The following is a 123,896-nucleotide window of genomic DNA, read 5'->3' as shown; positions in this document are numbered from 1 at the left end:
TCAGACGTGTAGTTGCTTACATTTTTTACGTAACTTCTGCCAGGGAAAACTAAGTACATTTTACCAGCCCTTCATGCATGGCCAATCACTGACTTATAGTTCCTGTCCTTATATTCCTTATATGTCCTTAATTCCTGTCATAATCTCTCTTTTTTTTTTTTTTTTGTCTTTTTTTTTTTTTTTTTTTCAGAGCTGAGGACCGAACCCAGGGCCTTGTGCTTGCTAGGCAAGCACTCAACCACTGAGCTAAATCCCCAACCCCTCCTGTCCTAATCTCTAGAAAATTAGACATATGGGGTTTAAACAGACATCTAGAAAAGTCATAGAAAGGTAAATACTTGAAAATTTGTGTTGTAAAAGCAAAGCCAGGATTCACTTGTCAGGAGTGTTAGGCACCTCAAGGCCAAGTCTAATGTACAGAAGGGATGTGGGGCTCGGAGTGTACCTTGTGGTAGTTTACCTAAGGTATGGAAGGCTCTGGTCCCTAGCACTAGGGGAAAGTAGATACAAATGTTTGTAAACAGGAAAAATACTCATTTGTCGTCTGATCTCTTTCTCTCTTCTCCCAGGAAAGCAGGTAGGAGTTCATCCTCTCTGTAATCTTTCAACCCTGCTGACCTGTTACAGGGCTTGTCTTAATTGCTGTGCTGAGAAGTACAGGACTTAGAAACATGTTGCTTGCAGTAAAGAAGTGGAATATTGAAATGATCAGAGAATACTGTTAGTTGACCCATGAAGTATGAAGGTGAAAGGGAGTGATTTATGCTGTTAAAGTCTCAGGCTATCCTGTTAAGGTTCCAGTTACTGTAAACTCAAAAGCCGTCTTTGTCTTATGACTCCCGTAAATTCCTCTGTGGGGCCTAAAGTGCTCTCTGGTACAACACTGCCATCTGCTGCTGAGAAGTGATAGGTCTCGCTTCTAAGAACTTAGCAGTTGAGTCTTCACCATAGCAACAGCAGATGTTCAGGAATCTAACATTCATATATCAAGTGATAGAGGAACAATTCAAGTAGGAAAAGAATAAACCGAGTTTTGGGTCGAAATCCACCTGTAGACTTTTAAATGCCTAACAAGAGACTCTTATTTCTGACTTGTGCCTTCCCCCCTCTTAAGGAGCAGTGAAAGTCACTCTGTAGTTATGATTTTCTGTTATGAAAAGTGTCACAGAAGGTAGGAGAAAAGAGAATAAGCATTTTGTCCATATTTTTTGTTTCCAAGGAGAGCTCTAAACTTAAGCTTTGTAGAACTGAAATTCCTTGAGTCCTTTTCTTTGTTTTGATTCATGCCAAAAACAACCAACTTAGACATTGTATTTTCAGTTAAAAAGTGAATTGAGGAGCATTTGCCTTTGACAACAGGCTAACACGAAAGCACATCAGCTTTATAAACAGGTATGTTATCTGCTTCCCTCCATTTCCAACATACTCAAAATAATCTGAGAATAATACAGTTTCAACAAACCTTGTTAGATACTATTTTTATGACCCCCCATGAGAGCCGTTCTTCTGTTTGTTAATGGAAAGAGGCATGTGGGATTTATACACACTCACCTGTTGCAGATTTTTGTGTAAACTTTGATAAATAAAGGCTAGCAGAAACCATTGGAGGTGTACTTGGCAGTTGCTCTTTTTGGTCTGGGTTAGCAATGATTCCTCTACGTTGCTGCTTTTTAAAGTACAGTAAATGAAACATGATGGATTAAAGAAGAAAATGTTGTCCCTAATTTACTCCAGATGGATGACGCTGATGTGTGAACTAGTAAACTCTTACATATGTGTGTTTCTTATGTCACTGCTCATTCCTTGTGTGTCGTCAGAGGGGGCAGGCCAGCTCTGTAAACTGTTCTCTAGTGTCTTTGCTTGCAGCTTCCACTGGAATTGTTTCTCCAGAGTTTCCCCTTGCTTCTGTTCCAGAAGTACCCCTCTCATTTTAGAACCCTGGAGTGTCTTGTTTTCACATTTTTGGCCTATCTGAGTAAACTGCACCCCAGACAACAAAGAGCAATTTCTCTTACCCTTTCACTTTTTAACAATTTTCATGAATATTCCTTTTTAATTATTTATTTCTTTATTCTTATGTGTGGGTGTTTTGCCTGCATGTATGTCTGTACACACCTGGGGCACCTGAGAGCCAGAAGAGGATGTCAGATCCCCTGGGACTGGAATTACAGACAGTTGTGAGCTGCCATGGGAATCGAACCTGGGTCCTCTGGAAAGGCCACAAGTACTCTTAACTACTGAGCCATCTCTCCATCTCCCCCATGAACCTTCTTTCTAAAAGCCACCATGAAGTGTTCTGTAGATCACTAATTGGCCACACACACATACAATTAATTAGTAAATCCACAGTCTACTGTGAGTCCATTTTAAATAGAGGTTCCCAATATTTGGAGATTTTTTTTCTTTTTTTAAAACAGAATCTCTGTGTAGGTCAGACTGGCCACAAACTCACAGCAGTCCCTTGCCTCAGTCTTCCAGGTACTGTGATTGCAGGGATGAACCACCTTGCCCAGTCAAGTATATTTTCACATCGAAAGGTGTGGGAGCCGCGGAGATACCTCAGTCAGTAAAGGGCATGACACAGAAACATGAACACCTGAGTTTGATTCCTAGCTCTCATGTAAGAGGCTGGACATGTGCCTATAAGAGCTGGCCTGTGCTTAGGATCCCAGTACTGGGAAGGTGGAGACATTGGCCTGTCATCATAGCCTAATCATTGGGCTTTAGGTCCTGATGAGAGACTGTGTCTCAAAAAACAAGATAGATGGCTCCCGGGGAATGGCACATAAGGCTGACCTCTAGCCTCTATATGCATACTCCCACACATACACATACACACCGAAGTGTTTTCTCACTGATGTTTTAGAGAGCATACTGAGTTCGCAAAACTTATAAATGGGGGCTGGAGAGATGGCTTAGTGGTAAAGCGTACTTCCTACTCTTGCAGAAGACCCTGGTTTGGTTCCTAGCACCCATATAGTAATTCTAGTTCCAGGAGTACCCTCTTCTGACCTTTGTGGGCACCAGATAAAAACACATACTGCATACTGCACATACATACAATGAGGCAAAACACTCATACACATGAAATAAAATCTTTAAAAAAAACCTTAGAAATGAACTTGTTTCAATAAAATCACTGCATATCTGTTATATTTAATACATTATTTATAAATTATTCTGTTTGGTGATATCCCATATATGAGCCACATACATAATTTAAATTTTTATAACTGGGTGGTGGTGGGCAGGCGGATCTCTGAGTTTGGGGCCAGCCTGGTGTATAAAGAGAGTTCCAGGACAGCCAGGGCTATTACACAGAGAAACCCTGTCTTCAAAAACAAACAAAAAAGTTGTAGATGGTTTGTCTTGATCAAAGGTCTTCAAAATAAATGTTGAGCAGTTAGGAATACTCACAGGTAGTTAGTTTTAGGCTGGGCACGTGACTGGCATGCGCTTGTGAGGCTGAAGAGGGAAGTACGCTGTGAATCTGAGGCTAGCCTATGCTACACAGTTCTAGGCCAGCTTGGACTACAGCATGAAAGCTTTGTCTCAAAAAATTAAAATCAGTTTCAGTTCAAGATAATGAATTCAGCATGGACATTCTGTACATTAAACTTAAGATATGTAGGCATTATAACTAAAGCCATTCATAGTTTTGGGCAGTCAAGTTAAAGAAAGCTAGATAGTTCTTCACTACAAAGGGACCAGGAAAATGAATTGTTAGGCATCGGCAAGACTTGAATGAAAGTCAATACTTCTGTTTTAAATAATCTGACCCTCCCCCCTATTATTTCAGCTCAAATATACACGAACTTCCTACTCTGTTCAACAGAATTGGTTTAGCCAAAATCTACTGTACTCAGATAAATAAGAGGCACTATTTCTTCTCCAAATGCCTTCTAGTCACTAGTAATACTGTCCTTTGGATAGTCCTGAGAGCCCTTTACACACCCAACAAGTTCCGCTTGGATCCTTGTCTCCTAAATGACCTTCTGGAACCATGGATTTTTAAAAGCACTTACACAAAATTGTTACTGCATGGTTCCCCCCACCCCCATCCCCCGGGTTATGTGGAAGACTGAACTCCATGAGGGTAGAAACCATGTTTATTCTGTGTTATAATCCAGTATCTGGCACATGAAGGTACTTGATCTTTGATAAATGAGATAGTTTGAAATTCAAAACTTAGCCGGGTGTGGTGTACGCCTTTAATCCCAGCACTCGGGAGGCAGAGCCAGGTGGATCTCTGTGAGTTAGAAGCCAGCCTGGGCTACCAAGTGAGTTCCAGGAAAGGCTCAAAAGTACATAGAGAAACCCTGTCTCAAAAAACCAAAAACAAAAACAAAAAAAAAGAAATTCAAAACTTGTGTAATCTAGAGCACTTCAAAAGCAACGTAAGTAAACAGGAGTTCTCAGTCAGGCAGTATGACATACCCATGGGATAATAACCCGCTGTTCATTCAACCTCTATGTTTCTGCTGTTAATAGCAATGAAAAAAGCAAGGCCCAAGTTCTCATGGAGCTTACATTCTAACAAATGGAGATAGCAATAAATCAGTAAACATCAGAATGTGAGAGGTGAGCATCTTTAAAACCAAAAACCAACAACATTAATAGACTGGGAGGCCTGTGTTAGTTTGGACTGGATGTGAAAAGGAGCTAGATTTAGTTCAGTTCATACAAGCAGACTTATTATGACAGAGATCGGTGCAGTAATATAAATTCAGACAACAGAAATCCCTTGTAGTCTACTATCCAGATGCAGTATGAAATGTTACCATATATTAAATGGAACACCAATGAAGTGTTAGAGAGAAATGTGAACTCAACCCTCACACCACTACCAATTCTAATCCTCCTGTGTGTACCATCTCTACTTAAAGCCCTAGACTGAATTTCCTGAATATCTACCTTACCGTATCCCAACTAATAACCAAGTCCTAAGTGTCCCTCATGGATTTCTGAAATCGGAACCTCTTCACTCAGTGATAACTGCCCTAGCACCTCTTGGCATAGAAATTGCCCCCTAACTGACCACCTTTCCGCCAGTCTTGTTCTCCACATTGCTGTCAGAGTTCTTTGGAAAATGAAAATTAGTTCCTACCCTAAGGGGATCAAAGTAATAACTGAGCTCAGCACTTAAACAAAAGAATGTTTAGTCACTGTGTTAGCAGAAAAAAAGCATAAACAGATTTCCTCAAAAGAAGATTGGAGCATCGAGAGCCTGAAGACAACCCTCTGGGTAAAGGAGTTTGCCATGCAAATCTGGCAACTTGAATTTGATCGCCAGAATCCATGTATATGCGGAATAAAAGACTCCACAAAGTTGTCCTCTGACCACCACATATATGCCGTGGAAGCACCACCCCCATCATGTATGTACACACACAATGGTATAAAACAGTATTTGGAACATAGAGCCCTAATCATACAGTCCTTTGCTTAAAAGTCTCCAATAATTCCCCATCATCCACAGGAAACACCAAACTATACAACACATAAAGCTGTACTTTCTGCTTTTACCCAACATGCACAGTGGCTCCAGCTCCATAACCTCTTCGTCACACCCTGCCCTTTCCCAGTTCTTGGGCCAGATTGCTGGGTTTGACTCTCAAGCTCCTCTTAACTAGCTGTATCATGATAAACAAGTTACCCCCCCCCCAATGCCTGCAAACACATAACACCTTGTTCCATGATACTGTGAGATTGAGGGCCATAATACAAATAAAAACCTTTAGCATAGTGCCTTCTCAGGCAACCCTGGGGTGTAGGTAATAGTCCTGCATCTTTATAGGGGAAAAAAAGTGTTAAAGTTCATAGTAGTTATGAAGTTGCTTAAGGAAACATAATAATGAAACTATATTGACTGTATTGCAGTTCCCTTGGTGACTTGTGGGTAGGGATCATCCAGTCTCTGTTCCCGAATACGGTGAATGTCTGGCCCTGGTGCTTCAGGAATGCTTCATAAGATCAGACTGTCAAAGAGCTGCAAAAACGCATCCGATTATGTTGAATTTGGAAGATGAGAAGGGAGGAAAGAATAATGTAAGCAGAGTTAAGTTATTTTAGGAGTTGTGTCTGGCGGTGGTGGCGCAACGCCTTTAATCCCAGCGCTCCTGAGACAGAGGCAGGTGGATCTCTGAGTTCGAGGCTAGCCTGGTCTACAGAGTGAGTTCCTGGACAGCCAGGACTACACAGAGAAACCCTGTCTCCAAAATAAAACAATACAATACAAACAAAAAAGATATTTTATGAGTTGTGAAGAGGGGACTTATGGTGGTCATAGGGGAAAGAGCTGGACCTGCTGATTGAGATGTCACAAGTCAAGTGTTTCAGCTTGCTACAGTATCTTTACTATAGTATGTCTTCAAACAAGAGTCCTACCAATTCTAATCTTCCTCCAACAAGTCGAGTGACTGCAAACCCAGCCACAGCTCTTGGGACAAACGACACCAAGTGGACCACCGTGGAAATCTGACGCAGTTCGGAGAGCTGGTAAGGGGTGCAGGGAAGCGGTCTGCAGGCCCACAGGACACGCGTGGCAGCCCTTCGGCTCCCACGACTCCCACAGATGCCAAGCCCAGCGTCGCCCGAGGGATGCGGGACTCGTCGGCAACAAGTGGGCACGCGAAGGCGGAGGGAAACCTCAGCGAGCCGGAAACACCGAGAGCTGCTTCCGGGTCAGGGGGCAGGAGCCACCATGGAAGCTCGCGGGCCCGCGGGGCCGCCTGAGCCGCTGGCGGGCTTCTGAGGCTGGGGAGACGGTGCGCGGCCGGCGCTGCCCGCCGTGGATACGCAGGCCTCCGCCATGTCGGTGCTGGGCGAGTACGAGCGACATTGCGATTCCATCAACTCGGACTTCGGAAGCGAGTCCGGGGGTGGCGGGGACTCGGGCCCGGGGCCCAGCGCCGGCCCGGGGCCGCGAGCCGGCGGCGCGGCGGAGCAGGAGGAGCTGCACTACATCCCCATCCGCGTCCTGGGCCGCGGCGCCTTCGGGGAGGCCACGCTGTACCGCCGCACCGAGGTAGCGGCCCTCGGCTCCGGCCACTGCCGGGCCGCCCCGCGCCCTCCTTCCCGGCCCCGCTTTCCAGCCCGGCTTGCCCCGAGTCCTCTGGTGCTGAGGCATCCAGCGGGTTTATGTCTCGGGGTCTCCCCCGCGCTTTCGGTTCACCGGCACTAGGAGATGGGCTGGATCACCTCTGTCACTGTCACTCTTATTTCACCGGGCGAACTGAGCGAGTCACTGAGCAGTCTTTTCAATTTTCGGTTTCCCGTTTGTATTTGGACGTAGCAATAACTACCCTAAAAAAGTTATCTTTACTTTTTTTTCCCTAAGGTTATTTGGAGATCCAAAAGAAGGTGCTTTGCACATTGTGAACAGTCTGTTGGTAAAGTTTACTTACTTTCATATAGCTGTTCAAGGTCGGGATGGGGAGTTGGTATGTGCTTCTGAATACCCCCATTGACACCAACTCTGCTCGTAGTGGCGTTATTTTTACGTTCATAAATGATCACCCAGAAGATCAGCGTGTCTTGTTTTGTTTTGTTTTGTTTTTCTCCTTACTTATCCTCCAGTGCTTGTATAAGACCAGATTTATTGATGTAGCTAGCTCTTAACTACTGGGGGAATAAGAACCCCTTTCTTCGAGAACCGGGGAAAGCCAAGTCATCTTTCTCTCCTTCTTGCCTAAGTTCACACCCTTTGGAGAGACCGTGGATCACCGACTCCCAAATTAAGAATGTATACTGATTTAAAACCCTGTAGTGATGATTATACTCCCCAAAACTAACCATAAACTGGTACAGCCTTAAAGCTCTAGCTTTAGGGTAAACATTTAATGAGAACTTGCTGAGGTTGCAGAAGGTGATTCATCCACCTGCAATTCTAGTGTCTGCTCCCAGCCAGCATTTTTTGTGCTGGGGATGAAACAGGCTTTGCCATCGTTAGGAAGGCATTCTACCACCGAGCCACACCTCCAGCCCCCAGCATATGGCTAAGGCTGAAAGGTCAAAGGAAAGAGGTTGCAAAAAAACAAAAAAAAACCTTTGTATTCTTTTTTATTCCAGTACCCCATTAATGAACAGTGTTAGAATTAGTGCCATCTGTAATAGTCTGTGTTCTTATTTGTGCTCAAAATGAGCGTCACTGTTGTTTTCTAGAATTTTAAGCCAAGTGTATTTAAGTGGCTTACTCACTCAAGATTTAGAATAAATCTTAGACGCGGATAGCTCCAGCTTCACATCTCTTTGTTATCATGTTGAACTTGAGTACTAGCTTTGAGTTAATTTTTATCACACTTCTCGGAACTGTATGGCATCATCTGTGTCGCCCATATTTATTAGCTCTGAATTTACAAAGCTTGTTAGAAGCGGCCCTTTTCCTCTAGGTTATAGTTCAGTTAGAGGAACAGTCAGCCATGTTAGTAAACAGGGTTTCAGGTATGGCTGTGTGTCAGGGAAAAGAATGAAGGACTCTCAGTGTGCAGGCCTGAAAACAAGAGAATGACTCGTATTTACATGTACGGTAAAAGGTTCAGAGTTTTCCAAAAGAAAGTTTTAAAGGCCTTGCAGAGGTGTTCTACAGGAATGTTAATGGAGTGAGGGTGCTGGTAGGCTAGGAAGCAGTGTCTAAAGAATTAGAAGTATCCCAAAATGGAGTTAGGTCAGTTTGCATGGAAGTGCCTGCAGGTTATGAAGATTTAAAAAAAAAAAAAGGAAGGAGGGAATGTTCTGATCCTGAAAGAATAAATGAAAATCACAAAGTTTACGTTTATGAAATCAGGCAGACTTACTCTTTGATTTTACAAGGCCCTGTTGGTCCGCAGTAGATGCTGGACACTTCTCTTTCTCCCCCAGATTCTAGTTCTACCACAAACCTATCCTGACTAGGGACTAACAGCACCCCTCAATAGAACCCTTGAGATCTGGTCTCATCTAATACTTCTACCTGGAACTGATACTGTGCAAATTAAGGGGAGCAACAAAACAATGTTTTAATATTTTTTCTATATTAATTTATCTTGTGCATGTGTGGAGGGGTCAGTTTCCTCCACCGTGCAGGCTCTGGGGCTTGAGTCATTAGGTTTGATAGTAATTAGCTTTATCCAGTGAGCCATCTTACCAGCCCCAGAATAACTTTTTTTTTTTTTTTTTAAGATTTAGTTTTATTTTTAATTCACTGTCTATACGTGGGTATATGCAAGTGAGTGCAGGCCCCCTCACGTGTCAGGGCATTGGATGCCACTTAGGTCCTCCCAAGAGCTAAAATTACAGGCATTTGTGAGCTGCCCAAGGTAGACGCCGGTAATCAAACTCTGGTCCTCTGCAAAAGCAGTACACCCTCTTGAACACTGAACCATCTCTCTAGGCTGGAAAACTGCACCTAAGTGCTCTGTTTCCCTAGTTCTTCAGTAAATTATGATAGTTGTGTGCAGAACCTTTAAAGTCCTAACAGGAAAAAGTCAAGAGTCATTCTTTACCCTCTAGGAGGTTTTCCTTCTAGGCTCACAGGTTGGGTATGGATCCGGGCACTGCCAGGCCAGAGGAAAACACAGTGCTTCTGCTCCTGTGTTGTAGGATGACTCCCTGGTGGTGTGGAAGGAAGTCGATTTGACGCGACTCTCTGAGAAGGAGCGTCGGGACGCCTTGAATGAGATCGTCATCCTGGCGCTGCTGCAGCATGACAACATCATCGCCTACTACAATCACTTCATGGACAACACCACCCTGCTCATCGAGCTGGAGTACTGTAACGGTGAGGTGGAGTTCGGTGGAGGAGTCCCAGGACTGCGTTACCGTGGGAGGAGTGTAAGAAAAGATGTGCAGGGAGAAAACTTGAAATGGATTCTGGAGTTAAAGAGAAATAGTTGAGGTCCTGGAGCGTTTTAAGGTGATGTTCAGAGTAGGGAAGGGAGTCTCCTCCGTCTTTCTTATAGGTGTATTTCTGGCCATCTTCAACTTAGTGAGTTTTGGTGGGGAGGGGAGGTTCTTTCTGGTTTTTTGTTGTTTGGTTTTGGGAGTCTCGCTGTATTGCAGGCTTGTGGAGAACTCAATACATAACCCAGACTGGCCTAGATCTGCTAGCAGTCCTCTGCTTCTGCCTCCCCAGTGCCGACATTGGGAGCCACCACTCCTGGCTCTTGTAATTACGTTTTTTTCAGTTGTATGTGTATAGATTTTTCAGGGTTTTTCCTCATAGAATGACATTAGTTTGACATTTTAGACATAATTTAACATAGTACCAAACAATATAACGTTTAATGAAATCTTATAGGGTTATTTATTTACATTAACTTCAGTTAATGCTATCCTACTGATAAATGGTCTAAAGATCATAAGTGAATGAGAACGATAATATGATGTGGCCTTAGTTTTCTGGTTTCTGATTTCATGGATGAATTTTCTTATAGATAGCAACTCTGCCTAGTTGCTTAAGAAACAAAATACCGGGGCTGGAGACTACCCTTTCAGAGGTCCTGAGTTCAATTCCCAGCAACCACTTGGTGGCTCACAACCATCTGTAATGAGATCTGGCGCCCTCTTCTGGCCTGCAGGCATACATGCAGGCAGAACACTGTATACATAATAAATCTTTTTAAAAAAAACTGACTCACATCTCCTAAGTTCCATTGCTCTTTAACCTTGGGCAAAATAACAACCTTATTTCCTCATCTTAAATATGTTTGTTGATCTGAAGATTTATTAACTGAGTTCTTGGTACATAGCAAGTGTTTGATAAGGCCTTATTATCTGTCGGCCTTATTACACAAAGTCCTTTTCTGAGCTGCACACGAAGGAAGCCTCCTCAGCATAGTCATCTGCACTGTTGTTTGGAGATTGTTTCTGGTTCTGACAACCCCAAATGTACAAGTCATTTTTGAAATGGCACAAGCCTTACATAATTCACTTCCTTTGTGGTTAAGAGGAACTAGAACAAATGATGGTTTTTTTTCACTCTGCATTACTGAATTGTAGGGGAGGAGAATTGTAAACATTTAATCATAAACTGGAGCTGTGGGTAGGAAATAAGATGAAATTTACACTTATTCCACAATCAGAAAAAATAACTTAAAATGATCTAGGGGTAGACCCTGAATTTTAGGAAACTTTTCAGTGCAAAGCAAAAGTCGTTGATGAACACTATTTTTAAATCCATGCAGCAGAGGTATGATCCCTGGGTTCTAGTAGTCATTGCTGACAGGATTGCTACAGACATTGCAGATTCCTTAGAGGGGAGTCTAGGAAGCAAGTGCTCTGACTTTGAAGCTGTTTCCCTAGAGGCACATGAGTGGTCTTTACTAAGCTTTTCTAAAGCTGATGGTTCCCATGCTTGTACTGAGCCTCTTGTGCTGGGGGAGGAGACTTCTGACAGCTATTTCTGACACAGAGATGCGAAGAATTTTGTGCCTATGTGAAGAACCAAGAGGGAAGAAGCAATTTCCTTTGGAGAGGAAGCAGAACCCTTCATTTCCTGATGTCCCTGTTAAACCCTGTTAACACAGAATCAAGCTTTTCTCTCCATTGAGCAGCTCAACTGTTTCTTGTTTAATTGCAGGAGGGAACCTGTATGACAAAATCCTTCGTCAGAAGGACAAGTTGTTCGAGGAAGAGGTAATTCATATGTGTGCAAGGAAGCTAGAATTAGGTTGAATTCTTGCATTCTGCTTCTGCATTTCCTCTTTCAACAATGAAGAGTGTTCTTTTCCTTTTGTTCAGACTCCTTCCAGGCTGAGTGATATTCATGAGAAAGGAAACCTCTAACAAGGAAGCTGTCTATAGCTGCTTCCTAACGGTTTACCTCCACACCATGATTCACTATGGGCTTTCTTTCCTGTTCTATTACTGCATACTGGTATGCCCAGTTTTCTGTACCTTTGCATCTTCTTGGGTTCTTTCCACAAGTCTGCTCTACCATACCGTATGTCATGACGTGGAACTATTGTAGATGACCTGCGTTTTCTTTTCTCCCTTGCTCTTTTTCTTTGCCTACTCAACCTACCAGCAAGGGCTATCAAGTCATGTTGAGTTGTAACCTCTGCTTGCACCTTCTTTTGGGGTGTGTATGTGTGTGTTTATTTATGGAGTTTTTGTTTCTAATCCAAATGTAACTTCTTTTGAATCTGCAGATGGTGGTGTGGTACCTTTTTCAGATTGTTTCAGCAGTGAGCTGTATCCATAAAGCTGGAATCCTCCATAGGTAATGACTGAGAAGAACTTATAGGTTGGAATCTTCACTACCAATCCAGTGTCTACCCTAAGTGCCTCCCGTTATCATGTTCTTGTCAAGGTTTCCCCATTGATGATTAGGGGGAGGAATGAAGAACCATGTTGTCTTCACTCCAAGGGTAGAGCACGGTTAGGAGTTGAGAGGAATCTCCTCAGCTGCCGAGTCGCTGAGTTCTTAGTCATTTCTTTTAGCGGTACTCTAGAGTTGAGTTCATTGATTTGTCTCCTAGACAGTGAATGTTTTCTCTGAGGAAGAGTAGTTGACAATTGTTGTTACTACTGTAATTTTATTTTGATTGAAATAAAAGCCTGTTTATTTCATATGATTTTCCCAAGTCTTTATTTGATAAAAATTTGGGGAGAAAAGGTTACCATTCAATTCTTGGAATAGAAGAAAGCCATTATAAGAACATTTCTACATTATTATATCCTTCCTAAGAGAGAGAACATTGCTAGTATTGATTATAATATACCAGAGTTTCTTTTAGTAGTTAATCCATTTAGTTAGACTATATTTGTTTGAAACTACCGAATGCCTACATTACATAGTTGTTACTTTCTTTTTAAAAGTAAAGAGCTATCTTGTTCTGTTCCGGTTTACTCACATTTTGCATAAAAGAAGCCATAGTGTGAGCCAGACAGATTGTGTTATATGATCAGTTAGTTCATCTTTAGAAAAGTGGCCAGTAGCTTTATCTAGATGACTGAAACAGCCTAGTATGTTGTTTCTGAGACATGCTGTCTCTTGAGCCTTAACAGATTATTTGAAACGTTGACACCATCTGTCTGTTAGTGTATATAATTCCAGGCCTAACTGGTAGCTGAAAAGGCAGTGTACGTCATAGGCATGTGGAGCACTGTTAGGTCATCTGACTCTTCTCTCGATGCCGTCACTGATCTATGAGACACTCCTGTGTTAGGAAGAGAATTCTTTACTTCCTAAGCCCCTTCTTCCCTAGTAAATTGGTGGTGACTACTGTATGAGGCATGTCAAACCTTGTGACAGAACCTAAGTGGTGGTAATGCTCATTCTTATTCTGTACGGATCCCAGGAAAAGGGAAGAGGGGGAGTTAGGTCATTGTTACAGGGATTTAATGCATTACACCTTTTTTTTTTTTTTTCAGAGATATAAAGACGTTAAATATTTTTCTGACCAAGGCAAACCTGATAAAACTTGGAGACTATGGCCTAGCAAAGAAACTTAATTCTGAGTATTCCATGGCTGAGACAGTGAGTAACCTTTAACTTTTTTCGAAGTTTTTTGAAATCTATGTCTGTGTGTGTGTGTCTGCACGAGTTTATATACACCATATGAGTGTAGATCAGAGGAGGGTGTTGGCGTTACAGGCAGTTGTGAGTCACCTAATGTGGATTCTGGGAACCACACCTGGTTCCCCTTCAAGAGCTATAAATACTCTTAACCCCAGAGCCATCTCCGTAGGCCTCATACTGTGATTTTTGTGACATTTGGTTTATTTTGTGTGAGTACACATGCATATGTGCACACATGCATGTGGAGGTCATGGGAGAACTTGTGGGGTCACTTCACTCCTTCTACTGTGTGGATCCTGAGGACCGAACTCAGATGTCAGGCTGGGCAGCAGGTGCCATGGCAGCTGGGCCATCCTACCTAATCTTTTCCTTTTTTCTTTTTGTTTTGTTTTTTCAAGACAGGCTTTCTTTGTGTAACAGTCCTGGCTGTCCTGGAATTTGAGTTGTAGACCAGGCTGGCCTCGAACTCACAGAGATTCAACTGCCTCTGTCTCCCCAGTGCTGGGATTAAAGGTGTGAGCCACCACCACCCAGCCAAATTGAGCTTGTAAAGAAGCTATTCTTTATGGATTTTTTTTCTCATCAAGTTCAATCTGATAAAACCAAGATTTGGCTCTTACTTTTAGCTAGTTAAATGCAATAAAGAAATGATACAAAAATGTATAAATGACATGTAAGCCTTTTGAAAATTTTTTTTAAAAGATTTATTTATTTATTATGTATACAGCATGTATGCCTGAATGCCAGAAGAGGGCACCAGATCTCATTACAGATGGTTGTGAGCCACCTTGTAGTTGCTGGGAATTGAACTCAGGATCTTTGGAAGAACAAGCAGTGCTCTTAACCTCTGAGCCATCTCTCCAGCCCTGCCTTTTGAAATTTTTGATTTGTTAATTAAAGATGTCTGTGTTCTTGGAAGTGGTGTAGTTAATATACATAACATTTTTATTGTCAGACCTTGTGTTTTTTTTTGAGGTAGTGACTGCTGTGTAGCCCAGGTAAACCTTGACCTAGAGATCCTCCTGCCTCAGTGATAGGATCACAGGTGTACGCCACTGTGCCCAACTTTCAAGACCATTCTTTCAGTTTTTCGTGTTTTTTTTTTTTTTTGGTTTTGTTTTGTTTTTAAACCAGGGTCTTGTGCACCCTACATTTGCCTCAGATCCCTACACAGCCAAGGCTGGCCCTCGCCTATTGACCTTCTCCTGTCATCTCCCCAGTTCTGGGCTGCAGACATGTACCACTCTACCCAGTTCTGGGCTGCAGACATGTACCACTCTGCCCAGTTCTGAGCCCATTATTTTTGGTGTTTTGGATGTTGTTGTATGTGTATGGGTGTTTTGCCAGAAGAAGGTGTCAGATCCCCCAGGACTGGAGTTACAGACAATTGTAATTTGTGCCATGTGAGTGCTGGGAATTGAACCCTGGAAGCGCAGTCAGTGCATTTAACCACTGAACCATCTCTCCAGGCCTATTCTTAATATGCTGCTTCACAAATGTCAATCTGAGCCGTTTAGAGCATTTCATTATTTGCTTTTCAGTTCAAACCTTTAACTCCTTTATTCAGTTGCTATCTCTTTTCTCACTTAGTCTTTTCCCACTGAAGTGTGTGTGTGTGTGTGTGTGTGTATGTATGTGTGTATGTATGTGTAAACCCCTGGAGGCCAGAAGGAGGCATTGGATCCCATGGAACTGGAGGCACAGGCATTTGTCAGCTGCTGGATGTGGGTGCTGGGTTTCAAACTCTGGTCCTCTCTGATAAAGAATTTAAGCACTGAGTCCTCCTTACCCCCCAGTTGGTAAACTTTTAAGTGTGCCTCTGGATTAGTCAGGGTTCTCTAGAGGAACAGAACTGGTAGGATGGTTTTATAACACAAGGAGACTTGGTAGAATGACTTAAAGGCTTGCTGAAGGAAAGGCCAAGAATCAAGTTGTTATTCGGTCCACAAGACTGGATGTCTCAACTGGTCTGTGGTCTGTGTTGGAGCCCTGAAGAGGTAGATTCTTACACCAGTGAAGGAATGCCTCAGCAGTAAGAGAGATGGGTGACTTGCCAATAAGAGGAGGGCAAACAGGCAAAAAGCAAAAGCTTCCTTCTGTGTCCTTCTATGTGGGATGCCACCAGATGGTATGGCCAGATTTCGGGTAGCTCTTCCGATCTCAGCTGCTCCCTCACAGGTGTGCCCCACTGCTTGGGTTTTAGTTGGTTCCAGATATGGTCAAGTTGTCAAGCCAGATTAGCCATCAGTGTCTCACCTGGTTGAAGTTTGGAGTAGACCTTGAATGTGTAAAGCCTGTGTGAGGCGTGAACCACTGAGCTTGTCTTCCAAGTTATCCATAGTGCTTTACCAAAAATTGCCCTGTGGTAAGTGGCTCAAGAGATTTGCTATGAACACTGTTCCTCCTGCTGTGCTGGGCTGGTCCTCTACCTACTGAGCTGAATCCCCAGCACCATTATTTCTCACTATTTGAGTTAGCATCATCTCATGAAAACCTTTTGTAGCCTGCTAATGGACACTTTGTGATTGTTATCACTAATTCCTGTAACTCTTAACTTAGCTGTTGAAATGTTTATGTTGTTACCTGAGAAGAGAAGTTAATTCTGTATTTTTTGTTGTTTTTATTGTTTAGCTCGTGGGCACTCCATATTACATGTCTCCAGAGCTTTGCCAAGGAGTAAAGTACAATTTCAAGTCTGATATCTGGGCAGTTGGCTGCGTCATTTTTGAACTGCTTACTCTAAAGAGAACATTTGATGCGACAGTAAGTTGGTGTATGGCCCCCATAATGTCCTGGCAGTGTAATACATGTTGAAGTGAGTCAACTGCATGCGTCCCTGAATTTCTGATTCCTGACAGAAAATCACCTGTAGTAAAACAGACAAACATGTAGTTAGAGTCTGGGTTATAGTATGTTATTAAAATGCCACAGATCAGGTTTATCTTCGACTTGAATTCCTCTGTTGAAATGACCTTAAGCAAGCAGCTGGAGCACTGAACTTGAATTTGTTGACTATAATTTTAAAACGGTCTCTTAGAGTCACCTGTGCGATGCTACAGTTTGGAAAAACTATTTCATTTCGTACACTTTAGCTACATCCGTTTTGTTTTATTTTCAAGCTAAGGCATATTATGTATAACACCTATCAAAGTATTTTGAAATATCCTACATTCTCTAAGTAAAAATCACCTTTGTTTCTGTGGACAGCAAATCTCTTTAAATCGTTTTTCTTTTCTCATCTTTAAAGCATAGTGTAAACAAACAAACAAAAACAGAAAAAAAAACCTATTTCTCCAACTTTAATACACATTGGGAATCACCTGGACATCTTGTTACAGTGTAGACTCTGTTTGACCCGGTGGGGTGGGATGGGCAGAGGTCTGTGTTTCTAACAAGCTCCCAGATGCCACTGTTGGCTCTGCTCCGTGGACCACACTTGGGAGTAGCTGAAGTGGATTCTAATTACCCACTTTGCTATAACAGGTGTGAGAATGTAGACAAATCCTCTCTGTGGTCCTGTTTCATCACTGTAACATGGAAATGATGTGTATGTCCCCTTGGACATACCACATATGGTATATCTGTTACCACATATGAAAAAAAGCAATGTAAGGAAATGCAGACTCACTGGTCTGTTATTAAGAGACCTGTTTCTTATCCCAATTGGTATCCCCTCTAATTCTCCCAAATAGTCGAGAGGAAGAGAAACAACTTATAGAATACACAGACTTTAGATGGTATGATGCCTCGCTTTGTACTGTCTGTGATTTGGGGCAAGTAATTTTCTATTTCTGAGCTCCATTTTTCTCATGTACAAATTAATGATGCTAATAACTTCCTTACATTATATTTATAAAGATAAAAAAGATGTATGTAATATGCTTGTCTAGTATGTAGTAGTTCCTCAGTCAGGTGGTGGTAACTCTGTTACACTGCTGTTAACTACTGTCTCGTCTTAAGATACTTTGTGAATGTTTTCCTGGAGGCAAATTAGTTAGGAAGGTATTACAGGAAACCAAGAAGCATGCTTAATCATGCTTCTTTTTTGTGTGTGTGGGGCAAGGTCTCATGTAGAGTGTGCTGGCCTCACGCACTACCCACCCAGGGATGACCTTGAACTCTTGATCCTCTTGTCCCTGTCTCCCTATGCTCCTACACCTGGTTATGTTTCCCTTTTTCTTGAGATTCAGCTGAAGGGTGAGATTGTAATGTATTCTGAAGAACATACTGTTAGCTACACGTTCCCAGTTTTGATCTCTGTGATAGAGTTCACTGCATTCCATCTAATAGCAGCAACACAGCTCCCCTTCTTCCTGACGCATACTAATAGTTCTGAGATGGAGTCAGCTAACACAGAACTGTTGCCACTTCTCTGTAGAGTCACAGATACCTCTAGCACCTGTTTGATAGAGATATTATCTTTGTGGGTTTTTTTTAATTTTAATTATTTTATTCATATGGGTATTTTGCCTGCATGTATATCTGTGCACCACGTGAGTGCCTGATGTCTGCAGAGGTCAGAAGAGTGTATTGGGTCTTCTGGAATAGGAGTAATACATAGTTGTGAGCCACCATGTGGGTGCTGGGGATTGAACCTGGGTTCTTTGGAAGAGCACCGAGTGCTCAGAACTGCTGAGCCATCCCTGAAGCCCCAATAATGCTATCTTTATATAACCAGGAACAATGCAGTCATCCATTTCTTCTAGAACCCACTCAACCTGTGTGTGAAGATTGTGCAGGGAATCCGGGCCATGGAAGTTGACTCTAGTCAGTATTCTTTGGAACTGATCCAGTTGGTCCACGCATGCCTCGACCAGGTAGGCTTGATGTATCTATTTCATGTAGCCTCCATGTTTGGGGTATGATGAGGATATGAAGCACACAAACCCCTCTCTCCCTCCTCCAACTTGTCTCAGGATAAGCATTGGTAATTCACGATATCTGTGTGCTTTAGCAAACAAAGCCTTACTTTATTCTGTTTTTGTAAACATTTTTTTAATTATTTATTTTTATTTTATGTGATTGGTGTTTTGCCTGCATGTATGACTGAGTGAGGGTATCTAATCCCCTGGACCTGAAATTACAGACATTTGTGAGCTGCCATGTGAGTGCTGGGAATTGAACCCAGGACTTCTGGAAGAACAGTTAGTGCTCTTAACGGATGAGCAATCCTCCAGCCCTTACTTTTCTCTATTTTGGAAATATATAATTGTAAGATGATTTTAACATCTAAATTGTGTTCCATTTTTTATGGTCAAGTTTTTTTAAACAAGGTTTGCCATTGCATAGCTCAGGCTGGCCTTGAACTTGCTATGGTCCTCCAGTCTCAGCCTGCTTAGTGCTGACACTGTAAGTATACACCATCACACCTTGTAGGAAGATTAGTTTGATTTTTATAAAACTACAGTCATGCTGGGTGGTGGTGGTGGTGGTGACACATGCCTTTGATCCCAGCACTTGGGAGGCAGAGGCAGGAGGATTTCTCTGTGTTTGAGGCCAGCCTGGTCTACAGAGAAAATTCCAGGACAGCCAGGACTACACAGAGAGAAACCCTGTTTAAGGAGAAAAAAAAACAAAAAACAAAACTACAGTCAGGTATAATTTTAAATTGTTAACATAATGAATATATATAGTTATATTAAAGTTCCTTTATTGTGTGTTGAGTTCTAGTGTTACTGACAGTGTGGGCAGGAAGCTACGAGCATCAGAATCCCCCAGTTGGAGAGTTTTATCTGGGTAAAGAAGATTGCTGGGCCTTACCTCAGACAGCAGAGCCTCTAATAAAGCTCAGAAATCTCTTTGCAAGGGCCCAAGGTACCTCAGTGCATATGTGTTAGGCTTGGAGAACAGATGAGGAGGGCACATTATACAAATCCTCACTCATGTGCAGAGCTTATCATAGCAAGAGAATCGATAAGCATTAAACATGGGAATGTGACATAAGAAAAAAAATCATTTTTGTGAAACAAAGTCTGATTATGTAGTCTTGGCTGGCCAGGAACTTGCTATGTAGACTAGGCTGGCCTTGAATCACAAAGATTTACCTGTCTCTGCATCCTGAATGCTGGGATTAAAAGTGTGCTCCACCACACCTGGCAAGAAATTATAATTTTTATTATAGTTTTGTTGTTGTTTTAAAGAGTTATTTATTCATATATTATATATATATATGAGTACTTTGTCTTTGTGCACACCAGAAGAGGGAATCAGATCTCATTACAGGTGGTTGTAAGCCACTATGTAGTTGCTGGGAATTGAACTCAGAACCTCTGGAAGAGCAGTCGGTGCTCTTAACTGCTGAGCCATCTCTAGCCCCTTTTTTTGAGAACTTCAGACATGGGCACTAGCTGCATCGCCCCAGTCCCCTCTCTCCCTCTCTAACTCCTCCCATGTCCCTCCTCCCAAATTCTTGATTTCTTCTTTAATTATTATTGTTACATGTAAATATATTCATGCATATATAGTACACATGTATATAACCTATGAAGTCCAGATTCTAGAAGAAGTGGATGACTGCATTGTTCCTGGTTATATAAAGATAACATTATTGGGGCTTCAGGAATGGCTCAGCAGTTCTGAGTACTGGGTGCTATTCCAGAGAACCCAGGTTCAGTCCCCAGCACCCACATGGTGGCTCACAACTATGTGTTACTCCTATTTCAGAGGATCCAGCACTCTTTTCTTGTAGGTACATATGTCTAGGGCTGACCACTTAGGTTTGGACAATCTATGCGGGAGCTCATTTGTGGTGGAGACTGATTCTTCCTTGTTCAGCAGCCTTGAGTACCTATAGCTCTTGATCTAGGGCTGGGACCATGTGGAATTTCTCATTCTTGTTGATATATTAACTGGTGATGTCATTATGCTGGTCTTACTCAGCAACCATATTATTGAGAGTTCACGGGTGCATTTCCCTTATCATGTCTAGGGGACAGGCTGTATCAACAGGCATTCTGGGCCTCTCATTCTTGGAAATTGTAATTTTTTTTTTTTTTTTGGTTTTTCGAGACAGGGTTTCTCTGTGTAGCTTTGCGCCTTTCCTAGGACTCACTTGGTAGCCCAGGTTGGCCTCGAACTCACAGAGATCCGCCTGGCTCTGCCTCCCGAGTGCTGGGATTAAAGGCGTGCGCCACCACCGCCCGGCTTGGAAATTGTAATTTTTAAAATAAAAGTATATGCATATTGGTCTTCTGAGCAAAAATAAAATTCATTAGATCCCATATTGTCCATTCACTATAAAAGAAAACTAATCTTTTTTTCTGTTCAGGATCCTGAGCAGAGACCCACTGCAGATGAACTTCTGGACCTTCCCCTTCTCAGGAAACGCAGGAGGTAATCTACAAAGAAATCACTTCATCCACAAGGAAGGGTGCTCTTCTCTTCCCCAACACCTGCTCTCATTGCTTAAGGGTACCTCCTCGCTTTTACTTCCTGAACAATTTTGTTCTGAAGTTGTCCTGATAGGACCCAAGAGCTCTCTGTTCTCCATATCTTTATTCTGCAGTTGAGGCATTAGTATCCTAAGATTGGCATTTAGGGGCTTGGGGTGGGGGTTTTGTTTGGAGACAGGACGTAGCTCTGTAACCCAGGCTGACATCAAGTGTGCCATCTTTCTGCCTCAGCTTCCCAAGCACTGAGATTATAGGCATCCACCAGCCTATTTTTAGTTTTTTTGAAGAACCTTCATACCATTTTCCATAGCATACTAATTTGTATTACCACCAACAGTGTTCTGTCTCTCCACATTCTTGCCAGTATTTGTTACTTTTTAACTTTTGAGGATAGTCTTCTAATTGGGGCAAGATCTCCACAGGTTTTGATTTGTTCTTGATGATGGTGATATTGAATATTTTTTATATAACTTCAGTGCGGTCCTGAGTGCAACAGGCATGTCATGTCCAGAAGACAGCATCGCATAGCTTTCTTCCTATCATCTAGCTCTTACATTCTCTCCACCCCTCCTCTCCAGGGTATCCTGAGCCTTGTTGTTTTATAATCAATGTTTCAGTATCTAGAATTGTGTGTTATACCCAGATACAGCCTGTGAGCTTCTATGTATGTTCTGTGCATATTTAGGCACTGTTATCATTTGGAACTCATTAAGCATATTTGAATTTTTTTTTCTCCCCCGGAGCTGAGGACCGAACCCAGGACCTTGCGCTTGCTAGGCAGGCACTCTACCACTGAGCTAAATCCCCAACCCCGCATATTTGAATTTTTATCTAGTTTATTTCTCAACAATAAAGTCATGGCTTTAATTTCTTAACAGAAATTTTTCAATTAGTTTTTAATTAAATTTTTTATTTTGCACTTTGTTCTTTGTAAAATATAAGATGCCACATTCTAGGCAGAGAAAAATAATAGAATGAAAAGCATAACTACAGAAAGTTGTGTAAAATACTCTGGAAAAACAAATTTTATTTGGCTAGATTAATGGTTCTAGACCTGGCCAAGTTCTCTGAAGAGCTTTCAAAAGTTACTGATGCCTGAGAGATATTGTAGTAATTCATAAATTTGTGCAGAGTGGTGAGCCTGGCTAGAATACAGGTTGTTGAGTAAAGGGAAGAAGGACTGGGACTCTGGAAGGTCGAGCTTAGTTCACAAGAAAGTGCACAGGCTGACGAGATGGCCTAGGGGTTAAGCACTTGCTGCTTTTGCAGAGGATCTGAGCTCACTTCCAACAGCTCACAGCCACTTGTAACTCCACCTCCAAGTAATCTGACTCCTCTGGCCTCCTCTAGCACCTGCACTCACATGCATACATGCCCCCCATACACACATAAAAATAAAATCTTAAAAAGAGAGTATACAAGAATTAGGTGTTTGAATTAGAAGACAGTTTATACAATGAGAAGGGTGCCCAAAGAAGTTATATCCAGTAGAACTTGTATCTGTTGTTAGGTTAGTTTAGGACATAAGGACTGCCTGGGCTTCTCCTAAGCAAGGCTGGCCAGGAGGCACTACTGTGTTTGTGAGTCAGGTGGGAATCAAAGCTGCCTAGAACCAAGGCAGTGAGATTGGGCAGGGAGAGTAGCAGAAAGGGTACAGCAGTTGAGTATAGTTGTGTATAACATGGAAGGCCAAGGCAGGAGATCACAAGTTCAAGGCCAGTCTAAACTATATAGGAAGACCCTATCTCAGAGATAGAATGGGGGACGAGGGGGTGGTTTAAAGGTGCAATGTAAGTAAACTATAGAAATGGCATAGTAAAGAAAGGGAGAGAAGAGTCAGAGTTGACTAGAGTTGATTAGGAGAGAAGGAAAGAGCATTGTCAGTTACAAAAATAGGGAACTCAGAAAGAAAAGCTGGCTTGGCAGAAAGATAACAAGCCCAGGACTGGAGATGTGTTTGTGAGTCAGTGGGCAGACCAGAGGGAGAGGCTCTCAGAGCTCTCTATTCCAGTCTGGACCATTTCTCATACATAAAAAGCAAAGGCCTCAAATGCTGCCCCCTTGTATCTAACAAGTCATACAATGTCAGGCCTGTAACTCAGTTGTAGGATGCATGCATATGCTTGTAAGACTTAGTCCATGAAATGTATTAAAGGGACATGATTGCAATGTACCTGGTTTTTCACTCACATAACCTTATTTTTCTTTTGGTAGAGAGATGGAAGAAAAAGTCACTCTGCTTAATGCACCTACAAAGAGGCCAAGGTAATGCTCCAGAGGCTCTGTGGGAATAGTATGTATCCTCAGTTCCTGATACGGGAGGCTTACCTAAGTGTCACATAGTCACTTCTTGTCTTTCTTTTTTAAGACGTGTGTGTGTCTGTCTGTCTGTCTGTCTGTCTGTCTGCAGGTGCCCTCAAAGTCCAGAGCAGGACATTGGATCCTCTGGAGCTAGAAAGAGCACTGCATAGTCTGAACTGCTGAACCATCTAGCCCCTACTGAGTGTTTTTGTTGTGTTGTTATAGTTTTTAATGTATATGGCTGTTTTGCCTGAATGTATGTCTGTGTACATGCGTGCCTGGTCTTTGTAGAGGCCACAAGGTATCAAATCCCCCTGGGAATCAAACCCTGGTCCTCTGGAAGAGCAACCAGTTCTCTTAGTCACTAAGCCATTTCTCCAGCCCCCAGGTAGTCTTTTCTGAAGAGAAAAGGAAAGCCATAATTTCCCCTCACAGTAAAGTGGTTGCTATTACCATGATGAATGTTAAAAAGTGGAGCTTTTAGGGACTGGCTGGAGCTGTGATGAAGCCCGTTAAGAAAGAGGTTGAAAGAACATACCTTCTCATGCCAAAATTGGCAGTTTTTCTGAGTGAATAGACTTCTTGATTATTATTTATTTATTTATTTATTTATATTTTTATGTGCATTGGTATTTTGCCAGCATGTGTGTCTATGTGTGGATATTGGACCCTGAGTTACAGACATGTGAGCTGCCATGTGGGTACTGGGAATTGAACCCGGTTCTCTGGAAGAGCAGTCATGCTCTTAACTGTTGAGCCATCTCTCCAAGCCCCTCCCCCCCTTTTTTTTTTCTTAAAGAAGCATACAACCCACAGTGTTTTTACTATGTGGCTCTAGGGATCAAACCCAAGGCTTCATGCTCACTAGGCAAGCACTGAGCTACATCCCCAGTCTTCTCTGAAACCATTTTTATGTTAAATATGCCTTTGTTTGGGGATTGCTGGCAGGTCAAGCACCGTGACTGAAGCCCCCATTGCTGTAGTAACATCACGAACCAGTGAAGTCTATGTTTGGGGTGGCGGAAAATCTACACCCCAGAAGTTGGACGTCATCAAGAGTGGTTGTAGTGCCCGACAGGTGTGCGCAGGGAATACCCACTTTGCTGTGGTCACCGTGGAGAAGGAACTGTACACATGGGTGGTAAGTGCTTCTGGGCCCAGGCTGTGTAGGCATTCCGTTAGCTGTCCTTGTGCCGAGGAATGAGATCGGTGATGGACCAGGAGCTCCTGGGAGAGCAGCTGTGGGCTCTGTAGTTCACTCATGTAGCTCCATTCCTAGGGCGTAGTGGTCTCCTGTGCATGGTTTCTGGATGAATGTGTGAGAGGGGAAAAGACAATTGAGAGAGCCTTGGGTTTGGACTCAGCAGACTGGGCTGTCTGTCATGGACAACTAGATGATTTCAGGTATTTCAGGGACTTGTCTTCTGTTAGCATGAGGTTAGAGCAGCTAGTAACTGTGAAACAAATGGAACATACACGTGTCAGGAACCCTCCCAGCCCCTCATCTGTGAAGGGAGAGAGCCGAGAGTTTCCCTTTGTTGTCTGTGGATTCAGCCCTGTCATTCACCTGTTACTGTTGCTGTTGTTGTGTATTGCTGCATTTGTCTTTTTCTGTCTTAACTCTGTAGTCAAGGCTGATCTAGAATTTGCAGCCTCCCAAGTGCTGGGGTTAGAGGTGTGCACCGCCAATGTGTTTTCTGCCTTTTCCAGATCTCCCACTCTCCTCACCTACAGTGCAGCTTCGCAGTTTCCATTCTTGCCATTCAGTTGGCATGGGGCATGGGTCTTGACCAAACGATCATAAACTGCTAAAATAAACACCTTTGGACCTGACCTGGGGTGACCTCTTAGCAACACCTAGCACACTTGACTGCTCCCTCCCTGAGGTTCTGTTGTCACTTGGCTTTCGTTTCATTGCTGTGCCTTCTATAGGTGCAGTTCAGGCTACATGCTACTACCCAGCCCTGCCCTACTCCTGCTTCCTCTCTGAGGGCACGCTTCTGTTTTTCAGTGGCCTCAGCTTTCTTCAGAGGTGTGTGTGGACTGTATTTGTCTATTTATTATGTATACCCTGTTCTGCCTGCATGTATGCCTGAAGGCGGAAGAGGGCACCAGATCTCATTAAGATTGTGAGCCACCATGTGGTTGCTGGGAATTGAACTCAGGACCTTTGGAAAAGCAGCCAGTGCTCTTAACCTCTGAGCCATTTCTCCAGCCCGACTGTGTTTGTCTTCTGCGGTGCTTTATGTCCATTGTGTGAGAGTCGACAACGAGTAATTGTGAAATGTTAAAAGAAGGAGTGGTTTGGCCTCTGTAGCAGAGGGATGACCTGCTGTTATTTCCCAAAACCTTATCACTTAAAGAATTAGCTTGAGGCGGCTGCCTGCAATGGAAAGAAAGCAATGCCTTACAACTGTTTATTAAAGGCTTTATATTTGAGTCAGTGCATGGAAAGAATCGCTGTCCTTGAAACTGCTGCAAAGCTGTGAGGACCATTCTTACTACTGTACGGCACCTTCCTTCAGGGAACCAAATCCTCTCTTTCTTATTTTTGCTTTCTTTTTGATGTAGCTGTAATCTCTTTAACTGTTCTGTTTTAAGGAAGCTGATCAAAAGTTATAACACTTCTAGTATAGGTTCTACTTATTAGAAAGTGTTCTGGTTAGCTTTTGTCAACTTGACACAAACTAGTCACCTGGAAAGGGAACCTCAGTTGAGGAATTGCCTCCATCAGATTGGCATGTTGTAGGGCATTTTCTTGATTGATGATTGATGTGGAAGGGCCCAGCTCACTGTGGGTGGTGCCACTCCTGGGCAGGTGGTCCTGGGTGCTTTAAGAAGGCAGACTAAGCCAGCCATGGGGAGTAAGCTGGGAAATAGTGGTCTCTGCTTCAGTTCCTGACTTGAGCTCCTGCCCTGGCTTCCCTTGGTGATAGACTAAACTGTAAGCCCTTTCTTCCCCAAGTCGCTTTAAGTCACAGTATTTATCACAGCAGTGGAAACCAAATTAGAAGAGAAAGCAATCAAATTATACTCTATAATGAACTTTTCATCATCACCCATAGTTAAACATGTAGTTCACCTTGCACTAAAATAAAGACAGAATTTGGAATATGACCTGATGCCTGATGGATATGTGTAGCCGGAAGTTTCCTGGTCCCACCCAGCCCCGTGGTTCAGACAAACTCTCCCACCTGTGGTCCTGCAGCTGTTTATGAAATAATTACACAGAGGCTTACTTTCATTACAAACTGTATGGCCTATGGCTCAGGCTTCTTGCTAGCTAGATGTGTTTTAAAAATCATCTTTACCTGTAGGTAGGGTTTTATATTAACCATTAAAATGCTCTATCCTAGCAAGGCATAGCAGTGAACACCTTTAATCCCAGCACTCAAGAGGCAGAGGTAGGTATCTTGTCCAGCCTGGTCTACACAGAGAGTTAGTTTGAGGATAGCTGGTACTATATAGTGAGACCCTGTCTCAAAAAAAAATCCCCTTTCCCACTTTGGTCTTTAAATTTTCAGCTATTTTTTTCTTACTGTTTTTCTTCAGAAGTGATATTAAAGACTAGTTTTTATTGTGAAAAGGTAAAACTTCACAAGACCTCTTTTTTAACAGAACATGCAAGGGGGCACTAAACTCCACGGTCAGCTAGGACATGGAGACAAAGCTTCCTACCGACAGCCGAAGCATGTGGAAAAGTTGCAAGGCAAAGCCATCCACCAGGTGTCATGTGGTGACGATTTCACTGTTTGTGTGACAGGTAAGCCACTAACAAAAACATCGTGAGACCATTTCATATGGGACGGTGTTCTAATGCTCTGCAGTTTTAGTTGAAACTTTATGGCAAAAGACTACCAAAACCCAAAAAAATATTAGCAAATATACTCATTAATAACAACATTCCCAAGCTTGGGGAGAATAGCTCAATGGTAGAGTGTAGCATGAATCTTAAAGAGGTTTTGTTAATAAGAACAAACCCAGGGCCAGTTATTGGGATGAATGCTGGAAGATCAGAGAAGCAGAACAAGCCACAGCTTCCTCACCTCGCCAGTTCCTCAGCTGATCCTGTTTCTTCAGACTGGAAGCCTCTGTGTCCTCATCCAAATGGATCTCAGCTGAACTGCTTCTCGGAAGCCTGAAGCTTAACCAGCTAAAAGCTTTTAGTTTCTGGCCCTCACGCCTTATATACCTTTCTGCTTTCTGTCATCACTCCCTGGGATTAAAGGCTCGCTTTCTGGGATTAAAGGCGTGAGTCACCATGCTTGACTGTATCCTTGAACACACAGAGATCCAGGTAGATCTCTGCCTCTGGAATGCTATGATTAAAGGCGTGTGCTACCACTGCCTAACCTCTATGTTTAATATTGTGGCTGTTCTGTCTCTGACCCCAGATAAGTTTATTAGAGTGCACAATATTTCAGGGAACACAATACCACCACAGTAGAGCGCTCATATAGCATAGGCAAGGCCATAAGTTCAGTTCCCAACACTAAGACAAAGAAAAGACACTTCTCAGTTTGCTATGATGTGGAAAGAGTGGTGAGCAAGGAGCAGAAAGGCGCATAATGGAGACTGCGAGAGAGGAGAGATCTGCTGTGTGTCCTACTTTAGGATAATGGAGACTGCGAGAGAGGAGAGATCTGCTGTGTGTCGTGCTTTAGGCTCTGCGTGACACACAGTCAGGATCAGAAGTTACATTTTGTTTTGATTACTGTATAAGTCCTTGGTATTTTTTTAATTTTATGTCTATGTGTGTATCTGAGTGTGGGTTTGTGCACATGACTGTGATACTTATTGTGGAGGCCAGAAGAGGGCCTCAGATCCCCTTGAAACTGGGGTTATAGTTATGAGCTGCCTGGCGTGGTTAGATATCCAACTTGGGCCCTTTGGAAGAGCAGTACATATTCTTAACTGCTGAGCTCTCTCTCCAGTCCCATCCGTGGTATTTCTTTCTGTCTGTCTACAAAACAGGAAAGGCTCCAGGAAAATCTGAAGATCGTTTAGCACAAGAATCCTAGACTCTCCATTCCAATAATAACACTACAAGTGCTCCCTAACTACAGACAGCTCTGCTTTTGTGTGTGGTCTGACCACCTTTCTGACTTCTGATGTCATCAGATCTCATGTGAGACCATTGGCTAAGGACTCCTCCTTCCAGCTCTGCCCAGCTTTCTGATTGGTCACAGTAATTCCTTTCGGTGATGGCTTTTCTCTCCTTTTGCAGATGAGGGTCAGCTCTATGCCTTTGGATCAGATTATTATGGCTGTATGGGGGTCGACAAGGTCTCTGGCCCTGAAGTGCTGGAGCCCATGCAGCTGAACTTCTTCCTCAGCAATCCAGTGGAGCAGGTCTCCTGTGGGGATAATCATGTGCTGGTTCTGACTCGAAACAAGGAAGTCTATTCTTGGGGCTGTGGGGAATATGGTAGGTGAAGTCTGTTTCCCTCCACTTCTTCCAGGTGCTCACCAGGATCTCAGCCTTTGAGTACCTACACACATCAAATAGCCATTGTTCAAGGCATGGTAATTCTGAAAGAGTTACAGAACATCTTCCTGGGGAAGAATGCCCTTGGTATAATGACTGTCGTTCTTGTGTGTGTTTCAGGACGGCTGGGTTTGGATTCAGAAGAGGATTACTATACACCACAGAGGGTAAACTGAGAAACGGCTTTTCCTACAGCCTGTCTAAAACAGACTCCAAAAGGACATCCTCTCTCCTGACTCCTCACATCAGAGTGTTTATTTCTGAAGTCTTTCCTGTCGAGGAGACTGACAACCTAGGGTTCCTGATCTAGCATTATGTGGTCTTGTCCTCTGACTAAATCACAGAAAATTGAGAAAGTTTATACAGCTGTTGGGGCACTGGAGTCACATCTTACTCAGAGATGAAATTAAAATCAGCACATAAAACAGAAAGTGTCACAGACAGCCAAATCTGAAGTGACACGTTATCTCTTACCCCAGCCTTCCCTTACTACCGTTGAACACGGGGTGAAATTGTCTTTGCTTAGAGGCTGTGCAGTAGGAGACATCCTATCTGATTACTGTCAGGACCTGAGTCAGCTGAGGGGCAAGCACAGTCACACTGTCTTACATGCCTGGGGCCCAGGCTTACCTGACACCGGAAGGTTAGCCACCACTAACTCCAGTGCTGTGCCGTTTACGGTTGTCAGTTTCTGTTATAGCCTAAGGGTTAAATGATGCATGGAGAGACTCTTGAGTCACAGCCATTCCTCTTGTGAAGAGAGACTGAGGTTCAAGGTGTTACACATACCCCTGGCCCCATCTGACACCTTTATTCTCTGCCTGTCTTACAAGCTGTAGAAGGGTATGGACGTCCTAGCTGCTGCCTCTGTACACTGTCTAAATGACTGAGATGTCCAGGCTGCCGTGTTCCTTCTGAAACTGTCAAGGAGCCCTCATGTCAGAAGACCAAGTCAGCTAGAGATTGGAGCTACCCCTTTCCCAGCTCTACAGAAGTCATTCCTAAAACAGACTGACAGGGAGCATCTGTCCATTCCAAGTGCAGCCTTTTCCTCTGCTGTAAAACTTGAGCGCCATGTTAGGAAGAATGATCTCCAAGCTGTTGGGCAGCATGCTGATGGAACTTGAGGGTTATTTTCTAATATGAATTACGTACTTGGGCTTTTTCTTCTCCATTTGCCTTGCAGGTAGATGTTCCAAAGGCCTTAATCATAGTTGCAGTTCAGTGTGGCTGTGATGGGACCTTCCTGCTCACCCAGTCAGGCAAAGTGCTGGCCTGTGGACTCAATGAGTTCAACAAACTGGGCCTGAATCAGTGCATGTCTGGAATCATCAACCATGAAGTGAGTGGCCCTTGAGATTTTAACCACATCAACAGAAGTCTGGGTTGGGATTTCTTTGATATTATAGGTTGATGACCGAGGAATTTGACTTAAGAATAAAGTGATCTCACACACATTATGTTCAGCAAAAGTAGTCAGCCACGAAAGAGTTCACAGTGTATGATTACTTCTGTGAAGTTCAGAACAGGCTCAGTGATCATGATGGCCGTAGTCAGGTAGAAGCTACCGCAGTGGGGAGAGATGCAAGTCTTTGTGGGATGTGTTTATCTTACTGTATTTCTTTTCTTTGTTCAGGACAGGGGTCTTAATCAGAAAGAAGGAGATTCACCTAAGTGATCTCTGTCTTGATCAGGTGGTGGTTTTACAAGTGTGTTGGTACAGAGGCTAAGCATGATGGTGCTATGCCTTTAATTTTAGCACTCAGGAAGGCGAGGCAGAGGGATCTTTAGTTTGAGGCAAACCTAGGATGTGTGACAAGATCTCTTTAAAAACCAAAGGCAGAAATCCCACGAATGTATATGTGCAGTATGTTTCACAGTTACAGCTCAGCGGAGTTGACTGCAAAGGATAACGAGAGAGTTGAGGGTTCAACCTGTCACCATCGGAACAGAGACAAGAAATTTTTTTTGGGGGGGGGGGGTTTCCGAGACAGGGTTTCTCTGTGTAGCCCTGGCTGTTCTGGAACTCACTTTGTAGACCAGGCTGGCCTCAAATTCACAGAGATCCATCTGTTTCTGCCTCCCAAGTGCTGGGATTAAAGGTGTATGCCACCACCACCAGCTGGGACAAGAATATTGTGCCAATGAAAAGAAGCATTTCTATGTCTCTGTAGATTCCTGACATACTGCTTCCAAAACACTGACCCCACACATACTTACCAAGGGTAATTACCATTCTACATCTTCAGATTGTGTTAGTATCATGAGTTTTTGTCATTTCTAAAGATGAAGTCTGTTCCCAGCCCCTCACCTTCAAATGCAAAAAGAAAAAAATAAAAAGAAAGTATGAAAGAAAAATCAAGTAAAATTACAGTTCCCTAACATGATGAAAGGTGAGTTCATTTGTATGTAGTTCCACAGCCCAATCTTAGGAGAGCACAAACTCAGGGTAAAGGCTGAAGAGTGGATAGTTTGAAAGGCACCTTCAAAATTACCACTTGATTTTGTGCTTTGTCGTAATGCAGGTTCGTTGTGAGCTTTGTTTACATGGGGTTTTTGGTTTTTGTTGTTGTTGTTGGTTTTTCTCTGTGTAGCCCTGACTGTCCTGGAACTCAGTCTGTAGACCAGGCTGGCCTTGAACTCACAGATTCACCTGCCTCTGCCTCCTGAGTGCTGGGATTAAAGACATAACACCACCACTGCCCGGCTATATCTATCAATTCAAAGGAATATGTGTAGTAAAACTTTGTGAAACATTACCTTGTGGGTAACATTGGGTCACAATGACTGATTTCTTTGTAAGCTTGAGAGCAAGTTTGCCCTGATCTTCCTTGTGAGCTAGGCAGAGTGTACAAGCACTACAGATTCAGTTCTTCTGTCCTTAGATCATTGTCCTTCTGAAATGAAGAGCTCTTGTGTTGCCTGCTTTAATTCAGAGTGTAGATTTTATAGTCAGAAATCCCTGCTTCTTCCATCACATTCTGGTTCTGTGCTGAGCTTGGTTATGTCCTGTTGAAGATGGGAAGCTGCGGCCCCTCTCTTAGTAGCAGGATCTGTTGGGAAGGCCTTTTCCGTCCTCAGCCTGCGCGCGCGCGCGCGCACACACACACACACACACACACACACCCCATCACCATTGTTTGCTTCACCAGGCTGTTGCTCTGTTTTACTGTCCCAGGCATACCATGAAGTTCCCTACACGACCTCCTTCACCTTGGCCAAACAGTTGTCCTTTTACAAAATCCGTACCATTGCCCCAGGCAAGACTCACACAGCCGCTATTGATGGTAAGTTGTTGAGCTGTATCCTATGCCTGCCAAGCTCAGGTTCTTTTGTGCTGTGAACTATTAACCTTCTTAATGTTATATATATCCTCTGACTTCTCCCTAGTACTCAGTATTACCTTATTAACAAATTAGGCATTCAAGCATAGATTATTTTTTTAGTGATCTTTATAAACACAAAATAGATGTGCACTTTAATATGAACACTGCACTTCCGGCTGGAGAGATGGCTCAGTGGTTAACAGTGAGTGCTTACTTGCTGATCTTCCAGAGGACCTGAGTTTCCTGTCCAGCACCCAATTTGGACTGCTCATAAGTGACTATAATTTAGCTTCAGGGGATCTGATGCCCTCTTCTTACCTCTGAGGGGACCCATACATGTGGCATACACACAGAGAGACACATAATGTATACATAAAGTCAATAAGTAAATAATCACTTGTTTGTTTCCTGAGGCAGGGTTTCTCTGTGTAGCCCTGGCTGTCTTAGGACTTGATCTTTAGACCAGGCTGGTCTCAGACTTGGGGATCCTCTTGCCTCTGCCTCCTGAGTGCTGGAATTAAAGACGTGTACCACCATACCCAGCTATAAATACTCTTAAAAACAAAAACCATATTTATAATTAGCACTTACTGTACATATTCTAAATTAAGGTAGTACCCTTTTCCTGCTTTAAAAATTCGATGTTAGGGTAGCCATCCACACCTCAGTTTGATCCCAGGAACCTACATGGTGAAAGAGTTTTGTTTCCTGACATCAGTTATGGCATGTGCACAATAAATAAATCTTTTTTTTTTTTTTTTTTTTTGGTTGTTTTGTTTTAATATTGTTTGAAATATTGGAAAGAAAATGCTTTGGTCAGTTCGAGGTTCTGATTGGTCACCCTGCCTAGATACCCTCACGTCAGGATCACGTGGATAGATAGCTTCATATTTCTGTCTTCTAGTGCATGGAGCCTGCATTGCTGTACCGTCTCTCTTTCATGACCCTTTTGTGATTGGCTGTTTATTTTTGCTTCTCTCACAGAACGAGGCCGGTTGCTGACTTTTGGCTGTAATAAGTGTGGACAGCTGGGTGTCGGGAATTATAAGAAGCGCCTGGGGATCAACCTGTTGGGGGGACCCCTTGGTGGGAAGCAGGTGATCAGGGTCTCCTGTGGCGATGAGTTCACCATTGCTGCCACTGATGGTGAGTCTGCCTGTGTGGTTTTAAGCTCTCCAGACAGGTGGCTGTTTTAATTCTTGAGTAGGAAAGAGGAGTTTTTGTCTAACTGGCATACGGTTTTATGTCCAATATAGTACTTTTTTTACAGGCCACATTTCTAGATAATGGCAGGTTTGTATTCTAAGTTCACCAGACTTTATTTTCATTGTAACATCTTTGGTAAAATATCTGCAGAACCGTTGAGTACGTCTGTCTGTCTTGTACAGTACCATGTTGGTCCCGATCAGCATTGGCTGGCTATGTGAGAAGAAGCCACATAGGCAGTCTTCCAGGTGCTGTGCAGAAACATCCACCTCTTCCTTCCCAGGACTCCTCTTCTCCACCATGAGCCCAGTCCTTTATATTCCTCTCTGGACCTTGCAGCTTGGACTACCATCTCTGACCTAAAGACGTTTAGTCCACAGCCCCTCAGCTTGGATCACTAAAGCTACAGTGGCGATATAGCCCCTGGACTCTAGATGAGTCCTGATACATATCTGGTGTCCTGTCGGGGTCCTTAATCAGTCACCCTTTCAGTTGGGGGGAAGGGGGGCAGGGCACCAGCCTGAATTGGACAAGAATCAGATTTCTAGTGTTGGCACGTTGTGACCTGTTCCTCTGTGACCCAGACCTGTTCCTCTGCAGACTTCTCACCTCAGTCAGCTCCGCCCTGCACTCTGCATGCTCTCTATCCATCAGCGAATCCTATGGGCCAGCTCCAGAATGGACCCAACAACTTCTTGCTGGTACCAGACCTTCAGCTGGTCTCTGCTTCCGCCATTGCTCTTTTGCTGTTGCTTCTCATCACAGCCTCAGAGTTTCTCTTAAAGACCTCCTGCCCAGAGGCTCTCGTGGCTTGGTACATCAGTCAGCCTTCATGGCCCCATATGACCAGGACTTCTCCTGCCACATGTCCCTCTCTCCACTTTGCTCCTGGGGACCTTCTTCCTCCCTGTCTGTGCAACCTTGCTCTTGCTCTTATGTCTGCCTGGAAACTCCCTGAGTTCAGCTAGATCTCTGCTCAAGTGTCACAGAGTGCTGCTTCTCTGAGCACTTTCTCTAAAGTGATGACATGCCATCCCACTGTTCCTCATAGCCCTCATTTCCCCACCACTCCCCTTCCCTCATAGCTCTTACCATGATCTGAGAGAGGAGATGGTTGTTTGTGTCTGTGTTGTCGTTCTCCCCTGAATTCACCGGAGCAAGGACTTGGCTCTGTGTCCTGCCTCAGACCCCTTGAGTAGATTCTCTTACCTGTGTAAGTGAATGAGTGAGTGAATGAGTGAATGAATGAATGAATGGAAGACATAGGAGCAGCAGTCATTTTTCCCCGGGTAGAATCAGGAAGAGTTTTTAGGCTCTATATAGAGAAATAGCTTTCCTCTCATTTGGTACTTAGTAGGACATCTTTCTATGTCCAGGGTGTAACAGGGGGATAACCACAGAATTGGGCAAATAGTGTCCTATTAATCTGCTGGTTTTTTTTTTTTTTTTTTTTTTTTCTAGATAATCACATTTTTGCCTGGGGAAATGGTGGCAATGGCCGCCTGGCAATGACCCCCACAGAGAGGCCACACGGCTCTGATATCTGTACCTCATGGCCTCGACCTATTTTTGGATCTCTGCATCATGTCCCAGACCTTTCCTGCCGTGGCTGGCACACCATTCTTATTGTTGGTAAGGGTTTCGTATATATGGAGTTGGGGTGGCTTGGACAGGATTGACCCTCACCTAAGGTACCTGTGGTGACACTGTTGGAAACAGAAGCCTCCTGAAGCGGAGGCTGCCTTTGCGGGTCGTGTGCTGGATAGAGAGGCCATACGGAGTGGTGGGAGCCGAGCATTTCATTTCCCAAATCAGTCATCTGCCCTGTCTTCTCTACTGAACTGGTGGTGTTAGGGTTGTGTAGCTCAGTGTAGCCTCAAACTCAGTACTTAGTAGCAAAGAATAACCTTGAGTTCCTGAGTTCCTGATCCTTCTGCCTCCACCTCCTGAGCGCAGGAATTACAGGCCTATTCCACCACAGTCAGTTGGGACTTTTTTTTTTTTTTCTTTCTTTTTTTTTGGTTTTTTGAGACAGGGTTTCACTGTGTAATCCTGGCTGACCTGGAACTCACCAGGCTGGCCTGGAACTCACAGAGATCCATCTGCCCCTGCCTCCCGAGTGCTGGGATTAAAGGCATGCACCACCATGCAGCTAGTTTGGACATTTTTAATGTGATAATTTTGAACTCTTCCCCTAACATACATCCACATCATAGAGTTGATTACTTCCATTTATCCAATTAGGTGTTGTCTATATTTGTTTTCATCCTTTTTGTTTGTTTGTTTTTGTTTTGTTTTGTTTGAGATAAGGTTCCTCTGTGTAACAGGTCTGGCTGTCCTGGATCTCGCTTTGTAGACCAGGCTGGCCTCGAACTCACAGAGCTCCACCGGCCTCTGCCTCTAAGTGCTGGGATTTAATCCCCAGCTCAGTAATTCTTTTAAAAGAAAATTTCCAAATGCTTTTTGCAGAAACATTACGTTGAACTCCATGATAAAAAGTCTTGGCTTTTATAAAAGTCCCACCCTTGACAATTGAATCAGGATCTCTAGGGTGGGATTTAGGTATTGTTACTTTGTAAAGTTGCCATGATACTTCCAGTGAACAGCAGAGTAGAAAACTCCCACTGCCCTATTGCGTATATAGTAGCTCAGTAAGTGTTTCACTTGTGAGACTAACTTATAAATAGTAAGTAGTAAGTTACTGGGAGTCAGAAATGGTAGTGACCGCTTCCTGCCTGCCCTGTCTCCCTTCACTCTTCCTGCCAGTGTCTGTATATATTTCTTACCTAGTACATGTTTCTCCCCAGAGAAAGTATTGAATTCTAAGACCATCCGTTCTAACAGCAGCGGCCTGTCCATCGGAACTGGTAAGTGATGGTGGCCCAGGTGCCAGTTTGGTCTTTGGGTTAAGAAGCTGTGATTAAGAGGGAAGGTTGTATTTTGGTGAGTGTTGCTGCTCTGACATTATTATTATTATCAGGGTGATATGCCTGTATCACATGTGGAAGCAATTAAGAGGCTTGCTCTACGTTGCGATGTGACATTTATATTCCTTACTATCCCATGAGCCTTTTACTTCCATGGTATTGCAGGTATATTCTAGTCTTTAAAAACCTACAGCACTCGAGAGGCAGAGGCAGGCGGACCTCTGTGAGTTTGAGGCCAGCCTGGTCTACAGAGTGAGATCCAGGACAGGTACGGCTGACTCACAAGATGACTGGAGTAAAGTCTCCTGCTGCCATCCTGACAGCCTGAGTTCAGTCCTGGGAGCCACGTGGTAGACCGAGAGGTCTAACCTCAGCAGGTTGTCTTCTGACCTCTGCACATGCGCTGTGGCACACACGTGCACACACAATAAGTTAATGTATCTGTTTGGGAGCCCCTGGCAATGGAACCAGGACTTATCCCTGGTGCATGAAAATGGCCTTTTGGAACACACTCCCTAAGGTGATACCTTGCCCGCCTTGACACAGGGGGAGGGCTTGGTCCTGCCTCAACTTAGTATGCCAGACTTTGTTGACTCCCCAAGGGAGGCCTTACCCTCTCTGAGGGGTGGGATGCGGGGAGGTGAGGGCAGGAGAAGGGGAGGGAGGGGGAACTGGGATTGATATATAAAATGAAAAAAAAACTTTAAAATAGATTAAAAAAATAATGTAATAGCTTTTCAAAATAATGAGCTGGAGAGATGGCTCATCAGTTAAGAGCACCTATTTATTTTACAAAGAACTGGGGTTTGGTTCCCAGCACTCAAATGGCAGCTAGCAACCATCTGTAACTCCAGTTACAGAGGATCTGACACCCTCTTCTGGCCTCCGAGGGCAGTGTATGCACATGGTACACAGACATACATGAACGCAAACACTCAAACACATAAAATAAAACAAATCTTTTTTTTAAGTGATTTGAAAAAATTTAAACCCTATGTAAAAACTAACAGTTTAGTCTCAAATATTTGTGTGAACATTCCACTTCATGCAACTCTAGGAACTTTGGTAGGGTGAGTGAGTTTGTCAGATGCTCAATCTCTTTGCGGCATAGAAAAGCTCTCTCCTTCTGTACCACACATCTACCAGTGGTTCAGAGCTCCAGCCCAGGAGGCGGTGGAGGTGGTGGTGGCGGTGAAGAGGAAGACAGTCAACAGGAATCTGAAACTCCAGATCCAAGCGGAGGCTTCCGAGGAACAATGGAAGCAGACCGTGGAATGGAAGGTTTAATCAGTCCCACAGAGGCCGTGGGGAACAGTTGTGGGGCTAGCAGCTCCTGTCCTGGCTGGCTTCGAAAGGTAAGTCCCTTGGAACTGATACTTCAGATAAGTCTGTAGCAGGAGCCAGTAATGGTCGCCAAGGTCTCTGTTTCTTGTGCCCTACTAATTTAGACAGGAGACAAGGCTTCAAATTCCCATCTGGAAAGAAGGTACCACAAAGCTAATCTTATTTTCATTTCTAAGAAGAAAGGATACGGCATGTTTAAGACAGGGTCTCATTTTGTAGCCCAGGCTGGCCTGCTTCCCAAGTGCTGGGATTAAAGGTGTGGGCCATCAGTGGGACCAGCTCCTTTATGCCTGTATTAAAGTGAAGGGGGGGAGGGGGGGATTTAGCTCAGTGATAGAGCGCTTGCCTAGCAAGTGCAAGGCCCTGGGTTCAGGCCTCAGCTCTGGAAAAAAAAAAAAAAGACTAAAGTGAACATAATAAATTTATATAACTACCTTTTTCCTTTTTTAAAAAAATTTTTGTAACCTATCTTAAAGATATTTTTCATTTTTATTAGTTCTTTGAAAATTTTGTGCATTCTATTTTGGTCATATTTAATTCATCCCCCACTCTCCCCAGATCTATTCCCCCTTCCTGTGAACTCACTTTGTCCCTCATTTGTTTTTCTAAGCCCATCAGGGACAGTTTGTGCTGCCCATACACTCTGGTTTTTTTTGGTTTTCGAGACAGGGTTTCTCTGTGTAGTTTTGGTGCCTGTCCTGGAACTCACTCTGTAGACCAGGCTGGCCTCGAACTCACAGAGATCCACCTGGCTCTGCCTCCCGAGTGCCGGAATTAAAGGTGTGCGCCACCATCGCCCGGCCCATATACTCTTGGGTGTGTGTCCCTCCACTGGAGTAGTTAACCTACGGAGCAACCCTTTAAGAAGACCGACCCTTCCTCTCCTGGCAGCTTGCAGTTGCCGGTAGGTCTTTAGCTAGGAGTAGGACTCCATTCCCACCTCTTCATGCTGGGGCTGGGGTTTGGTCTGGCTTGAGCTTGCACAGGTCTTAGGCATGCTGTCACAACTGCTGCAAACCTATGTGTGCAACTGCCCTGCTGTGTCCAGGGAGCAGTTTTCTTACAGTCACCCACAGCCTATGGCTCTTACAGTCTTTCTACTTCCACAATGATCCCCGAGCCTCTGGGAGGAGAGGGGATGATCCAGATGTCCTATTAAGAGCTGAGAATTCTTCAGTCTCATTCTCTGCACCATTACCGACTCTGTGGGTCTCTGTGTTAATCACTGTCTGCTGCCAAAAGAAGCTCTGAGAAGAGAACTGCTGATCTATGACTAGAAGAGTCAGTCATTAGGAGTCATTTAATACTGTGTCCGTTTAACAGAGCAATGGTAGTAGGGTCTCCCCTGGGGCCTGGGACCTATCCATGCTATATTTTTGGTCCCAATAACAGTGCCAGGTATGGGCTTCCACTTGTGGAGCAGGCCTTAAATTCCGTCAGAAAGTGGCCAGTTTCTCCAGTGATGTTCAGGCCCCGATGCACCAGTGAGCGATGCACCAGTGAGCGATGCACCAGTGAGCGTGTCCTGCCGGGCAGTTGTTACAGTTTGAAGGGCTCACAGCTAGCTGATACTTTTCCTCTCTGGTAGTGTACATAGTAACTTTCAGCAATATAGAAAATTCGCCGGTAGGGATAAGACTTCTAGGGGAGTACCAACTTGGTTTCTCTATGTTCTAGAACTCAACTATGTGATGTCTTCAGCTGTAGAGTCTTTTGTTGTTGTTGTTTTGTTTTGTTTTTTCTTGAGCTGAGGACCGAACCCAGGGCCTTGTGCTTGCTAGGCAAGCGCTCTACCACTGAGCTAAATCCCCAACCCCGAGTCTTTTTTTTTTAACTAAATACAAGGTCTTACTTGTATCCTCTCGGTTGTCCTAGAATTCACTATGTAGATCCTGCTGGCCTTGAACTCACAGAACCTCCTGCCTCTGCCTCCCAAGTGAGCAATAGGATCCCACTGTCAGGTTCTGGAGGGTAACCAGGAACACTGGCTATAGCCTGTTTGGGGGTATATGGGCTCTCACTTGCCAACATCTCCAAAAGAGGTAACCCTAGCACTGGACCTTTTGTTAGCCTGTGGTATCTAGTGGTATCATTGCCCCATTAGAGGGTAACTCTTTCTGTACAGGGAGGGATAGCAAACACTACAAAGAATTTTTTAAAAATCATAAGGAAACTTACTATTGTATAAGCTCCCTAAAGTATACACATAGATAGAAAGAGTTTAAATGGACTTGAAGTGTACCTGTGCAAAAATTAAGCTCACAGATTGCATACTGTTTATAGAAGTGAAATATTGGGCAGTTGAAATGCCTTACTATAGAAATACAGCTTATTAAAGATGAGGTACAGACAGTAAAAATGTAAACTATTTTATATGAAAAGATGGGATTTCTATCGGTAAGACCTTATTCTTTCAGAAACTACATTGCACAAAAGAATGTGGACTAGACTATCTAGTGACCCCCGGACTGGCCGCTTTTCTCAGAGAGATAAAATGCTGGGTTTTATTGGTGTCCTTAACCCACCTCTTGCTTTATTCTTCTTGACTCAATCACTAGTATGTGCAGCATGGCCAGCAAACATTTGCAATTTATGGGTTTTTTTTTCCTGGCTGGCCTGAAACTCACTATGTAGACCAGTCTGGCTCCAAACTCAGCCTCTGCCACCTGAATGCTGGGATTAAGGGCATGCGCCACCACACATGGTGGAATTTTTAATTTTTTATAAAAGGGGTGGTGTGTTGATCTTCCACTAGAACTTAACTGGTCAGCTGAGGGTAGAGAGCAGAAGAAGCAGCCTGCCTCCAGCCTCAGCCTCCTGACCAGCTAAACAGTGTGTGTTGGGGAAATGAACCAGGTACAGCTGGTCTTGAACTTGAGTCTGAGTTTTCGTCACTGAAGAATGGATGGCAGTTTGTTTCCAGGTTAGACAGTCTATGTTGTTACCCACCACTGTTGTGTCCCACTAGAGGGTGCTGACGTCACAGCAGAATGACCGGAAAAGCTACAGGGGAACTTGGGAGAGCATAGATTGCTGCAGACAAACTGATGAGATTCTTTCTTGTGGACCTAGGAGCTGGAGAACGCAGAGTTCATCCCCATGCCTGACAGCCCAACTCCCCTAAGTGCGGCATTTTCAGAGTCTGAGAAGGACACCTTGCCCTATGAAGAGCTACAAGGACTCAAAGTGGCATCTGAGCTTCCTCCAGAACACCAGCCCCCCGCAGGAGCCTGGGTAAGTGAGTTTTCTATCTTTAGCGTCCACTAGGTAGACCGTGACTGTGAGTTCCTAGGTCCCTGGCTTCCCGTGTCCTCTAGCTCCTTGGACCACTGCTCCCCTGCCTCAGGTGATTCTGAGAGCTGCTCTCTACCTTTTAGCACCAGAGACCTATTTCCCCTTCCTCGGAAGTACCAAAATGGAACTGTACATTTCCAAATTAGTCTTAGTGTTGTGATAGTTTATTTGTTTCTTTGTGAAACAAGTTCTGTAGCCTAGCCAAGGATGGAGGATGACCTTGAACATCTCTGCTACTCCTGCCTCCACCTCCCAAATGATATCACAGGCATGTGTCACACACCCAGTTATGCAGTGCTGGAGATCCAACCAGGGAGTGTGCGTGCTAAGCAAGTGCTCCACAAACAACCACAATCCTAGCCCCCAAACTCAGTTTTCATGGCACCATGAGAGTGAGTTGAACTATATATAAGAAGTAATGCCAGCCGGCCGGTGGTGGCACACGCCTTTAATCTTGGCACTCGGGAGGCAGAGCCAGGCAGATCTCTGTGAGTTCGAGGCCAGCCTGGGCTACAGAGTGAGATCCAGGACAGGCACCAAAACTACACAGAGAAACCTTGTCTCAAAAAACCAAAGGGGGGAAAAAAAACAAAATGCCTGGGCCTGACATGAAAAGCATGAAAAGAAGAAGAAGAAGGAGAAAGAAAGAATGCCTGTAGTACTGAAGGAGCAATGCATATACATCCAGCCTGGGTAGAAATGAAATTGTGGTAAATCAACAACTCTAAACCAGGGGACATCAAGCTTTTTGTAGGGAAGCCTCACAGTTATCACTTGACTTTATGAGTCTACTTTGCATTCGTAACTCTGACATTGTAGCACAAATGCAGTCACAGATGCCGGTTGAGTATCTCTTTTCCAAATGCTTGGGACCCAGAAGCCTTCTAAATCTCATATTTTGCTAGGTTTTGGAATATTTGCATATATAAAATGAGATGTCTTAGGGCTAGGACCCAAGGCTAAACATTAATTCCTTTGTGTTTCATAGAACCCTTATAAACTTAGCATGGAGGTCATTTTGTGCCTTATTTTAATGTACCTATTCTGAACTGAGTTCATCTCAGACGCTTAAGTGTGGCATTTTCCACTCGTGATATCATATCAGTGCTCCAACAGTTTGGGATTACGAACATTTAGGATTTTCATGTTAGGGATGCTCAACCTGTAATACATAATGAATGAGTGTGCCTATGTCTCAATAAAGTTTTGTTTACAAATTAGGTCAGGATTGACCTGTAGGCTGTTATTTGCTGATCTGATTTTTTTTAATTTTTATTGGTTTTTTTTGTTTGTTTTTGTTTTTGTTTTTGAGGCAAGGTTTCTTTGTGCAGCCCTGGCTATTCTAGAACTTGCTCTGTAGACCAGGCTGGCCTTGAACTCAGAGATCCACCTGCCTCCAAGTGCTGGAATTTTGGCTCTGACCTGCTAGTTTTAAAAAAGTATATAAGGAAGAAAAATCCAGGCTAGAATAATTGAAAGCCTTCCCAGGACAGCGGTAACAAGCCTTTAAACCTTGAAGGTGAACATTCCCCTTCCTGTGTTGGCCTTCTTAAATTGTGTTGGTGGTTTTCTTCACTGAACTCTTCTCAAATCTCTTCTACAGTATAACCAGCTATTTTATCAACCATGTCCTCACTGTGACCAGAACTTGTTCCAAATAAATTCGTGCTTTTTTTCTCACTTCAGCATTTTAAAAGAGAACATATAAAAAATATTTTTGCAAAACCCTCCCAAGTAGATGATTCTTACTGTAACCTAATGAGGCCTAAGCACTGAGAGTTCCCTTGTCCTATTAGTACTAAGTACAGTTGAAATCCAGGCACTTTTCTGTTTCACTTGCACCTATTCCTTGGGTATGTTTGTCTTACTGTGTTGGTTAAAATTGGGGACCCATGGCGGATCCTGCTGCATTATCTCCTTCTTGTCCGTAGCCTCCCCGGCTGAATCCTGCTGTACCCTGTGCTGGGAAAGCACTGCCCTCTGCCGCGTGTGCGTGCAGCACTCTGCAGGCGGAGGTTGAGAGGTTACAAGCTCTGGTGTTAAAGTGTCTGGCTGAGCAACAGAAGCTACAACAAGAAAACCTCCAGATTTTCACCCAACTACAAAAGCTGAACAAGAGATTGGAAGGAGACCAGCAGGTAAGAGCATTCATGAGAAGAGTAATTGGATTTCTAAATCTGCTTTGGAAGTTCACAGAAACAAAATGTAAGGTACTGAGTAGACTTAGCCCTTTGTAATTCCCTGTCTCTTAATGATGTGACTTTTATACTTGATTCCAGGAGCCTTGGACCTACCTAGTTTGGGTACCTGGACTTTATCATTTTTAACACCTAACTTTCATTGTTTTCTGTTACTAGTTGTTTGGCTTTTATTATGAAAATGTCCAAACATTATAATGAATACCCATATGCCTACCACAGAGGCTCAGTAATTACTAACATCTCACTCTTTGGTGTATATATGTATACATACTTATTTTAAGCATTTTTTGTTTATTTATTTGTGCAGCGGTGGGGATTGAACCCAGTGTCTTGCACATGGTAGGCAAATGTTCTACCACTGAACTACATCCCTAGCCCTTGCTGAACCATCTTGAAGTAGCTTCTAGAAATGGTGTCCGGCTGGGAATGGCTCAGCTGAGTAAAGCACTCGCCACCTAGACCTGAGATCTGAGTTCAACCCCCGAACCCACAGCGGTGGGAGAGAGTCAACTGCCAAGCAAGAGTGTCCTCTTCCTGCGCACTCAGAGTGGCATGAGCACACCCATGCTCTCTTCTGGAAACTGAAGTTAGAATTATGGCTTTACTGCGTTCATGTTAAATAGTTTGGGAAAAGCATTTTGCACATGCTGCTTCTTGGTATCACTCCATCTGGACTCAGCTAGGAGTGAGGGAGAGTCATTCCTTGGCTTTGTCTTAAGTGAGTTTGGACTTGTTACTTTGTGAACAACCCACTCTATATGGTTGTTTCGAAGATTAAGGGAAACAATGTCTATGAAACACTTCAGAAGGGAATGTACATTCTTGAGGTAAGATTGGCAGCGGTAGCGGGCACAAAGATTGTTTTATCCAGGACTGGTGAGGGTTTTTGTTTATTTTTGCTTTTTAAGACAGGATCTCACTGTGTAGCCCTGGCTGGTCTGGAACTCACTATGTAGACCAGGGTGGCTTCAAACTCATGGAGACAGATCCTCCTGTTTCTGCCTCTTGAGTGCTGGATTAAAGGCATACACCACCACCCCAAGCCCTTTCACTTTTCACACTACGTACCCCAAACCCCATGGGCCTAGGCAAACCAGAGCTAGTTAATCTACCTGCATAAATGTAAGGATGGAGACTGTTTCCAAGAGAGCCCCTGAGCCTTCCACAAGACCGGGACAGCAAATCCTGAGAGACTGTACTACATTGAAAACACAGGGCTGGAGAGATGGCTCAGAGGTTAAGAGCACTGGCTGCTCTTCCAGAGGACCTGAGTTCAATTCCCAGCAACCACATGGTGGCTCACAACCATCTGTAATGAAATCTTATGCCCTCTTCTGGCGTGTAGGCAGAGCATGGTATACATAATAAATAAGTCTTAGAAAAAAGAAAAGAGAAAACACAGTCCTGAAGCGCCATGACCAGTAGCGTCATTACTAATGTGGAACTGCTTTGTCTGGACAGGTGGGGACGCATTCCAAAGGAACTCAGACAGCAAAGGAAGAAGTGGAAATGGATCCGAAGCCTGACTTAGATTCGGATTCCTGGTGCCTCCTTGGGACAGACTCTTGTCGACCCAGCCTCTAGTCTCCTGAGCCCACATAGCCCTCAGGAAACTGGGACCCAAGAACTTCACCGCACACTTCCCGAGTGCAGAGAGCAGCTTCCCTGGCTTTCTTCACTTGCAGACACGAGCGAGCGAGCGAGCGAGCGAGCGAGCGAGCACAGGCCAGAGGAGGCTCCAAAGCACTCTCCTTGTGCACTTGGAGAGTGGCATTGCCTTTAGATAGGGTCTAGGAGTGACGTTGTTGTTTTGGAGAATGGAAGGGTCCTGTGGCCCTGGCTTTGTCGTCGGTGACTGCCGTAGCAGCAGCAGCAGCAGCAGCTCTGTACCTCATCTTTTGATCCCACCTTTGAAGAGGAGACACAGTACTCACCTGAATTGTGCTGGGAGCACTCGTATCCCATGTATCACTTTCATCATTAATTGGAAGCTGCCTTGGGATCTTAGCACCAGGCATTGCACCTCTGGATGGAGGAAGGAAAATGTAAAATCGGAGTGGGCTGTGACCAGGCCTGGCCTGCCCAGGTCCTCCAGAGGGAGGGAAAGTATGCAGGAAATGTACTGGCGAGTCAGTGTAGGGCTTGTTTCAGGGAGTCCAGTTACTTCATGCCGCTGAGTGCTTTATGAGGGAAGCTTAGATCGCTTTCACTGTGGAGGTTGCTTGAAACATCACTGAGGAGCAGAGAAAGGGCAGGTCCCTTGTCACAATCGCCAAACTTTCAGGCTACGCTTAGTACAGGGTGGGATTTCCCAGCTCTGGAGGATTCCTCAAGAGAGGAGGTGTCTAAGGGAATTACACCAGCGGGTAACAGGTGGGGCTGTGGGAGAGAGGCAGCAGGGAAGGAAGGTAACACGTCCTTCTGTGCCTTGCCTTGGTATCTGAGAGCCTCAGTGGCACGAAAGTCTTCTGCCCCTGTGAAGATTTCTTTGTACCTCTAGTGTCGTGACCCTTAGGGTCTGACTGGGATGAGTAGCCCCAGGCACCCCCTTTCTATGTCTAGTCAGTATTTTTCCTCTTTGGTATGTTTTGAAGCCATATCATACCCAGTAAGTCAGTATCATCTTTCGTACTTGAGTGGCCGAAAGCCAGCACCAAATACTTGGGGTCCCACAAGCCTGACAGGTGGAACCTGCCAAGTGGGAGGGAAGTGGCCGCAAGCTCACTTCTGCTGTGTTCTTGTGGAGAGGAGCAAGCTACCTTGTCCAAAGACAGGACGTGTCCTAGAAGAGCCAACCTTCTAGGCAAGCATTTGATGGTTTCCCTTAAATGTGAGCCTTGTACTTCCACCAAGTCTAATGAATTGCTTGTGTTTGGGGCCACAGCAGCTGCTTTGATAAGTAGTACCACATCCTCCATGCTACATACAGCTAAATTAATACTGTTCATTTAACCAAAGCAAAAAAAAAAAAGGTTTGCCGTCTGTTTTAATATTGCAGGAGGACCTGCCTGTGCAGGAGAAAGTTTGCCATTTCCATAAACCGGTGATGTAGAGGCTGGTGCTGGGAGGAAACCCCATCTCTGGGGATGGGCAACTCTGTCCAATGGGATCATTGATGTCCCATTGTTTTCTCAATTCTGAGAAGCCTAGTACAATAGTACTGATGTAATCACTGAAGCCTTTTCCCAGAATAAGGGAAGGCCCAATCTTGACGTAAGGTCACAAGTTAGGGGGCTGGCCATTGGCTGTAAACCCTGTCAGAGAGTTTTGGTTCATCATGTCAATGCAACTTTGGTTTTCTTCAGGACTGGCTGGCCTTTCGAGGTCCTGTATCCTTATGCTTACCATCTCAGCAGGCCTGAGAGGCGGGGTTTAAGGTCTTCATTATGAGCATTGCTTCTGCTTGGGAGCTGAGGGGCATGGGCATGTTGCTGACTGTGGAGAGACAGTGAGTGTTGAGGTGGGCAGGAGCCCAGGGGAGTCATTCTCTAGCAGAGCATGGTGGTTGTTTTTTCTAGTATGTTCCCATGGGAAGTCCAGGTTTGCTATTAATCCAGCTGCGAATCTAAGTTCTGTGCCTTAGAGATAATTTGCACTTTCCAGAATTGTGCCTAAGACAGCCATAAGATTTTTTTTTCCCCCCACCAAACAGCTATGCAAACAGAAAACAGTTCCAAAGTGGCAGCCGTGCACTGGGTTGAGGAAAACAAAAGACAGCAGAAATGTCTTCAATGGTTTCCTCTAGCTAAACCTTGGTCAGTTGTCCTGCTTGTCCTCTGTGCAGTGCTCAGTGTTTGAAGTTGCTTTCCAGTAGTGTTGCTCTGAGTTACAGTATAGCCTGCGTTGATCCTCTGTGCCAACACTTTGCTGAAAGCCAGCTTATTGTTAGCCAGATGCTGGAAAGGGTAAGGGTGGAGTGGTGTGGCATTTCTGTTTTCAATAAACATTTAAACTCTGAGCTAGTGCTGTGCTTCAGTAAGCCCGAATAACACCTCAGTCACTGGAGACAAACACCCACCGTTCTAGGCCTTGGGAAATCTTTGATTCTGTGAGTCTTCTATAAATAAATAGTAATAATGAAAAAAATGTTCTTTTAACAGAAACAGTGCAAGAGATGTTACACAGAAATAACCTCTGCTGTTTTCCAGTCTCATTCTTGCCAAAAAAAATCATTTTTGCTGCTACAGCTTTTTCCCCCCAAAAGTTTGTAAAACTGCAGAAAGTGCAGAGAGGGGAGGAAAGCGACATGAAAAGAAGGGTCCTGGCCTAGCAGGGTAGCTCAGCAGGTCAGAGTGGCTCGCTGGGCAAGTCTGATGACCTGCGTTCAACCTACGGGACCCACAGAGCTGCCTCTGACCTCAGGCGGCGTGTGCATGCCTGCACTCATGCACACCAAGCACATGCACAGTAAGGAGAGGAATCACGTTTCTTTACGTATCTCCTGGTCCTGATGGGAAGACTTGTCCAAGTGAGCAGGCCAGCCTGTAAAACTTCCTCAGGAAAACTGAGTTGCGTTTGGGCTCCTTGGCATAACCGCTGTTACTTATCTTGGCTGAGCACTGTACTAAAGTTCCAGGTGAAGAGCTCCTCGTGCTCAAAGTTCATTTGGTTTGTTATCTGTTCAGGAACAGTCATGATAGGAAGAGCAGCCCAGAGAGAAATGTGTATTCTAGAGACAGTCCTTCACAGGAGATCCCCAGGCCTCAGAGGAAGTACCTGTCATAATAGCAGGAAGGTGGGGTGGTCTCTAGTGAAGACTGAGAGGCCCTGCAAAGCCAGTCATTTATTGCCTCGGTGATTAACGGCCGACATAAACATTGCTGATCATTAAACCTCGCAGGCCCTGGGCTGTGGGGAGGAAAATCTCTGTCCCAGCCCTGCCTGCCATCTGTGTAGCTGTGAAGGGCGATCAACTGAATGAAAGCCAGTGTTGACAAGGGCACTGTGCTGTGGGGCCTGGGGAATCCTGCTCAGCATGGCGGCACACACTTCCAAATGAAAAGAGCTACCTTGTGAGTTTCACCATGAGAATTTCCCACAGCTTTCTGAACTTTAAAATGTATGTTTACGACATGTGCTTAAAGTAACAGGACATGGACCTTTACAAGCAGCATCTATGTGACCTCTATCCAGGAAGAGATTCGAGGTTGTAAAACAGCTCTTACCTCCAGGAGCCAAAGCTAGCTAAATTCAGAAGACTGACGAAGACTGAGGTCAGAGGCAACACAAAGACATGGGGTCTTGTTTCCTTTCTTTGGCAACTTAAGAGTGAATGAATGACTGCTTGTGTCTGTACAAAGACCTGCACACCATTGTTTCCCCTTGAGGGCCCTGAGTTGGGACCCCAATAACACTGTGGGATCCCAAATCCACGTGCCTATGACCCCAGCAGATGAGGCAGGGGAATCTGGCTTTACTTGCATCATTCCCAACTGAGGGAGTGGCAGCAGGTGAACCCCTGCCAGTGTGCCCTGTGTAGGTTACCGCCCAGTGTTGCCAGTCTCCAGTGTGTCAAGACGGCTCCTATCTCAAAAGTCAGAACATGCCGGGCGGTGGTGGCACACGCCTTTAATCCCAGCACTTGGGAGGCAGAGCCAGGCGGATCTCTGTGAGTTCGAGGCCAGCCTGGTCTACAAAGTGAGTTCCAGGAAAGGCGCAAAGCTACACACAGAAACCCTGTCTCGAAAAACAAAACAAAACAAAAAAACCAAAACATATTTTTGAATGTTTCCTAACAATAAAGCATCTGGGGTGGGGTGGGGTGGGGAGCTGAAGAGATGGTTCTGAGGTTAAAGAACTTGGGGGTGGTGCACACCTTTAACCCCAGCACTCGGGAGGCAGAGGCAGGTGGATCTCTTGAGTTTGAGGCCAGCCTGGTCTATAGGGTGAGTTCCAGGACAGCCAGAGCTACACAGAGAAATCCTGTCTCAAAGACAGAACCTGGGTCCCCAGCACACACCTGGTGGCTCACAACCATCTGTAACTCCAGTTCCAGGGTGTCCGACACTCTCCTGACTTCTGCAGGCACCAGGTGTACAGCCAAAACACTCCTAAGATAATCTTTAAAAGTTCTGAACATCTGTGGGGATGTAACTTAGTGGCTTTAGCCATGGCTTAGTATCTGTTGCTTTTAACATGGAGCAAGGAACTTTGTGTACTCCCTTGGAAACTGGCCTGGGAAGGGGCACGTCAGGCTAAATATCCAGTGGTCCTAGGAGCTTAAACACTCTTCCTAAGCTGCCCAGGCCCACTAGTTGAAGGCCTAACGGGAAGTAGGCACTGTCCTCACCGTTAAGAAGACCCAATCCTTTCAGAGTTTAAAATACAACTGTGACTATGTTCTGATCGCAGGGCTATGAAACTGAGCATTGTCCACACTTGCCTAGATGGGATCTGCTGCCTCACGGTACCCTGACAACCTTACTTGAAAGTGCCCAGGCAGCCTCTTTCTTTAACATCTGAGATACATTTAAAAAGAACAAGTACAGAGAAGAAAAATTGTTTTCTATCCATCCCTACCCTGTAAAGTGCAAAAAGATGTTTCATTATACGGTACACCACAGGGAAGCTTTAGGATACACTGGTCCCCTAATGTTACATACTTTGGTTGGCTTTCAGCCAGGACCATGGGCCATGGAGGCCAAGGATAGACTTCCATTAATAATGCCTCCCAGCACAGTCTTACTATCTTTTATAAGAGTTACCATCTGTATGACAATGACCCTCTGACCTCAACTCACTCATCTTTATACCCTACTTTGAAGAGCAAGAAGGGCTGACAGAAACCCTGGACACATGCCATGGCCAGAAAACGACTGAACACAGGCACTGCACCAGCAAAAACCGTGGTCGGGCTCAGGAGAAGAGAGCTTTAATGCAGCCTCACTGCCCAGTGCCCTCACCCACCAATTCTTCAGGCAAGAACATAAACACAGCCACAGTGAGGATCCAGAGAGAAGAAGGTGGGGCTCCCACCTGCCCCCTGCCAGGCAGCAGGCTCTCCTCCTGCCTGGTTTTGCTCAGCAGGCAGGTCCTGAGATCTGGAAAAGTTCTGTTTTCTCCCTGCTTCCTAGCACTTATCCTGTGGTTGACGGTTGAAGGGAAGCACAGCCTTCTGGACTAAGCAAGGCGGTCTCAGCCACGGTCTGCTCAGCTGTCATGCCTCCTTGGAGGCGGAGGACGGTTCTTGATGGTCTTACACTTAGGTATGTGTCGTTCAGCCACCTTGGGAGCAAAGTGGCGGCTGCAGTGAGGACACTGGACATAGTCTGGGTTTTCTGCAGGCAGGACGGGAGGCAAGTCTGAGGGATTCCCACCTCTGGCGATGACCTGCTGGACCTGTCGAGCATGACGGAGGGTACGGATAAAAGACTCATGCTTCTGTCTCCAGGTGCTCTTCCGAGGAGGTTCAGTCTGTAACGGGAAAGGAACATTGAACATTGAGCCTCCAGCCGCCATGGATCTCTCCTTTGCTGGGGCTCCATGAGAACAATAGGGGTGTGAAAAGGTCCTCAAGATCAAAGAGCAGAAAAGGGGGAGGAGTCATGACTGACCTGCCAGTACTGAGGCCCAGCCCAAGAGCCTCCAAGGGGGGGTCCTGCCTGGCGGCCAGGCATCCTGCCAGGTCCCCTAGAGGGTTGGGTGAGGTAGAAAGGAGGAAAGGGTGGGGATGAAAGCAAGCAGAATTTAAGGGCTTCTCTCCTAACCTATGGCTCCAGGTGCCCAGCACCCCAACTACCCTCCCATGAAAAGAGAGGCTTGTTCCCTGGAAAAATTGAACTAGATAATTTTTTGGGATTTTTTTGTTGTTTTTTAAGATTTATTTATTATGTATACAAGGGTTCTGTCGGCATGTATACCTGCACACCAAAAGAGGGCAGCAGATCTCATCATAGATGGTTGTGAGCCACCACGTGGTTGCTGGGAATTGAACTGGAAGAGCAGCCAGTGCTCTCAACCTCTGAGCTATCTCTCCAGCCAGAACTAGATAGGTTTTATAAATATCTATTTATTTATTTTTATTTTATTTGCATTGGTGTTGTGCCTGCATGAGGGCATTGGATCCCCTGGAACTAGAGTTACAGACAGTTGTGAGCTGCCATGTGGGTTCTGGGAATTGAACCTGGGTCCTTCGGAAGAGCAATCTGTGCTCTTAACCACTGAGCCATCTCTCCAGCTCCTTAAATAAATAAATAAATAAAATATATATATATATATATATATATATATATATATATATATATATATATATTTTTTTTTTAACTTCAATTTGTGTCTCTCTGTGTATGCCATATGTGTATAAGTGCCCATGAATGAAGGCCTGGAGAGGGTGTCAGATCTCTTGGAGTTACAGGTGGTTGTCAGCCACCTGAAGTGAGTGTTGGAAACTGAACTCGGGTCCTCTGAAAAGCAGTAAGCACTCTGAATGACGGAGGCAGCTCTCCAACTCCTAGATGGGTTTTAGTTCAGAAAATCCATCCAGGATAAGGAGCAGGGTTCGTCTCGGGGCTGGTGGTGGGAAGCCTGAGCAAGAGGACCCAGCCAATACGGGACTGCCAGGCTGCTTTCCAAGATTAGCTCCCAGAGTCCCAGGAACTGGCATCTTCTTGGAAGGGACAATACTTCTCAGGATTCACCCAGTAGCCTGAAATGAACCTTCCAACACTGGCTTTGGGGGCCCACAATTACAGGGCTCACTTGATAAATAGAAAGCCATTTAGTGAATAAACCCATGAAGGCTTAAATGGTGCATGCTTTTAATCCCAGTACTCAGGAGGCAGAGACAGGAGGATCTCTGTGAATTCAAAGTCAGCCAGGACTAAATAGTGAGACCCTGTCTCAAATCAAAAACAAAAAGAAAAATACCAAATGAACAGGCAAGGATTATCAGAGCTTTGATAAGAGCTTAACCAAAGAGAAAAGGTTCCCAAAACACAAAAACAAAAACACAGGAAACTGAAACACACACACACACACAAAAAAAATTTAACAGAAAGATATAATATCAATAAAGTATTGAAAGATATTGTGTCCAGAATATAGAAATAACTCAGCAGTTACCAGCACTGGCTGTTCTTGCAGAAGACCCACGTTTGATTCCCAGGGCCCAAGTGGATCCCATGCCTCCTCCTGGCCTCCTTGGGCAATGCATACACATGGTACAGACATACACACAGGCAAAACACCCATATACATAAAACAAAAATAAGTATTTAAAAAATAAAGATTTTGTCCATAAAAGGAACAACCAGAGGAACAAACTAACAATAACTTAAAAGCCTGATAGTCAAAACTCAAATAGAAGCATTACAAAATAATAAAGAAAACTCTCCGAATGGAAAAAAGAGAGCAGATGGAAAGTAGAAATGATTGGAAAATGAGTCCAGAAAGTTCAACATGTGAGCAAAGGGCAGAAAGCACAAGAAGAAGTTATTAAATAATATAATTAGTATTTGTAGAATCAAAGATCACAAGTCTTGAAATGAAATGGCTTTACCAAAACTCCAAAGCGATCACTGTAACATCTTAGAATTTTAGAGTTAAAGAAAACACTGTTGGCTTTTGGGAATGAAACAAAGTAGGTTTCATAAAATGCAGCAGGAATCGAAACATTAGATTTCTCAACAATAAACACTGGATGCTAAAAGCTAGAAAGAAATAGCGTCTGAAAAGCTCTAATAAAGCGAGGAATCATGAAATGTTTCTTTTCTCTTTTCATAACTTTTATTACATTTGTTCTTTGACAATTTAAAAAAAAGAGTTCTAATAAAGGGCCAGGCATGAAGGCAGAGGCAGGCTGATCTCTGTGAGTTCCAGGCCAACTAGGGTTACACAGTGAGGCAATGTCTCAAAAAAACAAAGCTCTGGTAAAATCATTTCCTGCCTAGATTTCTATACCCAGCCAAATCATCAAATGGGAAGCATTTATGTGGATGTTTTCTTTAATTCCATGAATAGAATACACCGCCTATGCATATCTCTGGGTAAGCTTCAGCCAAACAAGCAGGCAGATAAGAAAAAGACAGGACCAACACAGAAGAGAAGCCACAGAATGGCCAGGCCAGATGGAGCAGGAGGCGAAGGAGAAGTTTCCAGAATGGGGCGGGGACACCTCAAACTGATTTGTTATCAAAAGAGTCTGGCACTTAGAAAAAAACAATTCCTAACATCCAGTAGATCAGTTAGGGGAAGTTCTTAAGTATAGATTCACAGCAAATGAAGGAGATGAAAAGTAAGTCATTGATTAACCCCAAGAACATGTGGGCAGGAGCAGAATTTGCTCACCAGTGAAGGAGATGTAGAATGGTACAATGGTTCTGTAAAATCACATTGTTTTAAATCAGAACTGTGATCAACTAGAGTGGAAAGAAAAATAATCATGGAGAAGGCCACGAGGAGAGGGACTTGAAACAGAGCTTCGCCTGTGAGGATAAGCATCCATCTGAGAACATGGAAGGTTGGCAAATCAAGAAAATAAGCATATTATTTAGAAACATGGAAATGCGTGCCAGAAGACGTCTCACACAACTGAGACTCAACTAGAGACCGGAGAAGGATGAAGTAAGACTGCATTATAGCCGGGCGGCGGTGACACACGCCTTTAATCCCAGCACTCGGGAGGCAGAGACAGGCAGGTCTCTGTGAGTTCAAGGCCAGCCTGGTCTACAGAGCCAGATCCAGCACAGGCACCAAAAACTACATAGAGAAACTCTGTCTCAAAAAACAAACAAAAAAACAAACAAAAAAAGACTGCATTATAGATCATTTAGTACCACACAGTTTTAAAAATGTGTATAATTAAGTATTTAAAATAAAATTGGGGCCAGCAAGATGGCTCAGTGGGTGAGGGTGCCTGTCATGGAGCCTAATGACCAGAGTTTAATCCCCAAGACACACACACACACACACACACACACACACACACACACACACACACGGGGGAAAAAGAGAACCAATTCCCACAAGTCCTCTGATCAACAGGCATGCATGCACACCCACACACACAAAATAAATAATAATAATCTTTCAGAGAATAGAGAAGACAAACACCTCTTGGTAAGAGGTGATAACAAGGAATGCTATCAAAGGAAAAAGCATGCTCTACCAGGCACATCTTACTGATCCAGAAGACCAAAGAATTGGTGTTCAAAGATGGCCCCAGGAACCTTCAAAGAATTCAGCCAGAAGGACCTTCTTGAGTACGGTAGCTGGGTTTTCATCCTGTATCATACTGAAATGTTCCTTAATACCTTAGGCACAAAGATGTGTGTGGGCTCCCAACTCACATGCTGACAGTCTGGTAGACATGGTTTGTGTCTGCTGGACGTTACATGAATATTAAATGACTTAGAGAAAGCCCAGATTTCAGAGTAGATGGGAAAAAATGGCAAAGAGCTGCAGCCACTTAGCTCAAAAATGGCACAGAGCTCTGGAGTGAGACTTGAGACACCCCTAGGGTAGGGTGCAGCTCAACCCAAGTCCTTTCTGCCCCTGTGTCCCAGTGCGGCCCACGACCTCAAACCAGTGTGCTCAGAGCTGGGATGTATTCTTTAGCTTCAGTGCTACTATATTTAGGAACTTAAGAAGCACAAGGTTCTTTTCTACAATGGCTCCAAATAAGTTATGATAGGCCACAGGGAATCCCCAGTGAATTACTGGGTTGACCAAGGAGGAAAGAATAGTAACTGGTCACCCTGTCGTTAGCTGTCAGAGCAAAATGCTGACTTCTTGTTGGAAGCTGGATTTTAGGGACATTATCTCTGGACATTCAAAAAACATTCTTGTGGTCATCTCTCAAATTGTACCGAGAGAAAACACTATAATTATAAGTTATCTTTGAACATCCATCACATCAGTGGGTGTTTTTAAAGGCTCCAGCAGGGGACATTTAAACTGTAAAGTCCTGATAAGAGAGAATTGGGAGCTGGGTGTGGTGACCCACATCTCTAATCCCAACACTTGAAAAGCAGACAAGTGAGTTTGAGACGACCAGTCTGTGGGTTTGAGGACAGTCTGGTCTACATAGGGAGTTCTAGGCCAGCCTGCAAGGAGGGGAAAGGAGGGAAGGGGAGAGGAGGGGAGAGAGAGAGAGAGAAGGGGGAGGAAGAGAGAGAGCCCATGAGGGCACACGTGCTCTGGGAAGAAATGAAACCAAAATATGTTCTATTTTTTCCCAGACTGTTAAGAGTTATATGGGGGCCTTTGAGGTCATCTAATGTGGGTTTTTCCCAACTCTGATCATCTTATTCTTTAATATTTTTCTTTAAATTCATGACCCCACAGAAATTACAGTCTTTTTTTTTTTTTTTTTTTTTTTAGTTTTTCGAGACAGGGTTTCTCTGTGTAGTTTTGTGCGCCTTTCCTGGAACTCGCTTTGGAGACCAGGCTGGCCTCGAACTCACAGAGATCCGCCTGCCTCTGCCTCCCGAGTGCTGGGATTAAAGGCGTGCGCCACCACGCCCAGCTCAGAAATTACAGTCTTAATATGATTTTCTAAAATAAACATTGTGGAGAAACTCTTATTTCACAAACCAAGTGGCAAACCCTTGAAGGCTGCCTATGGGGCAACCGTCTCCAGGTGGATCTAAATTAGCCCGTAAAGTCCTGAGTCCTGTCAGCTAGGTGGCATCAATCTCTAACAGTTTCCAGTAGGGTTTTTCTAAAACGAGGGGTGTTTTGGAGAGATAGCTTTAAAAAAAAAAAAAAAAAAGTACGGGGGGGGGAGTACAAACTTACACGTGTTTCTTGAATTAACTAAGAAAGTACATTGAAACTGAGCTCAGCTTTAAAGAGTAGGTACAACTGAGCAAGGTAACAAGTGAGAGAATGAAAGGAATTCTCATAAGTCAAGAAAATACGGTTCTTACATTTGTTTTAACATAAAATGCAAGTTTTCAAATTTTTGTTTCTATGGTTTTTTTTTTTTCCTTCAGCAAACATGAATTCGTTTTACAATAATCAAAAGGACATATATTTTAAAGTCTAGATTATGGAGTCAATTCTAGTAAGATTTAAATATTGACCCCACCTCATAAAGGTGAAAAGATAGGAACTAACTCAAGAGCAGGGGCTATTGATCAGCAATAGATCGTTTATCTGGTACCTACAGGTCCCCGAAGACATGAAAAAATAAAAATCTACTTAAACTGTAAAAGCTGTGTGTGAGTGTGTGTGTGTGTGTGTGTGTGTGTGTGTGTGTGTGTGTGTGTGTGTTTAGGGGATGTCTGAGCCTTGAGTTTTGAATGGATACAATGAGAGGCAATAAGATTCTCACAGACTTGTGGGGCTCGTGTGAAAAGTTCTGATCACAGAGACCAGCAAACTCCCCTCCATCCCAGTTCCCAAATGAAAACTGGTGAGGACATAGCGGGCCATTACAGACACCCCCCCAATGCAAAGTGACATCTAGGAGACTTTCTTTACCTTAGCTGTGTCTGGCCCCTTCCAGTTCAAGTACTGCTCTAGTTCTGTGCCCTTAGCCCGGGCCCTGGAGGAGTCGAACACTTTCCTCTTGGACCCTTGCACCCTGCCACAGACGGTGGAGTGTCTCTGCAGCCTGAGGGACAGAAAGGTGCGTCCACAGTGGCTGCACTTGCCCAGCTCTGGCTCTTCTGTGGAGGCGCTGGACCCTGAGGAGTCTGGCCTCCCAGACAGGCTTGATGCTGGCAAAGCGCTGCCCAGCTCTTCCGAAGGTTGAGAGAATTCGTCTGCCGACGGCCCTGAGTCTCGGATTCTGTTGTTGCTTGCCATCAGCCTGTCTCTTTTGAGCCTCTGGACTTCATAACCAGAGAACGGAAGTGGACTAGAGTTTTCCTGAGCCCGTTCACAAGGTTGATCCTCTCCCCTGCTTGTACTGAACACCTCAGAACTGAACTCAGGGGAGAAGCTGGGGATGTGTGTGGCCTTGCTGCTACCGTCCCTAACTCTCCCCCCAGGTCCTGTCGTTCTTTGCAGTTCTCTCTCTTCATTTTCCTGGGCCTGTTTCTGTTCCTTCTGAATCCTTCGGAGACCCTCTTCTGTCTTCCTCAGCTTCTCTCTCAGGAGGATCTCCTTCCTTCGGATTTCCTTCCGTAAAGTCTCCCCTGCAGCTTCTAGTCTTTGGATCTGTGTCCACTCGGTCCTGTGGAGGTCTGCCATGACCTTCTCTGCCTGCACAGAGGCGCGAATAGATGGATTCACCCAGCTCCTCAAAGCAAAGTCGCTGTCTGAAAACTCAGGAAGTCTTGGGTAGACATTCTGGTCCCCATCAGCGCCTGGCTCACCTATATGAGACTTCCGGTGGACCATGGGCTTCAGTGGGTATGCCCGATCCACTCCAACTCGTTTCTTCCTAAGGGGAATGAAGTCCTGGTTGTTTGCTTTGGGGTACCGGGGTTGAGGGCTTGACAAGGGAAACAAACCCTTTCCTTGGCCCTGGGGATTGCTTCCTGAGCTTTGCTGGCTGATGCTGGCACTGTGGGGACAGGAGTGCCTCCGGGCTTTTGTGCGGACGTTCCTTTTGGGGTGAGTGGAGACATCCTCCTCTCGCCCCAGCTCTGTGCTGCTCCAAAACTTCTGCTGGAGACTGTCCCTCAAGTGGCCCATCGAGGATCGCTGGGAAGAGTCACCTTGTCCGTAAGGGTCGTGCTTAGCTGAGTGGAGCCCTGGCGCTTCTGTTTTATTATGTGGGAACATAACGCCCACAGGCAGATGTGCGGCCAACTGGAGACCAGCCATTCAGGGCCTGGACCGAAGCCTAGGGGAGATTTAAAACAGATCCATGTGAAGAATTTGTCTGAGGTTCACTCCCGGCTGCTAGAGTAAACTGTTTGTACATTGGCCCTACCCACGTTCCCTTTAAACGTTTCTCGGGACTGTAGTGCTGGACCAGCCACGACTTTCCTTCAATAAGCACTGAGTGAGTGATGACTGGGTGCCAGACATTGTTAAGTCCCAGGACCGAAACATGAACGGGACACAGGTGCTCTGCCACTGGCCTTCCTCCACACCGGTATCGGATCTGCCATACACTGTTATGGAATGGGGGGGGGGGGGGGGAAGAGCCTTAGATCATCTGTGACAAACAAAACAAAAACAAAAAACAACCCAGGCAACCTGCTCTTCCTAGCCCCGGTTCTTGTAAACTGCAGAGTCCGCTCTGAATCCAGTCCCACATTTTTACAGGGTGAGAAGAGTGGCCTGGCGACAGGGCCTGGCACAGAGCTCTCCCTGGGCTTTCCCTCTGCTGGGAACGACAAAGAGCTCGGGGCCGCCCCGACTCGAAGCAGGTGCTTGGATGCCAAGCCCTGATTCAAAGATGCCCTGTGGCACACACTGCACCAGGCATCGGTGTGTTGGGGGAGGGTGAGGTGGGGTGGTGACACCTGACCGCCCCAGCCCGCTTTAGATCCGGAACTCGGAAGTCACGTCCTGCCCCAGGGGGTCAAACGGTAACCCTCCCTGGGGACTCTCGCTCTCCAGTCCCCCGGGAGGTCGTGGTATCCATTCCGTGTCTCCCTTCCTTTTCGCGTACCTGAGGCGCTTGGGGGCCGCTCCTGCTGGGGTAAATCCCCAAGACCTAGCTTTCCACACCTGACTAAACCCAACCGCCGTCCGCGCAGGCGCTGTCTGCCCACCTCTGTTATCCCCGTTGCCTGGAGACCAGAGCGCCGCCTCTGGTGGCGACCTTCCAGCCCCAGACATGCGCAGGCGCAGTCCACAAGCATCCGGAGCTGCCCGGGAGGGTTTGGGATGGAGGAAGGTGGGGTGGGAATGCAGGCGGGTCACTTGACGCCGGTTGCAGCCAACTCTGCAGCTCAGATCGGCGCTGCCCTTGGGAACAGGGGGAGGGGTAGGAGAGGCTTTTCTGGGGCTACATTATAGGAGAACTTGCGTCTCCCTAAGAATGATGCTCCCAGACCTTAGGGTGTGCCCTAATCTGGAGAAGGGTGGAGCCCCTAGATGGGCTGCAAAGTCAGCCCGCCACAGGATTCGGGGGTCCGCCCGGCTAGCGGGAGTGGGACTGCTGATCGCCCTGCTGAGCGCACTTGGCTGCAGCGCCCAGGCCCCAGGTAGGGCTACAAAGCTCCAAGCTACGTACGTGCTCCTGGGCTGTCTTCCCTTGCAATGCTTTGGCGCTTGCTATTAGATTTACTTTTATTTCGTCACCTATTATTGTTCCAGAGTAGTAGTGTCTAAGGCCAATCTAGTCATTTTACTATTATAATGTTTTGCTCTCATGTGGTAAATCTGACCGTTTCTACTTAGGGCCCAGGAATGACTCAGCCAAATGTAATGATAATAAAGTTAACTACCAGATCGACAGTCGTGAACATAACTTGATTTCCACATTAAATGATCCCCTTGTAACTTTTTGACATCAGAAGAGAGTTTATTTGTCTTCTTCGTGCTTCAGTTCATGTGGATAAGCTTTTTGGACCAGACAGCACAGTTTTTCCTGTAACTAAAGCAGAAGATTCGTGCATGTGGGAAATAAAGTAGATGGCAATCTCGTTAACACTTCAACATATCAGATGTCGGCTTTTCTGTGCTACAAAGAAATTCCTTGGTGGGCTCTCTAGAGCAGATTGTCAGTCCTTGTTTTCATTCCCAGTCGTCTCTTTCGCCTCTCCACATTGCAGACTTTCCCTGCTGACTCGCCTGGGTAAACCTCAGCTCCTGCAGCTTCAGTCACTCTCCTATGGCTTGCCCCTATGCATCCTGCTTAACTAGTTTCCATACTCTCCGTCTTAATCTCTGGTTTTAAAATATGCATAACTCCATCATACAGAACAAGTTTCTCTTCGCTGGACCTGTCTCCCCTATGTTAGGACCCCACTTGTCTCTCTTCCGTTTTGTTTTGTTTGTGTTTGAGTCAGGCTCCATATTTAGCCAACTGTTAGCACTGTTTAGCCCTCCTGCCTATTTAATCCTCTTGCCTCAGATTCCCCCAGGCTGGGAATACACACACACACACACACACACACACACACACACACACACACACACATACACACACACACACACACACACACACACACACACACACAGAATATCTCTGTGAGTTTTTGCCATGTGTGTGCAGAGCATTAGGAAAGCCAGAAGATGGCATTGGAACCCCTGGACCTGAAGTTATGGCACTTGTGAGCCATGTAACATGACATCTCATTCTCTTTCTTTTTCTTTCTTCTTTTTCTTTCTTCTTTTTCTTCCTTTCTCTTTCTCTTTTTCCCTTTCTCCTTCTTTCTCTTTCTCTCTCTTTCTCTTTCTCTCTCTTTCTCTTTCTCTCTTTCTTTCTCTTTCTTTTTTCCTTTCTTTCTCTTTCTCTCTCTCTTTCTCTTTCTCTCTCTTTCTCTCTTTCTTTCTCTTTCTTTTTTTCTTTCTTTCTCTTTCTCTCTCTTTCTCTTTCTCTCTCTTTCTCTTTCTCTCTCTCTCTCTCTTTCTCTCTCTTTCTCTCTTCCTTCCTTCCTTCCTTTCTTTTGTTTTTTTTGTTTTGTTTTGTTTTGGTTTTTTTTGAGGCAAGGTCTTAAAATGTAGCCTTGGTTGGCCTGGAACTTGCTGTGTATTCCAGGCTAGCTTTGAACTCATAGAGATCCACTTGCCTCTGCCTCCCAAGTGCTGGAATTAGAGGTGGACACCATGCCCAGCACACCACAACTTCTTGATTAAAAAGCCTACACGCACACACACACACACTTTTCTTGATCCCTGCTCCTCGTCCCCTGTGGTCTGGCTACACAGCTATCCATGCCTTCCCACGAGTAAATACAAGAAGGCAAGCTTCTATTTCAGCAGCCTATTCACTTGACAATCGTGATCATTCGCTCCCTGAAGACTCACTTCTCACTGCTCCTGCATCCTCTTGTTTTCTTCTTTCTCAGCCTTGCTCCATCCATTTCTAGTTAAGGTTTCTGGCATTTGTACCTTTCCCCTTATTGGCCTCCTAAGTTTAGATGTTCTCCCAAGCACTCTTAGTTTTCATGTATACGCAGTTAGAGGCATTATCTTCCTTATGACTTCTACCAGATGCTGACATTTGGAATTTCACCTATGTTTAAAATATTCCTTGGGGGGCTGGAGAGATGGCTCAGTGGTTAAGAGCACTGATTGTTCTTCCAGAGGACCCAGGTTCAATTCCCAGTACCCACATGGTAGCTTACAACCGTCTGTAACTCCAGTTCTGGAGGATTTGACACCCTCACACAGACATACATGCAGGCAAAACACCAAAATGCAAATGAAATAAAAATAAATAAATATTTTAAAATTATCCCTGCTTAGCGATAGTCTCCCTAGTTATAAATTTCCAACTACCCACCTGGCACAGTTCCTCATGACGGTTTCTCGGGAGCCCCAAACTCAGTGTGACAGAACACTGATTGTCTTCCCATTCCATGTCTCCTGTCTCTCCATGTCTCATGTCCTCTCACCCTCAAAGCACCCACCATCTTCCTCCTCTCTCTGTCTTTTGCCATCTCTTCCAACTGACCTACAAAGTCCATTGACTTTACATCTCCAGTTTTTTCTGGAGAAAAAAAAAAAACATATCCTCTCTTGTTCTGCCTGTGTTTCTCATGGCGATGGCTTCATCCTCCTCATCATCAGCATTTGTGCCCCAAATCCATCCTTGCTGTTTTCCAAATGAGGATTCTAAAACCTTTCCTAGCTTTCTTGAGAGATTAACAGGGCCTGGGATTATCAATCAGTGGTAGAATGTATACTTAGAATGCATAGGACCTAGGTGCCATTCCCAAGCAACAAAGAACACACACATAGAGGAGTGGGGAGGGAGGGAGGGAGTGATGGAGGGAGAGAGGGAAATTACAAATAAAAAGTGTATACAGTATTTGGAAACACGTACACTAAAACTGGATTGATACTGGGCTTAGCACAGCTGCTGCTCAAGAATGAAACACAAATTTATGAAGTATGTCTCTTGAAACGTGTGTGTATTGCGGCCATGGAACTAGCTCAGCAAAGACCTGAATCAGTCGTCAGGGCCCACATTTTAAAGAGCCAGACTTGGTGGCACAGATTTGTAATCCTGCTTCTGAGATCGCAAAGACAGGTGATTCCCTGGGCTCCATGCCAGGCAGCCTAGCCTTCTCAGCAAGTTCCAGAACAGTGAGAAGCCCTGTCATAAGAAAAAAAAATGGGTTGTATCTGGAGAATGACACTCCACACGTGTGTCCACATACACACATGAACAAAAAGATAAACAAAAGCATATACATGCATATATATACATATATATAAAACAATGTAAATGTGTTTTGATATAAGTACACATTGTAAAATTATTTAACTGAGCTAACCAGTAAATCCTTCTGATCCTATAGTTTCTCTTCCACAGTGACTTGTTGAAAAAATTGAGATAGACGATTTAGCCAATTTGCTCTCCCACATTAGATGCAGAATGTCTCTATAGTCCTGTCTCCCCTTAATAAACTGAGTCAATCTCAGCAGGTCTCAACAACCGTGGTTGTGCAGTGGGAAGCAATGTCTTGGGAATAAAATGTGGGCATATATTCAGAAGGATCCCCAGAGGTCCAAACGTGCACATGGCGTTGAGAGCCCCTGGCTCCATCACAACTACTTTTACCTTCTTGCCTTGGGTACCACCTTACCCACAAGCTGGGGAGTGATAGAAGGCGGTATTTTGGGAGTGGACTTTGGACTGGCTGCCTGAAACTAAATCCTGGCTACATCACTTTCTGGTTGTGGTCCTGTAACTTTGGAAACATGCCGTCTTCTCCAGAAGCCCTTTCTCAGTCTTCCCAGTCAGAATTAATCTCTGCTTCTTCATAACACTTTGTCTCTGTGATAATGCTGGGCTGGTTCATGATGAACTCTCAAAGAATGTTTATGAAGTGCATTACCATGTTGCACATTATCTTGTCATTCTGTGCATGCATATTTAGTTATGACAAGGAACTCTTTGAGGGCAAAGATATTGTATCATTCGTCTTTGTACACCATATGGTGTTCTATTTAAATACTCAGTGGGTTTGGAACCTATAGGGAAACTTATTTTAAATGAATGTTAGAGAAGTTACATCAATCAGATACACTGTTTAGTGTTGTTTTCAAATATTGCCAAGGACACCCTTCAACCCAGCTCCTTCACCTCCCAGCAGGAAGGCTTTATGACTCTGTAATAGGGAACAGTGTAATGGTGGATTACCATAGCTACCACTGCAAACTATCTCATCCTGCCAAATCTGCCAACCAACATATTAACAAATGGGGCCCAGTGTCATGAAATAATATAAAATATACAAGCAATCCAAGAAGGAACAATAAACACCACACACAATGTGTGTTCTTGATCCTAAGGGTAGCTGAATTCCAATCCATACAAGTCAACTCTCATTTTAGCAATCCTCACCTAAAACCCCCTTAATAATAATTCTCTTTTTTTCTAAAAGTAAATGAGTGTCCTTTGGTCACTTTGCTTAGATTTATTGATTCAGTTGAGATTCTGGAGCCATGAATTACTTGCCTGTGCTTTATTATTTGTTTATTATTTTATTTAAGTATGATTTCAGTGAGGTAGACTCAGGGTGGCAGCTTCCAAAAACCCAGATAGAATAACTTTACCCTGATGTCCTGTGCATTTATTGTCTCTTGCTATCAAGTCCAAATTATTCATGACCCAAAACTGGAAGAGAATTGAAAGAAAAAAAAAAGCAGGCCAGAAAGGTGGGTATGGATCCTATTCTATTGATTTATATATGATGTTTAATGTTCATTGTCTGTCTCCCACCTCAAGAATGGATAAGCTACTCCAGCGCAGGATTCTGCTATGACCGTCACTGATATATGCCAACAGCCCTTGGCACGTAGTAGGACGTCGTGTTACTGCTTAGTTTATGAGTGGTCATATTCTAAGTGTTTTGTCTGTGCCTTTTTATACCCACGGGAAAATGAGAAGAGAGGTACGTTTAGGGACAGAAGTGGGTGCAGGCTGGGTCAGCGTGTGCGCAAAGCCTGACTCTGCTGGGAAGATCCATCACTCCACCTCCAGTCTGCCTGGTCCTGAAGCCCCGCCCTTGGGCGGGCTCTTGGCCGATAACCTACTTGTGATTGGTTGTACCGTGTTGATGGGCGTGCAGGGCCGCATTGGAGGAGCCGCGCTCTAAACTTCCGGGAGCGGCGGTTAGCATAACGCGGGCGGTTGATCTGGAGGTCTCCCGGGCGGTTCCGAGGCTGGTTGGGAAGCCCAGGAAACCTGAGTGTCCGCTGCTCGGATCATCCAAGTGTCAGTGGAGGGGATTGCGGGCCCCGTGGGGAGAGGATGGATGGCGGCCGCAGGGCTGCGAGGGTAGTGGGGTGAGCAAGTGAAGGCCCTCGGACCCGGGGCTTGCGTTTACACCCACCCACCCACCCACCCACCCACCTACTCCTGCAGTTCCGGAACCCTGAGGTTCCGGAGAGGTCCCAGGGGTGATGGGACATGGGTGCAAACCCTTCTTAGGCTGGGGTCCTGGCATAGTGCCTCACCTTGCTGCTTTCCTGGTTTCTGACAGGTTTGAGTATGGCAGAAGGGGACACCTTGGTCTCAGTGGATTACGAAATTTTTGGGAAGGTTCAAGGGGTGTTTTTCCGCAAGTACACTCAGGTATGTGACCTATAGGCTTGAAGAGGTGTTGGGGCGCATAATTAGGTGATGGACACGAGGCCTAGTTCTGGGAAATGGGAATTTGGAGAGGCTGGCTTTTTGGTAGCTTCAAGGGGATAGTTGCGACTCGAGAGGAGCGTTGGATTGAGACTGTTCTGCAGTCTGTAAAACACGATGCGTGTGCAAGTGGCTCCTGACTGGTCTCTTTCAAGGAGTGGTAAGTGAGCCTCTATCTAGACACTCTTCCGAAGGAGAATATCCCTAAGCACCCTGGTGTACTGTCACCAAGCCAAGTCACTTTTATAGGAAAGCTACTGACAAGTTATGTAAGCACCCTTCATACCCATTGCAAGTTTATTCCTCCAACTTCTCTCAATACCTCAGTTTCTTTCTTTTCACCTTGGGACTCAGACCCAGGGATTGTATGCAGGCTAAGCAAGCATTACCAGCTAAACTATTTCCCCCCAGCCCTTCAATTAATTCCTTTCTGTTCTTTTTCTCTTTGAATAAGAACAAGAACATCCACCTTTTCTTTTTTTTTTTTTTTTTTTTTTTTTTTTTTTTTGGTTTTTCGAGACAGGGTTTCTCTGTGTAGCTTTGCGCCTTTCCTGGAACTCACTTGGTAGCTTAGGCTGGCCTCGAACTCACAGAGATCCGCCTGGCTCTGCCTCCCGAGTGCTGGGATTAAAGGCGTGCGCCACCACCGCCCGGCCATCCACCTTTTCTAATGTAAGCTTTCCTGATTAAAATACCTTATCAGGCTGTGCATGGTGACACACGACTTTAATCCCAGCACTGAGGAGGCAGAGGCAGGTGGATCTCTGTGAGCTTGAGGCTAGCCTGGTCTACACAGGAAGTTCAGTACATCAAGGACTACACAGAGAACCCTTGTCTCAAAAAACAAAACCAACCAAACAAAAAGTTATTCATTCCAGCATAGGTGTTAACATGGAAGGTGAGTCTGGTATTCCCCTTGTAGTAATGGGGAGTTTTTGAGGAAAAGAACAGACTTGGCAACCTGGGCCTCTGTCTCCCTGTTACTAATCTTCAGCAGAGGGAGATGAGGCTGTTGCCTGCCCAATGCCTGCCCGACCCTACAGATTAAGATGCAGGGCTACAGAACTTCCCTTGAGTGTCATATTCCCGGGACGGCGGTGCTAAAACTTCAAACCTGAATCTTTGAAAGAGGGATGTCATTTGTCAGTACCTCTTATTGTGAAGTACTCCTTTGTGAAGCACCCGTTAAATGCAAGTCTTAGCGATATTTGAGTTAGCTTTCCCGCTGGTTATGCAGGGCCGGTTCCTGTGGCTTAGTAAACAGTGGTGACATGCTCAAAGAGGAATCTTAAGTTGTCGAGGGAAAGGGAACAGATATTATAGGGCATCTTTCTCTCTCTGCCCCCACTTTCACCCCTAGTTTGTAGACATTTTAGAATACAGAAAAGCAGGGGCTGGAGAGATGGCTCAGTGGTTTAGAGCACTGGCTGCTCTTCCAGAGGACCCGGGTTCAATTCCCAGTGCCTACATAGCAGCTCACAGCTGTCTGTAATTCCAGTTCCAGGGGATCTGACACCTTCACACCAATGCACATAAAATAAAGTTTAAAAAAATATTTTTAAAAAATACAGAAAAGCTCCAGATGGTGGTGAGAAAACCAAAAAAGCAAAAACAAAAACAAAAAACAAAAAACAGAAAAGTAAACACTGATTACAAAAATGCTGTTTGGGGACTCTTCTTTTCCTTTCCTTTGCTTCTCTTTTCCAAGACAGGGTTTCTCTGTGCAACCCTGGCTGTCCTGGAACTGGGTCTATAGACCAGGCTGGCCTCAAACTCAGAAATCTGCCTGCCTCTGCCTCTGCCTCCAGAGCACTGAGATCAAAGGCGTGCGCCACCACCGCCTAGCTTTTAGGATTTTTCTTTCTTTAGATTTGTAAGCATTTGTTTTCTTTTCTTTCTTCCTTCTTCTTTTTTTTTTTTTTTTTGGTTTTGTTTTTGGTTTTTTGAGACAGGGTTTCTCTGTATAACAGCTCTGGCTGGCTTTGAACTCATACAGATCCACCAGCCTCTGCCTCATGAGTGCTGAGATTAAAGGCATGTGCCACCACCACCACCTGGCAACTTTATTTATTTTTTAAATTAATTATTTTTGTGTATTGGTGTTTTGCCTGTGTGTACATCTGCATGAGCGTGCCGGATCCCCTGCAACTGGAGTTACAGACAGTTGTGAGCTGCCATGTGGGTGCTGGGAATTGAACCTGGGTCCTCTGGGAGAGCAGCCGGTGATCTTAACCATTGAGCCATCTCTCCAGCCCCCATTGTTTACCTTTAAAGACACTGTGATTACTTCTTAGACAGAGGAAAGAAACATTAGGAAAAGGAGCAGCAGAAGTGGAAAGGGGATTGGCATGAGATTTCCCCCTTCAGAAATGAGCTTTACTGGGAGAGCCTTGTGACTGGGGGCGGGTCTATGGCAGACTTTGAGGTAGGAGAGCAGTATGAGAGACAGTACATCAGATCGAGCAACATGGCAGGGCTTGCAGGCTTTCTGGTAAGGTGGCTCAGTGGGTAAAGACACTTGCCACCAAGACTGGTGGCCTGAGTTCAATCCCCAGGATCCACAAGGTAGATGGAAGGAGGGAACGGACCTCTGCAAGCAGTCCTCTGACCTCCACACTTGTGCTATGGTATGCATGCCTCACCCTCGTAAATAAGTAAATGTAATTAAGAAGTACATTTTTGTAATGGAGAGGGGTATCGTTAAGAAAGGTAACTTAGGGGCATGGGAAGATGGCTCAGCAGCCCGTGCTGTTTTTCCAAAGGACTCAAGTTCAGTTGCCAGAACACACATAGGGTGGTTCATAACCACCTCTAATTCTAGCTCCAGGGGACCTGGCCCCACCCTCTTCTGGACTCCATGGGAACCAGCACTCAACACATTCCCATACTGCACATAAAAAGCCACCACAGATGGAACCTTCAATGAAATCCCCCAAACAAAGGCAAATATCTGACTTTTATGTTCTTTCGGTATTAGAGTTTGTCAGTAAGTTCTTTTTAGTGATTTAGTAGAGGATAGCCTACAGGATAAAGAGCATGAAGAAACCGGGTACCGGATAGGACCATATATTAGGGGCTATGAGCTGTGAGGCTATAACAAAGCATGGCTTCTCAAACTCTTGGTCCAGAGAGAGCCGCAGCAGGGACACGGTCTGATTGCTGCAGGCTGCCTGTCTGGTCTCTTAGAGCAGCCAGTGTCTTCAAGAGGCGGCCCATGATCTGACAAATGGAAACCCGAGAGCCGCAGGGCCTGGTGAACCCCTTAATGTTCAGAGCCTGCTCACAGCTGCTTCCCTTCTCTACCAAGTACGACAGAAAGTGGGCCGTGGGTGCAATGTAAACATGTGAGGTTAGGGAGTCCTCTGCAGTAAAAACAATGGTTGTGCTGCCCAGGAAATTGTGAAATACTGTGTAATGATCTTTAAAGATACAATGGGTCACTTCATCTGGATTCATTTAGGCGTGGTCTTGGCTAAAGGGAAAGGCAAGGATCACATAACTTCAAGCCTTTTCTATTTAATACACCCAGTAGATTGCTGATTAAGAGAAGAGAATGAGGGTCAGGGGTATAGCTTAGAACTATTGTGCTTGCCTAGGTAGCATGTAAAGGCCCTGGGTGATCCTCAGTACTGCAAAAACACTTAACACTCAGGGTCTCTCCCACTTTGATTTATTTGACTGGGCATGATGGTGGGCACTTATAATCCCAGCACTCAGAAGGCAGAGGCAGAAGGATGGCTGGAAGACTACCTGATGAGTTCTATCTAGGTCAGCCAAAGCTACATAATGAGAGTGTCTCAAAAGAAAAGAAAAGAAAAAGACAAGACAAGAAATGAACAAGCTGCAAGCCGAGGACCCTAGAACAGTCAGCCTTAGGAAATCATTTTAAAGGCATCTTTTGGGGCTGACTCTTCAGTACTTAACCACATTCATTACTACATAATGGAAATTTTAAAGAAGCCAACGCTGAGTTTTGTAGAATAAAAAAGGAGGAATGGAATCGAGTGGCTAACACTTGATGTTAAAATCAGCTACAGGATCCTCCTTGGTGTCTGTTTTGATTTTTCTGGGCAATGTCAAATTAGTTTCAGTGGTTTGATTCTAGGCCAAGATTCCGGCCACAGAGTCTAGTCTCTCTTTGGTGCAATCTAACTGGATCGATCGCTCTTTCTCTTTTCTCCCCCTTAGGCTGAGGGTAAAAAGCTCGGTCTGGTAGGCTGGGTCCAGAACACTGATCGGGGCACAGTGCAGGGACAACTGCAAGGTCCCATCTCCAAGGTGCGTCCCATGCAAGAATGGCTGGAGAAAAGAGGAAGTCCTAAGTCACACATTGACAGAGCGAACTTCAACAACGAGAAAGTCATCTCAAAGTTGGATTATTCAGACTTCCAAATTGTAAAATAATGACCTGAAGTTTTTTTCAAATAACCTCACTCCTTTTTATTGATATAGAACTATTCTATGCTCAGTATTAGAATTTCTCGGTAAGTTATTTTAGCTGTGTTTTTGAAAGTTACCTGTGTTACATGTATGATGGAATACAATTGTGTACAATTTTAACCAATAAAAACACATTAGAACTTTATGCTTACTGTGCTTTTTAAATCTTCAGTGAACTTTTGGGCAACATGATGTATTCAGTCTGTTATGAGAAGATTTTGAGGTAGTTTAGAGAGGTCTGAAAGAGAAGTGACTTTGAATCATTTCTTTAAATTGTTACAGTTTCTTCAGGAGATTCAATGTGTGGTAAGGTCAGGTTGGAAGTGTTGAGATGTGTTGGACTAGTTACTTTTGGTTTTCAGGTTCTCTGAACATCTACTGTCATTCCTTTTCCGTGGGTTAGAAAGTCACAGGCAGTAGTTATGGGCTGGATTGTGTCCCCTCCCCTCATCTGTACGCTCAGACTCTAAACCAAGTCCCAACCCTCCACGACCGCTGACACACAAGTGTGTGCTCACAAAAGATGTGAAGACAGCCAGCTACACCCCAAGAAGAGGCCTCAGAAGAAATCCTGGCTGACACCTTACTCTCTGACTTGTGCAAGATCTGGGGAAAAACAAAACAAAACAAAACCCCGCTACTTAAGCCACCCAGCCTGTGTCCTTTTGTCACAGAGCCCTGGCAAATGGACCAATAATCAGGATCTTGCTTCGCCGGCCCTAGAAGTCTAATTTGGTTTGATTAGTAATTAAACAAATAGATACTTATTTTAAAATTTGTCATAAGTTCCATTAAAGGGAGGAGGGGTCCCCTGGAGGGATGGCTCAGCAGTTAAGAGCACTGGTAGCTCTCCCAGAGGTCATGAGTTCAGTTCCCAGCTCACAACTGTCTACAACTGTAGTCCCACGGGATCGGATGCCCTCTGGTGGGATGCTGATGTAATGCAGACAAAAATCCATATATGTAAATACATACATTTAAAAAAAAAAAAAAGAAGAAGAAGGTTTCAGGGCCCAGGGGAGGAGGTTTCAATGAAACTGAGACAGAGGCAAAAAACTGATAGGCTAATAATTCCCAAAATATTCTCACTGTGCTGTTAAGAGCTCTGTTCTCCTTCAGTTAGGAAAAAGCAGTAGTGGTACTGGGAAGATTTAAAAAAATAAAAAAGAAGAAGAAAATCAATGAATGGATCCTGGCGTCCTGTTTTGCAAATTAAGAAAGTTGTAGGAGGCAGAGGCAGGTGGATCTCTGAGTTCAAGGCCAGCCTGGTCTACAAAGTGAGTTTCAGGACAGCCAGGGCTGTTACACAGAGAAATCCTGACCTGAGAACCCAAGAGTGAGGAACAGGAAAGAGACGAGAGGAAAGAAAGTCTGGCTTCTCAGCATTTATTCTAAGAACGCACTGCATTCTCTGAATGTCTTCTTGCCACCAGGACACGGCAGTAAACAAAACCAAACCCCGCCTTCACATGGTTTACAATCTAGCGAACAAAAACTAAGGAAACAAAATATTAAGTCGGAGACCGGTCGGTGGTGGCGCACGCCTTTAATCCCAGCACTCGGGAGGCAGAGCCAGGCGGATCTCTGTGAGTTCAAGGTCAGCCTGGTCTACAGAGTGAGATCCAGGACAGGCACCAAAGCTATAAAAAGAAATCCTGTCTTGAAAAACCAAAAAACAAAACAAAACAAAACCCAAAATATAAGTCGGGACCAAATATTAGTACATGCAAAGGAGAAGAGAACGAGAACGAGAAAGAGAACAAAGCAAAACTTATTGGAAACAGCCTATCACCCAATCACCAAAAGAGAATTAGGCACGAGCACTAATTGGAACGAGCCAGGTGAAAAGGTGCAAGTTCTCAGCCGGGCCACCTTGGCGCCTGCGCACTAGATGTGCAGCCGCGGGCTCGCGGCGTCGCGGAAGCGCATGCTCTGGAGCGCGCGTCCGGCGTCGGAGGCGGTTGTTCCGTGAGAGTTGATGGAGGACATTCGAGGTGAAGGGGGAAAGCACGTGTTGAAGTATGGTCCCGGGAGCTCGTCTAACACCAGAAGAGCTGCGGTGACGGCCGCGGGCCTGCCTGGAGGTGCCCGGGGCCCCCGGAAGGAGGGGCCTCGGGAGCGGCGGGGCGGGGGGAGTGCGCAGGCGCGGGCTTCCTGCACGGGACGCTGGACGGGCTGGACCGTAGGACTGCTGGTGTAATCGGAATGCTTGTTAAACATTCTCCCCGTTTGCCAACGGCCGCCAAGTTCATTGTCTTAGAAAGCAACCGTAGCCCCAGTTTTCCCAGGCTTTACAAAACCCGCCCTGTCACCAGCCGTGCTCTTACCGCTTATGAAGAAGGAAGTGAGACCTTTAATGACCTAGACTCTCAGGGTTTATTTGTACCTGCAAGAAAACTTGAAATCAGGTTCAGACAACCCCAGACCATCCTTATTATTGCCAAGTTGTGTTCTGGGGGGGGGGGGGGTCTAAAAAGACCGAGAGTATCAATACAAAAGAATATGAGTAATAAGGGATTTTCAGCAAACTATCAAGCAACACACGAGCAGGATTTAAATAGCAAATGGTAAAAAAAAAAAAAAAAAAAAAAAAAAAAAAAAAAAAAAAAAAAAAAAAAAAAAAAAAAAAAAAAAAAAAAACCTTACAGGCAAAGGAATTTCCCTGCTTTATCCTCACCCCCACCCCGACTCCTCCTGAGAAGTAATTGTGACAATAGTAATCGCTTAATATCTGTCTTTTCCTTGATATATTTGACTTTTTAATTCCTACTGTTTTACTTGCTTAAAGTGTCTTAGCACATCAAAGTTTTTCTAAAAGCCATGGATATTGTGTAATGCATAAACGTTATGAAACTAACTTGGGCTTTTTTCATGAATAATTTCTAGTTAATGTTTCTTAGCTGAATTTAATTTAGGCATCTGTTTTTAGTGAAGTGCTTAGAATTTTGCATAGTGTCTTTACGGGTCAACATCAAATATAATTAGGATTTCACTTTAGGGCATTCACTTTAGGAACAGGGAGAATTATGAAATTATGAATGCTTCTTTGGAATTGAAGTCCATTATACCAGGCATGAGTTTTGTGTGCTGTTTGAAAATTAGGAGTGTACTTCTGTTTCGTATTTTGGTTTAATATTTTATTTTCCTCAAACTGTTCTTCAGAATACTTGAGAGAATTGAGTATTGCTGTATAACTGAAGTTTGATAGGATGTGTGTTTTTGGTTTTTTTCCCCATAGGTGGTTATTTCCAGTCAGAGAAGGAAGCCAGTGTCTGGGATTCTCTCCACATGTCTACCTGCCATGATCAAGTGTTTGTCAGATGAAGTACAAGCTAAATTGCGTTCCGGTTTGGCCATAATCTCCTTAGGCCAGTGTGTTGAGGAACTTATCCTCAACAGTATTGACGCTGAAGCAAAATGTGTGGCCATCAGAGTGAATATGGAAACTTTCCAGGTTCAAGTGATAGACAATGGATTTGGGATGGCAGGGGATGATGTAGAGAAGGTGGGAAACCGGTATTTTACCAGTAAATGCAACTCAGTACAGGATTTGGAGAACCCAAAGTTTTATGGTTTCCGAGGAGAGGCCTTGGCAAGTATAGCTGACATGGCTAGTGCTGTGGAAATTTTATCCAAGAAAAATACAACTATGAAAACCTTTGTGAAAATGTTTCAGAATGGGAAAGCCCTAAATGCTTGTGAAGCTGATTTGACTAGACCGAGTGTGGGGACAACAGTAACAGTGTATAACCTGTTTTCCCAGCTCCCCGTGAGGAGGAAAAGCATGGATCCTAGGCTAGAGTTTGAGAAGGTTAGGCAGAGGGTGGAAGCCCTGTCCCTCATGCATCCTTCCATCTCGTTCTCTTTGAGGAATGATGTTTCTGGTGCCATGGTTCTCCAGCTCCCCAAAACCAAAGACGTGTGTTCTCGATTTTGTCAAATTTATGGACTAGGCAAGTCCCAAAAGTTAAGAGAAGTACATTTTAAATATAAGGAGTTTGAGTTTAGTGGCTACATTAGCTCTGAAGCACACTACAATAAGAATATGCAGTTTTTGTTTGTGAACAGAAGACTGGTTTTGAGGACAAAGTTGCATAAACTCATTGACTTTTTATTAAGAAAAGAAAGTGTCATATGTAGGCCGAAGAACGGCTCCGCCAGTAGGCCGATGAATTCAAGTCCACGGCGTCGTTCTGGCCCAGAACTCCATGGGATATATGTGATCAACGTGCAGAGCCAGTTCTGTGAATATGACGTGTGCCTGGAGCCAGCCAAAACTCTGATTGAGTTTCAGAACTGGGATACCCTGTTGGTTTGTATTCAGGAAGGCGTGAAACGGTTTTTAAAGCAAGAAAAACTATTTGTAGAATTATCAGGTGAAGATATTAAGGAATTTAATGAAGAGAATGATTTCAGTTTGTTTGGTGCTACTCTTCAAACACATGCATCCACTCGTGAGAAGTGTGACCAGAGCAGTTTCCAGGAAGCGTGTAATAATATTTTGGATTCCTATGAAATGTTTAATTTGCAGTCGAAAGCTGTGGAACGAAGAGCTACCATAGAAAATACAAACACACAGAGTTCTGGGGATTCAGAAGCTAGCAGAGAAAAGACAACCGACTCACTGTGCAGCTGTGAAGCAGGTGGCCTGGGCCGTGGTAAAATGATAGAGTCATCGTCGGCACACAGCACAGACAGCGCTCACTTAGAATCAAGGGTGTTGGAAGAAGAGGTCGTGGAAGAATCACGATCCGGAGAAAACGAGAAACATCAGAAATCTTTCTTGGAACATAAGACTTCAGAAAGTCCATGTGGAACTAGCCCAAAAATGTTTTCAAGCCCTATTTGGACACATTGTATCTTTGAGGAGAGTGAGGCAGATCTAGAAATACAGAAAACAAGTACTGCTGTTAATGTCATGGCTGCCGACATTCCCCAGAATAGTGGGATTCAGAATCTACTAGAAAAACATAGAGATGCTACTGAAGTGGGGTACCAGCCTCTGCCTTTTGAGACAGCAGTATTTAGAGTACAGGGTACACAGAGAAAGAAGGAAAAAAGAAAACAAGAGCCTAGTAGGCATGGAAGAGTAAATGTTTTTAGTCATGGACAAGTTAAATTATGCTCCACCGGCTTTATCACTCATGTGGTACAAAATGAGTACACCAAGTCAACTGAAACAGAACATTCATTTAAAAATTATGTTCGCCCCGGCCCTGTTAGTGCCCAGGAAACATTTAGAAATAGAGCATACCACGCACTTGAGATTCCAGACACGGATTTAACAAGCACTTTAAGTAAAGAATCTGCTCAGCTGCCCCACAAAAAGTTCTGCAGGACAAATACAGGTTATGGGACAGAGAAGAACCCAGTAGCGGCGGATGAGAGCTTGACTCTTTTTCAGGAAGGTGGTGCAGGATCACACACGGATTGTTTTCTGCCTGCTACATCCTCCTTCCCGTGGGGTAGATCTGCTTCAGACAGTAGTAAGAGAACAGATAAGATTATGCGTTCCTCCAGACACATGGTCCGTAGGAAGCTAACCCTGCATTCACAAGTAGGATCTTTAGAGAAGTTTAAGAGGCAGTATGGGAGGGTTAACAGTTCTCTAGATACAGAAGGGGAAAGTAATACCGAAGTCAGGACCCACTGCGATCCTCGGGGCGAACCTGACATTCTGCTGGAAAACAAGCGTCACGTAGATGTGTCTGGTGGTGGTAAGATCACTACTGGGGAGCACAGTGATTCTTACAATACTTGTCAACCAGTAAGTCACATCCTGTACTCAGAGAAATGTCCATTTTCCAAAGAAGATTGCTTAGAACAGATGCCTCATTTGAGAGAAAGTCCTATCACTCTGGCAGAATTGTCTCACTGTAACAGAAAACCTTCCAATGTTGAGAAGCCCATGGGATCACTGGCTTCTAAATTATCCAGACTGAAAGGTTCTGAAAAAGAGATGCAAACAGGCCACATTAGTGAACTTCCAGACAGTAGCCGGGGCACTAGTAAGTTAGACTTACATTTTTGTGAATTATTTAAAAATAAACATGAAAAAATAGAGAGTGGCATGCTTCTAATACCAGACTCTGCCACACAGGCTAATTCCATCCTTAGTGCAATACATTCTAACAATGTAATGGATGACACAGAGAAACCAGAAACTCCTTTGCTGTTATCCTGTGATGATTCTAAAATCAGTAAAGATTCAGACGTTCTCATCAAATCTTCAGAGCAACATATAGGAAATCCTGATTGTCCCAGTAGAGTGATCATGAGTCAGGTCGAAGATACCACTGCCAGCCAAGATGGAATTTGTTCCCAGAATGACGAATCTGAAGCAAGATCTCGTTCCGAAAATGAAGACTCAGATACACACTCTATGGGCTGGCACCAGCACTTTGATGGAACCCTGGGAAGAATGGTTTACATCAACAGAACTACAGGACTCAGCACGTTCATTGCTCCTACTGCAGACGTTCAGACTGCTTGTACTAAAGACCTGACAACTGTGGCTGTGGATGTCCTACTTGGGAATGGTGAGTATGTAGTATTCACTAGCGTGAAATGGTTTTGAAAAGGAATAATGAACAAAGGAAGAGCAATATAATTGTTCACAGAGGTGGCAGCCTCAGCAGATAGCATTGGAAAGCTGTGTTTTATTGTTTGAGGTTGGGAATATTGAGACAGGGTCTTGCTATGTAGCCCAGGCTGGCCTGAAACTCTCTCTGTAGCCAGGTTGGTCTTGAACTCATGATAGGTCCTGCTTCCAAATGCTAGAATTAAAAGTATGTACCACAACACCCAGTTTCTGAAGGCCAATTAAAAAACCTGTACTGTGGTTAAGGCATATGGAGATTCTTTAGGTTTAACAATATTTAAATGTAAGAATTTAGAGATGACTGATAAAGAATGTAAAGGTATTTACACGTGTCTAAGACATATGTGTGTATGTGAGGTGGGACTTCATTTTAATAAAATTGTGCTGTTAATGGCTAAAAAGACCCACAGTGCTTATCTATCCTGTTTTCCCTTTCTTTCCAAATACACTTCTGAAAGTTTGTCTTTAGAGACATCATGACTGCTTCTGTCTGTGGCCACCAGCCTAGGGTTGGGAAGATTCTTTACTTATCATAAGTTTCCAGGAAGATATATACGTCAGTGCAGTGGGATTTTGTGAGTTTCCCTTAGAAAGTAGGATTTGGCCAAACATTTTCCAAAATATAGGCTAAATAGGTGCCTTCATAACTATATTTTTCAAATGTGCTTTATTATAAGGTATATATCAATCCACTTGATACATTTCTGATACAAGAAGTGTGTAATAATGTGGCTTTCAGATCACACCATAAAGCAACACCAGAGCCTGGTCTAGGACTCTGGGTTCTCAGGTTTCGGGCAACATTAAAAGTGACATTGTTTTGGCAGTGTGTTGAGAGCCAGATGTTGGGAGACGTAAAGCTGATTTCCATCTGGCTATAATCTCAGCTTTCACTAGTAGGATAAACACTAAATATGCATCCCTGTTAAGTCTCGCATTCTGTAAAAGAATGTAAATTGTATGAATATAATTGCATATTATAATGTCTCCTTGGGATAAATATTTCTAGTTGGAGGCTCTGTTGTTAAATAAATCCTTTAGTTTTAATGTTTTTCAAATTTCCTTTCTTATGGGAAAAAGAAATTGCTGTTGTAACCTCTAGAGAATTTTATAGGAGGAGAAAACCCTTTGTTTTCAGTAATGCCCTGAGACTCTCCAGTTGCTCCTAAGGCATCTTTATGTGCTTTTCAGTCTAGGTCACATGGACTGGTTTGTATGTGCTGAGTCTTATCAGAGAGGAACATCTAAGGCACCGACACCTCATCTTCCTGAAATGTAACTGCTTCTGATACAGTGCCAAAAAACAACTGGATTACGTTCAACTCTGGGGTGGTTGTTGCCAAAACAAAGGAGGGGATCTTAGCTGCCAGGCTCAGCATAAACAGCTGCTCCTGTTAAGTAGATGGAGATGTTGAAACTGCTTCAGTGCACTCAGCCATCTGGATGACCAGTCAAGCTCCAAATGGAAAACAACTTTGCTATCAAAACCAGTTCATTGAAAAGATGGCACCTCACACCCTCCATTCACGTGGAGTTGGCTCTTCACAGGGGGATGTTAGGACACGATCGACCCACACATGGAAATGTAAACATGCAATAAATTACTAAGAGAAACAGTGAAGCTACACTAATTTTAGCACTTGGGAGGTGGAGGCAGGAAGACCAGGAATTGAAGTTCATCCTCAGGGACAGCTTGAGGCCAGTTGGGCTACATGAAACCAGAATTTTATCATATAAATGTAAATTTAGAGTAATGTCATATCCCTAACCCATGGGGTTTTTTCCTTTAAAAATATCTTTTTCCAATGCATGGCTTATATGTTACTTAAACATTTTACCACTGAGCTACAGTCCCAGCTCACTCAATCAGTCTCTGTCTCTGTCTCTCTCTCTCTCTCATTTTATCTATCTATCTATCTGTCTGTCTGTCTGTCTGTTTATCTATCTGTCTATCTATCTATCTATCAGTTTACTTATTTTTGAGACAGGGTTTCTCTGTGTAGCCCTGGCTGTCCTGGTACTTGATCTGTAGACCTGGCTGCCTTTGAACTCAGAGATCTGCCTGCCTCTTTCTCCCAAGTGTTGGGATTAAAGGTGTGTGCCATCACTGCCCAGCCTCAATTTTTTTTATTCTGAATTTTACAACTTTATTTTAGCTAATCTCTTGCTTTAGTTTTTGTCTGTTAGGCTTGTCTTTCAATAGTTCTCTTATGTGTTCCCCCCCTCCTTTTTAATTTCTCTTATTATATGCATTTGAATGTTTTTGCCTGTATGTATTCTGTGTATCATGTTCATGCCTCATGCCCATGGAGGCCAGAAGAAGGCATCAGATCCCATGGAACTAGAGTTACAGATGCTTGTGAGCCACCATGTGGGTGCTGGGAATTGAACTCAGATCCTCTGAAAGTGTAACATGCTCTAGGCCCCATGTTCTCCCCTTTTCAAAACTGTCTTCACAGTTGTTTCTAAAACTCAGATCTGCTCTTCCTTCGGATGGTTAGAATTTAGACTATATCTTCCCAGACTTTGGTGTTTGAATAGAGTACCTTTCACCCACTAATTCATCTTTTTTTTATTTTTTTTTCAAGACAGGGTTTCTCAGTGTAGCTTTGCACCTGTCCTACATCTTGCTCTGTAGACCAGGCTGGCCTCAGACTCACAGAGATCCGCCTGGCTCTGCCTCCCGAGTGCTGGGATTAAAGGTGTGCACCACTACTGCCGGGTTTTTTTTTTTAAGATTGATTTATTTATATGTATGAGTGATCTGTCTGCATGTATGCCTGCATGCAGGAAGAGGGCATTAGATCCCATTATAGATGGTGTTGGGTGCTGGGAACTGAACTCGGGACTTCCAGAAGAACAGCCGGTGTTCTTCCCTGCTGAGCCATCTCTCCAGCCCTGCTGCTCATCCGTCTTTGCACTTATTTATTTAGCACTTGTCTGTTACACTGTGGTGCGTGTTGTCATACTGAAGCTTACCCGACTTCTCAGCATTTCAGTCTACTAGGGATAGCTCCGTAACACAGTGAAATCAGGGTTACATAGGGACGGAGATTGTGGATAAGAGATAATTTGTGAAGGCTGCACCAGGTTGTGCATGATCATAAAGTACAACTGTGTGTCAGACAAGGCTTTCCTGACTGACTGTGCCTTGTAAGGTATTTAGCAACACCCCAAACTTTATCTGCTGGAGTCTAGTAGCTGCATCATTTACCCAAGATACGACCATGAAAAATGTCTGAAGACATTGCCTAATATGTCCCTGCAAACGGCACCATCACATATATGGACAAAGAGATGTGTTCATGTGAATAAGTTAGCAGATAATTCATTGAAAATTCTGATTTTCCATGTAGTATTTGTAGTGTGCCTTATGTCTTCGTTTAGTATGTAGAGAAAGAGATTTGACATAATTTTTAATAGTTTCTTTGTATGTTGAGTTCAAATTTGTAGGTTTTTCTTTTTCATTTAGGGGTTCAGTACAGGTGCCATCCTTTTAGAAGTGATCTTATTCTTCCTTTCCTTCCAAGAGCTGAGGAAGAGAGGCCTACGCCGAGGCAGAGCGGCAGAGGTGAGAGCAGTGTGGAGGATGTGTGTGGAGACTCCCGGTGCGCCCTGTCTGCTCGCTCACTGCAGAGCCTGAGCAGGATGCGCTCTCTCTGAAGCCTGATCGGCACCAGCTGTGCCGCAGGAACCGGGAACTCCCCACGGCTCTGTTTAAAGCAGAACGAAGCGATTCAGTACATGCATTAGGTCATTTAGATCAGAAATTGCTTTTCCAGACTAGAAGTTAGTGCTGGGTGATTATGCATAGGCTGTGGTGTCTGTGACTGGGGAAATGTTTCTTATTTTTAAAGATTGAATTTCTCCATATTACAGAAAAAATCTTTTAAAAAAGCTAAAGAAACCTATTATTTTTGTTTTGGTTGTTTTTAAAAATAGATTAAGTATATTTTTTATCAAAAGGCAACAAAATTTGAACTATAATTTTTTTCTGTACACACACTTGGAAATATTCTTTTGTTTTAAGACTTACTTAGTTTTATTTTTTGTATGGGTGTTTTTGCCTGCGCACATGCATGTCTGTGAACCATGTACATGAAGTGCCTTTGGCCAGGGAGGGCATCAGAGTCTCTGGAACTGGAGTTACAGATGGTTGTGAACCACCATGTGGGTGTCAGAAACCAGATTTGGGTCCTCTGCAAGAGCAGCAGGCCCTCTTAACCTCTGAGCCATCTCTCCAGGCCCCTGAAACATTGTTGTAGACCAGTGGTTCTCAACCTGTGGGTGGCGTTGCACATCAGATATTTAAATTACATACATAACAGTAGCAAAATTACAGTTACAAAGTAGCAACGGAATAATTTTATGATTGGGGGGTCACAACGTGAGGAACTGTATTAAAGGGTCACAGCGTTAGGAAGGTTGAGAACCACTCTTCTGGTGGAGAAAAGCTGTCTCAGAAAGTACCGTCATAATACTAGTTTAGAAAGTAGCATCAAGCTGGGCAGCGGTGGCGCACTCCTTTAATCTCAGCACTCAGGAGGCAAAGGCAAGAGTCTTTGTAAGTTTGAGGCCAGCCTGGTCTGCAGAGTGAGTTCTAGTCCAGCCAGAGTTACATAGTAAGACCCCGTCTCCAAAACCAAAGGAGTAACATCAGAACAAGTGTAGGCATGAAGTACAGGCTCTGACCGTTTGTAGAGTGTAGAGATAGTGTATCTAATCTTTGGTCCTGAGGCTGTAGCTGAATAGGAGAGGACACACTCCTCTGGGATCTTGATGGCAGCTGTCCCCCTTTGTCCTAGATGCTGTGGAAGCTGCTGTTGTCAGTGACTCACTTCAGTCCTTGTTTTCAGAATGGAGCAATCCAGTATTTGCCCGGTACCCAGAGGTGGGTCAGCAGTCCTTTTTCTTTGCCTGTTTATAAATTTGAACTTGATTTAAGCTGGGTAATGGGCATGCATGAGTATATGAATTTGTAATTATGAGTGGAAAGTAGGCAGATTTCTAGATGATTTACTTGGAAATTAGTGTTTAATGTAGAGAGGATAAGTCATCATTTTGGAAATTTCAAGAATTTTGTATTAAACCTGTATATTCAGTGTGAAGAGTGAATGTATTTATCCTGTCTTCCAGGGTAGTAACAGTAGGTGTTAACCATTCCAGAAAGTATCATTTCGTCTGCAGGAGCAGTTCCGGCTGTCCTGGCAATGTTCTCTGATGCCTTGTCACAGCATGTACTGAGTATGTTAATGAGTGTGGGTATCAGACAAGCATTTGCCTGCTGATTCTTCACTTAAGAAGACGCCTTTAAGGACTTAGTCATGAAGCGTAGACAGATTGTTCTGAAATACGGCTGGGTTTTGTCGGTGTTTATAAAAGAATTGTTAATTTAGACAGCTTACTCTTAGAGCCTCTTGGATCTATAGGTTTCCTACATTCATCCCGTTTCCAGTAGGATATATGGAAATACTTGTTTGGTTGTGGTTTTATTTTTTGCAGTGCTGGGAATTGAAACTAGGACCTTGCATATGCTGGGCAGTACTCTACCATGGACCCATATATTCCAAGCCCTCCCCCCCCCCAAATGAGTATTTTAAAGGACTTTGAAATCATTGGTAAAACAGTTCCACAGACATTAAAACTTAAATTATGCTTTTACTGGGTCTCTTTCTAGGTTGCTGTTGATGTCAGCAGTGGCCAGGCAGAGAGCTTAGCAGTTAAAATTCACAATGTACTATATCCCTATCGCTTCACCAAAGAAATGATTCATTCAATGCAGGTAAAAGCAACATTGAAATCCATGTAATGTTTAAACTAGACTAACTTTCGTGAAATTGGATTTTTTTTTTTTAATGAGAGAAACTGTATTAGTCAAGGCATGTTGTATTAGGCTTCTCTAGAGGAACAGAATTGATTGAATGATAGATTTATTGGAACGGTGTACAGGCCGTGGTCCAGCTAGTCCAACATTGGCTGTCTACCAACGGAAGGTCCAAGAATCCAGTGGTTGTTCAGTCCACCAGGCTGGATGTCTCAGCTGGTCTTCAGTTTGCACAGGAATCCCGAAGAAGTAGGCTCTAATGCCCGTGAAGGAATGGACTTGCCATCAAGAGTGAGGGTGAGCTGGAAAAGAGAGCAAGCTTCCTTCTTCCATGTCCTTTATAAAGGTTGCCAGCAGGAGCTGGGGCCCAGACTAAAGGTAGATCTTCACGCCTCAAAAGACCTGGATTAAAGGTGTCTCTTCTCACCTCAAAAAGTCTGAATTAAAAGTGGGTCTTCCCACTTTAAATAATTTAATTAAGAAAAAGAATCCCTTACAGGTATACGAGCCTCTTCGGTTTTAGTGAATTCCAGATGTAGTCAAGTTGACAACCAAATATAGCTATTACACATGTGTTTCTTTGTTTTCAATCTGACTGGAATCTTAAAATAATAATAATATTGTTATTATTGTTATCATTATTATTATTGGGTTTTTTTGTTTGTTTGTTTTTTGTTTTTGAGACAGGGTTTCTCTGTGTAGCCCTGGCTGTCCTGGAACTTACTCTATAGGCCAGGCTGGCTTCAAACTCACAGAGATCCACCTGCCTCTGCCTCTCAAGTGCTGATATTAAAGGTGTACACCACCACGGCACTGCTGGAAACTTGAACTTTAATCATCAGAAAAAAAATGCAGATTAATTTCAGTAGCAAAGGAAAATATCCTTAACTGTGTGTTCGAGCAGGTTTTCAGGGAATGAGTTATGGTTCAGGCTGATAATGCCAAGGACTTTTAACATTTCTGCAGAGAATTATATTTGGATTTTATATTTTATAACTATATGACAAATGCCAACAAATTACTTATAAATCAGCATTGTCTTTAACTGTGCAGAAAGACTCACTTTTAAGTGACCCTCTCTGTGTGAGGCTGCAGAGGTTAAGGAAGCTGTGACTGGGAAGTTCCTTAACAAAAGGGACAGCCCTGTCTCTTGTGCTTTTCTGCTGTGTCCTCTGTACACCGCTGTGGCTGTCCTAGTCGCCTAGCCCGCGGCTTTGGAAACAGACTAGACCGTAAGGCAGTGCCAAGGAGACAGCTACCAGGGCTTGACCTGGGCTCAGAGCAGGGAAGGGTCATCCAGAGAGACCTCTGGGAGCTGGGCCTGCAGAGAGGAGACCCACAGTCTGAGCTGTTGGGGGCCTCTGCTGCTGCCTTAGACTAGCTCTTCCAAAAGGCTTTTCACGGTTGAGAATTTGTACGTTAGGTGATGCATGATGCCACACACCTTTAATCCCAGTGCTTGGGAGGCAGAGACAGGAGGATCTCTGTGTGATGGAGGCCAGCCTGGTTTACATGGAGTTCCAAGTCAAGCAGGGCCACACATTGAGACCGTGTCTTGAAAAAGATAAATAAATGGTTTTAGTTGTATTCATTAGCAGTCTCTGGTCATATGTGTTGCCGAGAGTGTCTCTGCTGGAAACATTGCAGAAGTACTCTGGCGTCACCAGCTCGCTTCCCTTCCTGCCCTCAACCCGGCCCCTCACCCGTCCTTTTATCCTACCCCAGGACTGCCTCACAGTCAGCAGCACCTTACTCGGTGTTTGAAGACAAGTCTTGCTTGTGTTGATGGGGGTGAGCTCACATCTGTGCCGGAGAGCACACGTGGAGGTCCGATCCCTCTCCATGTGAATCCCAAAGATGAAACTCACCTGTGGAGCCATCCAGCTGGCTCCTCGCTGGGTCTTGACTGTGGGTGTTAGCATGTAAAGTGTTCTCCTAGCTCTTTATGCAGCTAAGCCTTTGCTAACTTTTGTTAGTCTCATGTTATTTATCTAAATGAATGGCAGGTTCTCCAGCAAGTGGATAACAAGTTTATCGCCTGTTTAATGAGCACGAAAATGGAAGAGAATGGCGCAGGTAAGCATCAGGTCGGGTTTGCTCTAGGTAGTAAGCCGTCTGGGGCTCCAATAATCGTCTTCTACAGTGTTTGGAGGATGGCAACTTGTGTGGGGTCAACAGCTTGAACTTGTTGTGATTTCAGTGGCTTCAAGACTCTGAAACAAGTCTTAAAGCCCATGAACTCTAAGTGTGTTGACACACATACACATCAATAAGATGCAGAGCAAATTTTGGTCTTTGGAGATGTAGCCCAGGATCACCTCATATTCATGGTATCCCAATGCCTCAGCCTGACTGCTGGGATTACAGGCCTACACCACACCACACCACACCCGGTTCATTCAACTATTAATGGTAGTCACCTCAGAAATGAGAATGAAGGTGGGCGTTTACTCCCTTAAAATATCTTACGTTGTAGACTTTTTAATGGCGTGTGTGTGTGTGTGTGTGTGTGTGTGTGACACGTGGAGGCCAGAGGTGACTTGAGGTGCCTTCCACTAGTACTTCCCACCCTACTTTTTGAGACAAGGTTTCTTGTAAACCTGGGGCCCACTGTTTCGGCTAGACTGGCTGTCCAGCAATACCCCTGCCTCATCTGCCCGTCTCGGCCTCCTCCATTGTTGCAGCTCCAGGTGTGGGCCGCCACACCCCGGGTTTATGTCGATGCGAGGCATCTCACATCTTCCTGCCTGCACAGCAGGTACTTATTTTACCACTGAGCTCCCCAGCCTCCCCCTTCAGTGACTGTATGTATACACAGGTGCTCACCTGTACAGATGGAAATTAAAGCATAACCTTGGGTGTCATGTTCAGGAATGCCATCCATCTCCTTTTTTGAGGGGGTGGGCGGTTTCAAGACAGGGTTTCCTCTGTGTAGTTTTGGTGCCTTTCCTGGATCTCTCTCTGTAGACCAGGCTGGCCTCAAATTCACAAAGATCTGCCTGCCTCTGCCTCCCGAGTGCTGGGATTAAAGGCGTGCACCACCACCGCCCGGCCATCCATCTCTTTGAGACAGGAGATCACCAGTTAGGCTAGACCGGCTGGCCAGTGAGCCCCAGGGATCTTCTGGTCTCTGCCTCTCCCGTTTTGAGATCACAAGTGTGCACCAGGTATTTTGACTTGGATTCCAAGGATCTTACTCAAGTCCTTGTGTTTGCGTGGCCCGTGCGGTCTTCATTGACCCATCCCTCCAGCTCCTTTTCATCAACAGTGTTGTCATCCACAGTAGTAAGTTTATGGACGTTTATACAATGTGTTCTGCTAGGTTTGTCAAGAGTTACTCAGAATCAGGAGGCTGCAGAGATGGCTCAGTGGTTAAGAGCACTGGCTGCTCTTCCAGAGGACCTAGGTTACATTCTCAGCATCTATATAGTGGCTTACAGCTGCCTGTAACTCAAGTTCTAGGGCATCTGACTCCCTCTCCTGGCCTCCTCAAGCACCAGGCATGCGTGTGGTGCACAGATGTATAGTCAGGCAAAACACTCATAGAGTTTTTAAAAAATTATACAGAACCAGGTAGTAACTTGCTTTACTAAGACAATAGTTCCTACATAAATCCCTCAACAAATTTCGTTTGAATGCTTATTGTTTGCTAGGGACTGTACCAGGCCCTCAGGGTACAATGATAGGAAAAAGCTGATGTGTTAGAAAAATAGATTATCATACAAACACATAAAATTTTAATGTAGCTCTTATGGAGAAATAGAAGATGGTGTAAGAAGTGATCCTGGGAGATTTGATTTTGTCAGGGAGGTCGGCAGACGGTTCTTGGTAAAATGAGTCTGAAGTCTGAACATGTCAAATGAGACAGTGAGGAAGTAACTTGTCATTTCCTGTCAGGTGGCAGCAGGCTAGGAAGCATGGAGATGGAGCTGGGGAGGAAGTAGTGGCCAGGTCTTACGTGTCTGTCTGTCATGCTTTGCTCTGTCCCAACACCGGCTGGACACAATTGGATGTTTCCTATTCCTTGTCTTTGGGATGCTGTGTGTCATATCCTGTTGTGTTGTTGAAGGACCTCTCTAGTTGCAGTTTGGAGAATGGACTGAGTTGGGCTGGAGTGCTGGGAACTCCACAGAGACAGTTAAGAAGAAGATGGCAGCATCTGAGAAAGAGTGGTTACCTGGGAGCGTGGTGGGCTAAGGAGTGTGAAAGCACCGGGGCCTGGGTGTGGCGTCCTGTGCACATAACCCAGTACTCAAGACCAAGGCAGGAGGACCGGCACTGGTGCAAGGCTAGATAGTGTAGCCTGGGCTACCTCAAATGAAACAGAACAATGTGGAGGGAAAGTCGACAGGGCCTGGTGATGGACTGTTTTGGGAGAGGAATATCAAAGGTAACTCCTTGTTTTCTGACCTCCATGTCCAAGTGGATGATGTTGCAAGACCAGATTAGAGGTGGAGCAGGTTGGGAGGCTAAAAATCACAAGTTTAATCTAAATTCTCTTTGAAATGTTCAAGAGGAGACGGCAGGAATGTGTTTGGCTGGTGCAAGTGTGGACTAGAGTGTTCTGACTTGGTGATGATAAATTTGAGTTGTCAGCATAAAGGTGGTTTGGGGTGGTGTAAGCTTTATCACCTAGAAATGTGAAGAGTGAGGAGAAGCCCTGAATCCAACATGTAACAGCTGAGTAGAAAGCAGACCAGCAGAAGAGGCGAAGGAATCGCCAGAGGAACGGAGAAAATGGAAGGTTGTTGTAGCCAGGACCTCACACCAGCTGCTGCTCTGTTGTTTGCTAAGGGGAGGCCTGTTCAGTGTTGTGACAGGGGAGACTTTGGCACCCAGAGCTGTCTGGAAGAGCTGGGGCACAGGCCATTACTGCTCCTGGGGACTGTAAGCAAAGACTCAGAAATATGAGACCTGGGAGGGCACGACCAGCAGAGAGGGAGGAGACTTTTTTGGATGAGAATTTTGAGCACAGTTACAGTTGTCTGCCTGTGTCTGTGGACTTGTGTCACTTAGTTTGAGTTACCCACAGTCAACTAAGGTCAGAATATTATGTGGAAAATTCCAGAAATAAGCAACTGGTAAATCTTAAGTTTCACACTGCTCTATGAGTAATATGACGCAATCTCGTATCATCTCACTGTGGTCCACCCAAGCTGCAAATTACTCCAGTGTATCCATGCTGTGTACCTTAGCTGCGCATCGCTCAGTAGCTGCATACATTACCAAATTAACTGTACAGTATTACATTGTTTATGTCAAAGAAACCTTATTATATTTAATAATGACACCAAGTACAATAGAAGTGATATTAGCAGTTTTAGTTCAGCACATTGTTATTGTTAGTGTATTTATCTATTGTTTATTTATTTTTACAGTGCTGGGCATGCTACACAAGAACTTTATCACTGAGCCATACCCCCCCAGCCCTGTTCTATTTTACTACTAATTATTGTGAATTTCTTACTGTACCTAACTTATAAGTTCAACTTTATCATAGGTTTATAGATTTAGAAAAAAACAGGCTTCGTTCAGGGGTTGGTACAGGAGTTGGTTATCTCCTTCTACCAGGTGGGTCCTGGGGATTGAACTCAGGTCTTTCAGGCTTGACAACAATCTCAACCAGTGGTACCCAAAATGGGTGTAAGCACAAAATCAGTCTATCTTCAAAGAAATAAAGTGACCACTAGTTAAACTTCTCTTGAGGGTTTATATCTATTTTAGATTTGCTACCAAAGAGTATTGTTCATATTCTTTTCAGACGCAAAACCAGAGCCAGGCATCGTGGTGCATGCCTTTAACCCCAGCACTCGGGAGGCAGAGGCAGGCAGAGCTCTGAGTTTGAAGTCATCCTGGTCTACAGAGGTCCAGGACAGCCAGGGCTGCCCTGAGAAACCCTGTCTCAAAAAACAAACAAAAGCAGAAGCAAACCAGAATGCGAGTGCTCTTGAGGCTGAGGATGTGGCTTGGTTGGTAGAGCACTCTCCATGGATGAAACCCCGGGTTCAGTTCCCCAGCACTGCATAAAACTGAGCATAGTGATTCCTCAGCTAAATAGCATGTTCAAGGCCAGCCTGGGCTATATGAGTCCCTGTCAAAAACACAGTTTAATCCATTCCTCTGAACCAAATTGAGTATTTTTATTACTAGTCATAAATATGTAACCTATTCCTTAATTGACTTATTTTTATTTTGATATTTGCTTGCTTGTTTTTTTTGTTTTTTGTTTTGGTTTGGTTTGGTTTGGTTTTTTGAGACAGGGTTTTTCTGTTTAGCCCTGGCTGTCATGGAACTCACTCTGTAGACCAGGCTGGCCTTGAACTAAGGTACATAGAGATCCACCTGCTTCTGCCTTCCTAGTGCTGAGATTAAAGGCGTGTGCCACCACCGCCTGGCTTTGTTTTTTGTTTTTAAGGCAGGTTCTTATAGTATAGCCCTGGTTGGCTTGGAACTCTCTCTATAGACTAGGCTGTATTTGAACTCAGAGAAACTTGTTCCTCCTGAATGCCAGGGTGAAAGACATGTGCCATGACAGCTTGATATTGACATATTTTTATTGGACACATACATTATTGTTTTCAATTATAGTGAAACTAATGTCGTATGTTGGCATTTTAGGTTGTGTATTTCTGCCTACCCTAGGATACATTTGTTCAGTTACGATATTCTAAAGAATAAATTTATTCTATAAATATCAAGTACCTATTATGTAAAATTCTATTTTATGTGCTAAGAATATAACATGAAAATATCTGTTCTCACAGAACTTCTATTCTGTTCAGTTGGAATATCAAAACATGGCTTTCATGTGAATAAATTGTCTTCTGTATTCTGCTTCCTTCAAGAAACGAAAAGTTCATAAGCATCATATAGACAAGGGAAAGATAAGTCCTTCTTCCAGTCAGTACAGGTTGGATTTCCTAGTGCTCCTGAATTTGGTGATTTGTGTTGGTCATTAAAGCCACTCCCTTGCAGGGGATGGTTTATTCCGTTGTTTTGCCTAGTGCCAGATGTTCAGTGTTCATCAGAAACAGCTGCCACTCTTCCTAGCCTCAAAGAAAGCTAGTAGTCAAGCTGGAGGACACTCCTGTGTTATGCCTGCTGTCAAGTCTGCTTTGGGGCCTAGGGAGGCTCAGTAAAGTGTTTGCCTCACAAGCTACAGAACCTGAGGTCAAGGGCAGAAAAGCTCTAGGGTGTGTGTGCAACCAAAATACATTGTGGAAGTACATGAAATTCTCAAAGAATGATAAAAACTTTGAAGATACTATGTTAGAATACAGGTAAGGAAATAAGGAAACAAAAATCCTAAATCCACATCCTTTGTCTATTCTTCAATTTTAAATAATTCTAATATGTGTCATAAAAAATTTTAAAACATATTTAAAGAGAACAAATTAAAACAAAGTATATGACACATTTTTATGTAGATGCCATGATAAAATACTTTCCTTTGTTTCTAACCTAAAAAAATTAGTATAGGCCAGGCGGTGGTGGCACACTCCTTTAATCCCAACACTCGGGAGGCAGAGGCAGGAGGATCTCTGTGAGTTCGAGGCCAGTCTGGTCTACAAAGCAAGTTCCAGGACAGCCAGGACTCTGTTACACAGAGAAACCCTGTCTGGAAAAACCAGAAAAAAAATGAGTATAGTAAATTAATTAATTAAAAAAGCTGGATGTGCTGGCTTGCGCTTAAAATCCCAGTGCTGGAGAGGCACGAAGACAGGTGGGTCCCTGGGGCACACAGGCCAGCGAGACAAGTCCTTGGCGAGCTCCAAGCTGGGAGAGACCCTTCTCAGAAAGGAACCACACCTGAGATTGCCCTGGGCTTGTACACACCCAGGATAAAAAGAAAGTCTGTTGGGGGTGGGGGGTGGGGGTGTTGCTTAATTGGCAGAATGCTTACACATCGGGCAGGAGGATGAGAAGTTCAATGTCACCTTCAACTACATAGGAAGTCTGCAGCCAGCCTGCGCTACCGTGAACCTTGTCTCAGAAATAAAAAGTGAATTGTCTGTTTCCTTTTTCTTTAAATCTTAGGCTCTTGTGCTGTGAGTCTGATAGTATCTCCCTAGTTTCATTTCTGTAGCTCTGATAAAATACCCTGACAAAAAGCAATTTAGGGAAGGAAGAGTTTGATTCAGCTCAGGATCCAGACCGCATTCTCTCTCTGCAGAGGTCAGGCAGGGATGAAGAAGCTGGTCACGTCACACCGTAGTCTAGAGAAGAGAGGTGAGTGCAGGCTTGAGTCTCTTGCTTGGCTTTGTGTGCTCTTTCCGTTCAGGCCACAAACCCGGGGCATGGTGCCTCAGACTTTTAGGCAACTTAATCAAAACTGTCATCTGTATACATGCCCCCAGGCAGCCTGTTCTGATAGTGTTCTCTGTGATTTCCATTGTGTCAGGTGGCAGTAAAACTGTCACTGTATCATAGAAAATTGTTTCATCTTTTAATAGAAATAGGAAAAAGACATTTTCTGTTTTGATCAAATTCAAGAGAAGAGCTTTTGATTCAATATGATTAATGGCAATAAGCTTCAATCTATTGGTCAAAAATAATGCAAATGCAGCTTGTCAAAGGTATAATAATGTCATGGAGAATTGTCTTGTCCCTGAAATTTCCCTGTAGGTTTGACTCCAAATCCTTTGTTCTCTTGCTTGTACTTGAAAGTCTGAAGCCCTGCTCTTAAAAGTGAGGCCTGTAGAGGGTGAGAGATGGTTCAGTGGTTAGTTAACAAGCCGCACAGCTGCTCAAGAATTCTGTCTCCAACACCCTCGTCAGGTGGCTCACAGCTGTCCATGGCTCCACTTCCAGGGGAATCCAACATGTGTGGTTTCTGTGAACACCTGCACTCATGTGTACAAATGTGCACCCGCTCCTACACAGACACACAACTACACATAATCAAAAATATTTTTAATTAAAATTTTTATTTTATTTTACTTAAAAGCTTTATATGTATGAATGTCTTCCCTCCATGTATGCATGTGCATTATATGTGTGCAGTACATGTGGATACCAAGAAGAAGGCCTCAATTGCTGGAATTGGTTATGAACAATTACAGTTATGAGCTCCAATGGAAGTGCTAGAAACCAAACCCAGGTCTTCTGGACAAGAAACAAGTGTTCTTAACTGCTGAGACATCTTTCCAGCTCCCATAAAAAAATTTTTAAAGTGGGGCCAGTACACAGGATCATCTAGGAGTCAGTTAGAATTGCAGAAGCCTGGGCCCCACTATTGACCTCTTGACCAGATTCTTCGTCTGAATCTGTTTCCAGGTGACAGATTCACCCAGGAGAGCTTAGGGAAGCAAGCTATAACTGCAGCCTGTGAGTAGACACAGTGAGGGTCTGTTTCTCTGCAGCCAGGGAGGTCATGGTCTTTACATCCTTACATGGTCAGGAAAAAGCAACAGAAGGCTTCCTGACACAGCCACAGCACATGCAGTCGTCAGTGTCCATAAATAAAGTTTTATTGGGATGAAGCTGTAGTGGCAGAGATTGTGGCTGCTTTGCTCAGAATGAATGGATGTGCCGTCATGACAGAATCCATGTGGCCTAAAAAGCATAAAATATTTCCTTTCTGCCTCTTGGTAAAAAAACAAAAACAAAAAACGTCCTGGCCTCTGATCTAAAGTGTTTAAGCCTGCTCTTCTTGAGTTAGGAATGGCTAGCAAATCAAGATCCATTGAGTATAATGTATACAGTGCATTATCTAATAATTCTTCATTACAGTAAAGTTGAATTAATAAAGCCAAGCCTGTATTGAATAATTTTAAAATTTTAACCTTCTTTTCTAAATGAAATATTGATGAGTTAAAGAGTTTTTCACCAGGGATGGATTTGTTAATTTGTTGATAATTTCAAGTTTTTTTTAAATATAAATAATAATTGAGTTGGGTGTGGTGGAGCATAACTTTAGTCCCAGTACTTGGGAAGCAGAGGCAGGTGGGTCTCTGTGAGTTCAAGGCCTGATCTATAGAGCAAGTTCCAGACCAGTTAGGGCTGTATAGCAAGACCCAGTCTCAAAAAATAAAAAAGTACAATTGTATCGACTCAGTATATCTTATATTTATGTCATTAAATGGGTTGAATAAACCTTACTCTCCCTCCTTATTTTATGATTCTTTTAATCTCAAGATTGGAAACTCCAGTAATTGTGGATGGTTTTGCAGGTGGAAACCTTCTAGTCTTGGTGGATCAGCACGCTGCCCATGAGCGAGTTCGTTTGGAGCAGCTTATTACTGGTAAGCCTTGTCTGCAACTGGAGATTCCAGACTCCCAGTGCAGTTAATACACCTAGAAGAGTTTCCTTGCTGTGCTTGTGAGGAAGGATGCATTGTGTGTTTGAAAAATTAGGCTGACGTCATCCAGTCTGAAAACCAATGAAAGACTGCAGATAGTTTGCTTTGCCAATTCAAACACGTGGGTCTGACCGACTTGGTCAAAGGCGTATTTCCTATGTATTTATTCTCCACCCAGACCTGCAGAAGAACTGAGCTAGTTTGCTATGACACCCAGCACAGAGGTATGCTCTCCAATGCCTGTTCACTCTCACTGAGTCTTCCTCACAATTCACAAAGTCCTTTAATACTTTTATTATAAAATCTCGTTTATTTGGGTGCCGGTAATGTGATCAAATGGACCTAATTCTAAAAGGTGCAAAAGGAAATATAACAAAGCATCCTTTATACCCTGGTCTTTCATTTCGTCTTATTTCTCTTCTCATGGGTAGCTAGTATCAGTACTATTGAAATGTATCTTTCCAAAGTGTCTGTGCTGTTTGTTTGGTTTGGTTTGGTTTTGGTTTTTGGAGACAGGGTTTCTCTAGGTCGATGTTTCATGAACTGGAATGGCAATAATGTCACTGCCATTTTCTTTGCCCTTATAAAGTGAAGACCCCCCCCCCAAAAAAATAAACCCAAAAAAACCCTAGGTGTATTTTGTCAGGTGATGCTGGTATATGCCTTTAATCCCAGCACTCGGGAGACAGAGGCAGGTGGGTCTCTGTGAGTTCGAGGCCAGCCTGGTCTACAGAGTGAGTTCAGGACATCCAGAGCTGTTACACAGGGAAACCCTGTCTCGAAAAACAAAAAAAATGAAAGCCCAAGAATTTGGAAAGATACAGTCAAAACAATGGTAGAGAAATTACTTACTTTGAGTAAGGATTTAAATTTTGAGCTCCCCTTACTCATTTGGTGGGTGAAACACTGGTTTGAGAAACGTGTGGGCTGTGGCTCTGGTCAGGAATTTCGCAGCAGCAGGAGGGTAGTTGGCAAGTCTCGTTTGTCAGCAAATCAAGCATTATGTTCAGTTCTCTGAATAGCAAGCTGACGTTTGCTGCTGCAGGGTCTAGATTTTGTGGTAATTTTGCACAAACCCATCTTCATGGCAAGCACACGTTAAGCTGGTGGAGACCCTTTACACTGAGCTCTCAACTTTAGATCTTGGAGTTACAGACAGTTATTAGCTGCCATGTGGGTTCTGGGAATTGAACCCAGGTCCTCTGGAAGTGCTCTTAACTGCTGAGCCATCTCTCCAGCCCCAAGCTCTTGGCTTTAAGAAGGCTGATGACCACAAGAAATGAACTGGCTGTGCAAAATCGTGAGATTTTGCATAAAAAAATTGTCAGAAGAAGAAAGGGAGATCAAGAGGCTTGCTCTTTCCATGGCTTACCCAAGACCATAACAGTTATTAAAGCTGTTGGCTGTGGTGGGGAACAGTTAGGGGTTGTGGCAAAGAATCCCAGGCTAAGGATGTCATCAAAGAAAACTTGAAATGCAAGAAGTGAACAAATAAAAACTTGAGCTCATTAAAAATGAACTTACGGGTCACTGAGATAGCTTAGCTGGCAAACACTTGCCATGCAAGCCTGACAACCTGAGTTCAGTCCCGTCACCCACATAAAAGTACAAGGAGAGAAGTGACTCCCCAGAATTGTCCTCTAATCTCGATGTGTGGGCCGTGGCTTGTGTGTAGCCCCTTACTGTTCACCCACATCACACACCACACACATACACAATAATAAGTAATATGGACTGGAGAGAGCTCAGAAGTTAAAAGCACTGGCTGCTCTAACAGAGGATCCAGGTTTAATTCCTAGCACCAACATGGCAGCTCACAACTGTCTGTAACTCCAGTTCCACAGGTTCTGATGCCCTCTCCTGGCCTCTGTAGGCACCAGGCACACATATGGTGCATAGACATACATGTGGACAAAACACCCATACACATAAAAATTTTTAAATTAAATAGTGATACATTTTTTTAATTCCCACCTAAACTAATTTGCTCTATAGGGCCTGCACCATTTGAGAATAATACTGGCAAATTCTTTTCAAAGACTGAGAAACCTTTCTGAAGGAACCAAGAAACCCTCTTGACTTAACTTATAGACATCATGCCACAGTATATATCTCTGTGTTGATACCACATATTAACTATAGGAACACTGCCTTGTTCATTGGGATGTAAGAGTTTAGTCTTCTAGTTCTTATTTTGAAAAAATGTTAAAATGTCTGGCTCTCCTTGGTTTGCTATTAGAATCCAGATTGTAGGCCTGAACACTGAACACACTTAGTTCAAGAGAACTTTTTCTGTGGCCATGCCTCACCAAGCATCTCTAACCGAATGTAACAGTCTTCCCTTCTTATTCTTTTCTTGTTATCTCTCTCCCAATAGACTCCTACGAGAAGCAGCCTCCACACAGCTCTGGTCGGAAAAAACTCCTGTCTTCCACGATAGTTCCTCCACTGGCCATCACGGCATCAGAGGAGCAGAGACGACTCTTACGGTTAGTGACACCTGGAGGGCGTGATGCAGGCAGCGTAAAGCTTTACAAGAACGTCCTGAGGTTTCTGCGTAAATAGTCCGTGTTTTTCAGGAAAGGAAACCAAGACAAGAGTGGTGCATGGCTTACCCGAGGTCCTAACAGGTAGCTGGGGAGCAAGCACTCAGAGTCTGTCTTCTGACCCCAAATGCCATGCTTCCCACTATAACCTAGCTCTTGAGGATAGGATAGAATTTCCCTGATAATTTTTTCCAGCAGTTAGCTTAGAACACTCTACTCATTTCTTGGAACAGCCAAGTGTTTATGCTGTACTGTTTCTGAGAGCAATGTTAGGGAAGTAATTGCTTCCATTCTTGTGTCTTGGTCCATTCTAGATTCTTCATTACCATAATCTTATTAGGAAGAAGCCAAGCACTGTGCTGCCAGGGTGAGGCAAGCCCTGGAGCATGTCACAAGCTAGGTCGTTTTCCCACTTGTGGCAGCGTCAGTTACTGAAAATGAGAAGACTGTCAGTCCACTTCAGGTTTGGATGTTCACTGCGCCAATGCAGCGTTTTCCCTAGAGCACACTCACTTACTTACTGCCCCAGCACCCCCAGTCAGGACGGCTCAGTTCTTGGGGCTGTTGATTACCTCTCTCTCTTTTATGACTCAGAACATTTCAGAGCTTTTCTTTGAGCCAGATTTCTTTAAATGCATTCAGTTAGTTAGTTCTTTAGTGGAGAATGAAAACTTAGGAATAAGATTTGGAAGCAAATTGGTTCTCTCAATAGAGAAACAGAAGGAAAAAAGGTTACTGTACAGTAGTTCTCCCTTACATGTGATGATGGATTTATTCCAGGACTTCAGCAGATCCCTGGAAAGGGCACCCTGAGCCCTGTGTGTATATCGTTTCCCTGTAGACTCCCACCTTACACCACGGCTGTCCACATGTCCTGTACCGTGATCAGTCTGTCCTCCTGATTTTATGCTTGCTGCCTCCTTTGCATCACTGCGAATGTGTTTGGGGGACATTATGAAATAAAATAAGGGTTACTTGAGCATAAAAGCTGCCGTACTAGGCTGGGTTCAATGCTTAAGACACTTGCTGCTTTTGCAGAGGACCCAGGTTTGGGTCCTAGCAACCACATGAAGTCTCACAACCAACTGTAACTCCAGTTCCAGAGGATCCGATGCCCTCTTCTGGACTCCGCAGGTGCCAGGCAAGCACGTGGTCCACACATATATATAGGCTAATAGTCATGCACATGAGATACAAATATAATAAATAAATCTTTTTTAAAAACACCGATACTGGAGTAGTCATCTGATAACTAAGTGATTAACAGGTATGTGGCATATACAGTGTGGATATGCTGGACAGCAGGCCACTTCAGTGGGACAGCTGGAGATTTGATCAGACTTCTTAGCAGCAGGCAGTTTAAACTTTATGGCTGGAGATGCATATGTTTAGCATGTGCAAGGCCCCAGTTCAGTCCCCAGAATAAAGAAAGAAAAAAATAGTTTACTTCTGGAATTTTCCATGTATTTTTTTGGATCACGGTCAGCCACAAGTAACTGAATTCTTAGAAAGCGTAACTGTGAATGAGAATTACTGTAATTGAAAAGGAAATTTGATAATAAAATCCTAAACACATATAAGGATAAGGAAAACAATACAGCTTCCAAAGGTCGTGGAAGCTTTTGAAAAGGACCAAGTTTCTGGCACTCGCACTGAAGGAGTGAAGTCATGCATTTACATCTGGGCTTTCTCCTTAGGTCTTACCACAAACATCTAGAAGATCTGGGACTTGAATTGATCTTCCCAGATGCTAGTGAGTCTTTGATCCTTGTGGGAAAAGTGCCACTCTGCTTCGTGGAAAGAGAAGCCAGTGAACTTCGGAGAGGAAGATGTACCGTGACTAAGAGTATCGTGGAGGTGAGATACGTCCTCCAGTGCCTGGGAAGCAGCTGAATGTCACTAACTTCAGTGTTCGTCTTTAGTCAGCATGCAGTTGTGGCCCGGTCAGCGTGCCAGGTGCTAGAGATGTGAAGATGAATTAGCCCTCAGTAAGGAGGATGGACACTTAGTTACAGTGCAGTGGAGTGTGGAGAGTAGAGATGTCCAGAAGTGTCAGAGAGAGCTGCACATGTGGCATCTGTTGGTCAACCCAGCGCTCAGAGCCTAAGGAGGAAGCAGTTTAAAGCTAACTAGGGCCGGGCGGTGGTGGCGCACCCCTTTAATCCCAGCACTCGGGAGGCAGAGGCAGGCGGATCTCTGTAAGTTTGAGGCCAGCCTGATCTCCAAAGTGAGTTCCAGGAAAGGCGCAAAGCTACACAGAGAAACCCTGTCTCGAAAAAAAAAAAAAAAAAAAGCTAACGGGTTTCACAGTGAGACTGTCTCATGGGGGTCGGGGGTGGAGAGAGAGAAGTTAAGAGTACTCGCTGCTCTTGGACAGGACCCAGGTTCTGTTCCCAGCACCTGTATGTGTTGGCAACTTGGTTCCAGGGGCTCCAGTGCCCTTTCCTGGCCTTCATGGGCATCAGGCACACATGTGAAGCATTTACATACTTCAGGCAAAACACTCAGAGGCAGCCAGATGGCTCAGCAGGTAAAGGTACTGCAGCCACGTCTGACCTGAGTTCAGTCCTCAGGACCTACATAGTAAAACGAGAAAGCCAACTCCCTCAGTCTGTCCACTGACCTCCAGGTACACACCACAGCACGTGTACATGCACGCATGAATGCACACATATGCATCTACATATGGCTAATGTAATAAAATAATGCACAAAAACGAGAAGATAGACGTAGGGGCTGTTAGGACACATGGCAGGCTTGGGAACGGCTGGAAGCAGGCTGAGGAGTTAAAGCTTTTGTACTGGTCGCCATATGATTTGACTGAGTCGGTGGTGGTGGGAATGGAAAAGTGGACAGATTGACACTCCAGAGGATTTGATCGAGGACACACGGGGGAATAGAGGAGAGATACATTACAGTGACCCTGAGTGTTCTAGTTGGATGAGGACAGTGGAGCTTCTGAAGAGGAAGGCAGGAACAGTGGAGCGCCTGCTGGTGTGACTGACCTCAGTGCAGAGACGGTGTCTCCAGGTACAGGGTGCCGAGGCCTGGCAGACAGCGCTCTTGCATCCAGAGAAGAACTCTGGGTTGTGCGTATCTGTTGGCGATGATACCAGCATGCACATTTGGTGATGTGGGAAGGTGAAGAAGTGCCCGGAGACAGTGAGACCGAGAGGGAGGGGCAAAGGCAGAGCCTGTAGAACACGCTCTGAGGGTGTGTGAGGACAGGGAGTGATGCTGCAGGAGAGCTGTGAGATGACTGGAAATGCTGAGGAGGGAAGGGCCAGGAAAGGGAACATCGCCTCAGCCAGGGGCGCTGTAAACCAGAGGAAGTAGTTAACAGTGGCCAGACAGTAAAACATGCGCAGTTGGGGTTGGCGATGACTCCCTCGGTTGATCTGGAATCATGCCATTGGGATGAGATCTGACAGATGGGTGAGCATGGTGGTCAGGAGTGGAGCCTGATAACTCACCCAAGAACCCTGGCCAAGCTGCTGTCCTACACTCTAATTCCAGCACGTAGGAGGCCGAGGCAGGGGGATTACAAGCGTGAAGCTAGCCTGAACTACATAATTCTAGGCCAACTAGCCTGGGTTACATAGGACACCCCTCCCTCCCTCCCTCCTTCTCTCTCTCTCTCTCTCTCTCTCTCTCTCTCTCTCTCAAACAAACAAACAAACAAACAAACAAAACCAAAAAGGCTGGGGATGTAGGTCAGTGGTTGCCTAACGTATACAAAGCCCTAGATTTCCGTCAGTAACACTGAGGAAAAAAGACACCAAAGCCTCTGGCTGCGTACAGAGGGAGATGGGGTGGTGACTGGAGGTTAGAAGTGGTTGAGTTCCCATGTAAGGGACAGTGGGCTGCGGACAGGGCTGTGGACAGGGCTGCGGACAGGGCTGCGGACAGGGGGCTGCGGACAGGGCTGCGGACAGGGGGCTGCGGACAGGGCTGTGGACAGGGGGCTGCGGACGGGGCTGCAGATGGGGCTGCGGACGGGGCTGCAGATGGGGCTGCGGACAGGGGGCTGCGGACAGGGCTGCAGACGGGGCTGCAGACAGGGCTGCGGACAGGGGGCTGCGGACAGGGCTGCGGACAGGGCTGCGGACAGGGCTGCGGACAGGGGGCTGCGGACAGGGCTGCGGACAGGGGGCTGCGGACAGGGCTGCGGACAGGGGGCTGCGGACAGGGCTGTGGACGGGGCTGCGGACAGGGAGCTGCAGACAGGGCTGCAGATGGGGCTGTGGACAGGGCTGTGGACAGGGAGCTGCAGACAGGGCTGCAGATGGGGCTGTGGACAGGGGGCTGCAGACAGGGCTGCAGATGGGGCTGTGGACAGGGGGCTGCATACAGGGCTGTGGACAGGGGGCTGCGGACAGGGCTGCAGATGGGGCTGCGGACAGTGGGCTGCGGACGTTTTGTTCTAAGATGGAAGGAAGACGCTGAAGACTGAGAGGCGCCCCCAATGCCAGCCCTTTTGTTTTCTTCCTTTCCAAGTGGCCTGTTGGTGACAGCCTCAGCTCTGTGTTCAGAGGAGCTCTTTTCTGCCCACACAGCTCATTTCTTCTCAGACTCGTTCTAGGTTTGGATTCAAATTGTGTCAAATCCAAAAGATGGGATCTGTGAGAATCTTACTGTAATTCAATACCTAAAGTTTTAATCAGGAAATTATAATACAAACCCCTGAAGTGACTTCAAAGACTACTCTTAAAGAGTTTACTTCAAATGAAAACAAAGCTTATGGTTTCAGAAACTCTGATTACATTAAGTCAGGCTGATGGGAAGATTTGTTGATTTTGGGAGAAGTTGGAGCAGTTCAGTGTCAGGGGAGGTAACTTTGTGAATCCTAGCAACCACAGCCGTTGATACATTTTTTTTTTTTTCTGAGACAGGGTCTCACTATGTAGGACTGGCTGTCCTAGAACTCACTCTGTAGCCCAGGCTGGCCTCAAACTCAGAGATTCACCTGCCTCTGCCTCCTGAGTGCTGAGATTAAAGGTATGCACCATGGTCCAGCTCACTGATACATTCTTTTTTTTTTTTTTTTTGGTTATTTGAGACAGGGTTTCTCCATGTAGTTTTGGTACCTTTCCTGAATCTTGCTCTGTAGCCCAGGCTGGCCTCGAACTCACAGAGATCCGCCTGGCTCTGCCTCCCAAGTGCTGGGATTAAAGGTGTGCGCCACCACCGCCCGGCCCACTGATACATTCTTTTTTTTTTTTTTTTTGGTTTTTCGAGACAGGGTTTCTCTGCATAGGTTTGCGCCTTTCCTGGGACTCACTTGGTAGTCCAGGTTGGCCTCGAACTCACAGAGATCCGCCTGGTTCTGCCTCCCGATTAAAGGCATGCGCCACCACCGCCCGCCTGGCCCACTGATACATTCTTAATAGCCTGTGTTCCAGCTTGATGTCTGAGCCTTTTTTTTTTTTTTTTTTTTTTTTTTTGGAGACAGGGTCTCATTCTGTAGCTCTGGCCTTGAACTCACAGATCCACTGGGATTTAAGGCATGCACCACTGTGCTTGGCATGATTGAGTCTTTTTAACATTGTTTAAACTGTCAACATTAACTGAAATAAGAAATGAACTGAAGATGAGACTGTTCTTCCCCTCTTCAGGCTTACAACCGTGTTTTACAGCCCCACTCACACAGCCATCAGAGAAAATAGCAGAGGTTAGGCCTGATTTCCGTTGTGCTCAGCTTTGCAGAAAGTTAGTGTTGTTAAACCATCAGTAGACGTACCATAGCGCGAGACAGTGTGTGCCTCCAGAGGTAAATAGATTGGCACGTTTAATAGTATCAGCTTTAATTAAAAATTTTCATATTATTGTGTGTGCACGCGCGCATGTGTTTGAGTGTGCACATGTGTGTGTGTGTGTGTGTGTGTGTGTGTGTGTGTGTGTGAAGGTCAGAGGACAGTTCTCTCATTCCACCGTAGGAATCCTGGGGATTGGTACCTCTACCTGTTGAGCCAGGTTTAATTTAATTTGTAAATAAAGGGGTGTAGGCAGACTGAGGCAGGAAGATCGTAAGTTCAAGACCAGATGGGACTTCATAACAAGTCTGTATTGAAAGGGGAAAACGTCTCCACAAGGACAAAGCTATACCAGGAGGAGACACTTGTCAGGTGTGCTTTGGAAAAGAAGCCTTTCCATTTGAATGGTGCACAGACATGCATGGAGGCAAGCACCCATACACATAACATTAAAATCAAATAGAACTGAACCTTAAAAATGAGCTTACAAAGTAACAGATTTCCTTTGAGCATTTTCATAAATTCTTTCTTCTGGTTGATTTCCTCCCCCGCTTCCTTCCGATCTCCCTCCCTCCCCTTCCCCCGCTGTCCCCTCATCGGTACCCCCCTTCCACCTTACCTTCCTGGGTTCCATTGCCCTTTCTCCCCTTCCCTCAAAGCTACTTCGTCCTGTCTCAGGAGCCCCTTTCTAGTTTCTAGCCCCTACCCACATCCACTCACCTGGATACACACCATTAACAATTAGAAGCTAAGATCTGCCTATGAGAGAGAACACATGGTTTGTCTTCCTGGGTCCCTTCACTTGGGTGTTTCGACATTTGGATTATCTAGTCATCTGTGAATAGTAGTACCTCCACGGTTGGGGATGGGTCCTTTGGATGCATGCCCGTGAGTGGGATGCTGGGTCATATGGTAGTTCTGTGTAGAAGCTTTTTGAGACGGCGTCACACTGATTTTCATAGTGGCTGCTGTAGTTCACATTCCCACCAATTGAGGTTTCCTCTTACCTACATCCTTGCCAGGATTGGTTTTCTTTCTTTCTTTCTTTCTTTCTCTTTTTGTTTTTTGTTTTGTTTTTGTTTTTTTTTTTTTTTTTTTTTTTGAGGCAGAGTTTCTGTGTGTAGCGCTTGCTGCCGTGAAACTTGTTCTGTAGACCAGGCTGGCTTTGAACTTAAAGATTATCCTGCCTCTGCTTCCCAAGTGCTGGGATTAAAGGTATATCCCACCACCACCTGGCTTCATTTATTCTTTTAGATTTTTGTTTTTTTAGATTTTATTTAATTTTATTTTATGTGCATTGGTGTTTGCCTGTATTCATGTCTGCGATAAGGTTTTCAGTCCCTTGGAACTGGAGTTACAGACAGTTGTGAGCTGCCATGTGGGTGCTGGGAATTGAACCCAGGTCCTCTGGAAGAGCAGCCAGTGCTCTCAACCCCGAACCATCTCTCCAGCCCCCATTTGTTTTCTTAGTGATAGTTATTCTGACTAGAGTGAGGTGGAATCTCAAAGAAGGCTTGATTTTCATTTTCTGATGGCTAGGGATGTTGAACATTAAAGAGATATTTATTGACCACTTATATTTCTTTTTGGTTTTTCGAGACAGGGTTTCTCAGTGTAGCTTTGGAGCCTGTCCTGGATCTCGCTCTGTAGACCAGGCTGGCCTCAAAACTCATGGAGATCCACTTGGCTCTGCCTCCCAATTGTTGGGATTAAAGGCGTGCGCCACCACCGCCTGGCTGACCATTTATATTTCTTTTAGAATTGTCTGTTCTGTTCATTAGCCCATCTATTGAGTTTTGTCTTTGTGTGTGTGTGTGTGTGTGTGTGTGCTGCCCTTTATTATTCTAAGTGTTAACTCTTGCATTAGAGACAGAGATTTCCCCCACACTGTAGGCTCTCAGTCCCCTGTGTCGTGCAGACTCTTTGATTTCATGTTGTCTTATTTCCCAATTCTGGGGACCGTTTCCTGTGTCGTTGAGGATGGTTTTAAATACTAAAGGAGCATGTACGACGGAACAGTGGATTCACGCCTGTTTTCCTTTTGGCTTTGTAGGAATTTATTCGAGAACAAGTGGAGGTAAGCTTCTCTCTTATTTGAGGGTCACACTGAAGTGCTACACACAAGAGGCTTCATTATCTCATTTCCCTTTTACTAATAATGTAGCTGCTCCAGACCACAGGAGGCATCCAAAGGACATTGCCGCTGACCGTCCAGAAGGTGCTGGCCTCTCAGGCCTGCCATGGTAAGAGCCTGCGCATCAGTTAGAATCCTGGGTGTGCCAAGCACTGGCAGAGCTACAGTGATTGTATAGGAGGCCAGATGCACATTTCTGCTCACCTTTACAGACTGTGATTCAGGTCAAGAAACTGAATCTGCACTGAAAATTACTTCTGAAAAGTAAACCACCAATCCGGTGCAGACTGACTTGCACAGCAGAGGAGTGGGCCCTAAGGGAGGCACTCGGAGTCGGGCCCAGAGTGAGCCTGGGGCTCATCACAGCGTGAGGAAACAGCTTTGGCAGAGCCACAAAGGCCAGGAGTAAATTCCTCTCATGAGGAGCGGCCAAGAGTACCAAGAAATTAGGCTGGAAATAAAGACCAGACGCTTAGAAGGTTCCAGAGAAACCTTTAGAGCTGGTCCAGGACACATCAGGTCTGGTGGGGGGTCTTGAGTGGGGACGTGATGAGTAGAGGACGTTAGAGGACGTGGCGTTGCAACCTCATGTTAGGAAGTGACAGCTGTGGGGGCCCCCTGCAACTGTTACCTGACCCACTGACACCCCGTTTTATTCCTGTCCCTTCAGTCTTCTCGCCTCTGCCCTCCAGCTTAGTCTGCCCCCTGCCACCCGAAACACCTCATTGCACCTGTCTGCCTCCACTGCCCACCTCCACGGCCCCCCTTCCCGCCCCCACGCCCCCTTCACTTGGTCCTCACCCCCCTTCTAACTTGTAGCAATCCTCCTGCCTCAGCCCCCCAAGTGCTGGAATTACAGATGTGTGCCACCACGCCCAGCCAGGCAAATCTTTCTGAAACATGCCTTTAAGCATGTCATTCTTCTATATGAAATATACATTGACATTTACTAATACTCTTGGTATAAAAGTATTTTATGTATGTATGTATTTATTTCTTTACTTTTGCATATATGTATTCATTTATTTACTTACTTATTTTTGGCTTTTTGAGACAAGATTTCTCTGTGTAACAGCTCTGGCTGTCTTGGAACTCACTCTAGACCAGGCTGGCCTCGAACTCACAGAGATCCGCCGCCTGCCTCTGTGTCCTGAGTGCTGAGATTAAAGGTGTGCACCACCACCACCCAGCTATGTGTTTATTTGTTTTTTAATTTTTGTCTATTTGTTTGAGATAAAGTTTCTTATAGCCCAGGCTGCTCTCTTAACTTAATATGTAGCTGAAGATAATCTTAAATTCTGGATCCTCCTGTCTCTATCTCCAAAATGTTGGGATCACTGGCATCTCCCAGCATACGTGGCAAAGGCCATAGCCTGCAGCTTACAAGGGTCTCCATGCTTTGGCTCCTGCTTACCACTTGAGTTTCAGCACATGTCACACTCTCCATTGTGCTCTTTACATCTCTAACCTCTTCTTTGGTCTTGTTCCTCCTGTGTCCTGACACCCTTGCATTGGCCTTTCCTGAACCTGAAATACCTTTCTGCTCCTTCTCCAATACATCATGTCTTCTTAACCCAACATCTCAGCTGAATTATTTTACCAAGAGCGTTCCCTGGCCTCCTAAACTGGGTTGACCTTGTGCTGCATATTCTTACCTGTGTTGCATGGCATTGACCATTTAAATTACCTTGTAATGGCTTGCCTCATGATTTCTTACCTCTTACAGCACAAGAACCATGGGGCAGAGGCATCTGTTCATTCACTGTCTAAAGGGCTCCTAATACAAAGCAGACATTTCATTAATAGTTACTGATCTTAGAATAAAGATAAGTTCTAACATGTAAAGGATTAGATTGGGAAGACTGTTCTGGAAATCAAGAAAAAGGGAAGTAAAATAGACACTATAAGAAAACAGAGTTTGCTTTTGAACCTTCATGGACAGAAGGAAACCAGAACTTCACAAACTCATTACTCTCCTGTGTCTTTGAGGAAAAAAAAACCCGAAAGGAAGATCTTAACAGGTTAAGGAATGTCTCCCAAGAGATCAGAGGGACAAACTCCATATAGAACTGAGACAAGAGGGCACTCCTGAAGCCTTAGCCTATTCCTTGACCTCAGGCGCCAGTTTCGAGGTCAGACTTAAGAAATCCCTTCCTTTGTCCAGGTGCTCAGTTCTGACCCTGGGTGATACTGGTTCTCCCCATGCACACTGGTTCTCCCCATGCACACTGATTCTCCCCATGCACACTGTTCTCACTGTGCACACTGGTTCTCCCCATGCACATTGGTTCTCCTCATGCACACTGGTTCTCCCCATGCACACTAGTTCTCCCCATACACACTGGTTCTCCCTATGCACACTGGTTCTCCCTATGCACACTGGTTCTCCCCGTACACAATGGTTCTCCCTGTGCACACTGGTTCTCCTGGTGCACACTGGTTCTCCCTGTGCACACTGGTTCTCCTGGTGCACACTGGTTCTCCCCGTGCACACTGGTTCTCCCCGTGCACACTGGTTCTCCCCATGCACACTGGTTCTCCCCATGCACACTGGGTCACTGGTTCTCCCCATGCACACTGGTTCTCCCCATGCACCCTGGTTCTCCCCATGCACACTGGTTCTCCCCATGCACACTGGTTCTCCCCATGCACACTGGTTCTCCCCATGCACACTGGGTCACTGGTTCTCCCCATGCACACTGGTTCTCCCCATGCACACTGGTTCTCACCATACACACTGGTTCTCACCATGCACACTGTGACATTTGGTGTCTCTTCCATTTAGGGGCCGTCAAGTTTAATGATTCCCTGAGCCTAGAGGAGAGCTATCGCCTTATCAAAGCTCTGTCCCTGTGCCAGCTGCCATTCCAGTGTGCCCATGGGAGACCTTCAATGCTGCCCTTAGCTGACCTGGACCACCTGGAGCAGGAAAAGCAGGTACAGTAATGACCTTGTCCTGGTTTGCCTTCTATTGCTGTGATAAAACCAACCAAAACATTTGTGGTGGAAGAAAGAGTTTATACGTGGCTTGTACATCCTAATTATAGTTCAGGAACTCAAGCAGGATAGGAACCTGGAGGCAGGAACTGAAGCAGAGACCCAGGAGGGGTACTGCTTACAGGCTTGCTCTCCATGGCTCATTCAGCCAGTTTTCTCACGGTACCCAGGACCATCTGCCCACGGGTGGCACCACCTACAATGAGCTAGACCCTCCCACGTCAATTATTAATCAAGAAAATGCCCTACAGACTTGCCTACAGGCCAGTCTGCTGGAGACATTTTCTCAAATGAGGTTTCCCCTCAGGTGACTCTAGCTTGTGTAAAGTTGACAAAAACCGACCAGCACAGACCTGTAGAATCAGGAAGGAGCAAAGGTTCTTTTTTTTTTTTTTGGTTTTTCGAGACAGGGTTTCTCTGTGTAGCTTTGCGCCTTTCCTGGGACTCACTTGGTAGTCCAGGCTGGCCTCGAACTCACAGAGATCCGCCTGGCTCTGCCTCCCGAGTGCTGGGATTAAAGGCGTGCGCCACCACCGCCCGGCCAAGAGCAAAGGTTCTTTTCTTTCTCTTCCAGTCTCTGCTCTCTAACTGTAATCCTTCTTTACCCTCCCCCAACAGGAGCGTGTTAAAAACACGCGTTGGAAGTTTTATCTAAGGTCACACACTTGATCTTTCAGTTCACATTTGAAGTGGAGCTCAGATTACAGAGCCAGATTATCTCCACGATGGCCTTCTGGTTTTTAAACTCAACATTGCACATTGATCCTGAACATCACATATCCTGAACATATCAGTTCTCTGCCGGTTCCAGGTTTGATTATTCCTAGAGGCAGAAACGCTCTGAACTCAAAGCTGTGAGAACACAGCCGAGACATCCAGTCCCTTGCGAGTCAGGCTGCGATGGAGACCGGCAGTTATGCCAGCTGTCTCAGGATCTCTTGTGTTGCATCATGGGAAAGAGAGCAAGACTTTGGCGATCTCTGCTGAGCCATGGCTCTGACCTGTGGTGTGAGCAGCACATGAACAGTGATGTAGATAATGCAGTAGGTGCACAGGGTGTGTCAATTGAGAACACTTCCTATTCTTGTTTTAATCCATTTTTCTTTTCTCCGTGTGTGTGGGTGGTTTGCCTGCATGTATGCGTATGTACCATGTGTGTACGTGGTGCCCATGGAGGCCAGAAGAGGGTGTCAGATCTGCCGGAACTGGAGTTACAGATAATTGTGAACCACCATATGGCTGTTGATAATTAAACCCACGTGCTCTGGAAGAGCAGTCAGTATTCTTAACCAAGGAGCCATCTCTCCAGCCTCCTGTTACGATCTGAAATGAAACGAGTGTGTACACGAGACTGTGTTGCTGCTTTCCAGAATCCTCTCTTGCTTCTCTTCCTTGCGATGGCTGTAAAGTCTTTCCTTGTGTGGAGATTTCATGTACTATTCCCTGACTTATCCAATTGATTTTACTCCACTAAAACTCTTTGTGTTATGGGATTGGAAAGATGGCTCAGTGGTTAAGAGCACTGGCTGCACTTCCAGAGGACCCCCAAGTTGGATTCCCAGCACCCATATGGTAGCTCTCAACTGTCTGTAACTCCAGTTTCAAGAGACCTGACACCTGGATTCTTCAGGCACAAGGCATGCACATACATGTTGCACAGACATACATATAGACAAAACCTCCCCACTACCCCTTCCTAAAACCCCAGCTCTTTGAGAAATCTCTATCCCCATTACTGAGGAAATAGGCATCCAGACTCAGACTCACAGCTTAATTCTGAGGAACACTATCGAACACTATCATCATTTCTGAGTCCAGAAAGGAGAAATCTAAACACATTTGGGGAGCCATACTTTGAAATACTTAAAAATAAATAAATAAACGTTTATGCCACCAGCTTTTCCTATTGTTAATTATAGTTCTTCTTCTTCTTCTCATAGGTTAAACCCAATATTGCTAAACTTCGCAGAATGGCCCGTGCCTGGCATCTCTTTGGAAAAGCAGAAGGCTGTGATACAAGGCAGAGCCTGCAGCAGTCCATACCACCATGAAAACAGAGTCACGGATCTGTAAGGAGTTAAGGGGACTGGTATGTCCCTGAGCAGAGAGCATGCGCAGCACAGAACAATACAGCTGTGAGCAGGTCAGCCTGTTCACTGTCTGGCACATCTGTGTCCTGGAGCAGATGCTCTCAAGCCAAAGGACAGTTCATTCCTCTGCATCCATGGATGTATATAATACCTCCCTTTCGTCAATTGATTTAGTGGTAAAATGGTGATGATTTTCTAATTGGTAGGTTGGCTTATGTTTGAGGGGTGTGGCTATTGTTTTTGAGCAGTTTTCCCCAGCCTCTCAATTTACATTGTGTGAGAGGATGCTCACCACTAAGGGCTGGTCTGCTTTCCTCTAAGCCCCTGGCCCAGCGCCCTCCTCCCTGTCCATCCCTTCCCCTGCTTTACGTTCTGTGCTAGATTCATGGTGCTCTCTGCTCTCTATAAAAATATTGCCCGACATCTGCCAGCAAGCCTTGAGCTAAATTATTCTAGGGATTAAAAATTATTAATAGCTGGGTGTGGTGACATGTACCTGTAATCCCAGTACTTGGAAGGCTGAGGCAGAAGGCTGGCAAGGTCAATACTAGTCCAGGCTATATAGCAAGACCCTGTCTCAAACTAAATAAACTATCAATAAAGAGAAACACAAAGGTAGAATAGAGAAAGTTTGAAATCTTTTCTCTTTTTTAATTCTCCGTGTAGCCCTCTGTTCTGGAACTTGGTCTGTAGACCAGACTGGCCTCAGTTTCAGAGATCTGCTGGCCTCTGCCTCCTGAGTGCTGGGATTAAAGGTGTGTGCCACGACCCACCTGGCAAGAAAATTTGCAGTTGTATCCCTGGTTTTTTGTTTTGTTTTGTTTTTTAACAGTCTTACTGCTTTTTAAAACCAGAAGTGACTGTTCATATCCTGAACCAGTAAAATGTTAAAAAAAAAACTGAGTTTGTTTTTGAAAATGAATTTTGTACTCATTGTGTGCTGGTTTTATTATATTATGCCTAATAGCCATAGAATTTCACTTGGGACCAGGACTGATCTTCTGAAGATGCTTGTTATCCTTTTAATTTGTGTTTTCCCTGCTCCTCAAATGCTTTATGGTTAATAAGACTCAACTGACTAACTGATAGTGAGGGAAAGTGTGTGCAATAAACCCAGCTGGTAATGTTTGCCGCGAGTGTTTGGCTTGATGCTGCGTAATTAACAAGATGTCTCCAGGAGGATCTCCACGGGAGGAGCTCCATGGCTGCACTTCCTGAGCATCCTGCTCACACTGGCCTTGCTATCAATGAAGTAATTCTCTATCTTGTTAATGCAGAAAACAAATGTGTACTCATGGGAGAAAGTGTGTTTGCCAGCGAGCAGCCGAGGAGTGACTCTTAGGGATGAAAGTAGTGCTTTCATGAGCATGGCCTCAGGGCAGGTTCAAGGGCGGCCAGCACTCACTTTCCTGCCGCTCCTGGTAGCCTCGTCATTGCGACCCTGAAGAATAGGCGCTACTGTCTAAGACAGCCGTCCTCCCCAGAGCTGTACAAGTGGGTGTTTCATGGACTTGGAGCATCTTGCCTATGTGCAGTGGAGAGGGGTGGCTTTGGGCCTCTGCAGCGCTGTCCCAGAACAGCTGTTCCAGAATGTTTTGCTGGGGAGGAAAAGGGGTAGGGAACAGAGACCCCTGTAGCCCAGGCTGTCTAGTAACTCAGATGTAGCTGAGGATGACCTTTGAACTCCTGCCTTTGTCTTTACCGCTCAAGGCATGAATCACCATGCCTGCTCTTCCAAAAATTTGAAAAAAATCTTTTTATGTCAGAGCAGTTCATAAGATTTCAAGAGAGTGATAGTGCTTGTGAACAGAATGGTGGGGAGCTTTCAGAGGTTACGTCTATGTGACTGCCAACTCCTCTTTTCCTGAGAGAGTGGAGAATCAGAAGAGGTTTTCTGTGAATTGTCTTCCTGACTAGACTAATTCAGGCAAGGAGATAATTATATTCTGTTAATAATTTGTAAACTTATTTGCATGCATCAGCATAAAAACACTTACTAGCCAAAAAAAATCTAGCAGACTACTTTTATTGCCTATTAAGGTTTCATTTTGTCATTTAAACTCAAGGACCATAAGAACAAAGACACACTTAATTTTCTGATATATGTGACTAATTTTTTAAACATTTATAAGTGTGTTTCTGTGTGTGTGCACACATGGGCCCTGGTGTGTGAATGAAGGCCAGAGGGTGACCTGGGGGAGTCAGTTTCCTCCTTCCACTGATCCAGGCTTGGAAACGAGTCCTTACCCACCGAAGCCCTAGGGTAGTAATAGCTGACACTAAAATGGTACTTTTAACACTTAACTATAATTAATTAATTAATTAGTAAAATACTAAAAAAAAGGTACTTTAAGATTTTGGGGTGTTTTTTAGACTGGGTCTCTAGTCCTAGCTGTCCTAGAACTCACTCTGTAGGACAGGCTGGCCTCTAACTCAGAGATCTTCCTGCCTCTGCCTTTGGAGTCCTGGGATTAAAGGTGTGGGCCACCACACCCAGTATTTCAAGGCTTATAATGGGCTGCTCCATTGGATATAGTTTTTAAAGATTTATTATTTTTGTGTATGTATGTGTGTGCTTGTGTGAGCTTATGTGTACCATATGGGTGCAGATGCTTGCAGAGACCACAAGAGGGCATAAGATCCTTGGAACTGAAGTTACAGGTGGTTGTGAACCACCATGTGGGTGCTGGGAACAGAAGCTGGGTCCTCTGCAAGAGTAGTAAACGATCTTAACTGCTGAGCCATCTCTCCAGCCCCATGTAATATATTTTTAACTTATTAGTTTGTCAACTTAGTGGTTCGCCTTTATGATATTTTGTTGGTAAAGGTCTTGGTAACTTCAGAGTAAAACTTAATGAGATGTGAAATGTAACCATTCTCGAGAGTTCCATTTCAGCAATGTTTATCAATATTTACTGAGAAATAAAGGTGCATACAGCTGCCCCTAACTTCAAGAGATCTAGCTAGGGAGAGGGCTAAGGCAGCTGAGGGCAGATGGGGATCGCTGACTGTCAGCCAGTGCTCTGTTGCTGGCCTGAGAGGAGATGGCAGACCTACTGTGAGAATTAAGACTACAGGTAGTAGGGGCTGGAGAGACGGCTCAGCGTAAGAACACTTGTTCTTGCACAACACCTGACACCCCCCCCAAGATGGCTCACAACCACCTGTGACTGCAGTTCCAGAGTACCAGACTCCATATCTGACCTCCCCGGGCACCAGGCACACACATGGACACAGACATATATACAGGCAAAACACTCATACACATAAAATAAATCTTAAACAAAACATTCTGGTTAATAACGGGAGCTAGCACCAGAAAAACCAGAGCCAAAGCCAAGAGTAAGGTAAATGTGGAGGACTGGAGCAGCTCCGCCAGGACCTCCAGGGCGCGGGTGGACAGGGAGAGCGAAGAGCCTCCATCGGGCAGAGATGGGCAACACAGACAGTGAGGAAATCGAGGCAGAGCAGGAGGGGGCCCAAGGCCAAAATTCCAGAATCTGGGCCTGAGGAAGCCATGCCAGGTGGGAGCAGTTGCAGCTCGGCAGTGCCCAGGAGGCCCCGAGTGGGAGCCTGGCACGCTCGTCTGAAGAGGGGCTGCCTCCTCTCCATCCCAGGAGAACCCAGATGGGGCTGGGGAGAAGGCTGTGTGTAAAAGGCCTTACTGCGCAGGCTTGACCACAAGTCCGGATCCCACACGGAAGCCTAACACAGGGTGTGTGTAATCCACCCGGGTTAAGCTGAGTTGGGAGGCGGGGATGGGAAAACTCCCCGAAAGCTTGCAGGCCACCTACCCCAGAGTGTACAGCTCAGGAACAAACGAGATATTTCCTCCCTCAACCAAGAGGGAATAAAAGACGGACACCCGAGGTGGTCCCCTCACAGCCATTCACCAGGGCACAAAGGTGCCCTCACAAACAACATGCCACACGTACATATACATATGCAAAATACTTTTTAAGGGAGATGGTGGTACCCACCTGTAATCTCAATACTTGGCAGACTGAGGCAGGAGGATCACGTATTACAAAGAAACCATCGAACTAAAACAGCACATTAAAAGGCTACAGAGAGAACTGACTGGTACATTTGCCACTGTACTTTGTCGTTTGTGGACTGTGAGACAGCCTAAAGGTAGGGATAGAATGAGAGGGAGAAAAGGAATCTAAAGGAACCAAAATTGTGGCTGTTCTGTGCCAGATACCCCTTTATCCTTATGCCTTCTAACTGTTCATCAAGTGTCGGTTAGAAAATGGGTGTGAGCATTGCCTCAGTGTGGGTTAGAGGTCAGCATAGGCTCCCGCCCCCACCCCTAGTTTTCTTAAATCCGCAGAGGACTTTTACCCCACACCCCTGCATTAATGTCTCCTCCTCATCCGTCACCTCTGATGAAGACACCTTACCCCACCAGTTGGGATGCCGAGCCCAAAGCTAGCACGCCAGCAGCGATCTAAAGAGCTTGGCCAGCCTCACTTGAAGTTAGCCTTACGATTCACCACTGCTCATTTCAAAAGCAAGGAATGTCTAGGGATTGAAAAAGCAGTTTGGAGCTGGCTACTACTATTTCTCTTTCGATTTGGCTTGCTGGATGGGGTGGCAAAAACCTTTAATCCCAGCACTTGGGAGGCAGAGGCAGGTGGATTTCTGTGAGTTCAAGGCCAGCCTGGTCTTCAGAGTGAGTTCCAGGACAGCTAGAGATAGACAGAGAAACTGTCTTGAAAAAAACAAACGGCAAAAAGAAAAATATTTTTTCAGATTTACTGTGTTATTTTATGTGCATGAGTGTTTTGGTCTGTACCACATGCATGCCTGGTGCCCTCAGAGGTCAGTGCATGCCTGGTGGCTGAGGAGGTCAAAAGAAGCCATCAGGTCCCTTGGGACTGGAGTTACAGACAGCTGGGAGCCACCATATGGTGCTGAGACTGGAACCCAGGTCCTCTGCAAGAGCAACAAGTGCTCTTAACCGCTGAGCATCTCTCCGGCCCCGGGTTTGCATTTGTGCTCTTTTGAGACAAGGTCTCTCTGTGCAGTCCTGGTTGTCCTGGAGCTCACTGTAGATCAGGCTGGCCTCAAACTCACAGAGGTCCACCTGTCTCTGTCTCCTGAGAGCTGAGATTAAAGGCCTGGGTCACCTCACCTGGCCTGGTTTGCAGTTTTGAGACAAGGCTTATTTCTGTTCGTGGTCCAGACTGCCTCAGATTCGCAATCTTCCTGCCTCAGCCTCCTGGGACTATAGTGAGCCAGTGTCCTGCTGCTTAGTTCTCTTTATTCAACTTCGTGTTCTTTCCTTAACCCACAGATTTCTGTATGTTAGGAATTGTAGGGAACTGGTCAGGCACTCACTTAGTCCCCACAACCGAGCTGCTTTTCTAGGCAGCTCTTAATTCTAAACGTGTGTGTACGTGCACACACATGTAGAAGAGAACAACCTGTGGGATTCAGTTCCATCTTTCCACCAGGCTTGTGCCGTTATCCAACTGAGTCACCAAGCCCAGTGTCCATAAGGAGTTTCCGAGAGTCAGGTGAACAGAGTAGGGCCTTTGGGCATTCCTGGCTAAGTGGGTCTGACTAAGAAGTTGTACATATGGAAAGTCAACAACACTATAGAGCTCAGCCCTTTGACAGGCAGCCTTTGTAATCCAAAGACTAATGCAAGTTTTTTTGTTGTTTTTTTAAATAGTCTTGAGGCATATTTGTGAAATTTATGGTCCTACAAGTACCAGCATTTCTTTGAGGGTCAAATTATACTGAAGTTTGTCTTGGTGAGAGTATTTTTTGAGACTTCTGAGGCTAAGCTGAGAGTTTCTGTTCCTTCTTCAAGTTCCAAGAATTATGCTTTTCCTGCCCTCTGCCCAACTTGGAAGGCAGAAACCGTGGGAACAAGTGTCTTTAGGAACTGCATTCGTTATCTGGCCGTTTATTTGGTGCATTCGGGAAGACATCTGCATCCGTGGGATCTCGTTTCTGTAATTCTCTCCAAGCTACTAGTTTTTTTCTGGGTCCTGTCTGTAGGACAGGGCTGTGAGGTCAGCACGGCCAGGCTGGAAGTAGTGAGTCCCTGGAACTCATCAGTGAGTGCAGCTTCTCATCCCAGGGTTGGCCTCTCCTTGAATAGGAAAAGGAAGAGAAGGGAGTCGGAAATGAGGCTTGGTGGAGTTGACTTAATTGAGGTCGTAGCGCCTAAAGCAGCATCCTGCAGCTCTCTTCTGGGCTCAAAGACAGCTTTGTCCCACCCGAGTCCATCTCTGTCCTGCCTGGAAGGACACTGGTGCTAATTTTAGACACAGAGACTGGAATGCAGAAAAAGTGTCACCAAGCACTGGAAGCCAAAAGCATTTAAAGTCCTTGACTGGCTGCTGTTCTTACTCCAAACCACACAATTGTACCCAAGTGAATTGCTGTTAGAATTGGTGCTTTCAGAGGAGACAATGGCCTGTGATTGGCAGACACAAGCCACTTCCTAAGAAAGCACGGGGTCTTCTCTGTTTAAGAAATAATTGACAGAAGGCTGAGTGAGTCAGGCTCTTCTTAGAACTTTGAGGCTGACCCTCTTTGAACTTATGACCATCCCCCACCAAAGCCCAAAGCAGAGAGAGACCTCTCAAATTGGTGTCAGCCCCAAGGTCTTTCCCTCATAAAACTTGCTTCCAACCAGCTTACCGGAGTGTGGGTATCGAACTACCCCTCCAAATCACTCAGGGTTGTAGGTTAAACATGCAGATTCCTAAGCTCCTTCCCTCCATCTGGGCACTGCCACAAGAGCCTTTGTGACAAGATCTCCTGTCTTTAGACCAGTGGGTGCTAACGGAGTCGCTTGGTTCACCTTCAGGGTCTTTCTACATTGTGAAGTACCACACCTAAGACTGGAATCTATGTCAAGTAAAATTAGCTTGCTGTCACTGGTGATCTTCCAGCTTTTGATTCTGCATGTATGTGCCATGGTTTAGGGTCACATTACATACAGCCTCTCACCCTAGTGGAATACAAAGTGGACTTCCTTACAGCTATCTCCCACTCCAAAGGGTAACGTGAGGACCTCTGACAGGTGGTCCATCATTTCTAACCGAATGGAATGATGTTAGCCAGCTGTAGCCAACTACAACCTCTGGAAGGCTGCTGTGCTCACCACTGGGCCACCGACTCACGGGGGAAGCCACACACCTGTCGTTTGGGATTGACCAGATCTGAGTCTTCAGAAAAGCAAGAAACTGGGATTTGTTAAATGTGTTGCTCCATAGATTTTTTTTTTTTTTTTTTTTTTTAGCTTTTCAAGATAGGGTTTCTCTGTGAAGCCCTGGCTGTCCTGGAACTTGCTCTGTAGACCAGGGTGGCCTCAGACTCAGAGATCTGCCTGCCTCTGCCTCCCAAGTGCTGGGATTAAGGGCGTGTGCCACCACCACCTGGCCTCTCCAGACTTTTTTAAGTTTTATTTACATATGTATGTCTGCACACTAGTAAACAGCATCAGATCCCATTACAGATGATTGTGAGCCACCATGTGGGTACCAGGAATTGAACTCAGGACCTCTGGAAGAACAGCCAGTTCTCTGTCTCTCTCTCTTTTTTTTTTTTTTTTTGAGACAGGGTTTTTCTGTGTAGTTTTGGTGCCTGTCCTGGATCTCGCCCTGTAGACCAGGCTGGCCTCGAACTCACAGAGATCCGCCTGGCTCTGCCTCCCAAGTGCTGGGATTAAAGGCGTGCGCCACCACCGCCTGGTGCAGTCAGTTCTCTTAACCACTGAGCTCTCTCTCCAACCCCTCTCTAGACTTTAATATTGAGCACTAAAGCAAATTACAGGCTGGGAAACCCAGGCTTTTGAAATGCTTTCAATGCAGACACTGCTGTCCCGCTGCTTCAGAAGGAAGCCTCCCCTGCAGTCCAGTGTTGCAGTGTGAACACCTATTGACTTTACCTTCCTGCATTGAGGACACAGGCCGACATTACTGCTGCACTGATCGTTCTTGAGTCCCCGTGTTTCTTCAAGTAATTCTGCAGGCGTAGGCTCCAGGCTGCCTCCAGACCTCCCCGCTAAGGAGCCCTCATCCTCTTCTAAAAGGGCAGCTTTGAGCCACTTCCCCTCTTCTCAAGATCCGACGCAGCTGTCTGGAAGTGGACCCCAGGACGGTGTAGTTTAAGCTCTGAGATGCTCACGTCTTGAAGCCATTACCGTAGATTACTGAAGTCGGGCCCTTCCAGTGAGCTGGAGGAGGAGACTGAGTGCTCTTCTTCCTGCTTCTGCTTTAGCTTCCCCTCTAACCACGGCCTCTATGCACACACAGAAAGAGCCGCGCGGCTGCTGCTCCAGCTCATTCAGAGCTCTGCACAAGAATAAACCAACTCCAGGGAGTTTCCAGTAGCTTTTATTGGCACAGCCTAGGAAAAGGTCGGAAGCCATTTCTGGGCAAACACCAACCCAGCGAAGAGTCATGGTATGTGTAACACACCACAGAGCCAGAAGGTTGAAGTTCCTGAAACAACACAGCCTGGTCACAAAGTGGGCCCAAATCAACAGGTAAGCCCCGGAGGGTAAGGACAGTCCTGGACGCAGGCCTCACTGGGGATGAGCAGGAAGGCAGAGGCACTGAGGTTTCCAGGCTGACTCTCCCCTCTGTAGCAGCAACACGTCTCCACTCCGCTCTGGGTCCAAGCCGGTTCACTTAGGACAGGCGGTGTCAGAGGACATGGTCGTCAGGATGGTAGAGCTCGCTCATCAGGCGGTAGATGTAGGATGGTGCATTCCCACCAATGTTGGAGATAAAGAGGGTAATGAGGTCGGGGGGCACGTAGTCGAACACAGGACAGTGAACACTGACCTTCTCCAGAATGTCCCCTGCAAGACAATCGCATGCTAGAGGTGAAACTGAGGCTCCAACTCTAAGATGTGGCATAGACAGTCTAAGTTCAATAATGCAGGCATGCGAGAAAGCTGGGGCAAAACTCAACCCGGGGGACTCCCACCCATGGTTCCCATGTTTAACGTTTTCCAATGGCTGAGTCAGGTAGACCACAAGTGTGAGGTCAGCCAGAGCCGCTGTCTCAAACCAAAACAACTCCAACAACGGTAAAGCCAGGCTCTCTGCCGACTTCCATAGTGCCTAAAGTAAATTTCAAACGTGGGACTGGAGCAACAGCTCACTGGTTAAGGGAACTAGCTGCTCTTCCCGAGGACCTGGGTTTGATTTCTACCATCACATGGAAGCTCACAACCATCTATAACTCCAGTTCCAAGGGAGCCAATGTCCTTTTCCGGCTCTGAGGGCACCAGACTTCATGTGGTGTACAGATATACATGCAGGCAAAACACCCATATATAAAATTTTTTTTAAATTCAAGCTTGCAACCCTAAGGGCCCAGTCCTCCTCCACCAACCACACTAACTAGGATCTGAACCACTCCCCCCTGCTCACAACAGTCCGGCCTTCTCCAGCTGGCTAAACAGGCACGAATCTCCTGCCTTGTACAGTCCGGAAAGTTTTCCCAAATCTTCACATGGTGGAGGCCATTCATTTAGGACTCCAGCAACGTCATCTCATGAAGACCCTCCAGTCTTAGGTACAGTCCTATCACCACCAGGCTTTCTTCCTAAAGCCTCCTGGGACCCACATTCCCTTGCCTGTCATCGACAGTGGGACGGAAGTCTGTGCAAACAGGGCTCTGAGGTCTCATTATCTCCTGTACCTAGGTACAGGGAGCGCGTAACCGGCATTTCCTTTTTCTTTAGTTTTTTGAGATAGGGTCTCATCATGAGTCTCTGGTTGGCCCAGAACTCACTATATAGAGTAGGATGGTCTTGAATTTGTGATAATCCTCCTGCCTCAGCACCCTGCCCCCCAAGATTCTAACTGCCACCACCTCTGTTTAAATAAAAGGATGAAATTATTCAACTTCCAAGAAGGATCAGGCCAACAGGTGGTGCTCTGCTCTCAAAGGGTGTGTGCCACCAGCTGGCCTGCTGACAAGGCTGTGACTCACCGAGCGGAGCTGCGGCCTTCAGGAGAGGCCAGAGAAGCAGACCCCCAAACATGCGGCATCCAGGCTACAGGCTACAGGTGAGTTGGCAAGTACAAGTATTTCAGATCTTGCTGCTTTGGGCAGCCAATTCATCAAAATGATTACTTAAACAACTGTAAATGGGCGGGGACACACACACACACACACACACACACACACACACACACACACACACACACACACACACACCCCGACCGTACCTTCTGTGAAAGGAAGGACTTCTTCAGGAGCCACAAACTTGTGAAATGAATCTTCTTCACTGGGGAACTAGAAAAAAATAAATCTTGGGTTTTTGTTTTGTTTTGTTTTTCAAGACAGGGTTTCTCTGTTTAACAGCTCTGGCTATCCTGGAACTTGCTTTGTAGACCAGGCTGTCCTTGAACTCACAGAGATCCACCTGCCTCTGCCTCCCAAGTGCCAGGATTACAAGTATATGCCACCACTGTCCAGCTATAAAAATATTTTTTAGCCGGGCGGTGGAAGCACACGCCTTTAATCCCAGCACTCGGGAGGCAGAGGCAGGCGGATCTCTGTGAGTTCAAGGCCAGCCTGGTCTACAAAGCAAGATCCAGGACAGGCACCAAAACTACACAGAGAAACCCTGTCTCGAAAAAAAAAAATTTTTTTTAAAAGGGATTCAGCTATTCCACTTATAGACATATAGACAAGACATAGAGATGCATACCTAGAGAAGGTTATATATAACTGATTAAAGCAGCATTATTCACAGACGCTAAAACATGGAACTAACTCAAATGCCTATCAATAATACATGGTTGGTTAGGGCTCTGGAGAGATGGCTCAGTGGCTAAGAGCACTTAAGAGTGCTTATTGCTCTTGCAGAGGACCTGGGTTTGATCCCCAGTACCCCACAGCCATCCATAACTCACATTCCAGGGACTCTAAGGCTTTCTTCTGACCTCCTTCGGCACCAGACATGTATGTGGTATACAGATATACATGCATGCAAAAACCTCATAGACGTAAAAATTTTTAAAATCTAAATCTAAATAAATGGTTAATTAAGCTGCGGTATGTCCATGCAGACCTCCAAGCAGGCTGTTCCCATGCAAACAGTTTCTGTCTTCATTTAACAACTGCCGATATTCAGGCTGCAGAGGACAGGCCCTGAATGGATTCTGTGATCCTAGATTCAACCTGCTTGGCATTTTCACAAGTGTTTGGAGGCAATGGCAATTGGACACACAGGCCTTTTTCTGTCCCATGTTATCCTGACATTACTGATGATGGATTATAACTATCAATTCTGTTCTTGGCTCAAAACATCTATGGCTCTTTTTAGCCTGTGGTAGATCAAACCCATTAAGCAAGGGACAGATCAAAAAGAGAATCTAGAGTAAGCTGAGGGCCAGAGTTAAGCCTACACATGGGCTTCCTTCTGTCAGTTACCAGCTGGAGACAGACTGCGTACCTGTGGAGAGAGCTTGAACATGGGTGCACATACGATCAGTGGGGTGGAGTGGTGGTTTGCCGCCAGTGCCAGAGTGTGAGTTCCTGCCACAGCCCTCAGCGAACCGTTGGCCAGGATAGTCTTCGTACCAATGATCACCTTTGGAAGGAGAAGAAACATGAGGCACCCTGGGGTGGAGTCCTAACAGGCTGCATGTTCAGGCCTCTACCTTAGCACCTGCAGGACCCGCAGGCAGCAGCGGGGAAGGGAGCCTCCTAGGCTCGAGACAAGACTACAAAGTTCTAGTTTTGCCAACCATGGCATGAGATGGGAAGCTGCAACGCCTACTGTTCTTCCCCGTTCTTCCTGGAAATCTGTGTGCAGCACCTCCCAGGAAACCAAGAGCCTGGTCATTTACCGCCCACCCTTGGCACATTCTGAACACAAGTGAGAACCCAGAGCGAATCCCTCACAGCTAACACTCCTAGCTCAGTTCTTCCTCATTCTTCTCAATGCTGCAGCCATATTTAGAGGCTCTTCTACTCGAGGGCCGGTGATGTGGCTGAGAGAGCAAATCCAGCCAGCAGATTAAAACCCCCAAGTGCACACTTTCAAAGAGTGCTAGAAACCTCTCACCAGGAACCTCCCAAGACAAGAAGAGATCAGTAGTGCAGAGGCGTAACTTCCTGAGTCCCCCTGGTGACTCCAGTGCCACCCACCTTGTTGACTCTTGACATGACAGCGAAAATGGCAGCATCAGTCATCACAGTTGTCTCGATGTTTGCTTTGGACAGATTGACGGCCATTTCATGACCCTGAAACAGGAGGGAGAGGCTGATGCTAGGAGAGAGACAGTGAGAAGATCCTCAGATGTAACTGGATCTGGACGGTTCTGTAACCCAGTTTCCAGGATAACCCGTCCATCTGTGGGGCACGCGGACTGGTGAGCCACAGGGACGCTAATAAAGGGTACCCCGGAGTAGCCACAGAACTGGAAATACAACTGCTTACACAATCAAGCAAGCCGGCAAGAGAGCTCCCGGCTTGTTGTCTGACAACATCTGACAGCCTGTGTGTTTCTTTTTGAGACCTATTATTTGCTTAAGGATTGAGTGAGATCAAACACCAGCCACCCCCAAGGCAATATGCCCTACTGACTCCTGAGAGACCCAGGAACACTCAGCTTTCTTAAACTAATGTTTAAAGATATCTATAGGAACTTGAAAATCCTTAACAATCTTTTCTTTTGTTTTTTGGTGGTTTTTGTTTGTTTAGAGACAGGTTCTCACTATGTAGCCCTTGCTGGCCTGGAGTTCATTAATTAGACCAGAGTAAGATGGCTTCACACTCACAGAGATCCACCTGCCTCTGCTTCCCCAGTGCTGAGACTAAAGACCTTGCCACTATGCCTTTTTTTTTAAACTTTTTTCTTTTCTTTTACTCTTTTCTTTTCTCTCTCTTCTTTCTTCCTTTCTTTCTTTCTTTCTTTTCTTTTTTTTTTTGACACAGGGTCTTTCTATAGCCCTGGCTGTCCTTGAACTCACAGAGACCCATTTGCCTCTGCCTCCTGAGGGCTGGTATTAAAGGTGTGCACCACTGAACCTGGCATGTTAATTCACAGTTGGCTCAGACTCACCCCATCCCTCCTTCATTCCCTCTTCACTTTTCCTTAGCGACTCTAGCAGCCCTTACCTGGCAGAAAGGGGCGCACTCTGCCACAATGACATGGAACTTCCTCTTCCGGGCTGCCTCTTTAAGGAAGGCCTCCACTGTTCTGGAGAAGCCAATGGTCATGATCACCTCATTGGAGTGGATGTGCTCCAGAGCCTGGGCTGCGATGTTCTCCGTTGTACCTTCTGCGGGAACAGTTGGGCACGGCAATGTGAAACTGCCATGCCTCACCCTGACAGGCAGGGCAAAGGTTCAGAAAGGGACGCCCGCCCTCCTCACACACTGCCCGCCTGGCAGACCTGCTATCACCAGGGTTAACGGGCTCCAAGTGGAACACCCCAACCTCTCGAAGCCTCGCTCCTTGGGGTCCTCTGCCCCATCTCGCAGCAGCACCCCTACCCATCAGTCACCTGACTGCCATTGCACTAGCTCCTTACAACTGCTCTAGATGACTTAAGGCCAGAGACGGCCATCGGGCGAATCCTGGAGTGCCACCTGTAAACAGATGTCCCTAGACAGAACTCTTCCTCTGAAAGGTGGCCACACCACCTCCACTGGGAAGGGCATGGGGTGACAGTGTAAAAGAAACAGAAGAGTTTGAAAGTGGCAGTGTGGGGCACATGGTACCAGTTTGTTTTGTTTGTAAATCTCCCTTTTAAAAAAATGTTTATCTTTATTTATTTTTATTGTATGAATGTTTTGCCTGTATGTATGTCTGTTTGCCTTGTGTGTGCCTGGTTCTGGTGGAGATCAGAAGAGGACATTAGAGCCTCTGGAACAGGAGTTACAGGTGCCTGTTAGCCATTGTGTGGATGCTGGGAATTGTACCTGGGGACTCTACATGAGCATCTTTCCAGCCCCAGTACCTAGTTTTTCCATCTCTGAAGAACTGAGTATAACAAGAATCTGCAGTGAGGATGGAGGTAGGGGTGTGTGTGTGTGTGTGTGTGTGTGTGTGTGAGTGAATCACGAAGGGGTGGGTAAGAGGGCTCAGAGGGTATATGTGCTTGCTGGTTAAACCTGGAAACCTGAGTTCCATCCCTAGAATGCACATAAAGGTGGGTGGAGAGAACTCCACAAAGTTGTCCTCTGACCTCCACACATGAGCCATGGCTCACATGCTCTCCCTCCCCATCTATGCACACATAATAATAATAATAATAATAATAATAATAATAATAATAATTTTTTTTGTCTGTCCACTTTATTCCTCGGAGATTCAATTCTACCCACACAGCTTCAGTTTTGTACTCATATTTAGCTCCACTCTGTCCCTGCTCCTCCTGTACTATCCTAGTTTTAACTAAGCTCTCTCTGCCTCCTCCTCATCTTCCTCTTCATTTCTCTCCATCTTGGTTCCTTTCCCTTCCTCTCCTGGAGCTGGTCTTTGGGGAATTCACCTTCTGTTTTTGAAATGCTGGGAATTAAACCCAGGGCCTCAGGTAAGGTACTCTTCCACTGAGCTATATCCCCAGTAAGTTTATTTGCTTTAAATTTTAAAAAGAACAGTCCTAATAGAAATCTCCATCACAGCGGACTTTTAAAGAGCGGACCTGTCCTGAAAGACGGAGTTACTATGTCTTGCTGTTTTCCATCCATTCCTACCAGATGAAGAACAAACTCTGGAAAACAGAGGACTGGTAATCTCGTCCATCCCTGTCAATGAACGCTTTCTGGGGGCTTGTCTTCTCATCTGCCTGCGACCTGTCTTGTCCACTTGGTGATCAGACCTCTTACCCAGCTCCACTAGCAGCTCATTAATCGCCTCAATGATGTTGGACTTTAGTGGGGCATAATGGAAGCTGAAATCCTCGCTCAGGCCTCCGGATGTCAAGAGTTTGTGCAGGGACTCCTGCTGATCGCTCTCGTCACTGCGCCCGTGCAGTCTAAGGAGGCAACAAGACCCCAAGGGGGAGGTGGGGAAGGGTGGTCAGAGGGGGGCAACCGCAGCAGCACAGCCACATCAGAAGCTCCAAGCACTGAGAGGGGGGACACCTCGTTTAAAAACAAACAAACAAACAAACAACGCCCTTGTCCCACCCAGACCCCAGGCGGTGAACCTGACCTGCCGTACTCCTCCCGGATGATCTTGAGGACTCTCCTCACCATGTTGCCCACGGTGGTCTCGGAGGGCTGCGCGGCCGTCATCCTCCTGCCTTCTGTGCGGATCAACTCCATCAGCTCCCCTGCAACCCAACAGGGACGCGATGAGCGAGCGGGGCGGGCGGGCGCGCGCGCGGGGAGGCCTGGGTGAGTCTCAGCTCCAGGAACGGGAAGAGGCAGGGAAGCGTGGGGATGGGTCTGCCGCACCCGCGTTGCTCCAGGGGTGGTCCGTGATGAACCGGCGCAGCAGCCCCAGCGTCTCCCGAGCCATGTCCTCCGAGCTGCGCTGCCCGCCACCTCGCTTCAGAGTCTCCACGAAGCCCTCTATCCTCCCGGACAACTCCGAGCCCTTCGCCGCGGCACCCGGCATCTCCACCGCAGGACCCCAACTTGCCAAAACCTCGACTGCCAAACCACAGCGTTTCTCTTCCGGGGCGAGCGAGGTCGACTTCCGCTCGGTGAGGCACGCTGGAGCTTGGGACCCTGTAAGCCCGCCCCTCCCTCCGCGGGGGCCAATCAGAAACGCGATACCGCCGAGCTGGGCGGGCCGCCGGGAAGTGACGGCTCGAAGTGGCCTCTCGGGAGTCTGCGCGCCGATCCGGGTAGCCTTTCAGACGCAGGCCGGTCTGGTTGCTATGGGAATAGCAAGCGGTCCTCCCGCCCTGCGACCAGGGGGAGTTGCCTTCCTCTTTCCTGGCCCCGCGTACGTACCTCCTGCTGCCCGGTGGACGCCGCGAGTCCACTTCCAGGGCTCCGGACGCCCAGAAAAATGCTGTCACAGTGCGTGATGTGGTGTGCGTCTTTCAGAGAGGTTCCATTCCCCACCGACATTGCCTTTCTTTTCCCCCCCATCGATGCATGAAATTGAATTTAGGAACTTGCAGGTGCTAGGCAAGCGGCCCACCTGTATCTATTCCGAGTCCTTTTGTTGCTGTTTGCCTTTGTATATCCTCCGCCTAGGGAAGCAGTCACTAACCAAAGAGATTCAAAGTAGTAGATTCAAAAACGGTGTCCTCCAATTTGGAGGTCTGGGAGTACAAACAATGTAATAAGCGCTCCCATTGACCCGAAGCTTACTAGGTATTGAGTGCTGTAAGTTGTCTTACCCTTACACAGCTCAGTAAGGGAGGCTCTCTTACCTTCAGTTCTACAAACTGAAAAAGAGAATCGCAACATCTAAGCAGTTAGGGAGGAGATAAGGATGTGCTTGAAATCCGGAGTCGTCTGAACCCAAAGTCTGTGTGTAAGTAGAATCTCTTACTTAAGATACTCTTCTCAAAGGTGAATCTTCAAGCTTTTAAGACTTTCCTTACAGCTGACAAATTGTTTTTCCAGAGAGTATCAAAATCATGCAAAGATAGTACAAGAAAACTATACCTG

General features: G+C 45.2%; 5 protein-coding genes and 1 long non-coding RNA gene across 10 annotated transcripts; 3 read left to right on the top strand and 3 right to left on the bottom strand.

Moving 5' to 3' along the window:
• The first annotated feature begins 6,679 nt into the window (after positions 1 to 6,679).
• On the top strand, positions 6,680 to 46,937 carry Nek9 (NIMA related kinase 9). Its single transcript, XM_059279208.1, has 22 exons — positions 6,680 to 7,027; positions 9,580 to 9,757; positions 11,558 to 11,613; positions 12,129 to 12,199; positions 13,354 to 13,459; positions 16,133 to 16,264; positions 18,208 to 18,318; positions 20,769 to 20,833; positions 23,107 to 23,157; positions 24,142 to 24,334; positions 26,812 to 26,956; positions 28,421 to 28,621; positions 28,802 to 28,848; positions 29,868 to 30,023; positions 31,860 to 31,968; positions 32,992 to 33,153; positions 34,675 to 34,845; positions 36,021 to 36,080; positions 37,287 to 37,495; positions 40,557 to 40,718; positions 42,710 to 42,916; positions 44,441 to 46,937. The coding sequence occupies exons 1-22, from the start codon at positions 6,812 to 6,814 to the stop codon at positions 44,561 to 44,563; spliced, it is 2,931 nt and encodes a 976-aa protein (XP_059135191.1). The 5' UTR covers positions 6,680 to 6,811; the 3' UTR covers positions 44,564 to 46,937.
• A 2,888-nt stretch (positions 46,938 to 49,825) lies between these two features.
• On the bottom strand, positions 49,826 to 58,623 carry Zc2hc1c (zinc finger C2HC-type containing 1C). Of its 2 annotated transcripts, XM_059279314.1 has the most exons (4): positions 58,491 to 58,618; positions 57,804 to 57,987; positions 56,402 to 57,713; positions 49,826 to 50,392 (listed from the first exon to the last, which is right to left on the bottom strand). In XM_059279314.1, the coding sequence occupies exons 3-4, from the start codon at positions 57,692 to 57,694 to the stop codon at positions 50,129 to 50,131; spliced, it is 1,557 nt and encodes a 518-aa protein (XP_059135297.1). In that variant the 5' UTR covers positions 57,695 to 57,713; positions 57,804 to 57,987; positions 58,491 to 58,618; the 3' UTR covers positions 49,826 to 50,128. The 2 variants fall into 2 exon arrangements, with proteins under 2 accessions (XP_059135297.1, XP_059135296.1); XM_059279313.1 differs by lacking the exon at positions 57,804 to 57,987 and having other exon boundaries at positions 58,491 to 58,623.
• A 704-nt stretch (positions 58,624 to 59,327) lies between these two features.
• Positions 59,328 to 61,610, bottom strand: LOC131924094 (uncharacterized). The gene is made up of 2 exons (XR_009382780.1): positions 61,275 to 61,610; positions 59,328 to 59,420 (listed from the first exon to the last, which is right to left on the bottom strand). It is a non-coding gene; the product is annotated as an uncharacterized LOC131924094 (long non-coding RNA).
• Positions 61,611 to 64,088: 2,478 nt separating this feature from the next.
• Positions 64,089 to 69,219, top strand: Acyp1 (acylphosphatase 1). The gene is made up of 3 exons (XM_059279315.1): positions 64,089 to 64,217; positions 64,486 to 64,577; positions 68,823 to 69,219. Exons 2-3 carry the CDS (start codon positions 64,494 to 64,496, stop codon positions 69,036 to 69,038), a joined length of 300 nt encoding a protein of 99 aa, XP_059135298.1. The 5' UTR covers positions 64,089 to 64,217; positions 64,486 to 64,493; the 3' UTR covers positions 69,039 to 69,219.
• Positions 69,220 to 70,980: 1,761 nt separating this feature from the next.
• Mlh3 (mutL homolog 3) lies at positions 70,981 to 108,448 on the top strand. 4 transcript variants are annotated; one of them, XM_059280049.1, is made up of 13 exons: positions 70,981 to 71,068; positions 72,313 to 75,613; positions 79,148 to 79,246; positions 80,481 to 80,566; positions 81,353 to 81,457; positions 83,506 to 83,575; positions 91,672 to 91,743; positions 94,178 to 94,289; positions 96,044 to 96,203; positions 102,153 to 102,176; positions 102,264 to 102,342; positions 105,019 to 105,170; positions 107,171 to 108,448. In XM_059280049.1, exons 2-13 carry the CDS (start codon positions 72,376 to 72,378, stop codon positions 107,279 to 107,281), a joined length of 4,308 nt encoding a protein of 1,435 aa, XP_059136032.1. In that variant the 5' UTR covers positions 70,981 to 71,068; positions 72,313 to 72,375; the 3' UTR covers positions 107,282 to 108,448. The 4 variants fall into 4 exon arrangements, with proteins under 4 accessions (XP_059136032.1, XP_059136031.1, XP_059136033.1 ...); XM_059280048.1 differs by lacking the exon at positions 70,981 to 71,068 and adding an exon at positions 71,537 to 71,641; XM_059280051.1 differs by lacking the exon at positions 70,981 to 71,068 and adding an exon at positions 76,867 to 77,260 and having other exon boundaries at positions 75,499 to 75,613.
• A 7,216-nt stretch (positions 108,449 to 115,664) lies between these two features.
• On the bottom strand, positions 115,665 to 122,974 carry Eif2b2 (eukaryotic translation initiation factor 2B subunit beta). The gene is made up of 8 exons (XM_059279634.1): positions 122,724 to 122,974; positions 122,479 to 122,599; positions 122,151 to 122,299; positions 120,435 to 120,598; positions 119,462 to 119,557; positions 118,764 to 118,901; positions 117,532 to 117,598; positions 115,665 to 116,150 (listed from the first exon to the last, which is right to left on the bottom strand). Exons 1-8 carry the CDS (start codon positions 122,884 to 122,886, stop codon positions 115,993 to 115,995), a joined length of 1,056 nt encoding a protein of 351 aa, XP_059135617.1. The 5' UTR covers positions 122,887 to 122,974; the 3' UTR covers positions 115,665 to 115,992.
• Positions 122,975 to 123,896: the final 922 nt, after the last annotated feature.

This window comes from Peromyscus eremicus, chromosome 14 (genome assembly GCF_949786415.1).
Source record: "Peromyscus eremicus chromosome 14, PerEre_H2_v1, whole genome shotgun sequence".
In the NCBI taxonomy this organism is placed as follows: Eukaryota; Metazoa; Chordata; class Mammalia; order Rodentia; family Cricetidae; genus Peromyscus; species Peromyscus eremicus.
The sequence above is the reverse complement of the archived record's forward strand: the minus strand, read 5'-3'. Positions and strand labels throughout refer to the sequence as shown.

What these genes read in the sequence shown, in the direction of transcription:
- Mlh3 (XM_059280048.1), top strand. An exon ending in TTTGGAGCAGCTTATTACTG is followed by an intron (nt 91,744 to 94,177) that starts GTAAGCCTTGTC and finishes CTCTCCCAATAG; the next exon opens with ACTCCTACGAGAAGCAGCCT. An exon ending in GGCCTCTCAGGCCTGCCATG is followed by an intron (nt 102,343 to 105,018) that starts GTAAGAGCCTGC and finishes TCTTCCATTTAG; the next exon opens with GGGCCGTCAAGTTTAATGAT.
- Eif2b2 (XM_059279634.1), bottom strand. Translation starts at nt 122,886, where the DNA reads ATGCCGGGTGCCGCGGCGAAGGGCTCGGAGTTGTCCGGGAGGATAGAG. An exon ending in CCACCCCTGGAGCAACGCGG is followed by an intron (nt 122,600 to 122,723) that starts GTGCGGCAGACC and finishes GTTGGGTTGCAG; the next exon opens with GGGAGCTGATGGAGTTGATC. An exon ending in AGTGCGCCCCTTTCTGCCAG is followed by an intron (nt 119,558 to 120,434) that starts GTAAGGGCTGCT and finishes CTCCTGTTTCAG; the next exon opens with GGTCATGAAATGGCCGTCAA.
- Nek9 (XM_059279208.1), top strand. Translation starts at nt 6,812, where the DNA reads ATGTCGGTGCTGGGCGAGTACGAGCGACATTGCGATTCCATCAACTCG. An exon ending in AGAGAACATTTGATGCGACA is followed by an intron (nt 16,265 to 18,207) that starts GTAAGTTGGTGT and finishes CATTTCTTCTAG; the next exon opens with AACCCACTCAACCTGTGTGT. An exon ending in GATTGGAAGGAGACCAGCAG is followed by an intron (nt 42,917 to 44,440) that starts GTAAGAGCATTC and finishes TTGTCTGGACAG; the next exon opens with GTGGGGACGCATTCCAAAGG.
- Zc2hc1c (XM_059279313.1), bottom strand. Translation starts at nt 57,694, where the DNA reads ATGGCTGGTCTCCAGTTGGCCGCACATCTGCCTGTGGGCGTTATGTTC. An exon ending in AGGGGCCAGACACAGCTAAG is followed by an intron (nt 50,393 to 56,401) that starts GTAAAGAAAGTC and finishes TTCCCGTTACAG; the next exon opens with ACTGAACCTCCTCGGAAGAG.
- Acyp1 (XM_059279315.1), top strand. Translation starts at nt 64,494, where the DNA reads ATGGCAGAAGGGGACACCTTGGTCTCAGTGGATTACGAAATTTTTGGG. An exon ending in TTTTCCGCAAGTACACTCAG is followed by an intron (nt 64,578 to 68,822) that starts GTATGTGACCTA and finishes TCTCCCCCTTAG; the next exon opens with GCTGAGGGTAAAAAGCTCGG.